Raw genomic sequence first — 144,179 nt, forward strand, 5'->3', positions numbered from 1 at the left:
CTGACTGGATGCCAAATATTAACTTCAGAAAAAAACATTTTACAGGGTGGGCAGATCACATGACGTTTGGTTCATGACAAGTGCTTTAGTACACTTGTCCTAGGAAGTCACTCGTGCTGCTGATGCTCATGCTTCTGGACAGCGAAATCAGGCAAAGCATTTTGCACCAACCACCTCTGCAGTGGGTGAGTCGGTAGAGGGTCTTCTGGCGGCCCCAGGTAAACCTCTCTCTTGTCAAGTCACCACATGTGTGTTATTGTTCAGCTGCATCGCTGTCCCCCTATATAGAGGGGGTTGTCTGACGAAATATTGCCAACAAAAATATCATCAACAAAAATATTGCCTAAAAATTATTGAGGACACAAATATAGACTTTACGTACTTTACATGCTAAGTCAAAATTAACGACAGCAAAAATATAAAGTCCACAATATCCTCAAAAATAGATAAGTATATCTACTTTTAACTACATGCACTGTATTAACTTTAAAACATATATTAACTTAACAAATAATAATACGTTAAAAAAGATACTTAGAAAAATATATAAATCAATGTATAGCTTACAAATGTAAAATAGAAATATACATCGAAATAAATATAAAAATGTGCAGGAAAATCCTTTCAATTTTGATCACGAACCTTTCAGTTCAACAAGTAATTCGTAATAGAACACAGTACTCCCTTGTAGAAAGCTGTAGCTATTGATTCCCTTGGAAAACCATATCAGTAGAAATACAGTTAACACGCTGTTCACAAAAAGGTGTACGGATACAGCATTAAAAAGAGACAAGGTAATTTGACAAGAGTTATGAAAAGGCCTTACAAACTATTTTCTTGCTTCAAGTTTAAAAAAAACAATTATAAAAGAAAAGATAACGCCGTATAGAGAATCATTGGTCTGTGAGGAATAAGAAAAGCAAGCCTCGACGGCTTTGACATTAAAACTTTGGAAGCTGGACTGCCATGTTGCAGCTCACGCGTTCTGCCTTTCAATAGCAGTCATCAAATATCTGTGCTGGAGGCTGAATGTCAAGCGAGGCCAATGACCTTCCCGCTGTCTCTCTTTGTGCGCTTTCTTTGCATCCCGGTGTACCAGCTACAAAAAATGACTTACATGGCGGAAATTTCCAATTTTTTTTTAAAGGATACACAATAAGAGGTTTTGCAAGTAACAGAGGAGAATGTCAGGCAGTCTCTTTCCTTACCGAAATAATTGCAAAAAGAAAGGTAAAGGAGAACTAATGTTCTAATAATCAATTCAGCGTCTGGGACCAATCAAAATACACGACCATTTTACCAGTCTAAAGGACCCATTGGAACATACTAATCAGCAATATTAAGTTTGACCTTTTTCTGTGTTCCTTTAGCTGACTATCAAATTCTGATTAGCCCACAAAAATATAAAGTCCACAATATCCTCAAAAATAGACAAGTATATCTAGTTTTACCTACATGCACTGTATTAACTTAAAAACATATATTAACTTAACAAATAATAATACATTAAAAAGGATACTTAGAAAAATATAAAAATCAATGTATAGCTTACAAATGTAAAATAGAAATTACATTGAAATAAATATAAAAATGTGCAGGAAAATCCTTTCAATTCTGATCACGAACCTTTCAGTTCAACAAGTAATTCATAATAGAACACAGTACTCCCTTGAAGAAAGCTGTAGCTATTGATTCCTTTGGAAAACCATATACCACATGAAGAATAAAGTTATAGACTGAGTTAGATAAAAGCTATATAAGACATAGATTGAGCACAGTAAGTCAAACTAAAAGGACCTGACTCAATTAATCAATCAATCAATCAATCAATCAATCAGGGGTTTGTAGAGCGCACTACTCACCAGTTAGGGTCTCAAGGTGCTGTTAGGGGTGTGTGGGTGCAGCCCCTTTGGGGTCATGCAAAGAGCCAGGTCTTGAGACCTTTCCCGAACTGGTGCAGTTACAGGCTTCCCCGGAGGAGAGGATCTGATAGATGCCTGTATTATTATCTGACCGAAGGCAACTGCTTTGATTAATAAAGTGCCATAGGACTCAAGCTGCACCTACCTTATGGGTCTCAACAAGGCCGAAACCAGACGGGGGCTTCTTATGTTCATATTCGCAGGCATGTGTCCCGGCACTTTGGGCTAGATTGTCCCTATTGATGAAACACAAAGGCTGATTTCCATGTGCTTGTTTCCTGTCTGGAGTGACATAATAAGCAAAAATGTTATGGATGTTGCCATTGCCCAAAGTAATTGCCAATTCAGTCAAGCATTCAACCTATGCCAAAACTGTGGTAAAAATAGTTTTTCGGATTCAGCTCTACATGAAGGCTGAGAAGAAAGTGACCTTACCACAGCAACCCTTTTGCTGATGCCATTTTTAGTAAAATAAACCTCAGGCAATTTTTGAGGAGCACTTTGACTATTTTTTCCCAAAATTGTAAAGTTAACTGACCAAAGAAAATTAATTGCAGCATGGTCACTCCAGGTCCAGGGATTAGAATACTGCAGGAAGATAGGTGTATCATTGGAAAAACAGAGGGTTAAAAATATGGCCTTTTTGTGTGTAGGGCCAGAGAGCAATTGAGAGAGTCAGACAGAGTCTCCATATCGTGGTAAAGAACAGAACATTTGCAAAAACACACCTTCACTGTTTAGGGTGTCTTGGAAATGAATAACAGAAGCTTAATGTTACCTAACTCAATGGTACTCATTTTATTGAGCTCATTAGGAAGAAAATTTGAGTGGATGAAAGGGAATTCCAACACAGATTTCTGCAACAACACACATGCACACACACACACACACACATAAGCACACACTCATGTGCCCCCACACTCATGAGCACATACACACAATGTTGCGCCTATACATACACTCATCTGTACACTAGGGACACCTTCACATCTACTCTCACATGGAGACACACATGCACAGACAAATATGTGCACAAACCCTCACAAACTCATGTCTGGTGGAATATCTCAAAGTGTTAAACGTTCCTCAATGAAAAAATGCATTTATCAGCAAGTCGGAAATTGACACCCTATTAAGACTTATTTAGGTTTCTGTCCTCCTGAAGGTCAGTTGATTGAGTGCCTTGAGTGGATAATAGTAATGTGGGAGCGGAGCAGAACCCAAATCCCAAATGTAATGCACCCCAAAATTTAAATGACCCATGTTAGGAATGGGGGTCTCTAGTTGACAGCGGTAGGTACCTTTGTCCAAGTAGGGACCCTTCTTCCTAGTCTGGGTAAAGTGGATACACATCTAAAATAACCCCTGCTCACCCCCTTGGTAGCTTGGCACAAGCAGACAGGCTTATCTCAGAGGCAGTGTGTAAAGAATTTGTGAATACATACAGTAATACAGTGAAAACACTACAAATGGACACCACACCAATTTAGAAAAATAAGTAATCTTTATCTAAACCAAAACAAGATCAAACGACAAAAATCCGCAATACATTACTACAAATATGGTTCTTAAAAGGTAGAAGCAGTTCTGATCCAAGAAAATGTTGGATGGAACACTTTTACACAAAGTACCTTCGAAGAGTTGAAAAAGGCAAGCAAAAAAGGGTTGCAAGGGAGGTGAGTTCCTTACACTCATTGAAGGTGATGCATCGGTTCCTTGCTTCGGTAGCGGCAATGGGTTGGAAAATTCTTCTTGCACCGATGCGATGCGTTGGAAACAGGCTATGCATCAATTTTTACAGTTCTTGCAGTTTCCAGCCTCAAAACAAACTCCAGAGGTCCAGAACACGGGCTGGCACCTCTTAGCAGGTCAGTTCTCCCAGCAAAGGAGTTCAGGAGCGACTGGGGGTGACGTCTTTGTGTCCATGAGATTTCAGAACAGGAGGCAAGCTCAAGTCAAGCCCTTGGAGACCTTCCTCAAGCAGGGGACACAGCAAACAGCAACATCCTTCCTTGGCAGCAAGTAGCCACAGCAGGCCAAAACCAGACAGCAAACAGCACAGAGGCAGTATTCCTCCCCAGCTTCTCAGTCTCTTCTCCTTGGCAAAGGTTCCTCTTGATTCCCAGAACTGTTCCAAAAGTCTGGGCCCCAATATTAATACTGCAAAATCCTTTGTTCTCTGGTGGCACAGAAGCACTGTGCTTCAAAGCCAGTTCTGTCCTCTCTTGTGCAGCTTCCTGGCAGGACGTGGAGACAGCATTGTAGAAGGCAGACCAGGCCCATTCAGATGAAAGGAAATCTCCTCCCCCAACTCTAAATTCAGCCCAGGTCTATTCAGCCCAGCCCTGACTCATCTACACTCTCTGGAGCCACTGCACCTCCCTAGCCCCTGTCACTCCAAAGCCAGACAGTCAATACACATCCTAGCAGAGGTACACTGGATGGCTGAGAAAGAAAATACCTTCTTTCTAAAAGTGGTATTTTCAAACACAGAAAGTAAGAATCACCCTCACCAAAAGATGCATTTTAACATTCTGAGTTCAGGCATACTACATTTTATTTTCTTACCTTGTTCCCAGGGGTAGTTATGCTTATAAGATATTATAAGCAAACTCACCATTCTATCCTATGGGAACAGATAGCCTTGCAATAGTGAAAAATGATGAAAGGGCATGTCCTACCTTTCCTATACCCTGCACCCTGCCAACAGGAGTAACTTGGGCCTACCTTAGGGGTGACTAACATGTAAGAAAAAGGAATGTTAGGGCTGGCAAGTGGGTGCACATGCCAAGTCGACATGGCAGTACTTGACTGCACACAGGCTCTGCAATGGCAGGCATGAGCTACATTTACAGGCTGATTACATGGGTGGCACAATCAGTGCTGCAAGGCCCACTAGCTGCATTTGATTTACAGGCCCTGGACACATACAGTGCACTGTACTAGAGACTGAGTAGTAAATCAAATATGCCAATCATAGAAATTCCAATACAGAACAACAATTTACATAGGGAGCACTTGCACTTTGGCATTGAACAGCATTGGCAAAGTGGGTAAAGCAGCTAGACCTACAACACGAAGTCCAACACACAGCAAAATCAAAGGAGGCAAAGGCAAAAATATTGGGGAAACCCAAGCCAATGATTCCAGATCTAAGAACCCTGATTTACGGTAGACGTATTCTTCATCAACCTTAATCTCACTACAAAAAGCACCCTCCTCAACATCAGGACCAACCTTAGTTTGTCAGAGTTGTAAATAAATACCTGAGATCATGCAATAACTTAGCTCCAGGTCGGGAAAAGCTAAAGGGTTATATTACAACAATCTAAATTTATGCAGTGCGGAGAAATGCAAATGCAAAAATATTCCATGAAGGCTCATTTCCAGAGTACATAGTCAGGAGACCAGAATTATGATAAGTCCCAATAAACAGCAACATTAGAAAAACAGTCAGTTTCTTTATCCGAAAAGTATCTAAAAATATTCTGGCTCACCTCCAGAATCAAGAGCTTCTTATGCACCAATTACTCATATTAAATTAGCAAAACCACAGTTTCAGCATGATGTGATTCCACGAACCAGCTCTTGATAAATCAAAAAAATCAATGTAATAACATTACACATTAGCACTATCCCATTTTCTAAGAAAACGTTACGCAGCCTCAGCAACACATCAGCATAGTACCTTCAACAAAATGCATGATTTATAGAAAGAATAAGTCATACACCAGTACAAGAGTGATAGGCCCATCAAAAATACAGTGGTTTAACAGAAAGACCTTGACTTGTTACAAATTAATTAATAACACACATTAGAAAGTGTATTCACAATACATATACAGTGGAAAAATACACTATGATATCAACTTGTCTTTTGTTCTGTGGAGCATGTGGGGAGAGAAGACATTGCAGGGGGATGGGATGTGAGGGTGAAGAGCAAATGTTTAATGTGCATCAAACTAATATGGTGAATTTATGAAAACTTGGCACAATTAACTACATTAATGAACACATTCTGCACCTCAAAGTTAAACGTAGCATAAAAACATTATTTATTCACTAAAATTGTTCATGCCTAAAATTCTTCTACAACATTGTTTCTCTGATTATTCTAAAATCACTAAAACACATTAATAAAGCGTCATTAAACAGAAAATCATTTAGTCAAAATTGCTATCATTCTTAGTTGCGTTGTATAATTTTCCTCAGCCATTTTCATCTGGTTGTAGATGTAATCCTTGAGCTCCCGCTTCAATTCCATTGATCTTTTCCTTTTTGTCAGCCTTTTTTCACCTTTATTCACATAATCATATAGTCAGAAAACCTCATCAAAATAAACAGAATACTTATAGAATCATTATAATTATTGTAAGGGTTAGTATTGCCTGAAAAGCATTATCACCTAAATTACCTAGGCACTCCCCAACCTTTCCAAAATTCTCCCTAATTCACTAAACCATGAACCTACAGTAACTTTAAGCCAGGTTCTTCAAAAGATGTAATCTCATGTGAAAGATTAGTCAGAATAGTTGTGATCAAAAACTTTATTATTATTGGGTACATACGTACAACATCTCCTACCTTTTATCACGTTACACATTACACCCTCTTTTGCCAAGAGAATACCCAATAATTAACAATTTTGCATAACCATGGCTCTACGAGCTATCATTTCTACATTTGCTTGCTTTTATGACCCTGCTATATCTACTGAGGGTCTATCTACAGCTATAAACAAATGTCTAATTTTAACATTTTTCATTGCTACACCTATGGAAGGAATTATAGCATCTAATAGATATATAATAAACTACTTGTCCAAAACTATGTCTCACTCATCTCAAACAAGTTTCCCTATCTAATTCATTCATATGATAAACTCTAGTAAGCACTGAAGCTAAGTAACTTGAACCAACATAAATCCTTGGCATATTTAAATAAGCAGCAAGTATTCTAGTGGGTGTGCATGCCACTCCCCTACGTGGTTCTGAGACAACTGATAAGTCTGACATAAACAGGGAGGTGTGTCTCAGACAGGAAGCAGAAGAGGATGCTGGAGTACCAAGTACAACGACGAAGGAAGAGTGACAGGTGGTGTGGAGAATCCGGGAGCAGGAGAGATGGAACCGGGAAACCAAGACATCGTCAAGAACGATGACAAGACCCAGAGCCAGGAGGAACGTGTTTTGCACCGGCAGGAGCAACCACCTTCAACGTGAGAGGCAGAGGACATCCACAGGACTCCAGGGAAAGGCAATGGGGATGAGACTGCTGTGACTCAAGGACAGAGAAATGGCCTCAGGCAAGTACAGCAGGGGGCTTTGCAGTGGGTTGCCTGGTGGGCTCAAGCATGATGTTATCTAGTGGGAATTTAAATCATGTGTGTAGCTGTACTGACGTGATATGCCTGACACCACTTACCCTAAGGCAGTTACTAAGATGCATGGAGAAGGAAAGGTGGTACAAGGAGCACTGTGAACTGCTACCCACGGTCAGAGGACCGGCATTGTTTTTTCTCTTTCCTCACTGACACTCAGATGAGAGAGCTTCCCTCTTTTCCCAATTTCCTATATTGCCCAAACAAAGTGCAGAGGTGATGTATGTGACGCTGAACCTGCGTACCCTCCCTAGTCATAAACACTGGTGTGTGGTAGAGGTTAGTATACAGCTGGTTGAAGCCTGGTTTACTAAGGTCTCTTCATTTTGGTGTTTTCCCTGACAGGTCTGTTCAGGGGTCAAAGAAACCGTGAAACTGAAAACATGGTCCAGCCCGGAGAAGGAAGACCTGAGGATCTAAACCCCTACTAAATTCATCTCAAGCACTCTTTAAACTTGCCTTTATATGTGTATGCATGAACAAACAAACCCTAAATATAAACCACTGGTCAAAGTCAGTCAATGAACTCCTGTGAAGTGGTGTTAGAAGTGATATCCTATTTCCCAGAATCTGGGGAGTCAACATTGCCCAGCCTATCACCATGGAAGACATGACAAAGCAGCTGGCAGAGGGACTGTAGTGTAGTTCATATATTCCCAATAGGCTCTGCTCATTGGAATAATATACCCTGTAGATTTGACATTGGACTGAGGTCAGTATGTCTCTATCGAGTATACTAAACTTAATTGTGTGTGCCAGCTAGGTCAGAGGTCACTAGAAACTTTCTCGAATACGACAACTTTGCCAACTTCTTCGATGATAAGATCTCCAAGATCGAGCTTGCTCTGACCATCAACCACTCCCTCCCCCCACACAGCAAACAAGGTGGGGTGCTTGATAGCGCCCCCCTCCCTCTACTAAACCCTGGTCACTCTTTCAGCCCATTCTAGAAGAAGAGATAGTCAAACATATCGCCACATCCAAACCTTAATCTCACACCCTTGACCCCCTTCCTGCTCAACTCACCAAAAAACTTTTACTCAGCCTTGCCCCACTCTGGTGCAGGATTATCAACAGCTGCCTAAAAACTGGAGTAGTCCCAGACTGTTTGAAAGTGGGACAAGTCACCCCTCTACTAAAAAAACCTGGCGTGGACAAAAATGACTTAAACAACTTCAGACCCGTCTCTAACTTTCCTCTTCTCTCGAAAATCCTAGAAAAATGTGTTCTCCTTCAACTAACTCAGCACTTGGACAATACCAGTCTCCTCGACCCACATCAATCGGGATTCAGGAAAGGGTGCAGTACAGAAACTGCAATCCTCAAAGTAATTGATGACCTACACAACTCACTGGACTCAGACCATTGCTCCCTCCTCATTCTCCTAGACCTATCGGCGGCTTTCGACACAGTTGACCACATTCTTCTCCTCAAAGCTCTGGAAGAAAGGGACGGACTTGACGACGTGGTCCTTAACTGGTTCTCCTCATTTTTACACAACCGCTCACAAAGAATAAAAATCAGAATCTCCGAATCCGACCACCACCCAGTCATAAGGGGAGTACCGCAAGGCTCAGTGCTCTCCCCCCAACTCTTTAACATTTACATGGAACCCCTCACCACCCTACTCAGAAAAGCCAACATGCCCTTTCACCTCTACGCTGACGATACACAACTCTACCTGGAAATTTCCTCTTCTAATGACATCCAGAGACTAAATGAAACACTAAAGGAGATCCAACGTTGATTGTCAAGCAACCATCTAAAGCTTAACCCAGACAAAACTGAACTACTTCTTATCTCAAACAAAGAAGAGAACCCACAAATGAACGAATGGCTAAAAGATATTGATGCGCTCAATGGGAACCTCTCCTTGGCTGACTAAGTCAAGTCATTAGGCATCACGCTAGACTCTAAACTTGATCTGACCAAACACATCAAGATCTCGGCCAAGAGTGCCTTCTTTAACCTGAAACTTCTAAACAAAATTAAACCTTTCATTCCATCCAATGATCTCAAACAAGCCACCGAAGCATTGGTTCTGTCACAACTGGACTATGGAAACGCAATCCTCTCGGGAATACCCAAAACTAACCTTGCTCCTCTGAAAACCACCCTCAACGCGGCAGCCAGAATGATCACTGGAATAAAGAGATTTGATCACATCTCTCCGGCACTAAAAGAACTCAAGTAGCTACCTATAGAAATGCGGGCGAACTCCGGAACAGCCTGACTCACCCATAAAGCCCTTTACACAGGCAAACCAGAATATCTGGCATCCAAACTCAGAAAAGCGGGTCAGAACAGGACTCTCAGAATCTCTAACACCTTACTTCTTATCCCACTCAAAGCACGAAAACAAAAAAACATGGACAGGTCCTTTGCCGGAAATGCTCCCAAAATATGGAACTCTATCCCCCCCCACATCAGAACTATTCCTTACTTCCCGAAATTCAAGAGCCAACTCAAAATCCTTTTCCTCGACCGCTCCCTATCGAACAGATAGGAACCGCTTGGAGTGTTCAAAACGCCTTTGCTCTCCTCTATGATGCGGTTGGACATCTCTACTTTGACTCGTATCCTGAACGCCTTGCTGATTGTATTATACTTGCTTTCTTTTGCACTGCTCTTTATTTGTTGTAAAGCGCTCCGATACCTCCCGGTCAGGCTAGCACTATATAAAACTTCTTAAATAAAAAAATAAATAAAGTAAGAAGGGATTTGTTCCTGACAACCGCATAAACATGTCAACTTTGTTTCCCCAAGAATCGAAACATATCTTCAGAGTCGTGGAAACAATAGTTAACTATTTTACTCAGTCAATCATCATGCTTCGTTTCTACAGAGTTGCACAGAAATAGAGAGACAGGCATTTAAATAAAAGGGGTTTATTGAACAGTCTTCTTTCTCATGCAAGCGAGGTGAACTGCTACAATCATTAGACAGAATGAAAAGTATAATGCATACAGCAAGAACAGTAATATAAAATAATACTGTAATAGCATTGTCTGTTGCTATGACATGTAAAAATACATACATAAATAACACAGGCTAAAATACTCAACTGGTGCTACTAAAATACTCCTACCCCAGTGTACCTAACTCAGGTCTAGTACCAGGGAAGAAGTAGGTGTTTTTATTTTAGCATAGGTTTAGTTCTGCCAAGAATTGCCAAAGATTTCTCTAGGTTCTAATCAGCTCTATACCTTAGAATGAGAGAGGTTGGTATCTCTTTCACAGACTTGATTTCTCAACACCCCGCAAGGCGAGTCAGAAACACTGGAGCTGGATTTCTCGGCAGGAGATGACGGCGTCTGGTCAGTGTGTCAGCTGGAGAGTTGGCTTCCTTCGGCACTTGCTGTAGCGAGCTGCGTAGTGCAAGTAGGTAGTCGAACTGCACCGAACCACACCGTGCTTTGCTATGGTAAGTGAAGGTGTTTAGGATTGCCAGCTTTGACATAAAGTCAGGCATATGAACGTCATGAATGAACCCCTAAGGAATAGTTGTTCATGCATAATAATGGGTTTCTTGGAGAAATCAATATCCAGGCTAGGGGAAGTCACTTCTGCTCGACCTCAAGCTCTTCACGGGCATTTTGGCCTCCCGCCTGGGCCCCTGCCTGCCAGGCATAATCGAACCGGACCAGGCAGGCTTCGTCCCCTCCCGGCAGTGTGCAGACAACACTAAGCGCATAATGCATGTCATAGACAAAGCTAACTTCAATGCCTCTGATGCAGCACTACTCTCGGTCGACGCCGAGAAGGCGTTCGACAGAGTTGACTGGAGATTCTTAGAACACGCGCTGACGAAATTCGGCGTGGGTCCCCGCTTCCGCTCATGGGTGGCAGGCTGCTATACGTCCCCAAGGGCAACCATCAAAGTAAATGGGGTTAGCTCCAAGCCATTCGACATCCAAAGAGGCACGCGGCAGGGCTGCCCGCTCTCGCCGCTCCTGTTCGCTCTCTATATTGAGCCGTTTGCCCAGCGTGTTCAGGACAATAACTCCATCACAGGGATCAGGTTTGGAGGTGTGGAGCAGACCATGAGCCTCTACGCGGACGACATCCTTGTGGCGGTGAATAGTCCGAGGGTCTCCTTACCGGCCTTCCTGTCCGAAATGAACGCGTTCGGAGAGGTGTCGGGCTTCAAAATGAATATCCAAAAGTCCGTTGTCCTTCCGTTAGGTAGCAACACCCGGCCAGCTAACAGAGAATCGCTGCACTTGGGGGGACTCGAGGTCAGCACCACAATACAGTACCTGGGAATAGACCTGACGCCAGCGACTGCCCAAACGGTTGACCTTAACTACACTAAACTCCTGTCACGCGTTCAAGGGGACATAGCGAGGTGGAAACAACAGCCGCTCTCGTGGTTGGGACGAGTGGCAGCCATCAAAATGTCCCTTTTGCCCAAGATCCTCTATGTATTCCAGACTATCCTGGTCACCCCCCCACTGGGGATGCTGAAGAAACTGCAGGACACCCTGAACCACTATGTTTGGGCTAATAAGAGGTCCAGGCTGCGGCGCGACTTGGTCACGAGGGTGACGGCTGAGGGGGGCTTAGGCGTCCCGGACTTGCGGCGCTACTTCCAGGCAACGCAGCTCAGATTCCTTCTGGAGTGGTCCAGGCCGACTTCGGAAAAGCACTGGTTATTCCAGGACAGGGGTATGGCGGGTCTGCCCCTTTGGAAAGTTCCCTTCCTGGCACGACCCGACAGACCGCCGTACCTCAAGAAATCCCCTATCACCAGGACTCTTTTACAAGTATGGGACGCAACCGCGGTCCCGAAGGGCCTGACGACCTTTCCCTCCACCATGACGCCTCTGCTAGATAACCCGGCGTTCCCCCCGGGACGGTCTCCGGGCTCGTTCCCCCAGTGGCGACAGTCCGAATGCCGCTCCGCAGGCCACTTATTTGATACGGAAGGCTTTTTGCCTTGGGACATAGTGACGGCGGACTACACACTTGATAAGCCGCTCCGATACCAGTACTTCCAGCTTAGGCACTGGCTAACGCACGCAGATGTGGCGCCTCTTGCCAGTCGTCCTCTTACCCCCTACGAGCGGTGGATCATGACCAAAACATCGGACTCACGGTCCATCTCTGAACTATATCTCATGCTGTCCCCGCCTCCCCCTACGGAGAGATCAGCTGGGCAGAGACGCTGGGAGAGGGAACTAGGGCGCACTCTTTCTGATAAAGAATGGCATGACATCTACTACCGGGCTCACCACACGGCCAGAAATACAGCTTTCAAAGAGGCGCCAGTGAAGATCGCCTATAACTGGCATTTGACGCCTGAACGCCTACACCAGGGAAACCCGAGCAAAGACCCCAAATGCTGGAGAGGATGTGGACACACGGGGACCATGCTACACATTCTGTGGGACTGCATCGAGGTACAGGAATATTGGGAGATTGTGCTTAAAGACATAGACACCCACTTTGACACCGACATTCCACGTTTCCCTGCTTATGCGATTCTGGGACTCCACAACGGACTAACGTTCCCCCAAATGGGATTGGCGATGGGGGCAGCGACCCAACATATCCTGTCGCTATGGGGGACCACGAGGAAGCCCACACACACGGGGTGGCTACACAGATTGTGGTATGTCATGCGGATGGAGAGGATACAGGCCTCGCTCACACAGACATCGGAAACGTTTAGAGAAGTATGGCAGCCACTTATCTCTCTGCTCTCCCAAGAATTCACGGAGCTCACATGCCCAAAGTATCTCAGGGTTCTGAAACTGGCGGAGGGATTTCGTGATGAGACGACCAGAGTGGAACACAAGGTTTAGCCTGAACCCCGAATAGTCACCTCTAGGCGCTACAAGGAACACACCGAGTGGGGAGGGGGTGGGGGGGTTGTAGGGGTTGAGGGTAGGATACAGTTGGGGTAGGTTGGGACGGGTGGGTCTCTGGGGAGGTTGGTGGAAAAGAGTTCTTGTGGGCACGGCGGGGCTTGTCTCCCTTCATGCGAGCATACATGGACACCCAGTTACTCCTCGCTAAACGGATATACGGTTGAGTACTGTACAGCTCTGGGGACGGGTGCAGCAGCTTTGCTCATTTTGTTTAATGTATGTATGGTATCGCTTGGTGGAACTCAATAAAATACATTTGATCAAAAGAGTCTGGTTTTTCAAGAAATCTTTGTGACGTAGATGAACGGATGGAAGTAGCCATACCTGTATTTGGGTAGCATGGGCTATGCCTATATAAGGACTGAATTTCTATGCATATATAAGGGAAAGGTGAATTAAACCTATATAAGGGCATGAATCAGGAAAAATGCATACGGAATCTAAATTGATACACAACAGGACCATGCCACATCCAGCTAGTAGTGGAGGGACACGCCAAAGCTGCACAGCAGGACAGAGAGAACTTGCAAACAGACCTAAAAGCCCAAGTCACTGTTCTGGCCAATAACCAGTTTATACCTGAAACAGCAAACCTGAAACTTATTGAGACTATTGCAAGCACAAGGGTTCACCCAGACATAAAGAGCTTGGCCTTCAGAACCCTTGGGGCAATATGTAGGGCCCCCCCTTACTGGTAAAGTACAGACCGCCCATCAGGCCACCAATCTAGCTGGGACAACGCCCTATGCAGAAGTCAAGAAAGCTGTCCTAGAACATCTGGTTTATGATCGAGAACATTACAGGGTTAAATTCAGGAAAGAGAAGCGAAACTCACCAAACAATCCACTAGCTTTGTTTTATAGAATACAAGACTTAGGTACAAGGAGGTTGAAGCCCAACAAGTCTACCAATGAGGAGGTGATGGATAGGATTTTCCTCAAGCAATTTTTGAAGGCTCTCCTTAATTAAACCAGGGCCTGGAAAAGACAACTTCCCGATGTTACTGTCCTGATGGCCATAGACCTGTCCTGCGTGTATCACAAGTCCCCAGACTTTAGGAATAGTCACCCACAGACTCCCGCCCCATCATCTCAGAAATGGAAAAGCACTACCATGCTGAAAGTAGTCCCCAAACCAAACCAATAGAAGCGACATACCTTACACCCGTCAGGAAAGGAATTCGGACAAGGACTCTAGTGTTTTCAATCCACAGAGTGGGGTCATATTGCAGGGAGCTGCCCTCATAAACTCCAACCTGTTGAAACAATGAAGACAGGATTTTCCAGTGGAAGGGTCCGTGGGCAGGAGGTAGTCAACACAAATTCAACAAACAAATGCAATTCAACACAGAGCGGCCTTAGTGCTATGAGACTAAGGGGTCCATTAGGATGTCGGGCGGTGGCACCACCGCGATGGTGGCGGGGCGTAAAAACAGCTTTTTCCGTCCGCGAGAAGCGGTACTCACGTCCGCCACATTAGGATAGCAAAACATAGGTCATTTCCCATCCGCCGCGGAGTGACGAGCACCGCCATCAAAGTGCACCCGCCACCGCGGCGGTGGCAACCAATCGAGACTCACCGCTGTGCCGAATGACGTCCGCCCCGCTCGACAAATTAGGATGGCCCAAACAAGCAGACGCACCGCAGCGAAGACACCGCCCAGCCTGAGCAGGCGGAAAGTCGACAGCGGAGCGCGATCGCCGCGACCCGGTCATGAACGCTATGGACCCAGCCCTCCATATGCATCCGGTGATGTACCTGCTGCAACACTATCGTCAGATGGGCCACCGCGGACGACGCTGCAGGTACGCAACTACCCAAATGCAACACACAACACACAGGCCGACACAGGGTCCAATCACCACACAGACACCCTGTTGGGGGTCACAACACATCCACAAGGGCACCCACACAAGACCCACCTGACAACAAGGCACCCCTCTGCATCCGGAACACACATCGTTCGCCAACCAGCAGCAACGTCCCGGTCCCGGTTACGTCACCGCCGCGGTCAACACATGCGCACTATGCAGAAGGCAGGGCCACTCTAAGGCATGGGCAGGGCACAAACACCATAGGGACACACCACCCCCAACCACACATCAACACACCCCAACAAGTCACAGGCCAGGTGCCCATCCCGTGCACCACCATGCACACCAACAAGAACTGTAACAACAAGCACAATACACACTCACTGCACCACACAACACACAACCAGGGAGACAGCCACTGCGGGAGTGGCTGACAAGGAACACACAACACCAGTGCCACACACACTGAAGGCTCACAATCCCTCCCATCACATACACACACAAACAAACACACACCCTGGGTGTAGCCACAAACACACACAGGGATGCCTCAACAGATGCCTGCACAAGAACAACACACAAACACTACAGGAACAAATACTGAACACCAACAGAAACAGACATACCCTGTCAGCCAAACTTAGGAAAAGCAACGGGAGCACAGACACAACTAGAGTACACAACATCATCACTCAGGAACAAAACACACACACCATAACACAAATCACACAAGAAGTGCATCTGGACAAACACACACTGCCACATCAAACCGACCACAGATGCACATGAAACCATAATCAACAAACACCACAAGGCATCAGGAGATGCATATCAGGCAATGCCAAGGCCACATACACACAGCACTGCATGCTCAACAAGCAGTGTGTGCATAACAAGCACAACAGCCACACACACACATGATTGACACAACCTCATCACATGTACCACAAAAGTATTAGAGGGTCAAAATCTCAAAGGTGATTACCAAGAACAGAGGTGGTTACCAGAACGCCAAACCAAAGGAACTATAGCAACCAAGTAAAGTTTGTGTCTAGTCTCTGGCACCCATCAGTCACCACTCGGAACCGCCCTTCATCATTTGGGGCTCCGAGGATAAACACCAAACCTGTTGTTTACTCCAACAGAGAAGGACTAGCCCTCCTGTGGGATGAGGATGGTTGATGTGAGTTAGGTATATACTCACGAATGTGACTGTGGGGTAAAAAAAGAGTGCAGTGCTAGGGATAAGTAATACCAAGAGTGATAAATGTGAGTAAAATTGGTTTAAAGAGCAAAAAAATATTTTATTAAAGTACAGCTCTTGACACCAAGGTTAAAAAATAGCCAAGACAGGGAAATAAATAAGCTGTCTAGCTGTGGAACGTGGTCAACATGTTTCAGCAATTATTGGCCATGTGGCCTTGCTTTCTTCAGGACCTCAATTTAAACGCTACTGCAAACAAAAAAAACCCCAAAAGTGAGATAATATGTTCTATACATAAAGAATACTAGAAAAATACTGGAACGAATTCATTATTAATTTAATATGTCACCTGAACCTTCTAGGTGTACTCGTTCCGTTACTCCTTACCAATTCAGTAGATCACAATTCAGTAGATCACTGACTAGTAAGAAGTCATCACCTCACCCCACCTGGCTGCGGCTCAGGACAAAGGCGAAGCACCGCTCTAACCGTCGGTACTCCAACGCGGCATCTGTGCCGTCCCCAGACGGCACAGATGCCGCGTTGGAGTACCGACGGCACAGATGCCGCGTTGGAGTACCGACGGTTAGAGCGGTGCTTCGCCTTTGTCCTGAGCCGCAGCCAGGTGGGGTGAGGTGATGACTTCTTACTAGTCAGTGATCTACTGAATTGTGATCTACTGAATTGGTAAGGAGTAACGGAACGAGTACACCTAGAAGGTTCAGGTGACATATTAAATTAATAATGAATTCGTTCCAGTATTTTTCTAGTATTCTTTATGTATAGAACATATTATCTCACTTTTGGGGTTTTTTTTGTTTGCAGTAGCGTTTAAATTGAGGTCCTGAAGAAAGCAAGGCCACATGGCCAATAATTGCTGAAACATGTTGACCACGTTCCACAGCTAGACAGCTTATTTATTTCCCTGTCTTGGCTATTTTTTAACCTTGGTGTCAAGAGCTGTACTTTAATAAAATATTTTTTTGCTCTTTAAACCAATTTTACTCACATTTATCACTCTTGGTATTACTTATCCCTAGCACTGCACTCTTTTTTTACCCCACAGTCACATTCGTGAGTATATACCTAACTCACATCAACCATCCTCATCCCACAGGAGGGCTAGTCCTTCTCTGTTGGAGTAAACAACAGGTTTGGTGTTTATCCTCGGAGCCCCAAATGATGAAGGGCGGTTCCGAGTGGTGACTGATGGGTGCCAGAGACTAGACACAAACCTTACTTGGTTGCTATAGTTGCTTTGGTTTGGCGTTCTGGTAACCACCTCTGTTCTTGGTAATCACCTTTGAGATTTTGACCCTCTAATACTTTTGTGGTACATGTAATTGGGGCGTGTATTATGAGCTGGTCAATAAACTGCCCATGGGTCCCCCTTAATTATTTTTGTTGTTGAGATACAACCTCATCACACACACCACAAATCAGCACTGCACAAATACAACAGCACACCAAGGAACTGAAGCAATACCACAGCCAACACCCACACATCCAACACAACAACTACACATGCACCACTCTGGGATACAAGAGCCCAGCCACCTCCACCAGAGCACTGGCCAGCACACACAGTTGAAGTGCACATGACCACCACATAATGACCAATAGCACAAAGACAGCACACATAAACCATTGGGCAATGTCCAGAGTGGAATAACACGTATGGCACAAGAACTGCACCACAAAGCACAAGCCCACAAATGAAGTGATGTGGAGGCACACACACATGGAAACCAAGGGGACAGCTCACATCAAAGTGAAACAGCCTGCATGTCAGTAGCAGACATGTAAGGGATGTGCCACACACACATAGAGGGACAGAACACCGACAATGGCCAGGCACAAGTAGCACACATAGGGGATGGCCTAAAACCAAACACACCATTCCATACAGGAGTAGAAAAACCACCATGTGCCTGCAATGCATGACAAACACAAACACAATGCCAGTGTGGAGCAGCAGGGCCACACAGTCTACACAAAAACACCCAAGACACATTGAGGATCAATCAAACACAACACTGATGTGCAACTCACACACTTTGCACACTTCAAACTTACAAACACAACAAGGGGGAGTCAAACACAACACCATGGAGACACCAACACACAGCACAGTGCACTACAAACAGCTCACACAAGTGCATACAATCCTCTACACAGGGCAAGACAAAACAAACAACAGGAATACAACTCCTGGGTGACACGTGCGTCCCACACAATACAGGGGCACACATACATCCACTACAAACTGACACCCTTCACATTGCACACCTCTGCTACACCCAAGACCACGCATCTCATGTAGGCCATGGTACCAGGACCAAGGGCCAACACAAGATGACCATACACATAAAAAGCTGGGCACACAGAAAGGAATCCACACACATACTTCATGACATATCCCAGCCAGCTTATAAACATTTGCACAGCATCACACCCTGTGCTGGCAGTGTCTCCCAACCTGGCATGTGAACAGTGAAGGCAACAATAGCAAATCACCAACAAGATACCTGCATGGCAGGTAAAATAGCCATCACAGATTACACTATTTGCAGGGTCAGAATGGACTGAAGACCCTGTCACCCCTGTCTAAAAATCTGATGCCTGCAAAGAGCCTTGCAATGTTGAAGTGATACATAGAGCATGGTGCACAGGCAATCAAATGCGAACAGAAACAGAACTTTAATCAGCAAGGACACTGACAAAACACACAACAGAAGTAACTGTATTTATTCACATATTACACAGATGTAGCGGCACAACAATAGTAGATAACAGCAAGGCACAAAATGATGTACAAATGCCAGATACCATGCACAGGTGAAACACAAACAGACAGGAAGGCCAGTGTCCATAGCACAGGGGAGAGCACAGCACAGCAGAGCAACAGGGCCAGTGTCCATAGCACAGGGGAGAGTACAGCACAGCAGAGCAACAGGGCCAGTGTCCATGGCAGGGTGCACAGCAAGTAGACGAGAGGCTGCACAGGGGAGAGTACAGCACAGCAGAGCAACAGGGCCAGTGTCCATGGCAGGGCGCACAGCAAGTAGACGAGAGGCTGCACAGGGGAGAGTACAGCACAGCAGAGCAACAGGGCCAGTGTCCATGGCAGGGCGCACAGCAAGTAGACGAGAGGCTGCACAGGGGAGAGGCCAACACAGCAGAGCAACAGGGCCAGTGTCCATGGCGCAGGGGAGAGTACAGCACAGCAGAGCAACAGGGCCAGTGTCCATGGCAGGGTGCACAGCAAGTAGACGAGAGGCTGCACAGGGGAGAGTACAGCACAGCAGAGCAACAGGGCCAGTGTCCATGGCAGGGCGCACAGCAAGTAGACGAGAGGCTGCACAGGGGAGAGGCCCACACAGCAGACCAACAGGGCCAGTGTTCATGACACAGGGGAGAGTACAGCACAGCAGAGCAACAGGGCCAGTGTCCATGGCACAGGGGAGAGTACAGCACAGCAGAGCAACAGGGCCAGTGTCCATAGCAGGGTGCACAGCAAGTAGACGAGAGGCTGCACAGGGGAGAGGCCAACACAGCAGAGCAACAGGGCCAGTGTCCATGTCACAGGGGAGAGTACAGCACAGCAGAGCAACAGGGCCAGTGTCCATGGCACAGGGGAGAGTACAGCGCAGCAGAGCAACAGGGCCAGTGTCCATGGCACAGGGGAGATTACAGCACAGCAGAGCAACAGGGCCAGTGTCCATGGCAGGGTGCACAGAAAGTAGATGAGAGGCTGCACAGGGGAGAGGCCAACACAGCAGAGCAACAGGGCCAGTGTCCATGGCACAGGGGAGAGTACAGCACAGCAGAGCAACAGGGCCAGTGTCCATGGCAGGGTGCACAGCAAGTAGACAAGAGGCTGCACAGGGGAGAGGCCAACACAGCAGAGCAACAGGGCCAGTGTCCATGGCACAAGGGAGAGTACAGCACAGCAGAGCAACAGGGCCAGTGTCCATGGCAGGGTGCACAGCAAGTAGACGAGAGGCTGCACAGGGGAGAGTACAGCACAGCAGAGCAACTGGGCCAGCAACACACCCATGTTCGAAACAATGTTGAGGGCTAGCACACCTGTATGAGGTACAGGCGTATGAGGGTGATGTCAACTCACTCCTGGCTGTCATGTGGACTTGTACCTGGCTGTGTGTCGGGGACAGCAGGCCCACTTGACTGTGGTGACAGAGGCCCAGGTGCTGTGGGACTAACAGTGGCTTGGCAAGCTGGAGGGCTGTGTGGACCAGGTGGCATAGTGGCACATGGAGGTGGAGTCATGCAGACCTCTGACACAGTGTGGGTGGGAGAAGTTGGAGGGGTGCTCTTCCACTTTTTGGGAATATGAAATGGCTTCCCTGTCTTGGGGTTGATGGGACGTGGTGATGACACAACAGGCACACACCCCAACTGTCCCACATCAGGTGCAGACACTGGCACAGACTCTGAAGATGTGCTGGATCCCACGGAACACTTGGTCTGGCTACGTCTCTGGACCACCTTCCCCTCTTTGACAGGTGTACCCCCTACCGTGCCCTCCTTTGCCTTCTTGCCAGGGGTGGTCTCTACCGTGCCCTCCTTTGCCTTCTTGCCAGGGGTGGTCTCTACAGTGCCCTCCTTTGCCTTCTCACCAGGGGTGGTCTCTACCGTGCCCTCCTTTGCCTTCTTGCCAGGTGTGGTTTCTACAGTGCCCTCCTCCACCTGCATCAATGGATGTGGAATTGGGGTAGATGTTTTGGGTGGATGTGTCCCTGTGCTCTTGCTAGGTGTACCCCAGACATGGAACACCTCCTCAGTGGGCACAGACATTGCATGGGTAGGTTTGTGTGATGTTTTAGTGACAGGAGAGTCTTTTGCTGGTGATGCCTCTGTGGCATGGGAGTCTGATGTCTGCCTGATTGCTCTTCCCTGACTGGCTCTTGTCTGTGCATTCTTGGGTGGCCATGCTCTTCAGTGGGGATGGTGTCTGTTGGCGGGAGTGTTTGGCTTGTGTCTGTTGTGTCCTCCTTGTGCTGTACCTTTTCGTTGACGCAGGCGAACCGTGCACACTGTCATCTGATGTGGCCACTGACTGTGGGATGGACAAAGGCACCTGAGCTGCAATGGGAGCATGTGCCTGTTGAAGAACTGATGTGACTGGGGATGACAACGCCTGGACTGTACGTTGTAGCCCACCCACGTCAGAGTGTATGCCCTCCACGTATGCAACCACCTGGCCTAATTTCTTGTCATGGTCACTGAAGGCATTGAGCAAGGCGGTCTGGCCCACACAAAGCTGGCGCAGGAGCTCAACACACTCTGCACTGAGGGCAGCAGGGGGGACAGGTGCAGGGGCAGCGGTGCCAGATGTGAATTTGACTCGTTCCCTCTTAGAGACACGGATACAGGCAGCACCAGAGGAAGTGGATGGGAGGTAGATGATGATGCAGACTCCCCATCCCCTGTGCCTGCCAACATGGATGCATCCCCGCTGGCATCAGATGATGTGGTACTCTGTGTCTCTGCCACGGATTCCTCCTGCATACTTCTATCCCCCTCAGATGCACTGGTGGGCTCTGTGTCACTGGCCTCCGGTGCTGCTGTAGTGCCACCGGAGGCCAGTGACACAGAGCCCACCAGTGCATCTGAGGGGGACAGAAGTATGCAGGAGGAATCCGTGGCAGAGACACAGAGTACCACATCATCTGATGCCAGCGGGGATGCATCCATGTTGGCACTCTCGCCACCACTGGTTTCTGGCTCTTGTTCCTCCGTGGTCTCTTGCGAATCTGCATGAGAGAGAGATACAGGGTTGTGTAAGTGTCATCATCTGGTCACACGAATTACAAGCAATGCAGTACAGGAGAGCCCCAAATGTACATGGTAACCACAACACCCTGCAATCACTGTGCAGCAACACACAACATAGACCACAACAGTGCCTGTAACGCAGAAAAATGCCATGATTGAACCATGTTGATGCCACACAGCACTACACCCTGCCCGTAGATGGAGTGCCCTCCCCCCAACTTGCCCTGCCCTAGCGACATGATGTGGGTACAACACTTATTACCAATGACAGACCTTCAGGGAACAGGAGGGGACAACACACACACCTATTAAGTCATTTCAGTCCACAATGCCAAGTAGGCCATAGCAAGCACCATGTGGTAACCTGGGGCACATTGTTGTCAGATGTGTGGGCCTCAACGCTCATGGTGCATACAAAGTTGGCATACATGAAGTCACACTCAGAAAGTTGACACTGCAGTTCACCGCATTATGGATTCCCCACACTATCCCAATGAAGAATGACCATGTGGAGCCTAACCAACCTGGCAATGCGAAAGTACAGCATAGAGTTTCAGCACAGTAAGGCCAGGGTGACCCAATGCCTGATACAACCACACATCACAGCAGCCACTCACATTACACAGCACATCACAGCAAAGCACGCACATCACATGTGTAACTGGTGCCACAGGCCCTGTACACATGCATCCACTCCCAGCAAAAGTCACCCTCCCCAGATACTCACCACACCTGCCTTGCTGCCGATGCTCCCTCAGACGTGCATCCAGGTCTGGATGAGTCACTGCCAAGATGTGTCCCATCAGTGGAGTCATTCTGCGCCGTGCCAAACGCCCTGTGCGTGGTAGCAAACCCAAGGTAATCTCTGTCACTTGCTTTGCCAGCCGGCTGATGTCGTCCCACCTCTTGTGACAGTGGGTGCATCGTCTGTTGGAAACCCCCAGGGCTCGCACCTTTTCTGCAATGGCCCTCCACAGGGCCTTACGCTGGTGTACCTTGAGCTGCAGGTATGAGAGAAAAGAAGAGTAAATGTCCAGTTACACAATGTCAGATACCAACATCTATCAGTACCGTAGCAAGACACAGACTCAGGACTACTTGTAACCTCCCTCCCTCTAAAACTGGGGGACCCCTCACAAGGGCACTCTGCATGGCCGAAACATATGTGATTGCATGCACACATTGGGGCGTATAGGCTCCATGATATTCTCACAAATGCATGATGCCTCAACACAATATGCATCAACAGAAGTGTGTAAGTCTGAAGTAATCCAGGGAACAGATGGGGCATATCTACTATTCAGTGTGAAGGAACTGGAGCAAGGAGCATGTAAGTCTGGTGATGTATAATCGTTTGGGTGGGCAAGCACTGAACCTACTCTCTGGGTCTCACTGACTCAGACCACAGGTGCACACAGAAATATTCACACATGCAAATACTGTCCTGGCACCTACATGGCTATCAACCATTGGCTCTGTATGTCTGACAATGTAACACACACCACTCACACATACAAGTCCAGGCATGGAAAAGAGTGACATTGGGACACACACACTCCCTTGCCCTGGCGGCAGCTTGCCTGTCAGTGTTTCACACAACCCCACACCCTCAGGCATATACTGCAGCTGCACAACTACATGTCTGACACCCCCCTGCCTTACAGCTACCTTCATGGTGACTTACCACTACATTGGGACCACCAAACAGCCTTGGGTACTGTCCCAGCACCTCGTCCATAAGGACATCCAGCTCCTCACTTGTAAATGGACTGGCATGGATCTTCTCTGTCCTTGCCATCCCTGTGGACATGGAACACCTGTGGTGGAAGTGAGTGGTGAGGGGTCCCAGGCAACAGGCACTTCTGGCAGCAGCAGGAGAGGGTCCCAGGCAGCAGCAGGACAGGGTCCCAGGCAGCAGCAGGAGAGGGTCCCACGTAGCAGGCATTTCTGGCAGCAGCAGGAGAGGGTCCCAGGCAGCAGCAGGAGAGGGTCCCAGGCAGCAGGCACTTCTGGCAGCAGCAGGAGAGGGTCCCAGGCAGCAGCAGGAGAAGGTCCCAGGCAGCAGCAGGAGAGGGTCCCATGCAGCAGCAGGAGAGGGTCCCAGGCAGCAGGCACTTCTGGCAGCAGCAGGAGAGGGTCCCAGGCCACAGCAGGAGAGGGTCCCAGGCAGCAGGCACTTCAGGCAGCAGCAGGAGAGGGTCCCAGGCAGCAGGCTCTGTGAGCAGTGGAAATGTGAGGCTCACTCCCACAGATTTATAGTCCCCTGGGGTCGTCTGGAAGCTGCAAAGCAGCAACAATTGGTTGTCCAGGTCTGCCTCTTTCAAAAGTATCCAATGACCGCCTCCGCGGTGGCAGAGCACACCTTCCACGATTTTCAAATCTGCATCATGCCACTGCGATCATTGCTCCCATTGGCTGTAGGCAATGATCCATGGTGGTGATGCACCGCGGGTGCCCGGGGTGCGCTACCGCGATGATGCATCATTCAAAAGTATCCAATGACCGCCTCCGCGGTGGCGGAGCATGCCCACCCCCATCTACACATGTCCTTATGCCAATGGCTACCGCACTTGTGAAGGGGGTGGTGCTGGTGTCACACCGCCGGGGCCAGGTGGTAGGTACCGCCATTTTCGTATCCTTTAATGGGGGAAACATCCTTTACAACGCAACTTTTACCACGCAGTGCCTTTATGACGCAAATTTTACAACGCAAACAATTACAACGCATTGCGCTGGGGGGCGCTCTAGGATAGGGAATAAGTTTAATTTACTATCCAACACCTTCCCTAGTGTCCACGGGGACTGGAGTTGGAATAGTAAATTAAACTATTCACTATCCAGCACCCCAAAGCGCTATGCGTTGTAAAGGTTTTCGTTGTAAAAACCGCGTTGTAAAGGCATGCGATGTAAAAGCATGCGTTGTAATGTCATACATCCCTTTAATGGCTATGACAATCGTGAACACTGTATCAGTACCCAGCAGCAACATGGTAAAGGGCACATCATTGTCCACACAATGCCATTCTTCCATTTCATCCACAGGTGGACGTACGTTCTGTCTGACGCACTTTGGTCTGTGGTCCCTGCCATGTTAGTTATGTATTTGATGGTTGATGATGCTTGACACTCTTGAGCTGGTGTTAATGATGTTGAAGAAATCAATGTGTTGTGGGCCAGTGCTGACCTTGACAAGGCTTGTCTCACCGTATGGTATCGTACCAGACTGGTGCTTTCACAACAGCTCATGCACACAACTGAAAGTTTTCCTGCTACTGTGATCATTATGTTGATGGATGTGTGCAGACTTTACATGATGCATTGAGGTGTGACAGGTACAACAGATGGGTATGATACATTCATGGTAATTTCTAACACATTGGCGGATGTTGCAGCACCTGGCGTGCACATGTGAATTGTGTGGTTCAGTATGTGTGCATTAACATTCACAGATGTGTTTGTGGCACTTGTGTATTGTCAGTGGAGAGGTGTGCCCTCTGTGTGTAGCAAAAGGCCACCCATGTAACCTGCTGTGCCATGCATCTCTCAGGCAGAGTTTGTTTTTCCATGACATCATTGATGGTATGTGCTGTGGCCATCTCTTGATGGTTGTCACTGACATTTTCTAACTTACATCTCAACTAGGAGGAGGCCAAATCTCCTACGTCACCTGACAGTGCTGGAGGACATGGAGAATGTTGCAATAGTACGGAAATTCTGCCTGGACAGACGAACACTGAAGATCCTGTGTGATCTTTTGGAAACCCACACGCGCAGCCTCGCCGTCACTATCCAACTGCATTCACGCCCACATACAAGGTGATGGCAGCACTCCACTTTTTTGCAACAGGTTCCTTCCAGGAGACTGTGGCTAGCGCTGGAGGGATGTCGCAACCCATGTTCAGCCAGGTGCTGAGGTATGTTCTTGCAGCCATGATGCTATATAGGAATCAGTACATTCATTTCCCTAGGGGAGCAGAATTTGCCGTTGTGAAGGGTGACTTCTATCCCCTTGGGCGCATCCCACATGTTGTTGGTGCCATTGATTGCAGGAAGGTGTGCAAGATTGTTGTGGCATGCTATATGCTGCACAACCTGGCAATCCACAAGGGGATCCCCCTGCTCCTGGACGATGGTGAGGAACCAAGGCCACCACCAGCTCAAGGACCTGAGTCCAGTGATGAGGACAGTAGAGAAGAAGAAGGATTAGATCTGCGCCAGGAGCTCATCGACCGCTACTTTACTTGAAGGTGGGTGACGAGGTACGACGTGTACATTGTCTGGTATGGTTGCTGTTGTTGTTCAGGGCTATGCGCGGATGTAACAGACAGGCACATGTTCAGTCACCTGTGTGTGGTAAATGTGACATTGATGTTCCATATGGGGACGTATGGTGGACCCTATTTGTTCACACCTGCAGCCCATTGTCTTGTATGCCAGTAGTGGATTGTGTATGTTTTGTGTAGTGTTATGTCTGTGATGCCACAATGACACCAGTGACTGTTGTTCTGTTGTGTCTCCCTAGGTGCTACAGAGGAATCCTGCCCTACATACTGTACATCACTTGGACACATCATGGACATCTTCAACACTGTAAATATTGCACTAAAAAATGATACTGCACAAAATCTGGTGTGTCAGGTACTTTATTTTAAAAGTGGACATGTGATTTGTGCAGGAATATTTACATGAAGGTGGGGAATGAGCAGTGAGTTGACAGTCATGGTCGATGAAATGCAAGAGTAGACACCACATGGATGTGGTGATCCAGTCCAACAGACAAGTGCCATTGCCAAGGAAATGTGGGGAAAGACAGTCCAAACAGTCAATGCATCAGGGAAGAGGGTTGCCATCAAGGCTGGCTCTGTGACTGGCATGTGGCAGGTGCTTTGCCTCCTGATACGCCCAGGCTCTTCTTTGGATGCCCCCTAGATCTTTTTGGCGGTGGGGGGGCCTGCTGAATGGCCAGCGGTGTCAGAGGACTCGCCCCTCTCTGTTGGCGCAGGGGAGGATGGTGCACTGTCATCCTGCGGCACAACATGTGGAGAAGCGTGGCTCAGTGGTTAGAGGCGGCAGACCCAGAAGCTGAGATTGACCGTGGACCAGGGTTCGATTCCCCGCCTCGGCGGGTCTCGGGCTCAAAATTCCACAGACTCGACAATTCTCTCTCTGGTGCCTACTCAACTCACGGGGTCACTCTCTGCGACTCTGGGCAATAGCTTGCTTAATCTCCACTACGGCCCCTCGCGGCGGGATGCCTGGCTTTCACCTTGTGGACACCCTGCCGGGGTTTCTCACAGGGGAATACCAGGACGGGTTCCCTAAGCAAGCGCCGGGACGCTCACGGGCAGCTGTGCGCTTTACAAGTCCAACACATTTACATTTACATTTACATTTAACAGGAGGGGGCGTAGGTAGGCCCTCTGCAACGCCACTTGCTGGCCCATGAGGTCCACCATCTTTCCAAGGCGGTTGTCGATGGACCTCATCAGCAGGATGAGCTCCCTTAATAGTTCATCAGACCCGCCACTTTGTCCCTGGACCTCTTGGTATGCCTCCAGAACTCTGGTGAAGTGATCCAGGGATGGTGTCCACTCCTCCCGAGCTCTGGTGGTGACCCTGACCCTCCCACCTGCCCTCTGCCATGGACCTGTTGCCTCACCACTGTGGGTCCACGCACACTCTCCCTGCCCTCCACAGTTGTTGCTGTGGGCTGGTCATCCCCTGGGACAGGGAGGAGGGTGCTGCAGGTGGTACTGGTGGTACTGGTGGTACTAGTGGTACTTGTGGTGGCGGAGGTGGCTGCGTTGGAGGCAGAGGCCATGACAGCAGGGGTCTGCTGCGCTGTTGTTGCAGCACACGTGGTGGTGGGAAGGATGGGGGCCTGGGACCTCTGGGTCTGTGGCATACCAGATGGGCCAGCCTGGAGCTCATCGTCCAAACTGTCCTGGGAGTCCACATCTGAGAGTCCATGTGCCGGGGGTGGAGACTGGCTCTGCTGGTCATTGGTGTGGTCCTCAGCAGTGAGTTCTTCATCACCTGTGGAGTAGATGGGGAATGGTCAGTGTTGGGCAGCGTGCAAGTATTGTATCATCTGCGTATCATTGACTGTCTGTACACTACACAATTAATAAGTCTCCAGTAGTACAATTCATGGCAACACTGTGTGTAATTTCATGGTGCAGAGGAACATCATTTACTCATACATGTCAGGTGTCAATGCATTGCATGCAATTGTTGCTGTGTTTAGGGATGCAGGTCTCCCACACACACATCATCAAGAGTTAAGATGGCTACCTACCTGTTAGGTGAGTGTAAACAGTGCAATGGCTGACACATGCTCCTGGGTGGGGGAGGTCTCTGTCCTGCTGAGCTGTGGGCCAGGGGGCATGGTGGGAGTGGTAGTGCAGGCCTCCCTCCAACAGACAGACATCACAAGCAAGATGGCTACCTACCTGTTAGGTGAGGGTGAGCAGTGCAATGGCTGACATATGCTCATGGGTTGGGGAGGCCTCTGTCCTGCTGAGCTGTGGGCCAGGGGGCATGCTGGGAGTAGTGATACAGGCCTCCCACCCCCAAACAGGCCCCCTAAGCAAGATATCTAGCTACCTGTTGGGTGAGGGTGGACAGTGTAATGGTGTTTGGGTTGTACAAGGAAGTACTTCTCTGTGTGTTGTTTGGCATTTGTTTGTACTTACCAGCCTCCGCTCCCCCGGCTACTCCTGTGAGACTCTAAGGAAGCAGAATGGCAAGCACCTTCTCCTCCCATGGTGTGAATGTTTTCGGTGGGATGGGAGGGAACTGCCAGTCACGTTCGCCAGCGTCCAGTTCTTGCTCCTCCTCTCCTTGACAACCCTCTTGAGATCATGCCACCGCTTCATGATCTCCTTCTTGGATCTTGGGGTGGTCCCTACTGCATTTACCCTTTGGACTATCCTTTCCCACATTTGTGTCCTCGTGGCTAATGGTGTCTGGTGGACCAGGCTACCAAACAGTTGTGGCTCTACTCTCACTATCTCATTGACCATGACTGTCAACTCACTCTCGGTGATGTCGTGGTGGGTGAAGTGTTTGTGGGTGCAGGTGTGTGGGTGGCGGTTGTGGTGTTGGTGTGTGAGGTGTGTTGTGTGCTGGGGGATTGTTGGTGCTGGTGTAATGGTGGTAGTGATGGTGGATGTGTGTGTGTGCTGTGCTCTTATGCCTCTCCTGTCAGATGTGGTGTATGGCCTTCTCCTGGAGTGTTGCAAAGGATTGTGGTCAGTGAAGGGGGTGGCTTTATTCTCAGCTGTGTGGGTATGTCCAAGTGGAATTTGGGTGTCAGGTGTGTTGGAGTTGTCCTGTGCTTTTTTTTTTATTTGCATTTATTTCCTTTATTTGTATGTGTGTTATGTATTTGGGGGGCATGGCTAATTTTATTTGTGCAATGTTTGGCATCACTGCTGTGTTTTGGCATCGTCCGCCATGTTTTTCATGTCCCGTCCGCTGCGGTGGCTATGCTGCAGCTCTTCCGCTATTTCTCCCATTCACTCCTGTGTGCGACCGCGGCGGTCGGTAACAGCGGTTCCGACCACGACACCCTCGGAGATATCCTAATTTCCCGTGCGGTGTGTCCGCTTACCTTGCGGCGGGTTGGTGCTTTTCCGCTGCTTTTCCGAGCATGAAGGCAAAACACCGACCACCGTCGGACGGTTTTGCTTGGGCCGCTTACCGCCACGGTCGGTCTTTGTTGCCGGTTGATCCTAATTTGGCTGCCGGTTTATCCGCGGCCCCGGCGGGCGGTTGTTTTACACGTCCATGGCGGTTGGGGTGGTTTTCCGCCAGCTATCCTAATGAGCCCCTAAGTGTGCCGTTCCTCAGTGATTTGTGAGAAACGGATCACTGAAAAAATATAGAATACAAAAATAAAGAATACTAAAAATATCGAAGTAAAAATATAGAAAGCAAAAATATTGAAGTCCTATTTACAAACAGGTAAGTACAAAAATATCGAAAAAAATATATAGTTAGTCAAAATATCGAATTTTTTTAAATGTCTTAAAAGTAATTTAAAATTAAATAAATAATAACTATAATTAACTATAATTAACTAAAACGACGTTCCAAAAATTCAAATTCAAAGGTCAGCAGTGGCGGCGGGTTTCTTTGAATTTGTCGAACGTCGCGGTGTCGGCTTACTCTGCCTACAGACCGGGTTACTACCTTGGAAATAACCTCCTTTTGGAATTGGAATATTTACCCCCTCCTCAAAATATACACAAGAAAAATATTTGTTTTTTGGGTTTCTTGAGAACACAACACTGAGATCCTAGTCAAATTCGTGCCATAAAACAAAAATATATAATATTCATAGGAAGTTTTTTCTTGAAAATATAACTACTACATGATGGATAAATCCTGGCATTGGTATATTACTCTTAGCATGGAGTTATCTTTAGATTGCTTGATATAAAGGCCTCTTTTGGATTTGACCGCGCTTGACACAACTTTGCCCTGAAGAAGTTCTGTTTCAGAACGAAACGCGTTGGCTGGCTATCATTGAATTTTTCCAAAGGAACATTAAATAAGCATTGAAATATACACCAAGACTCAGCATATCAATAAGGACATTAATTGAGTTATCTTTTCATTGTTTGGACTTATTTACTAAGCGGTGCTATTCCAAATTCAAGGAGAGTTGTTATTTACCCTATATTAAGGGTGGTGCTCTTGGACAGAGGGCATTTTGGTATTAGCACGCAAAACGTTAAAAATATTTTGGTTTGTAAAAACATAGGGTTGGTGCCTTTCTGTTGCTCCATAGGTCCACTGTCCAAAGTGTAAGTCTACAATAACAGTAGGGAAAGTGTTGGATAGCGAAGGGGTAAAAATTACTATTCCCACTCCAGAGCGTGCAACAGTAGGGAAAGCGTTGGATAACGTGAGGGTAACAATTACTATTCCCACTCCAGAGAGTGCAACAGTAGGGAAAGCGTTGGATAGTGTAGGGGTAAAAATTACTATTCCCACTCCAGAGAGTACAACAGTAGTGAAAGCGTTGGATAGCGTAGGGGTAAAAATTACTATTCCCACTCCAGTGAGTGCAACAGTAGGGAAAGCGTTGGATAATGTAGGGGTAAAAATTATTATTCCCACTCCAGAGAGTTCAACAGTAAGGAAAGCGTTGGACAGCGTAAGGGTACAAATTACTATTCCAACTCCAGACAGTGCAACAGTAGGGAAAGTGTTGGATAGCGTAGGGGTAAAAATTACTATTCCCACTCCAGTGAGTGCAACAGTAGGGAAAGTAAATACATCATATATATAATAAAAATAAATTAAATATTAATACCAATAAAAAATTAATTAAAAGTAATTACAAATGTAATATAATATAATAATTAATCAATTAAAAATACAAATAAAAATAAATTATTAAACTTCATTACCTAATATTACAAATTAATTACCAATTAACAATTACAAATTATTAACAATTAATTCAAAAGAAATACCAATAACAAAAATTAAAATATATAATTAATTACAATTAAATTACTTCCCACCCTATTCCCCTATAATCCCACAACTCGCTATGGGAAATAAATGTATTAAATTAACATAATTATCAATTAACAATTAATACAAATTAACTACCAATTAAAATGTAATTAATTATGAATTTTTTTTAACAATTAATTCAAGATATATACCAATAAATAAATTAAAATATTTAATGATTATAATTCAATTTCCTCCCACCCTATTCCCCTATAAACCCACAACCCGCCACGGAAAATAAATTTATGAAATTAACATAATAATCAATTAATCAATTAAGTAAAATTAATTGCCATTTTAAATTAATCAATTACCAATTAAAAATTAATTAACAATTAATTCAAAATAAATACCAATAAATAAATTTAAATATTTAATTAATTATAATTAAATTACTTCCCACCCCATTCCCCTATAAACCCTCAACCCGCTACAGAATCAAATTACGCAAAAATTAAATAACATAAAATTCATTACTTAAAATAAATTATAAAATAGTTTTACACTTTTCACACATATACTAACATACAAAACACTTTAAAAAATTCGATATTATTAAAAATTCAATATATTTAATACCTATATTATATACTTCGATATTTTGATTTTCTATATTTATGAAAATCGATATTAAATTACTTACCTTAAATTCGATATTTTTGTTGACTATATTCTGTCCATTCGATATTTTGTCCATACTATATTTTCACTTCGATATTACTGCAATTCTATATTTTGGAATCAATATTTTGTCTGTATACCGTGAGAAACAGGTCCAGCAGCATCAGTGGAGGAAGGGCAAAACTATCTTGATCACAGGTGTTTACAGGGATAGTAAGGCATACTCTGTAGCAGAGGTCTCCATTTCTTTGAAGGGGAAAGGAAGAGTACCTACAAGGAGGTGCAGTACCCCAGCTTATAGAGGAGGTTATCATGGGGATGGACTGCAATGAATTCTCCCTATTACAGGCTATCATGGGATGACAGTATCCTGACCAGGTATGGTCGAGGGAGGCACCCTTCCAAGCAGAGACAATAAGTAGGGTAAGAGCAAAAAACACCAGAGCAGCAGAGAGAAATGCAAGCATAACTGACAATATGTCTTGGCAGATAACACTAATCCAATCCCTGTTGTTCCTTCTTCAGTGAGCATAGGGAAGGCACAGAGAGAGGATCTCAACCTACAACAAGCATGGGCCAGTGCAGTAACCGAAGAGGACGGCCAGGTAGGACCGTAATTTTGTATAAACAAGGGCCTGTTACATTGCAAAACACAAAAAACAGGGGAGGTCGCAACCCAGTTGCTGGTACCCCTACCATTTAGGAAACAGGTCCTCCACTTAGCACACAGTCAGACAGGAGGTGGGCAGAAAATCAAGGAATATTTCCTCAGGTATTTTTATTGGCCCGGGGTGTTTTCGGATATCTGCCGACTCTGTGGGGCCTGTCACCGATGCCAACTTGTCAACCCCCCCATGTACCTAAATCTTCTTTGAGACACCTACCCATCACCCAGCTCCTTAAGACTCTTACGATTGAGTAGTTGGGCTTAATAGGTCCTTGATTGATTGATTAATTGATTGAAAGATATTTTTTTTCTTGATAGTGGGCATGGACCTGGTTATCCCCCTGGTAACCTCTGTCCAGGTACACCAATATATATTAGTCATCATTGAGTATGCAACAAGATTTCCAGAGGGGTGGGGGTTGCCTTCAGGGGCAGAATGGCGGACGTGTTCGAAAAGCACTCCGCCGTATGTCCCCATAATCCAGCATTATTATCCTGGTTTGCCGGCAACTGCTGTGTACAGACGGTGGGTGAAGAGTTGGTGATGCCAGAGAATCCACCGAGACTGTTGCAGGATCTGGGAAGTGTCTAGTCTGTGCCGCAGCAGAGTGATGGTGGGCGGCGTAGTCATGATTAGCTGAGCGGAGCACCTGGGAATGGACCTCGCTTCTCCGGCCCAGACAGCAGCGATGGTGGGGCACCCACTGAAAGGTTATACAAGGCAGTGGGAGGAGAGGTGGTGAAAGGTGGAACGGCAAGCGGCAAGGCTTGGAGCTCCGGGGGACCCTGTGAACGCTGCCAGTATGCTGGAAAAAGATGAGCGGAGCAGCGGCTGCGACCGGCTGAATGGTGAACCTAGGTGGCAGCTCCGCCTCCCGCATTGCAGGCTCCATTCATGCTGTGCCCCAACAGGGGGTAAAGAACTGATCATTCGCTGAAAGAAGCCAGCAAGAATTGGCCGGCGCGGAGGCGTTTCGGAGGCATTGATGAAGTTGATCCCCCGCATGGATCCCGGACACATGGTGTGGTGTAGCTCGGGTTAGACCTGAGGTGGACATAGTGGAAAAGTGGTCGAATAACCATACCACACGTGAGGTGACAGGAGGAAGCCCCACATAAGACTCTGTTTGGACTGGTAGCCTGCGCTTGCACAGACTGGTGTAAGTTGTATGCTGTAGATGGGTATTGCTCCAGCTGCCTGTACTAATGGGGCCATAATCAGATGTGATGACACTGATGGGGTGTGTGCTGCAGGCAGGAATGCTCAAATGACGTAGCTGGGAGCCCTTGGCAGTACACGTTAGACGCAGCAGGGTAGCAGTGGCATACTGTGCATCTGAGAGGATGCGTGGGGCCTAGTGACCCGGTGGCTGCAGAGTGCATGAAGAAGGTCTCCCTGGTGCTGTTCAGGGTGAGGAGTGGCGTGGTAGCAAAGAGAGTTTACTTGCGCAGCCAGCAGAGGTGCGGACTGGTGCTGGGTCAGGAGGTGTTGTGGGGAGATCCAGTGGAACAATCCTGAAACAAAACAGATGTGCCTGGTGATATATTGAAACATGGGTTGAACCAAGGGGGCCGAGTCAAGAGCCTCATCCCAGGCGCCGGGAGCTGGCGACGCTGACCCACCGCAACCAGTAGGGGAATGCACGGCTCCGAATGATCACGTGGATGCCATATTGCAAGCCGTTGAGCGCTCCAACGCATCCATGGAAGCCAAGCTGGACAAGGTGGCTCTGAACCTCAACCTGCTGCATGCAGGCCACCGGAATCTGAAGGAACAGGTCGCGGACGTAGAGTAGGAAGTTCCTGAACTGAAACCAGCTACGGAAAGCAAGGAAAAGCAACAGAACACCCACGAAGCTCGAATCTGATATCTTGAGGATCTGTTTGAGGATGCAGAGGGAGGCTCATGGTGGAATAATGTTCAACTGATTGGATTGCCGGAAGGTGCGGAGGGTCAAGACACGGTCTCCATTCTGGAAACATGGCTTAAATCTCTCTTACCACATGCCACCTTCTCCCCCTTCTTCACAATGGAAAGGGCACATCGTGTGCCCACTCATCTTCAGACTTCTCCACTTCAGAGACTGGGATGTGATCCTCCGTGAGACAAGGAAGCTGAATGACTTCGAATATGAGCACATTAAAGTGTAGTTTTTTCCAGACTATACTATGAAAGTTCAGCGCCAACGGACGTCTTTTATGCAGACCAAGCGAGAGCTCTGCCAGCTCAATCTCTCCTATTTGCTGATCTTTCCGGCCAGACTCTGCGTTGTCTCTGATCGAAAGACCAGGTTCTTTGATACTCCCCTGGACGCTTGGTACTGGTTAGAAACATCGGTCTGTATTCTGGCCCACGGCCCACAGGAACTGCTGTGTTACGGCCTGGAGAAACAGATGGCAGGGGTTCCCGTCGACGGTGACTTAGACAAAGATTCCTGGGGTCGGTGGCGGCGCTAGGGCCGAACCAGATCCTTAAAGAGCGACAAAAGATGGTTCGTATTGCAGAGAAGATGGCAGCGGCGTCGGAGGACAAAGCGGACACTTCCTTTCACTTATTGGGGGAGGAGGGCTCCTTGATAGTGGACTCATCTGACAAGGGCTCCATGAAAATGCCTGACATTAGACCCGGGGGTGCTGCTGCTTGTGTGGCTATGGGGGTTCCTGCTATTTCCAATGTCTGTGTGTAGATGTGTGTTGGGACCTAGCTGACTTTATATGTTAGTTGTGGAGTTATGTCCTGGGGGTCTTGCTGTCCTAGTTTTTGTTGGGGGGGATTTCCGCTAGAGCAATACACTATTAACATTAGCTTTGGGACTGAGAGAGGGGACTAAGAGAGTATAACCTGCATGGTTGTATGGTCCCCTGTTTTCCCCATCTATTCAGTGCCAGTAGGACATGCGGCTTGGTTGCTGCATGACAGGTTTGGACAACACCCCAATGTTTTGGGGGTTGCCTTCATTGTGGTTTTCCCTTTCCCTAGTTGGGTTTTCCCACACCCCTTTTGCTGAAGGAGCCCTTGAGGGGGACACTGGAATTGATGTTGTGCATGTCTGACTGATAATTATTCAGCTTTAGGTGGGGGAAGCTGCTGTTCATTATTGTACGCTTTCTTTAGCAATGTCATGGGTCACGTGATACTAACATGGAATGTCCGGGGTCTCCGTACGCCTTCCTATAGGTATGCAGTGTACGCCTACTTAAAACGCCATCATGTGCAAGTAGCACTATTGCAGGAGATTACAGCGTAGATGGAGGGGTAAATTATATGATAGGGAGTACTCGCTGTTTGCAGGGGGAGCCCTTACTTGGATACGCCCAGGGACACCCTTTGCTATGGAAGAGGTTCTTATGGATAGTGAGGGCAGGTATGTGCTGGCGAGGGGTAAATTGAATGGACGTAACATACTGTTGGGTAGTGTGTATGCACCGAATGTGGACCAGGGCCAGTTTTTTGACCGGATGTCCCTTGCTTTGGGAAGGTGGTGCGAGATTCCGTGGTGTCTGGGGGGAGACTTTAACAGTGTCCTAGATGCGGAGATTGACAGATCCTTTCCCCCGCTAAGGGGCAAGGCTGCTGCGTTCAATGCTGCAGTCCTAAAAGGTTGGGCACGGGGTGGAATCTGGTAGACATTTGGAGACATCACCATCCGGGGGAAAGGATGTATTCTTTTTTCTCAGCACCTCATAACCTATATGTTTGGCTTGATAGGTTCTTTGGGTCCCCCTGCCTCCTTCCTTATGTTTTGAAATCAGACTATTGGGGGCGTATGCACTCTGATCGTAATCCTCACTGTGTGGAGCTGGCTTGGGAGGGTGGAATCCCAGGAATCCCTACATGAAGGCTACAGCCAGCCATGCTCGAGGATCCAATGTTTTGGGAGAAGATTGGTGAGGCTATAGGGGAATATTTAGCGCTCAATGGGGGAACAGCTTCTTCTGCATTGGTGGAGTGGGCGGCCATGATAGTTACCCTGAGAGGGACGTGTTTGGGGCTAGGTCACGAATTGCGACAAGTGGCATCGGACCTGCTTGATGTGGAAAGACATTGTTGCCGCTGGAATCTAAGTCAGTGACAGATACTGGGGGGCTGGTTTATTTGGCGTAAATGCGCAATAACATTTGGAGCTACTGGACAGACAGCGCTGCCTTAATTTTGTAGAGCACTCCTCAGCAATGCACGCTAAAGCAGATCGTTTGGGGTCCCTCCTTGCCTGGCTTATTAAACAAGAGCACCCGGGTGGTCCGATTACGGCTCTCTGCTCTTCGAGTGGAGAGTTATTGCATTCACAGCGAGAAATCCATGGGGACTGTCCACGCATTTCAAGCGGCTGTGTAAAGCTCGCAACAGGACCCAGAGGGGTTGATATAGCCGTTCTTGGAGGAACTTCCATTCCCGGCCTTATTGTAAGAGGGGTTGATACAGCCGTTCTTGGAGGAACTTCCATTCCCGGCCTTATTGTAAGAGCAGTGGATGGAATTAGATGTACTGCTTACATTGGATGAGGTTCGGGGCACGATGAGGGCCTTGCTGTCTGGGAAAGTTCCTGGTTCTGACTGTTTTCCTCATGAATTTCATAAGTCATATGCTGACTCCCTGAGTCCACAGTTACTCAAGATATATGGAGGCACTCAAGACCCTTGCCCTTCCTGCCCCGATGATGGACGCTACGCTGATTGCGCACCCCAAGCCGGGGTCGGACCCCACTTCAACGGGGCTTATCAGCCCCTAGTGGGCCTGAACGGAGACTATAAGATCTTAGCGGGTATCCTGGCAGGTAGATTGGCGCAGTTGATCCCTCAACTAGTCCACCATGATCAAAATGAGTTTGTGGCGGCCCGTAACACGTCGCTCAATATATGACGACTGTTCAGTATAATGCGCTGTACTACCACGTGAAGAAATCAACACTCCTGCTCAGGGGTCTCACTGATACTTGGTCCTTTTAAACCAAGAAAGAAGAAATTAGCACAGAATCTGAAATATAAAAGATAATTTTTATTAAACTCAAATGAGTTGAGACTACGTCACACAGAAGCCTTAGCAACTGAATGAGGCTGTCTACGGAGTACAGAACACTGGGGCCTTATATATGTGAGGGTTACATAGTCAGCATAAAACCCAGGGACAGTCCTGGCTCATGTAAGCATGCAAAATGACTAAGTTGGGCATGCAAGATCGACTTGCTCAACAAAGTGGGAGGAGTGTTACCTCTCCATACAGCAGCAAAAATAGCCTGACAGTTATACTAGAAAAGCAGGTGCATTCTACTAGCTAGGCCCTTCTTGGCATGTGCGAAGTGGAGGATGCTGAATATAGTTTGTCTCTAGGCAGACTACAAGAGCAGTTAACAGAAAGGTAAGACAGAGCACATGGCAAACAAAATGGCTGCCAGAAATACAAAATGGCTTTCAGCTCATGCTAACAAATCTGTCCAATATTTAACAGATTGTCATTTTAGCATGAGCTAAAGACATTCCTATGATCCAGTAGGAACATAGAAAATATTTGTACATTTATTTTCATAAATTTATCAATTTCCTAATTTATTGCTAGGTGGGCATTTTCCATTCTAAACATTTCATTAAGCTTGTATGAGCAGGAATACAAGGGGAACAGAGCATGTAGTCATCATTAACATTCAAATAGCAGTAGAAAGTAATGATCACCATAGAATTATCATTTTTCTAGTCCTAAGCAAAAGCAAATCCTAAAATCATCTAGTAAACACCTTCAGGGCTCCTATGCATTTCAGTGACTATTATATACTCAGGTGAGATGCACTCCGAGGGGCCTGCAGTGCCTGATCGACGGTTTTGTAAAGTTTATGGGGACTTTGGACCTGTCGGTAAACTTGAGTAAGTCCTTTGTGATGCTGGCTGGTACTAAACCGTGCAAAAGGTTCTCACATAAGACAGGGAACCACACATTAGAAAAGGTGAAGTCTTTCTCTTATTTAGGGTTATTGTTTGATGGAGCACTGCAATTCAGATCCTTAGTGGAGGACCGTTGCTCAAAATTAATCTCCACAAACGGTGCCATAGCAAACTATGGACGTAGGTTGGGTTGTTGGTCCCCAGAACAGGTTCTGAACCTTTACAGATCAATAGGTTGTGCGAGAGTAATGCATGGCTCAGAAGTGTGGGGCTATGTGAATGTGGAGCAACTGCAAGTCAAGGAAAATAAATATATGCGAAGGATCTTAAGAGTCCCTCAGAGTACCTCAGCTGCAATTGTACATAGCGAACTAGGGAGTCCATTTATTGAGGACCAGATTAAGATAAGACCCATCATGGCATGGTTGAAGACCGGGTCAAATCCTGAGGCAGCCCTAGGTAGACAAATCCTGCAAGATTGCTTGCACAGGGACAAAGGGCTACATATCCCTTGGTTATACTATGTTAAGACCACGCTCGAGGCTATTGACTGGAAGGATCTGTTCAACAGATTGTTATCCGATCACCTCGTGAAGCGCAGATCAGTAGGGGACATGTCCAAACAATCTGTAAGTGCCCGTAGTCTTATAGAAAATGAGGGCATGGAGCCATATCTATATTTGGTATATAATATACATGATAGATTCCTAATGACCCGCCTCAGGTTTAACCTATTACCACATTTATTGGCGGATCCCGCAGGTTTTACACTAACAATTGCGCAGAAGGGTGCCTGCAGCTGCGACAATAGGTCTCCGCAGGACACCCTTCATTTTGTACTTTTGTGCCCTTTTTTTAAGTACCCCCGGTGTAAATATTTGGTAAAATTTTTAAAAAAAGAAAAGTTTAGGCACGCAAAAACAGCTTTACTCTACCTGCAAAGAGCTAATGACCCATGGACACTCTATTGTATTATGAACTTTTTGAGGCTTGCTGTAAGGTTGAGAAACACAAGAGGAATCCGTTAATGGAGTAGTTTCTAAGTATGTATTTTTATCTGTATGTACTGGTAATTAATGATGATTCTCAGATGTAATTTAATTCTGTTTTTTAACCGTGTAAATATATTTGGACTTTTATGATGCTTTTTAATCATCGAATAAAGAATTACTTACTAACTGACTACTTAGGTGAGACAGTGGTGATCCTAATCAATGCTCTCAGGTGAAATGGGAATACCCTTTATCAGAGTAGAGACAGAACACAACTTTTAAACGATGCCAGCAGAACAGTAAGAACAGTCATACAAATTTACTTATGGTGGACCATTTTTGGATGCTAGTGGCGGAGCCACTAGAGGCTATTCCTCTTCCATGGCAGTTCAGTCAAATGGGAACATATCCAACACCCACTTTATACAGTGACATTGGAAACACTTATGCAACTATGCCAAAGTCCGTTCTAAGCCTCTTTGGTAGGCTTCTATCGTCCATCAAATCTGCTTCCGTTGTCTTCTTCTGCCTTGGGCCTCTTGATTCAGGCCTTCCATGAAAATAATGCTTCTCAGTATCTGTTGGAGTGCCCTCCTGGTAAACACTCACAGCTCACTCGAAAGTCTCAATGTCTCAATGCAGTGCACCAGTGTCTCTCCTCTGCGGCAGGCACTACAGAGAGTCCTGGTATTTCCATGATTAGAACTCATCTGATCCCACCGAAAATTAAAGTAGCAGGAACAAAAGGGTAAAAACCCAAATTAAAATAGGCATTGAAAATTCGTCATGTTCAAAAAATAAACGTAAGGTATCTCCTATTGAGGTGGAAAACTTGTCTTACTATAGTATTGAGTCAGTTAACCAGTCCATCACTACCCTGACAAACAGACTGGAAAACATCGAAGTGGGCCTAAAGCAAATTCTTGAAAACCAGTCTGGTCATACAAAAGGGAATTATACATAATATGGGGGTCCCTGGTACAACACTGTAGTCTGGAAGTGTGAACTTGAACAATAAACCAGCAATAATAAAAGGGCTGACTGGTGAAAGGAATACGGAAAAGGGAAATGGGACTAGGACACAGCTAAAATCCCCAATAACTAGGGACAATGCGACATCAATCAGGGGAGAAGCGGCAAAAAAAATCTATAGGAAGAACAAGAAATTACTTGGGTGATAGTAAGGCATGTGACACAACTCCAAGAGTACGGGTGATACACAAAAGACTAAAGTAGTACACACATTTTAGATCTACCACCGGCCGCTACACCATATACTGTAATCTCGGCTCCTGTTCCAGTTCCTTCCCTGGGGAAAATGAAACTTGGTTTCCTTTAAGAAACAAAGCCATACACTACCTAGGAAGCAGAACAGGATTAACTAGTGCAATATCATGAGAAAAGTTTAGGTCACCTTTAGCAAGAGCCACAGATGTATAGTTCCTCCTTAGGGTCCAATCAGGAAACATTTAATCAAGGGCTGCCTGTCCCTTAAGGGAAGGGGCAGTAACATGGCTAACTGCAGGTGACACACTTTTAATCCTATATATCTCTTTTTCTTTTTTCAATGCCATTATAGCCAAATAGACATACACTGATGAAGTGTTGTCTGTCATGTTCACAGCATGAAGTATCATATCTGTGAAATTTAGTATCCAGAACAAGTCCAACCAACTGTTACGTAGCGATGGGCATCATCATGACCATCCCCTCACAACACAGAGGAGCTTGTAATAGTATTAAACAACAAAAGCATAGAAACAAAAACATGCATAACAGAAACACACACATGCCAAGCCATCAGGTATACTTGCTGTATACCAAGCACAGAAAGCATAGACAAATTACAATAGCATATGTAAATGAGCGGTGACGCACAACACCATGTCATGTACTTTAAGCACTGTGAACCTGCAGCCCAAAACCCAATATTCTGGCCTGCTTAATTTGTCAGGCTTAAAATTAATATTCAAGTTCCTTACTTTCCTCACCCCCCTTTGACAGCAGGTCTCCTTCGTGGTGATTGGCTGTCAAATACAACTTACTGTGTCGCTTCTGACACACAGGACCAGCAGGAACAATTCACAAAAGGACAAATGCACAAACATGAAAAATACACAAACATTTCTTTTCAAAGGAGTTATACAAAAAACCCATCTTGTTTCAACATACTGCTGACAGCACCCTTCTTTTTGCAATTTGCACGTTGATTAGGTCCCACAGGTACATATGGAATACTCGTTCCACCACCTCGTGGAATGGACCATCACTGATGCATTTGCTATTGACCTCTGCTTTTCCACTATTTCCCTGCACCTACTGTAGCATTCTCGGTCCGTTCTAATCTTCTCTTACCCTAATTTCCAACCTATAGTCATTCAGGGCGCATATTTCACCTTTTTTCCTCTCACAACTATGACTTTTTTGTCAAACCAACTCACGTATCTTGTCAGCCTTAAAACCACACAGAACAATTCATGAATGATCTGTGGGCAGAAGCACAAAATACACAACACAAAAGAGAGACACTTCACATAACACACAAAATATCAACTGTAAACATCTTGTCAACTTTGCAATGACGAAAACATGTAAGCATGTTAAGCCACCTAATTTTGACTGTCCAAAAGTAAAACTGTTTCACAGACACTCTGTGTGTCCCTTGCGCCACAATTTTTCCTGTGAAAAATAAATCTGAATTTGCTAATCGTTTTTACCTAGGCATGTAGCCCACAAAATTCTAAGAAAGAGCTTCATCTTATTTTCAGTCTAAAACTAATGCAACATATTATTTTCCGTTAAATGAAGGCAACTACATGGACATTATTTTTCAAGAGGAGAAGCAGTGTGCAATATACTTCTCTAACAATCCAGAAGTCAGCTATTTGTTTTTTACCTAAAAGTATGCATTTACTGAAGCCTAAGGCACTTTAAAGCTACTGTAAATGGCAAGAATGCTGTTTAAATAGTCTATTTTATCCAATTTCGACTTTGATATTTGGGGCACTTAAAAATAGATATCCTATAATTGTGTTACATATTAATCATCCACAGAGTATTTTCTACAAATTGCAGAGATTGGACTTTAGACATATCTCATGTACATCCTTAGAAAAATGAGTTTTTTACGCCTGCGCCAAGTGATATTCTATATGCAAATGTCCTCATTATGTGGTACAACACAACTTAAGTTAAATTTTAATGCTAGGAGGTCATAGTATGAGTATTAAGCTTTATAAATATAAAAAAACGATTTTAAAAGCACTTATTTTTTTGAATACTTTTTCATAATTAATAATTATTTTTTTAATAAAACCAATATTTTCTGATAATTCCACATATAAAGGCAAGCTGCAGCCCTTGCCTATCATATTTAGACGCATTCATTCACAAGCCTAAGCACAGAAGCCTAACTTGAAACATGACAAATCTTTGCGCCATTTTTTTTTTTAAATGACAATTATTATTTAGCAACAGAACCAAGAATATGCTTATAAAAAACTTTTAAGAATGAAAATCCCTACCTTAAACGTTTTCCTCATATCTAAAATAATGAACCTGATTTTTGTAACTTTTTCTAAAACAGTATTCTGAAATGCAGAGTTTCACCCGTGGTTAACTGACAAAGTCCTGGCTGAGTGAACATTCCTGTCTATTCGTGGCCTACAAAAACAACAGCTGTTTGCTTAGCTGCAGTAAAAGCCCTTCTCAGTGTTGACACGTGAGCATGGTGGCAGTCTTATTTAAAACTAAGCCACTTCGAGTTTTAAAATGTGTGTGCAGTACAGCAAAATCCAATTTATTCAGACAATGTGTTTGCCTGTTAATATCTAATACAATGTATTAAGTAAAATGCTATAAGTTTATTTTTTTACAAAACACACAATTTTGTTTTTGAGGCTTTTTTTTATTCCTAGTGAATGTGGATTTTAATTTTATCTTTTAAGCATTTAACAGTTGTGTACATGTGAATAATTGCTTACTCTATAAATTAAATACCAACATATAGCTATTTTTACATATCATATGGTTAATTTCTGGATTTTTATTTAATTTGTATTTAATATTAACTAAATGACATTTTGCATAACATACTGAAGACATCAAGAAAGACCACAGACACACATTGCGCTCATTTCAGACATATACAGAAAGGGGTCAAACACTCAGGACACACAATACAGCGCGCTTAATAGCCATTATTTCATAAATAGCGCAATCGCTATGTACTTACAAAAGTTGTAATATAAAACCACAAATGACATAGACATTTAAACACACATTTAACCCACAGATCAACACTTAGGACAGAAACAAAGGACAGCCCACAGACCGTACTTAAACCAAACCATTTGTAAATACTAGTTGTAAGTCATATTTACAAGAAACGCTTCTCAATAGTATTCAAAAAGACTGCAAAAACAGCCCAACAGACTGCTTTATTTCCAAGAAGCCAAAAAACACTCAATTCACAAGCTTTGGCTGGCAGAACACCAAACAAAAATTGCTCTGCATATCTCCATTCATAAAATTGTGCAGAAAAAGGATCCTTGTTTGTATTTTGTCATATTTTAATTCCCTGCTGATACAGAATCACCAAGGAAGAAATATGTTTTTATACCTAAACCTATTTAGATATTCCCTCAAGGGAGCCGGCTAATTTAATTCACATCTCACTATGGTACCTTCAAAAAGCAATACATTCTTCGATGTGTGCTTGAAACAGGCATGCCAAAAATAGTACAAAATATGCAGTATTATAATCAAAGTAGTTCTTAAAGTACTCTTCGTACGTTGAACCATTCAAATTTCATAGGAGTAGAGAAAAATATCCTCATTACCTGCCTATATGTGTTGCATCACATACATTTACATATTCATAGGAGTAACTCAATATTTGTCCAATACATATCAAATGCTGTAGTAAGCGTTTCTAAACTACCTTACTAAATACAAGGCGTCATACTTACAGCAAGTGCCGTAAAACGGCTCTTACCAGTGAAATGGTTGTCCAAATTCTAACTGCCAAGTTCTAAATGGCCTAACGATCTTTTTTTTTTTTTTAAATACTCACACCAAAAAGGTTCTCAGTTAGGGGTGACATCATGTGGAGGATCAAAATCAGGAAGATCAGAAATATACTGGGCTGCAGAGAAACAGGATACCCGAATCTCCGTGCACAGAGTACCTCCTTTGTAGAATCCTGTCCTGTCCTTCTCAGTAGATTTCTGTCTCCTGACAAGATCACTCCCTTAGATAGCCACTTCTGATGAGCCCACGTTGGGCGCCAACTGAAGAAATCAACACTCCTACTCAGGGGTCTCACTGATACTTGGTCCTTTTAAACCAACAAACAAAGAAGAAATTGGCACAGAAGCTGAAATATAAAAGATCATTTTTATTAAACTCAATTGAGTTGAGACTACGTCACACAGAAGCCTTAGCAACTGAATGAGGCAGTCTACGGAGTACACAACGTGGGGCCTTATATATGTGAGGGTTACATACTCAGCATAAAACTAAGGGCCAGTCCTGGCTCATGCAAGCATGCAAAATGACTAAGTTGGGCATACAAGATCTACTTGCTCAACAAAGTGGGAGGAATGTTACTTCTCCATACAGCAGCAAAAATAGCCTGACAGTTATCCTAGAGAAGCAGGTGCATTCTACTAGCTAGGCCATTCTGGGCATGTGCGAAGTGGAGGATGCTGAATATAGTTTGTCTCTAGGCAGACTACAAGAGCAGTTAACAGAAAGGTAGGACAGAGCACATGACAAACAAAATGGCTGCCAGAAATACAAAATGGCTTTCAGCTCATGCTAACAAATCTGTCCAATATTTAACACACGGACTGGCCGATGGCCAGCTGTGTTGTGTTAGATTTAGAGAAGGCATTTGATACGGTGGAGTTGGCTTTCATGTTCGCTGTGCCATATCGCTTTGGATTTGGGCCTTACATCTTAAGCCTTATTGGACTGTTGTATGGGGCTCCCACAGTGCGGATATGATTGGGGACTCCCTTCTCTGACTCCATACTAATAGAACAGGGGATGCTCCAAGGGTGCCCCCTCTACCCCTCACCTTTGCCCTCATGATTGAACCATTAGCAATGACACTTCGTACTTCAGCTCCGGGCTGGGGTATTCCTCTTGGGGATAGTATGCATGCCGTCTCGCTTTATGTGTACGACATTCTGTTGTACGTTAGGGTCATCTGGGCAATTCCTCCTGTCATCCCTGCCACTGTGAGGTTGTTTGCATCTCTTTCAGGGCGGGAGGTGCACTGTGGTAAATCTTGCTTATAACTCTGGTATGGAGGATCCGTGTTGGGAAGTGGATGGGACGGTGGTACAATGGCAGCCAATGATGTTCAGGTACTTAGTGGTCAATATTTACCATAATTATCACGATCTTATGGATGGTAACATCACGAGAGCGGTCACAGCGCTCAAGTCACAAATTGAATTTTGGAAGTTATAAACACAACTGCTGAGGTCTTTTAGTGTTTCAGAGTAATAAGGCGCACACCTGGGTAACCGCTAAGTAGTTAATATCAAAAAGGTAAACAGTGTAGGCAATGGGGCGAGTGGTAATACCTCACAAACACTCAATTAGACCAGAAAACTGGTCTGCACTGAATTAGAACAACTGTGCCCCTGCACTAAACACACTATGTAATGATTCAATGGTACACACTGAGTTGTTACATGCAATAGTATAGCTTAATACAGCAATCTAAACCATTAGATTGCTGTATTAAGCTATACTATTGCATGTAACAACTCAGTGTATACCATTGAATCATTACATAGTGTGTTTAGTGCAGGGGCACAGTTGTTCGAATTTTGGAAGTTGCTCCACTTTTCTGTCATCAGCAGAGTGGAATTGATTAAAATGGTTATGTTGACACGTATCCTTTATTACTTTGCTAACTTACCACTCTACCTACCTGTGTCCTTCTTCCGCTCCCTAGAGAGTATTATCTGAGATTTCATCTTGGAACAACTTGCGGTGCAGGGTAGCCCTGGCGAAACTGTACCTACTTCGCTCGAGAGGGGGATTGCCTCTGCCCAATTTTGAACATAATTTGTTGGCATCTCAAATCCTTTGGGTGGCAAAATAGGTGGAGGAGTTACATTTGTCAGACTCAGCTGGACACGAACCATCGTACACCCTGGAGAAGATTATTTTCCATTTCCACCCTTGTAATAGATCGAACATACCCCTCCCCTTGCTCGTCTTGATAGAGTGGAAATGTGTTCCCCGTACGAACCCACTGTGCCTTTGCTGGGGATGTCAAGTGGGCAAAGATGCGTACAAAGTACGGACCTTACTGATTGGGTAGGGGCTGGTATAACCACTCTGGGAGATCTATACGGAGACAGTACACTGTGTCCATTTCTATCTCTCTCAAAAGAGGATGGAGTTCCCCCGGGCCAGTTTTTGAATCATCCCTCCTGGATTGCCGGATTGCGGTGATGGTGGGGAGATATTACACAGGAACCTCCTACGAATTTCATAGTGCAATATATACACGTTATGGATATGAGTCGACACTTTGTGAAGTGGTTCACGGAGTCAATCAGGGAACACATGCTCATGGATCTCACGCAGTTGAGAACTAAGTGGGAGACCGACCAGGGCAGCCCTTCTCAGAAAAGGAATGGTCTATGGTCGGGGAAAGCCCGAAACAGGTCCCTAGGAATGCTCGTTTTAGGTTAATTCAATTTTATATCATTCACAGGGCTTATCTCACCCCAGACAAAATCAACCGATACTTTAATTGAACCGATACATGCTGCCCACATTGCAAGTTAACAAATGACGATCTCTTACACATGCTGTGGTCCTGCCCCCTTTATGTACCTATTGGGAGGGGGTGCTTGAGACATTAGTCACTTGCACAGACAGGGAGGTGCCACGTTCATAGGAGATATGCATCAACAACGTCTTCTCACAACATTAAAAACAGAAAGCGTACACCCGGTTTCTAGATCTCAGTTTTATTGTGGCAAATTGATTGACGTAAGTGGAAAGCGGAGGAGAGTCAGCCTGTGAGAGCATGGCTCAACTCTATGCTGAATTGGGCTACGGCTGAAGCAGTCTCCCTGTCACGGTGAGACGCGTTAGGTTTGCTCTAATTTTCCAACTCCACTGCATGGAATACTATGCTAATTGCTTTTTCAAGGGTTGATGATGACGGACGACTTATCGGATGTGCCTTCTCTGAACAACTAGAGCATTGCATTGGAATAGACCCATGGCCCGAGTATTTGTATTGATGAGTATACCAAGTTCCCTATACCTCATATTAACTAGATACATCTCCTAGTCATCAGGATGTGCATGTATTTGATAGTCACCTTTCCTGCCTCCATGCGGCTCTTGGTCCTCCTCACACCTCCCTTCCTGATGTTTTTCTTTCCCTTGTTAGATGCTGCTTCTTTTTTTTTTTTACATTTGATTCCGTAAACAAATTGCTGTCCTATGGCGGAGTGAAGCCATAAAAACATACCTATGTACTTGATGAATATTGTATAGTTTGTGCTATACTGCACCATAACGTGAATAAGGGAGGAGGTTATATGTTTGATAGGATATACCATTTGCCTCTAACAGTTTTGTTTCTGCTAGCTCCTGTAGCCTTGCTGTTGAGCTGTTGACTCATGACCTGAAATTGCTGTTTCCCTATTGGCTCTGTATGGCATTTTCTTGTGACAGTATATTGTTTCTATATTCATGTATAAAACAACAAAATCTTTAATACAGATCAAACAAAAAAAGATATCCAGAGGAGATTCCCTTATCTAGCATGATAACTTGAACTGTAGCTCAGGCCAAGGTAGAGTTTAGTTCCAGGTTAGGGTCCCTAAAGAGCTTCTTACAGACCACGGGATCCCATTCATGTCCAAACTCATGACCTAGATATGAAAATTGTTAGGGATCACCCAATTAAGGACTTCCATGTACCACCCACAGACTTACGGTCACATGGGGTGGTACAACCAAACAGTCAAAAAGGGACAGGAAGCTGCTGCTAGATCTGTATGCCATCCACAGCTACGCTCAATCCTCCACGGGGTACAGCCCATTCGAGTTGGTGTTTGGCCACCAACCTATAACCATGTTAGATATGGTGCCAGAACAATGGGAGGTAGAGGAGGATGAGAGGTTAAACATCTTAGACTATGCACATAGTCTTAAGGATAAGATACACACTGTTTGGGAGGAGGTCAGATCCAATATGGTAAAGGTTCAGGAGAAACAACTGTTGGGGTATGACCACAATAGCAAGCTAAGAGAGTTGCAAGTGGGGGATAAATCACTTATTCTACTGCCCTCTTTGGATAGCAAGCTACTAGCGTAGTGGCAGGGTTCCTACACAGTGATAGCAAAGATCACACCGGTTACCTATTGCGTCGCTGTACACCACTGATCTGCAAAAGGTAAACAATATCACATAAACCACCTCAAACAATGGGAGTGAGACAATGGTCCTGGGAGAACGTCACACCCGTTTTTTTCTAACTGATACACAGCCCCTGGATATCTTCTTTCCACCTGAACAGACACCCTTTGATATGGAGAAGATACAAATGGGAGCCCAACTGAGTCCCACACAGAGAGAACAACCCCTTAACTTGGTAGCATGAAACAGAGATGTCTTCTCCTGCTCTCCCGGAAAAATGACCATGGTACAGCATGACATACACACAGAAAAGAGACTAGTGGTCTGTCTAAGTACATATTGAATTCCTGAGGTTTGGAGACATGCTTTGGAAGAGGAGGTAACCAGTATTTTGGAGACAGGTGTCATAGAACAATTCAATATCCCCTGGTGCTGTCCCACAGAGCTCATGCCAAAACCAAACAGCACCATTAGAATCTGCATAGACTTAATAGTCTATCAAACTTTGATGCACACCCCATGCCTAGCGTAGATGAGCTAATTGAGAATCTAGGAACTGCTACCTATCTAGCTGCCCTAGACCTGACAAAAGGCTACTGGCAGATCCGGCTGACACAAAATGCCAGGTAGAAAATGGCATTTTCTACTTCCTCGGGTGTGTACCAGTTCAGTGTGCTTCCTTTATGGCCTGCAAAACACACAACTGAGAACTTCCGGATACTAATGGACTTCCATTTATGAGCACATCGGGGATGTGCAGCCACCTACCTGGATGGCATTGCCATTTATATCCCCTCCTGGGATCAGCACCTCGAACACCTGGGGGCGGTGCTTTCATCTTTTTGGTGGGCAGGTCTCACAGCAAACCCAGACAAATGTAAATTTTCCACAGTGTCTGTGAAGTATTTGGACTATCAAGTACAGAAATGTAAAATTAGACCTCAGATATATAAAGTATAAGCTTTCAAGGACTTACCTCAGCCTGTAGACCAAAAAAGGAGCCTGGTCTTTCCTAGGCATCATGGGCTACTACCGCCGTTTCATCTCAAGGTTCTCAGAGATGGCAGCACCATTAACTGACCTGTTGCAAAAAAGACAACCATACAAAACCTCCACATGGTCCCCAGCTCATCAGAGCAGTTTTGAGCTGTTGAAGTACGCCTTGTGTTACAGACGGGTGTTTACAGACAGATAGCTCAGACAGAGGTCTAGGAGTGTTTTTATCCCAGTCAGATGCCTCTGTTCAGTTACATGCATTAGTCTATATCAGCAGCAAGCTCTTACCTCATGAGGCCCATTACCCCACTATCGAGAAAGAGTGCCTTGCCATCAATAGGGCCATTGAGGTTCTGAAGTACTATCTCTTTAGGAGACCTTTTACCCTTCTGACTGCCCAGGCTCCCCTCATATAGCTGGCTCGTAACAAAGATGAAAATACAAGAGTGCTACATTGGTTCTTAGCACTGCAACCTTTGCAAAGCTAAAAAATCAATCAGTAGAACCAGAGTTATGAATTTAAACGTTTTAAAGTTAAAAATAGCACCTAAAATATCAAATCGCTACCTGCGGACATCTAGTCGTGTAAGACCGGGGCAAAGTAGAAAGTTATGGTTGACGGCAATAGAGTGTGGTTTGGATATAAGCATTGGATTGGGCCTGGTCTTCACTCATCTTCAGACTTAGAAGAATGTTTGAAGAACAATGTCTGGAAAGGTGAAGTTCAACGGGGCAAGACAGCCAGTGTTTTCCGAGGACGAGGCGTCATCGTCGGGGTACCGATGGACAAAGTCACTGTGAAGATTTCAATGTTCTGACTTAGTCTCTTTTATGGAAGTCAGAAATCTCCAGCAGGACAAAGGTGCAGGCTATAGCTGATGAGGGCTCCACAAGGCCACATACCCCTTTACTGAGAAGGGACTCAGTAGGATTTTTCTGCTGCGGAGAAAAATGGGACAGGAGCTGATGCAAAGTCATGCAGACCGGCAGTACACTTTGGGCGTACAATGGAGCAGTTAGTTCCCTTTCTCCTCTCAGTTCTCAGAGCAGATTTTGGCTGAAAGATTTAGGATTTTGGGTTATTTGGGAGGCTGAAACACCACTTTCAATGGTCCATGATGGGAAGGGCACCATTTGGGGTGGTCAGGACTCACTCTGGATATGTCCAGGTATCGGTTCAAGATGGTTAGAACCTTTTTGGCCCCAGAGGATCTGATAAAGAGGCCAGCTAACTAGCCCTTGGAGTCACTCTGGAAGTCTTGGATTCAAGCAGGAAAGCAGGTCTCTAGCAGCAGGACTGTCATCATAGGGCATAAGGCAGATTTTTATAATTTTTTGATAAACCACAGAAAACATACATAAACCCCCACAGTGAGGGTGACAGTAAATTATAACAGGGTTACAGTCAGGCCATCGGAAGGGATACAGGACCAAAGCACACAACATATCCCCAGGAGCAGGGCTAGAGAGGAGAATACAATGAAAAAGGGGGAAACAGTGACCAATGCATGTGCTTATGAGGACAACATTACATATGCGGGCAATGCTAACACATTCGGTGGCACTTACATATACACTGTATTATCCCAAGTTAGTCCGAGGCGGTGGGCTCCAATCTCAACAAATATGCTCAAAGTGGCTGTGAAATATATTTAGGGTGGGAAGATGGGGGCTGTAATGAAGCATAGATATCACTGGTGGTGTCACAATGGATCAGACTGCGCAGCAAAGCAGCAGTGGTAGGGGAACATTTGCTGCCCTAATGTAGGTCATTCTTCCATTTTGCTAATGGTAAAGCAATAGCCCTGAACCTGCGTACCCCTTTAAAGATCTCTTTTACATAGCCGTACAGAGCCAGGAGTGGGTCATGATATAGTGTGAACCCAATTATTAAGGAAAGCTGGGAGAATACGTCCCACCAGTATTCCCCTATGTAAGTGCATGCCCATATCAGGTGTGCAAATTCAACATAGTCGGCATGACACTTAGGGAAATTGGTAGAGCTTGATGGGTCGATCTGCCCCAGTGCACTAGATATTGGATATGCACTATGGAGATACTTATAGTGTATGAATTTGTGTCTCTGGTTTGCAGAGGCGATCTTAGTTTGGCTGAAGCAGTATCAATCAAAGGACATCCCAGTTCCTGATCCCAAGTCTCTCGGAGTTTCTCATCCCTCGGGCAGCAGGCCAAAGCTTGTGCAATAGAGTTTGGAAACCAGGTTGGTCCCCTGATGTCTGTTATCACTAACATCAGTGGAGTGAACTCTTCCAGGGCCAACGGGTAGGAGGAAATCTGAGCCCACATTGCAATGTGTATACGCTGCAGGACAAAGAGATCCATGTGTGTGGCATTGGTAAATCTAGCATTGTTGGCATTTGAGAGAGCATATCTGTTGAGGAACAAGTCTCCAAATGTGTATAATCATATCATGACAATGTGCACTGGACCAGCTTCTCCTGGGTGATTGGAAGCCATAGATATATGCTGATGGCAGGGCTGATGAATAGAGACCTCCCCCAAACAATCGGATGAGCTTCCTCCAGACCCATCTGGTGGTCGAGAGGGTTTGAATATCAGTTTGATCCAGTGGCAGGCCCTTTGGGAGAAGAGAGCATTGGGGCAATGGATCAGCCTAAGCTCTCTCTGGATTAGCATATGGGAGACACGCAACTATATGGTACCAGTGGTTTGAATATTGACACTGCGCTGCAAGGTAGTATAGTTGGAGGTTGGGGACACCGAATAGACTGCGCTCATATGGGAGTACTAAAGTCGACCAACCAATCCAGGGTCTGCGACCCACCCAGATGAGCCACAATAAGATTCTTTGCAGGGTAGTAAAAAATGAGTTTGTGAGTGGTATGGGGATGTTGAGAAAGAGGTACAAGAATCGAGGGAGCACCACCATCTTGATGATAGCTTTGTGGTCAGGCATGGAAAGAGGGATCCAGATCTACTGCTCAATCTGGTAGTTAATCTATTACTGGCAGGTCCATATCTCAGGAGTATAACTTGTTCTTTCTCCCAAATAAGTATACTATCCAAATACCGGACCGAGCAATCACACCATGTCAGGGGTAACCACAGGAAACAGGGGCAGTAGCATCTGTGAGCAGAAGCAGTTCAGACTTTCTCCAGTTGATAGTAAGGCCGGAAAATGCACCAAATCTGATAATTGCCCAGGTAAGTGGGGACAGATTGTCTGCGGGGTAGCCAAAAAAGAGCAAGATGTCATCCGCATGTAAGGACAATAGAAGGGGGTCAGGTTGCATTCCCCGGTTGAGGTGTTTCTCTTATAAATGTCAGACCAGTAGAGCTATTGCAATGATGTGTAGTAGCAGAGGTGGAGGGCAACCTTTCCTGGTCCCACGAGAAATAGGAATTGAAGAGGTGATGGAATCATTAGCCTAGATGCGGGCCGCAGGTTGTGCATGCAGTAGCATTACCAGCACGATGAACCCCCCCCCCCACCCTCCCCCCCACTCACACGGCAATCCCAGTTTGTGCAGTGTAGGAATGGCCACTCCAGGGAGTCAAACACTTTCTCTGCATCCAACAGGGCTACTGCAGCAGGGTCACTAGGGGAGACTCTGTTCAGCATCGAAAAGTTTAGTGAGTGGAGCGATGAGGAACAAAGGCAGAGTGCACAGGTTCGATTTTGTGTTTCAGTAACAGTGACAGCAAATAGGCAAGCACTTTGGCAAGTATTTTGTTGCTGAAATTCAATAAGTGCAACGGGTGATATGAAGTGCAATTTTGTATGTCTTTGTTAGGTTTCAGAAAAAGGATAATCACTGCTTCTCTCAGCATCAGAGGGACAATACCTGAGTCCAGGGACTCAGCCTACATCACCAACAAGTGTGGCATAAGAAGGTGCTTATACCGTTTATAAAAGATCCAGGTGAGTCTGTCAAGGCCCAGGCTTTGGACCCATCAAGGGAGTCAATCACCTGCCCTATCTCATCGCTTGAGAAGGGCTTATTAAGAAATTGCCTCCGGACAGCCATGATCTATACCATGACATTTTTTGAGAATTACTCCGCTATTGTGGTGATGTCTGGGTGTGTGGGAAATGTACAAATTTGTATAATATCTAAAGATTTCAGGAACTGGATACCAATGAACCCTGTCACCCTTGTTCTGTCTGTGGCAAGGTGCTCTGGCATGAAACTACTGCCCCTGGGTAGTAGGAGAAGGCACGCCAGTGTGCAGCCTGGGTGCTCACCCTCCTTATAGCGCCTGGCCCTAACATATTTCCCAGATAGGAGACCTCACACTCAGCTAGTACTTGATATTCCTCTAGAAGTGCGGGCGGGATGTGGAGTTGGAGGAAATGGCTATTTTGGGCATCTATTTTGGGCATTCGTGAGATCTGTATCAGCTAGCTTGGCCTCCATTCAGGCCAGACCAGTATGCAGATCTTGCAATACACCTCTGTGTTTGGAAATGCAGACCCCTGTATATAAGCTTTAAATGCCTTCCACAATTTTGCTTGTGTGGACACGAGCCTATGTTGAGCTTAAAGTACTCCACTATAGAGTTGTGCAGCTTGGAATGGAACACTTCATCATGAAGCAGTGTGCATGGAAAGTGCCAATGATGTTTGAGGCCTCCTCCAAAAGGTATCTTAAAGACCATTTGGACTGCAGAGTGGTCAAAGAGCTTGCATGGGAAGTGAGTCACATTGTCCAACCATAGGGTCACAGTTGCAGAAACAAAACAAAAATCTATACAAGTCCATGTATGGTGGAGAGTTGAGTAAAATGTGACTCTAGGAATGGTGTCTTGTAGCTGGCATGGAGAGCCACCATAATGGCATCTGCACCTGCCATCTGATCAATCACTCAGGGGCCAGATGCTCCAGTCTCTTCCCTGGCTGATATCTCTGGTTGTTTAAATGCTCAGGGCTGCTCAAAGTGCAACTTGCACTTCTATGGGTCCCCTCACACTATGGTCTGACTAGCCCAGATTGCAGCAGTGCTCAGGCATGGGGAGGAGGAGATGCCTCATGGTTGTGGGGGGCAGTACCATATGTGTGCCTCCAGGTGGCCCCAATGTGTGGAGAGAGGAGTATAGGAGGGCCCAGAGGGGTCAATAAGGACTGTGATCAGTGCTTGGGGGCCCCCAGATGCTGAGTATTCAGGGCAGCATGGGAGAGGGTAAGCAATCATCTGTTTAGGGCCTACAGGTGCTCGCGCAGTGCCACCTTATGGAGTAGGAGCTGTTTCCCTGGTGGGTGTGGAGCACAGTGTGGCCCCCTCCCACAGCGAAAGAACAGAGGATGAGGCATGCCACGTGTGCGGAGGCAGGCACGGCTCAGGCCGCAGGCAACAGGCCAGATCGATAGATGTAGCAGCAAAGGGTTGTGCAAGGCCTCACGTCAGTGAGGGGATTCAGTGTGAGCCTTACCACCAGGTCCAGTCAGCTTGCAGCAGGTAACTCCTTCAGGTGGGGCCGGTCACTGTCCTGCCCTGATGGTGCGGGCTGTTCTCAACCCCTGGTGCGGTTTCACAAAACCTGGGGGGCATCAGGAGGGTAGCGGTGTCGCAGGCCGCCCAGTGGGGTTCAGCAGAGCCATGCCTCAGGCTCACCCACGGCCTCTCTTGCTTTAGAGCGTCTGAAGAGGGTGCAAGCTTCTGCACCATGAGCCGATCAGCTATTCCACTGGCACAGCAAGCTTAAGCCTCGCAGGTATGCCAGGAGCAAGTCCAGGGCCCTCTCACTTAGTGGGAGAGTTGATGGCGATGCACGTCATGTGTGCAGAGGCAGGCGAAGCTCAGTTTACAGGTAACAAGCAGGATCCATGGATGTAGCTGCAAAGCAGCGTGAGGCCTACAGCCAGTGTGGGGATGCAGCATGCACCTTACCGCCAAGCCCAGTTATTGTGCAGTGGGTAGCTCCTCATGGAGGGACCCGGTCCCTGCAGAGCCCAGGCAGTGTAATTTGTCCTCATCCCCAGTGCAATCCAACTACACTGGGGGGCAATCAGGAGGGTGGAAGCATTGCAGGCAGCCCAGTGGGGCTAAGTAGTCCAGTGACTCAGCTCATTTGTGGCCACTGATGCTGCAGGGCCTCTGAGGTGGGTGCCCAGCCACCACACATGGGGGCCAATCAGCAGTTCCTCCGTTGCTGTGGGCCTTAAAAGCCCATCATCCCATGCTGCATTCTTCAAGGTACGTCTGCTGCTTTCCGGGTGGCCTCTGATACCACTAGCAACCCAAATCTTGATATTTAGAAGGCGAGTTGGCTGGAGCTTCATGACCAAGCGGCCATCTTGGTCGCCAACTTGACCACGCCTTCACATAAGGCAGGCTTTAGGCAGCAGGGTAGTCCTCTTGGTGCATAAGGGCAGTCCCCAAGTGCATAGCAGGCCACAAACTGCCTTAGATCCTCTGGAACAGCTAAGCTTACAATACCCAAAACCCATGGAGGTCGTTTGGGTAGAAACTCTTTCAGTCTCTTTGCGACAAAGATGTGGAACCTCCTCCCTTTGAACCCTTCAGAAAATCTGTTTCGTAGAAATTTAAAGACATGATTCTTCAGGCAATCAATGGTAATCTAACTGTTATGGCTGGCTCTCTGAACAGATTAAAACGATAGCTACTAGGAGAAAACATAGCGAGCGGACACTCCGTATTGGAGTAACTAGGAGCTTTATAAATTTCAAACATAACATAACAAAGAGTAGGGTTGGACCTAGAGAGTCCTCTGCAGGTTCAGAAGTGAAAAAGAGAGTGAATCTGAGGGCCCTAGTTGTATACCTGGTGCCCGCTTTAAAGGGGAAAAAACCTCTGGAGTTTTCCCCCGCAGAAGTGTTTGGAATTTCCTGCCTCCCTGCCTTGGTCACACTAGCAGTTACAATAGGCTAGTGTGAAGTTCTTTCTGTGTGTGCAGAGGCAGTGTCTCTCAAGTGCATGTGGGCCTGTGCACAGCTCCAACCCCTCATCCTGTTCGGATGGCCCATCCTGCCAACACCCAGTCCCTTTACTGTGTGGCTGGCTGGGAGTAAACACAAAGGCCAGCTACCAATTAGACCTAGTCATGTGACTCAGGATGCAGGCTGCAGGCGCCAAATTGTTAGGACACAAAAATGCTAACTTTGAAAAAAGTGCTTCAGCAACAAATGATGGACGCAATGCTGAATAAATCAAACATTCACCCCCAGTCAGGAGATCTGGGTTAAATGCTGAATAAATCAAACATTCACTGCCAGTCAGGAGATCTGGGTTAACTCCATTGTTCTTTTGCCCACTACACCACCCCAGTTTGGACCTAGCTATATGCAAATCAGTCTTGACCCTGCTACTCATGGGTGATCTCATCCCTAGACTGTTTCCATGAGGAGCAGGGTCAAGACTGATTTGTTGCATATGGCTGGGTCCAAATTGGGGTGGTGTAGTGGGCAAAAGAGCAATGAATTTAACCCAGATCTCTTGACTGTGGGTGAATATTTGATTCATTCATCATTCTGTCCATCAGTTGTTCCTGCAGCACTTTTTAGCCTAATTGGGATGGGTATGCCCAGACGTGGTTCCCTTGCTCTCTCTGGCACTGGATTAAAGTTAGCCTGACTGATGAGGGGTGTTACCCTGAAACCGTTCCCAGGATGTTTATTTCAGGTCCAGGGAGGACCCGGCTTGGCAGTTCTGGTTGGACTGTTCCCATGAGGAGCAGGGTCAAGATTGATTTGCATATTGGAGGGTTCAAACTGGGATAGCGTACTAGGCCAAAGGACAATAGATCAAACCCAGATCTCTTGAAAATGGGTGCATGTTTGATTTAGTCAGCATTCCGCCCATCATTTGTTGCTGCCGCACCTTTTTAAAAGTGGCATTTCCAGAATTGTGACTTAAAATCCAACCATACATGACTGTCCTACTTGCTCCCAAACCAAAGTTATCACTTATTAAATGTATTGAGGTAACTCAATTTTATCCTATGGGAAAGGTAGGCCTCACAGGAGTGAAAAATGAATTTTGAGATTTTCCTACCACAACATGTAAAAGTTTAAAGTGCATGTCCAACATTTTTAATACAATGTACCCTGCCTTGTGTGCTGTTTGGGGGTCTACCCTAGGGGTGATGTATATGTTTTGAAAAGGGAGTTTTAGGCTTTGCAAAGTGTTTAGTTTGCTAAGTTGAATTGGCAGTTCAAAACTGCACACAAGCTGCAATGGCTGACCTAAGAAATGTTTAAAAAGGGCACTGAAATAGGTGGCACAATAAGTGCTGCAGGATCACTAGTAGCATTTGATTTACAGTTCCTTGGTACATTTAGAACCACTTTTCTAGGGACTTACAAACAAATTAAATGTGCCACTTGGGTGTAAGACAATTGTACAATGTTCAAAGGAGAGAGCAAAAGCGTAATAGCACTGGTTAAAAGTGGTGAAGTGCACAGAGTCCTAAGGCTATTAAAAACAAATTCAGCCAAAGAAGAGGGGTGAAGGCAAAATGTTTGTGGGTGACCCTGCATAGAGGGCCAAGTCCATCAACTAAGCGCAAACCCAACCAGTCGTTCATGTAGGGCATGTTAGCAGATTGATAATAAATAATGAGAGGTGTTCCACCCCCCACAAAGATAATGCCAGCTCACCCAGCCTAGAAAGCAGTCCCCTACCTTGCAGCCCACCAGCAAAGGATCAGAGTACCCAAATGGCCATTCGAGCACTGCCAAAACAGTGATCTCTTGACTATTTGTAGGTAGTTGTCATTTCTTTTAAATTATTCTTCATCACTGTCTTTGCAGACACACATTTGCACACAATAAATATACAGACAACCTCACATACTCACCCAGTCAACAGTAGAGGCACTTATGCATACAAAAATAGTTTGACAATTGGTTTAGACTTCTTCTGAGGTCACCAATACAGCAGTAATAAAACAGTTGACATAAAATACACTAAAACATTTCAACAACTTATTAATACAATGTTAAAATATTTTGAAAAAGATCCTTAAAAATGTAAAAAAAACTGTAACATATTTGGTCGTTCAGGTGGGATATCATAAGAATAATAAATTCATCAGCAGTTATTATATTATACTTGATACATTGAAATATTTCCGAGGTTCTGTAAATGCTAGACAATTATACAATATGTGATACAAATCTTGCTTTCCTCCATGACAACAAGGCATCAATAAGGGTTGCTCATAATGTTCCCTCTAATCTTTTCCCTTTATGTGCGGGAATAAAGGTGCTTTGTGCACTACAGTCAAGGCTGCGTGCATTGAAAACAAGCAACAACTTAATGTGCATGTATCTGCCATGTGCAAGATACCAAAATCAGTGGCATAGCAAGGGTACCATCTGGCCTAATCTAAGCCAGAAAAAAATTGACCTCCCCTTTGGGTTGGTTTAAAAAGACAACAATTGCAGGGGGGTCGTAGGCTTCTTACACCTCTGAACCCTGGTGACACTGAATTTTATTCCCTAATCTTTCTTTGTATCATTCCTCTGTCTTTGTTATCGTCATGAATCCCTTATCTCCTCCCCACACCTTTTTTATCCCTATATTTTCCAATCCATCCCTCTCACTTGTCCTTAACTTGTTCCACCCTTTTTTAAAGCTTCTGTCTTGCCCCCTTGCACTTCTTTATATTCCCCACTTCTCTTTCTCCCTTTCTGCCTTTCTCTACTTCACCCTCATCCCGACTCCTCTCTTCAATTTACATCCTACCACTATCTCTTCTCCCAACTCCCTCGAATCTACCTGTCCTCTCGCTCTCATTCTACCATTTCTCTATCAAATCTATATTTTTGACTATGTTTCTCTCCTATTCACCTCGTTCATTACCTCTGAACCCCTATGGTTGTCACCTTTGTCTATTTATGCCCCCTTTTTTGAAAATCTCCTTTCTTTACTCTCCCATTTTTACTTAAATTCAGGACGATATTCTCAAGGAAGTGGCGGTGAGAGAAGAAGGCCTCTTTGGCTTAATGCCTCTCACCGCCACTTCAGAAATGCAAGGCTGCACCCTATTCTCAAGAATGTGGTGCAGCTGGCATTTCCCCCTGCAATGGCGCTAAGTTTCACAATTTAGCACCAACACAGACATCCTGCACCAGAGTGCAAAGGTGTCTGTGTGCAGGGGAGGGTTGTTCATGTACAGGAAGGTGCCCCTTCCTGCACATGAACATTCCTGAAATACCATTTTGCTTTTCCCATGTGTGCTGCACAAGGCAGCACACATGGGAAAAGCAAAAACGAGGAGAAATATAGCATTTCTCCTCATTTCACTTACTTAAGACCATGATTTTTCTGGTCTTAAGTTCGCCGCCCTTGATAATAGGTGGCAGCGTCGATCACAATGGGTGTTGCGGTGGAATTGCCACTGCACGCCACATTCGCGCTAAATTTATTGTGAAAGGGGCCTTATTCTCAAGGGAGTGTTAAGCCACTTAACGTGGCTTAAAGCCACGTTAAGTGGCTTAACGCTGCTTTGAGAATAAGGCGCTGACCCTATCATCACGGGAACGTCAGAAAAAGTGACGTTCCTGTGGTGATAGGGGCTTGAGAATATGCCACTCAGTCTTTCTTACATTCTTTGTCCATTTTCTACTGCTGTGACGCGCCTGCTTTTAATCTTACGACTTCATATCCGATTCTCACCTATCCTTCTACGTCCCTCCTTTATTTATGTCCTCTATTTACCTCCTCCGTTTTTGTCCACTCCTCCTCCCAATCTCTTTCTAGCTAGCTCTATTGCATTCAAAACTTCTTGTTTTTCTTGATTTTTGTTGCCTTTTTGCCTCATCTATCAACTTCCACCCTGCCTCCTTGTCCTCTTTTCTACCTCATGACAAGCTCCTACAAAAACCCTGTGAGTGAACATTTCTGATGACCTCCCCCAGTCTGAGTTACGGCTCTTATTTGGCATGGTCTGGACTCTTGCACCTCCTGATCCCAGGTTGCCAGCTTCCAACCTTCGTAGGTATATGGGGCTGAGATTGCAAGCCGGCTTACATTGGCCACAATGCATCTATGGGCACCCTCAGCATGTGCCAGGCCCCAGACGGTTTCTGTACCCGACCATGCCCTGCTTTTCATGAGATGGAATATTTGAAAGGCAGAGTGTAGGAGTGCAAATCATCCTTCAGGACCCATGTACTGAGATTACTCTCTTCACAGAGCTGTAATTCCATACAACTGTGCTAATGTTCCTTCACTCGGCCCTCCAGAGCCCAGTGCTGATTCACTCTGAGTTCTCCATAGTACTGATGTGCCTCTTCTCTGTGACCCCTGCAAGCCAATCTATAAGTCCTTTGTACCCCTGATCCTGGACTGACATGGCCCCTCACTGAGCCTCAGCCTTCCAAACTCTACCTTCAGTGCTGACATTTGCTGAGTTCAGGTGCGATGGAGGTGCTGGCTCTGTCGAAGATGTGGTGAGGGCAGGGATTCGAGGTGTCTCCAGAGTGAAGGCTCATCATGATCCTGAGGGTGTCGTTAGAGATGAGGGTGGTCCTGTTGGGCAAGGTCTGCTGTGGTCTGGAGCCATTGGGTGTGGTGGGTGTGTCTTGGGTTGCGAAGCTGTCGTAGATCTCCTTGATCTTGAGAGTGGGGAATGTCTGCTGTCTCTGTCCTGGGTTTAGCAAATGTATTTGATCATAGTGAAGACTTCTTTGCTGTTGTGTTTGTTGGTGTTGATTCGTTCCTCGATGGCTGCTTTCTTTGTTATTCTGATGAGGTGGTGGTGTGCAGTGATGGCGGATTTGAAGGCTGCATGGTCTTTTATGATCTTGCTGCTCTCCATCTTTTCTCGAGCCATCTGCAGGTGCACCTGGACTCTTGGAGGGGGGAATCCAGCTGACTTTCTTGGAGGGATGCTTGCGTGAGTGTTTCATGAGGGGAGCCAGTGTGTTGGCGCAGTCGGAGATCCAGCAGTGGAGGTGGTGGTGAGCTGGGCTTCGGTAACCTTGTTCCAGCTTATGCATGGATCGTGGTGGGAGTGGTGACATACGGTAGGTTTGGTGAAGGAGAAGTGGACGCAGTGGTCATCAGTCCGGTGTGGCACAGAGATGTGGCTGATGGATATGTTGTTGCTTGCCGAGAAGATGGGGTCGAGTGTGTGTTCTGCTGAGTGGGTTGGTGTGACCAGTTGTTTGAGTCTAATTGTGGTGAAGTTCTGTAGTAGGGATGAGGTGTTGTGGAAATTGAGGTCTCTGAGGAGGATGTTGTCTATTGAGGATAGAACGCGGTGAGCAATGAAGTCGGCTATGGCTTCGCTGAAGGGGGGGTGGGTCCGTGAGGTCTGTAGATGAGGGTGCCACAGAAAGTGGTGTTTGGGTTGGTCTGGATCTGGAAGTTGAGATGCTCCATGTATAGTGCTTGGTCATCAGAGCTGGTTGTGATACGGAGGGTGTTTTTGTGTATGATGGCGGTGCAGCCTCCCGGTCAGTTGACACGGTCATTGTGGCTGATTTTTTAGCCGTCAGGGATGGCGGTTGCGATGTCTGGGGCTGAGATGGGGTTTAACCATGTTTCTGTGAAGAAGGTAACATCGGTGGAGATGGAGTTGAGCAGGTCCCAGATCTCCACGATGTGTTTTTATAGGGATTAGGTGATGAGTAGGATGCATCTGAGGTGGTCGGGCCTGGTTCCTGAGGGACGTGCAGTTGGTGGGCCTGGTGTGCGGAGGCTGGAAAAGGTGCATTTGCGGCAGGTGAATGGGCCTTGGGTGTTCTACTGCGACGCGTGGTGGCAGTGGTGGAGCGTCCAGTGTTGCATGCGTGGAGGGTGCTGGAGTCATAACGGTGGATGCTTTGGGGACCCGGGCTGGGCACGGATGGGCTTGCCTAAAGAGTATATATATATAGAAATATAAACCCATTACCTTCTTTTCTTCAATTAACTGTGGTTTGAGATGAAATGCTTCTCTGTATGTATACATTATGCCGTTACATAGAAATGACTGAAATATGACGATTTTGGGCACTTGCCCTCAATCTTGTGTAAAACGGAACTTTGAAAGTCCAATTATGCACCTACCACTTTAAGCGCGAAGCCGCTCCCATGTATGGATGTATTTAAGACCCTTGTTTGTTTCAATCCACGTCATGTGATCAAGCCTCGTTGGAGGTGAAACGCGTTATGGCGGATGGCTGGTGGAATATTTAAATAAATCACCGAAAATATCAGCACTAAATCTGGGCTCACTCTCGTTATTCTGTTCGACTGTGGAAAAGAATGGCGTTTCGTTCATCTAACTGTACCAAGGAGCGTTTGTGGTTACGAGTGAACAGCCCCTCCCTGATTTCTTTGGGCGTGTTGCAGCAGGAAGCTAGAATTTCGTAACCCGGAATTGAATCTTTACTCCGGTAGGAGGAAGCTGCCCGAGCCCCTGCGAGAAAGCAAACGTATCTATCCAGGCTGAAGGAGTCGCGGTGTATCCGGCAAAGTGCAGGAGGAGCCGTCGGCAGCCGAGCCCAGGTAGGACAGCTGTCCGAGATTTCGCAGTGGGGAGTGTGCCGAGCGTGAAGCGCTAAGAACTTTCTGAAAACGCGCTTATCCGCTTGTATTCTTTGGTGTGAAGTACTAGTACACCACAACCAGCCAATATGTCCGCTGACGTATTGAAACGCAGGGTGGAGGTTGCAGGCCACATGTTTGTGGAAAACCCTGAGGGAACAACAATGCCTACAACTACAACTGGGGATGCTGCGGGAGGCACCGACAATCCCAATATTAAAGAGACTTTTCGTAAACTGGAACGACTGATGAAGAAAGAGCAGTCGAAGTGGTGGGAGCATACTTCCCTCACAAAGTACCTTGATGTTAAGCGCATTCCACGGGGTTTGAGGAGTACTCTAGCCCCGAGCTATGAGGACCCGGACCCGGAGATGCTTGCCGAGTGGGCAGATACGAACTTAGAATATTCCGCCCGTTTGATGGCAATCCTGGCTAAATACGCTGACAGGGACAGAGAAAAACTACAAGTGAAAATTGAAGCAATGGAAGCTGATCTGTTAACAATTGGGGTAACTGAACAAAGCAAAAAATTACGTGAAGAAATGATGATAAGGCTGGCTAAAGAAGAGGAAATAATTAAAAAACGGAAAACCTTCAAATTTGAGAGGGATAGGCTGGACTATTTACACGGCCAAATCTTCACCTTTGCACGCCGTTTTGACAATATAAAAGCACAAGTAGGCAAAAACAACCCTAAGGCAAGACAAGAGGCAACAGCATCAGCCTCGTCTACGGACTTGAGCTCAGCGGCGGAGAGCGATTCTGAAAACGAGCAGAGGAGGAGAAAAAACCTGCAAGAGGGGTTTACAAAATTATCACCGGCACAAGAGGTAAATTGCCTCTGCGAGAGCCGCCGGGATACTCTCAGGTCAAAATCGAAAGTAAACCCCCAACAAAACGCCAGAGGGCAAACTTCAAACGCTCCCAACGCCGGGAATGTAACGAGAGGAAATTCGGCGGAAGGAAAGAGGGGCAATCGTGGGAAAAGAGGAAATTGGAACAGGTTTCAAACTCAACCCTCAACATCGGCACTACAATCATAAACCTGACAGACATCACCTTAAGCGATAAAGAAAAACAAATCTTATGCTTAGGCCTGTCTTATTGTCCCCCCAGTAACATAAATTATGCAAATACCAGAATGGACACCTACCGCTTCATTAGGAAGCTCAAATTGAGCAAATACCACCGTACACACCCGTACAAACAACATAACATTTCTGTGGCAGCCAGCCCCACACTTCTCCCAATGGAAGCGGACACAAAATTCAATGAGATATGGAATTTGCAACAAGAGGGACTATCGAATACACAGTTCCAACAAACTGAAAGGGAAGACATCGAAACATCTACACCTTTCAGAAGGAAATCAACGTTCTTTCCTATTATGACCCACGATAATATTGACCTCTACCAAGACCTTATCATCAAAGACTTGAAACAACTATATACGGCTACTAACAAGAAACATGTAATTCTTAGTCGACAGAATCAATGTTACAATAGCCTGGTAAGAAAACTAAAGGCGGATAAAAACATCATTGTAAAACAGGCGGACAAGGGGGGAAATATCGTCCTGTGGCATCGGGACGACTACATCAAAGAAGCAGAATCACAGCTAAGCGATCTGGACTGTTACAGAAAAAGTAACCCCATTGTCATTAAAGCTGCCTGGTCCGATTTGAATGCCAAACTGGTAGCCTGGAAGAGCGCAGGATTAATCTCCAATGATGAATTTAAATTCCTCAAAAAAGATTGTCCAGTTATACCCACTTTATATTTGTTGCCGAAAGTTCATAGGAATCTATGTGTACCACCTGGCAGACCTATACTTTCGGCAATTAACAGCGCAACTGAGAACATTTCCAAGTACATAGACTTCTTTTTAAAGGAATGGGTTTTAACATTACCATCATATGTCAAAGACACTACCGATTTCATTTGCAAGCTGAACAACCTGGTTTGGGAAGATGACTACATTTTAATGACTTTAGATGTCACTGCCCTATATACTTCCATTAAACATCGGGATGGAATTAAGGCAGTTGAGTATTACTTGTCCAAACGGTCAGAGAATCACTCCAACCACAATCGAATGCTTTTGGACATGTTGAAACTCTGCCTAGAACAAAACTTTTTTCTTTTCAACGGGCAGGCATATCAACAGATGAGAGGGGTCGCAATGGGGGCCTGCTTCTCCCCGAGTTTTGCATGCCTCCATATGGGGCTTTGGGAGGAGCGGGTCCTGATGGGCACATTTGGTAACATTATGACATCTCATGTACCACTGTATCTCCGTTACATTGACGACCTCTTTGTGGTTTGGAAGGGCGAAAAATCAGATGCTGAGCGATTTGTGGAACAACTAAATGTTAATTCATACAACTTGTATTTTACACACCATGCTGATGAAATAACTGTGAATTTTCTTGATGTTCAAGTGTATGTGGAAAAATCATAGAATACAAACCAGGTTACATAGGAAGGACACAGCTGGTAACACAGTGCTCCACGCCTCTAGTCAGCATCCCCGTCATCTAATTAATAGCATCCCCTACGGGGAGATGCTAAGAATGAAAAGAATTTGCAGTACGGAATCTGACTTCCAAGTAGCACAACAGGAGTGCAGGAAACGCTTTCTTGAAAGGGGCTACAGCGATAGGGTTCTCGAGACGGCCATAAGAAAAACTAACTCCGTCACTAGAGAGCAAGCACTAACACCCAGGAGCAAAGTCCCCATTGATAATCCAGCTGACACCCATGTAAATTCTAGGGTCATAGTCCCATACTGCCAACAGCACTCCGCTATCAAAAAGATCTTTTCAAGAAATTGGAACCTGATAAGAGGGGACCCTGTAATTGGAAGTGATGTTTCGCTCAGACCGGAGATCACCTTCCGAAAATCCCCCTCCATGGCAAATGCCCTTACCAGCAGCCTTTTGGAGCCTGTTACCTCGGGAACATGGGAAGCTTTAAGCACAGGCTTCAAAAAATGTGCTTTCTGTAAAGCCTGCAAAATCGGGACTAACAAAACCCATTACATCAGCCCGTTCAGGGATAACCCTATTCCCATCACGAAAAGACTCACATGTAAAATGGAGTTCGTCGTCTATGTGCTACAATGCCCATGTGGCTTGAGTTATGTGGGCAGCACTCGCCCAGCAGCACATAAGCGGATTCTCCAACACATTAGGGCTATAGGGAGCAAGGATCAGGCATACCCGGTGGCACGCCACTTTGAGGCTGTGCATAACAGTGACCCGAGTGATCTACAATATTATCTGGTAGACACAGTGATGCCGCTAAAACGGGGGGGTGACAGGGAGGGCAGATTGCGTTTACTCGAGACGAGATATATTCTCGAAATGAATACAAAGAGCCCGAATGGACTTAATGATCGAGAAGATCTTTACACCTGTCTCAAGGCTCCGTAAATGTTTTTTAGAACATCTTTAATAATCCCTATGTCTGCGTGATTTAGTAAATCCGATGCACCCCTGACCTGATCCCCCCCTTTACATTTGATAGTGGCCTTCTTCGCCATTCCCAGTTGTAGCAGGCTTCATAACATACTAATTAAATATTACTGCATAGATTGGTACTGGAGTACACACGATTAATATGCACTATTATGTGAATCTTCCCCCTGGGTATCCTGCATATATCCCTTCTCTTTACTGTGAAACATCCTTTTTTTACTTTTTTTGACTTTATTTTTATTGTTCATGCAAACACGAGCACTTTATTCAGGTTTTTTTATATACTTTTGGAGTTCACAGCTGCACGCAAGGGTCGTACACATTACTTAAAAGGGTGGTGCTTTGAAAAAGTTTTTGATTGATATTTGTTCAGTTGTAACGTCATTTGTTTCTCGATGGGAATTAGCAACCTCAATCAAATATTAATGGCAATATTCTCAACAACATCACATCTCAAACATGAATATGCATGCTTTTATAGATCCTATATGTAATGGGAAATCTGTTTAATGTGTAGATATGTAAAAATTAATGTAGATATATGAATTACAGAATATAGTGATATATATATATTTTGGGATATGTTTTTCAAAGGAGTATTATTACAGAGATAGATTGTATATAATCGGTGTAAAATAGTTGTTTGTACATAGTAATATATATATATATTTGTTGATAAACCCATTACCTTCTTTTCTTCAATTAACTGTGGTTTGAGATGAAATGCTTCTCTGTATGTATACATTATGCCGTTACATAGAAATGACTGAAATATGACGATATTGGGCACTTGCCCTCAATCTTGTGTAAAACGGAACTTTGAAAGTCCAATTATGCACCTACCACTTTAAGCGCGAAGCCGCTCCCATGTATGGATGTATTTAAGACCATTGTTTGTTTCAATCCACGTCATGTGATCAAGCCTCGTTGGAGGTGAAACGCGTTATGGCGGATGGCTGGTGGAATATTTAAATAAATCACCGAAAATATCAGCACTAAATCTGGGCTCACTCTCGTTATTCTGTTCGACTGTGGAAAAGAATGGCGTTTCGTTCATATATATATATATATATATATATATATTCATTCAAAGCTCCAACTTGCCCTCCAGCACGGCAGCACCCTCCAACAACAACTCCGGGTACAAGCTCTCTGCTCACTTTGTCCTTTCAATCCTCATGTCGACACTTATTTGCCTGACGCGTTTCTGGGCATCCGCCCTCATCACAGGCTTCGACGAAGAGAGTTGTTGTTGGAGGGTGCTGCCGTGCCGGAGGGCAAGTTGGAGCTTTGAATCAGTACGCGGCCGCGACGGCTTGCACCACCCAGCAAGAGGGGGCCACGGGCCCAGAATTCCTCATGGTCTCGCATGGACCAACAACAGGGATTGAGGGCTCATGAAAACTTTGGGGGCCCATCAAGGACCTTTGACAGTCGAAATTCATGCAACCATCATGGGATTAATGTAGTTACGCACCACACTATCCAGAATGCAATGTGTTTCACTCACCTGAGCGAGCCCATCCATGGGCGTGTAATTATAAATAATGTGGGTGTGTCAAGAAAGCACAATCTCTTCGTCGAAGCCTCTGATGAGGGCGGATGCCCAGAAACGCGTCAGGCAAATAAGTGTCGACATGAGGACTGAAAGGACAAAGTGAGCAGAGAGCTTGTACCCAGAGTTGTTGTTGGCGGGTGCTGCCATGCCGGAGGGCAAGTTGGAGCTTTGAATCTATACGCGGCCGGCCCGGCCGCGACGGCTTGCACCACCCCGCAAGAGGGGGCCACGGGACCAGAATTCCTCTGGGTCTCGCATGGACCAACAACAGGGATTGAGGGCTCATGAACACTTTGGGGGCCCATCAAGGACCCTTGACAGTCGAAATTCGTGCAACCATCATGGGATTAATGTAGTTACGCACCACACAATCCAGAATGCAATGCGTTTCACTCACCTGAGCGAGCCCATCAATGGGCGTGTAAATATAAATAATGTGGGTGTGTCAAGAAAGCACAATCTCTTCGTCGAAGCCTCTGATGAGGGCGGATGCCCAGAAACGCGTCAGGCAAATAAGTGTCGACATGAGGACTGAAAGGACAAAGTGAGCAGAGAGCTTGTACCCAGAGTTGTTGTTGGCGGGTGCTGCCATGCCGGAGGGCAAGTTGGAGCTTTGAATCTATACGCGGCCGCCCCGGCCGCGACGGCTTGCACCACCCCGCAAGAGGGGGCCACGGGACCAGAATTCCTCTGGGTCTCGCATGGACCAACAACAGGGATTGAGGGCTCATGAACACTTTGGGGGCCCATCAAGACCCTTGACAGTCGAAATTCGTGCAACCATCATGGGATTAATGTAGTTACGCACCACACAATCCAGAATGCAATGCGTTTGACTCACCTGAGCGAGCCCATCCATGGGTGTGTAATTATAAATAATGTGGGTGTGTCAAGAAAGCACAATCTCTTAGTCAAAGCCTCTGATGAGGGCGGATGCCCAGAAACGCGTCAGGCAAATAAGTGTTGACATGAGGACTGAAAGCTCAAAGTGAGCAGAGAGCTTGTACCCAGAGTTGTTGTTGGAGGGTGCTGCCATGCCGGAAGCCACGTTGGAGCTTTGAATATATATATATATATATATTTATATATCCAGCTCCTTTACACCAGTAACACGAGTCACTCACACAGCGGGTGCTTCAAACGCGGCGGTGTCCCGCGATATAAATGATAGCTCCAAAGTCCTTCGAGAAATACCCAGCCGGGCCAAACGAAGAAAAATAGCACTCACGGGATTCAAACAGCTTAACAGCACGGATTATTTATTAAACAAACGCATTTCAGGAAAGCAAGTTCCCTTCGTCAGTATGCAAGTACACATGGATCCAGGCACAACTGTTCACAGTAGAATGTATCAATGGTGATTGATAGAGGGCTTATGTGCATGGAAGGCCGATTCACGGCATCAAAACTGTGTTAACACAAAGATGTGGGTTAAAATATCCGCTTTTGCCGATTTATGGCTTAATGTTCAAATGAATTTCATATGTTATATGTATTCACATTGCACATTTCAAAATGGCGCGTAATTGTACAGCCCTTTGGTCCTATTTTTATTTCTGACTACCCAGCATGCAATTATAAAATATTGCCGCGAATGAGCGTTCTGAGGTTGACACTGACGAAGGGAACTTGCTTTCCTGAAACGCGTTTGTTTAATAAATAATCCGTGCTGTTAAGCTGTTTGAATCCCGTGAGTGCTATTTTTCTTCGTTTGGCCCGGCTGGGTATTTCTCGAAGGACTTTGGAGCTATCATATATTTATATATATATATATTTATAGTGCCTTCGGCGTGCCAGTGGCACTGCCCGCAGCAGCCAACATTAAGTAGTGTTGGGCAGGGCTGGACAGCGGGAAAGCGGGAAATAACGATGGAGGAGGGCGAGCCGCAGGGCACGAGCAGCAGCAAGGAAAGGGAAAATAATTAAATATTAGAAAAGCAGAAAAAAAGATAAAAAGGAGGGTGAAAGAGAGCAGAGGGGCAAAAAGGTAGAAAGCCTAAAAACAGGGGCAGAGAGCAGCAGCAGAGCAGAGATGCTTCTTACTAACCCACCAGAGATCGTGCCTTCAAGCACAGGACCTAGAAGGGTATGGGATAACAGCTACCAGGTGGAGTTGTGGGGTGAGGGAAGCAATCCACTTACAAGGTCAGTAAGATCACAGGCACACAGCACAAACAGATCTTGGAGCTGTGCTTTTCCAGCCCTAGCTGCGGCTGTGGCTGCTGCCAGAAATACAGGGCTTGGCCTGGATCAACACCAAGTACAGTGATAATTTTACATTAAGATAAAAACTGTTATTCAATTTTATATATAAAAAACAATATATTTTATTTGAAAAAATAATATAGTCAAAGAATTCACTTATCAATTAAGTGGACACTTTTAAACCCTCTGCAAAGTGCTTAAGTACATTTTGTTAAATAAAATATTAAAACGCCAACTGACTTATTAATGGGAATGAAACAAGTACAAATATTTTAAAAGCAGCACTATCAAACATTGAGGTATATGGTATGTCTCCATAATGAGCAACACACTACTTCCATAGTGCCTGTAGTGGCACACGTCCAACAATATTTATTAGGGGCCCCTCAATGAACCTCCTTCTCCACGGATTTCCTCACTACCACCTTCCAACAGTATACTCCATCTCTCAAGGGCCCCTCTCTCACACACCATTAATTTGTTATATAGCACTACTCATACCAGTCTAGGATGTCAGAGCCCTTTACATCACACACATACATTATACAGAGACAATAAATCATATATGTGTAAATTACGTTACAGAAGACATTGAGGTTTAAGGGATATAGCAATCACATGTCATCGATACTAGTAGGCAGCATATTTAAAGAGTGTTTTGTCTGGAGAAGCACAAACTCAGGATTTAAAAAGTAACACCAGTTGTTGGGATGGGCCCCAGGGATTGGGATTAGCATTGATATTAGAACTCTGTGGGGCATAGTTACAAGCCACTATCGTCACAGGAATGTCACTTTTAACTACGTTCTTGTGGCGATAATAATAATAATAATAATGACATTTGTAAAGCGCTTGGTTACACTGGACTAGTGTGTCCCCGCGCTACGGTACAGTCGAAAAGAAACATCATTTCCAGGCCACCCCTCAAACAAGGTACAGCACCAGATTGCTAATCAGTGGGAAATAGAAAAGTTTTCAGCTTTTTACGAAAAGTCAACTCCGAGGCCTCCATCCCAAGCCCCCACGGGAGTTTGTTCCATTGCTGAGCTGTCGTGAAACTAAAGGAGCACACACCCATCCTTATCCTCCTGACTCTGGGAATAATAACCTGCCCGTCCCACTAGATCTTAATTGTCGGGAGGGGACATACGGAGTCAGAAAGTTATGTAGGTATGTGGGCCCCTTCCTTTGTAGAATCAGATGGCTCGCACAAAGAGCTTTAAACAGGATTGCTCCTTTTTCGGGAGCCAATGAAGGGTGACCAAGACCTTCCTGGAAGAGGCTCTCCTGGGTAGCATCAGAACCAGGCGGGCTGCTGTGTTCTGGATACATTGAAGCCTCTGTACACAGTTGACATTAGCCCCCAGGTAAAGCACATTTCCATAGTCCAGCCTCGATGTTACCAAAGTATGAACCATGGTCTTCCTAGCTACGGTAGGCAAGAGGTCCAGGGTCTTGCGGAGACTACGCAAGATTCCAAAACAAGTTCCTTCCTGCCACCCGCCTGGTATGATGCTCAAACGAGAGCTTGGGGTCAAGCCACACCCCTAGGTTCTTAACCTGTTCACTAGGCACAGGGATAGGACCCAGGGTCTGAGGCCACTACGCCGATGTCCACACAGAAGGTGCTTTGCCAATAACCAGCACTTCTGTCTTGCTCCCGTTCAATTTAAGGCAGTTGTTAGCCATCCATACCGCTAGTTCTTACAGGCAGGAATCGAAATTAGTGGCTGCCTTTTCGTCCGACTGTGTTAGGGACACCACCAGTTGCATGTCATCAGCGTAGGACACGACTTTGACCCCAAACTTTTCAGTGATGTCTGCCACTCAGCAACATATAGGTTAAATAGGGTTGGACTAAAGGTGGACCCCTGGGACACCCCCTGTTTAAGCCTGATGCTCTTAGATAGATAAGGTCCCTGCGCTACGCCTTATTTACAAGGCAGCATTAAGCCACTTAAGGTGGCTTAACGTCACCTTATAAATAAGACCCCCTTTCATGCTGTACTTGGCGTGAAAGGGATGGGCAATGGGTGTTGTGGCAGGCGTTCCGCCCCAACGCCCATTTATTTTGATGTTGCCCCCTATTTACAAGGGTGCCGTAAATAGGAGGCAACACCAAAATTAAGACCAGGGAAAACCTGGTCTTAACATGGCAAAATGATGAGAAATGCTCTATTTCTCCTCATGTTTGCTGTGTCTATGTGTGCTCAATTGTGCAGCACACATAGAAACAGCAAAACACCATGAATAATTGTTTATGTGCAGGAAGGTGTCCCTTTCTGGACATAAACAATTATTTAAAAAGTTACCATTTTCAACTTCTATGTGTGCTGCAGAATGCAGCACACAACGAAGAGAGAAATCGCCATTTATGATTGTTCATGTGCAGGAAGGGACACCTTGTTGTACATTAACAATAATTCCCTGAACACAGATACCCTTACATTACGGAGCAAGGGTCCCGTTGTTGGTGCTAGGCAGCTTATTTTAGCACCAGCACTAGGGAGAACGCAGGGGTGCAGAGTATCTATGTAAATACGGTGCATCCCTGTGTTTTTGGAATAGCAGAACGTGGCATTAGCATTTTGTGTTTAACGCCACAGTCCCCCATGCCCTTGTAAATTTACCCCTATTTCTACGCAAGCTAACCCTTTTTTAGCAACATTAGGATAATGAAGGCTCTGGAAACAAGCATTTACAATACAATGGTCTTGTCTTTGTTAAAGTTAGAGCTATTGGCATTGCTCATGACATTATGTTTGTTTATATTTTTGTTTTTAAAACATAAATAAATGGCATTGTCATTTACAATGCCAATAGCTTAATCTCTCGCAAATGCGAGACCTATTGCATTTGCACCCACACACAGAGCCACACACACAGAGCCACCCACACACACACACAGAGCCACCCACACAGAGCCACCCACACACACACAGAGCCACCCACACACACACAAAGCCACCCACACAGAGCCATCCACACAGAGCCACACACCCATACCGGGCCCTTTGCAAGTTCACACCTCTCAATAGTTCTTTTCACCCCATCCTTACCTGCCGTGCTCCACCCAGCTTTCAGAGCAGTGCCCGCGTGCGCTAATAAGTGACTACAAGACCAGGGCGGGCCAAGTGCGGATAGAATTATGGAAAACAAGCCTTGGCAAAGCAAAGGCGCATGTTTTATGTACTAAGGCATGGAATGTTAACACATTGGAGCGAGATACACAGGTGGGAATCAGCAGGCGCGAGAGATTTGTAAAGTAGTCTCACCTGCAGTTCAATGTAAGCGTTCAAGGAGAGGCGGAAGGATATACTCAAATAGCCATCAATATTAGGTGAGAGGTCTGTACCGCTGAAGCTGATTGGGTAAATCTCAAGCCAATGACTGAAAAAGATTGGTTGTAAGAAAGCCAATCACTGAAAGGGGTGGACCTGAAGCCACCTGTATGTACATTGTTAACAAAAGGCCACTTGACAACTGCGCTGTCAAAACCCAGATGGATAAAAGTCCTAAAAACAGAAGGAACCTGCCCAGAGTTTCCCTAGGCGTCTCTGCGTCCAGTGAACCCCAGCAGCATGGCAGATCTCAGACAGGAGGCATCTTGGAAATACATGAGGTGGGGTGACAGTATTGGTCCCTCAAGATTTTTTTACCCACAATGCACCCGGGGAAGCACCAATGTTTACAATACAGCACCTTCAGGAGTTCAAGAGTTACTCATTAATGAGGAGAACGGATGGCGTGTCTGAATCCATGGGGCAGATACAGGGGCTGTTAGAGGGTACTTTGAGGAATAGATGGGGCAGACATATAAAAGATGTCGAAGTTTACAGCAGAGAAAAGAAGGAATGGAGAAAGAATTAAAGAAGGTAGAAAATAGATGGAAGGAAAGAGCTGAGGGGAGACTACAGGGAGAGAACGTGACAGCGAGAAAGAAAAGAGATAGGAAGTAGTGAACGAGAAAGTGAAAGAAAAAGAAGGGAGAAAATAAATATTTTAAAAGGAAACAATGGAGCTGAGGCAGGTGCAAGTGGAAATGGAGAGGAATGAAGGGGAGAAGGAAGGAAAAATGGAAAGACCAGATAATGGTGGAAAAGACAACAGAATTGAATAAAGAGGAAAGGAAAAGAACAAATAATGGAAGGAAATAGAGAGAAGAAAAAGAATTTTGTAAATGGAGACGACAATAAAGAAGGGAACTTGGGAGAAGGAAGAAAAGGGCAAAGAAAAAATAAATAAACTGTAAGAAAGTGGAAGGACAAGAGATGAAATGACGGAGAAGAGAGGAAGTGAAGAGAAAACAAACAAGATGGGTTACACAGAACAAGATATAATGAGGAGGGGATGAACAGTGAAGAATAAGAGTGAGAAAGTAAAAATCGAGCGAGATAAGGATGAAGAGCAACAAGGACAGGAACCACGGGTGCGGACAGAAAAATAAGAAATCGAGGGGAAAAAAGTAAGAATGAAAAATAAACACTCGAAAGATAGATTGAAGAGGGATGGGTCATGTTTTTTAAAATGTTTACGTCGTGACCAGGGTGATGAGGAGCTGAGAGGCAGCAGGGAGGATTAGGGAAGGGAGCTGGGGCAGCTGAAGAGTAAACTAGGCAGAAGCAAGTATGTCAGAGACTAAGAAACCATTGGAAGGACGAGAAAGGATCAGGAAAGGGGCAGATAAAGGAAGTATTCGAGAGTCAGAGGGAAGCAGGATATGGGCGTAAATATGTCAGATTGATAGAGCGTGTGAGGGCAGATGGAGAGGCAAGAGAAGGGCAGTTAGAGGAACAGATATGGGGCAGTGGGGATAGAGTGTAAAGAAATGACGCTTAATGGAGCGGATGAGGGTTGGCATTGGCGAGGTCAAGGGCTGGCTGGGGCAGGTGCAAATGCAAGAGAAGGGGCAGTTAGAGGAACAAATGGGGCAGAGAGTGGAGAGACTGACAATGGGGTACATGAGGGCAGGCACTGGCGAGACAAGAGCAGACAGTAGGGTTGGGGTAGGTACGATGCAAGAGAAGGGGCACAGATGGGGCAGAAAGTGATGGAGCACAGAGTGGAGAGAACTGGCACTCATTGGGGTAGATGAGGGCAGGTACTGGCGGGGTGCAGGGCAGAGCAGTGGTTGTGGCAGGTACAGATAGAAGCGAAGGGGCAGTTAGGGGGAACTTAAGGAACAGATGGGGCAGAAAGTGATTTGGCACAGAATAGAGAAAACTGACACTCTCTGGGGTAGATGAGGGCAGGCAATGGCGGGGTCCAGGACAGAGCGGGAGTTGGGGCAGGTACGGATGTAAGAGAAGGGGCAGTTAGAGGGAACTTAAGGAAGAGACGGGGCAGAGAATGGCGGGAGCTGGCAATCGGGGTATATGAGGGCAGGCCCCGGCAGGGTCCAGGGCAGGCTGGGGGTTGGGACAGGTATGGATGAGAGAAGGGGCAGTTAGAGTGAACTTTGGGGAGCAGACGGGGCAGACAGTGGGGGGAGCTGACACTGGGGTAGATGCGGGCAGGCACTGGCGGGGTCCAGGGCAGAGAGGGGGTTGGGGCAGGTACGGATGCAAGAGAAGGGGCAGTTAGAGGGAACTTTGGGGAGCAGATGGGGCAGAGAGTGATGGAGCACAGAGTGGAGAGAGATGACACTCACTGGGGTAGATGAGGGCAGGCACTGGCGGGGTCGGAGCAGACTGTAGGGTTGGGACACCTACGGATGCAAGTGAGGGGGCAGTTAGAGGGAACTTTGGGGAGCAGATGGAACAGAGAGTGGAGGGAGCTGACACTGGGGTAGATGCGGGCAGGCACCGGCGGGGTCCAGGGCAGTGAGGGGGTGCACCGAGGGGGCAGTTAAAGGGATGCTGGGTGCAGGGGCTGCCCAGGGATGCGCTGCCTCCTCCGCCTCCCTGCTCACCTGGGGGGGCCGGAGGCTGGGGCACACCCAGGGGGGGCAGGACTGCCTCAGCCCCGCCGGGGGAGCCTAGCAGGGGCTCCAGACCTCAGCCATGGTGTGGATCCTGCAGCACAGGCTCTTCATAGGGCTCTATGGGGAGGAGGGGGGGAGCCTGGCCTTGTACGGTGGCCTCGCTGGCCCAAGCCGAGGCAGCATGGCCGCCAGAGAGGGAAGGGTATCTGGAGTACCGAAGGCCGTGAAGTCATCGCCGCAGCCCGGAGCCGGGGTGCGCCGTGCTGCAGGAGCGCTGTGGTTGGGAAGTGCTGGTGGCACAGTGATCACCGCCGCAGGCCGGGCCCTCCAACTGCATGGTAAAGCGGAGTTCTCTTGAAAGTATGGACCACCTCAGCCCCACTGGGGGGGCCTAGCTGGGGCTCCAGGCAGCTGTTGGGCTGCACCCCGGGCTCCGGGTTACTTCTCGGTGGAGCCCTCGAGGCTCCGGACGGTCTTGCCTGGGCTGGACTCCCCTTCCTCACATGGGAGCCCCTACGGGAGGCGGGTCGATGTTTCTCCTTGTCTCGCTCTTCCTCCTCACACTAGGCACCACGGGGCTCTCCCTTGCTCTTGGGGGCCCGGGTGCAAATGCCGCCCTTGTGCTCGTGGGATGAACCTCCTCCCGGTCACAGGAGGGCTCCCATCCGCTTCCTGTTTTCCCTGGCTCCTCCAATCGCAGCGCGGCGCTGGGTCCAATCCCAGCGCGGTGCTGATGATGACATCGCGGGGTGTGCTGGGCCAGCGGTGATCTCTTCGGGGCCAAAAACGAGGGGTAGGCTCCCTCGTGAGCGATAATAAACAGTGGGGTGGGCACCCGCCGTAACTACGGCCGCAGTCGCGGGGTAGGCACCCGTGCAAATTAAATATGTAAAACACGGGTAAAAGTCGCAGGGTAGGCACCCGCCAAATTAAATAATTAAAGGAGCGGGGTGGCGCCCGTATCCATAACGAGATACGCAGGGTGGGCACCTGCTAATAACAACCATGCAGAGATGCGCAGAAACGCTCTCCTGCCCCCCTCCCTCCCCGCCCAGTACAAACACGCTTCTGAGAAGTGCTGCTATCGCCTGTTGTCTGCTCACGCTGCCTGCACTCGCCAGTCGGCCCTCTGATTGGTTAATAAGGAACACGAATGGTAGTGTTTATTTGGTAGTGGTCAACCAATCAGAGAGCCGACTTTGGCGTGCAGGCAGCATGATGGAGGGCGTGTTTTGGAATGAGGACGTCACGGAGAGAAAGAACCTAAAAAACACACCCCCGAATCCAAAAAAGACGGGGCTTTAATTGACAGACAAACCTCTTCTCCAATTGCTAGCCAGCATTTAGGAGGCCAGCCAATGGAGAAGAGGGGCGGGCTCAAGCCCCACTACTGGAAAACGTAAAATCTCGCCAGCGAGACTGCGCAAGCGCAGCCTACGCTAGCCAAGACCTAAAAAGCATAGCGCTGTAACCTATACTATGCAGTTTGCAAGCAGCTCTTTGATAACAATTCATATGTCACTGTGCTATATTAGGATTATACCTCATGAATTGCAAGTAACAAAAAGATCTCTGAGACAAAAGCAGTAACGACTTGAGCGATCCACATGAATACAGTTCTGTGATTTGCATGGTACATGTTCTTTGCAGCAGGCATATTAACCCTCTACACTACTTTATGATAATTCAAAACTGCCACTAGACAAAGATTCATCTCTCTACTGCAGAAACATTAATCATGTGTTATCTTGACATTTTATTGTTGCCTGAAAACTGCTGAACACACAGCACAACCCTAAAACCAGACTTGTTCAATAGGCATCCTGAAATCACATATTTGAACAAGCTTGCGTCGCGTATGCGAAAATGAACGAAAAAGAGGCTCAGTAAAAAAATATTTGCCAAGCTTTTAAACAAAATAATCCAGTTTACTGCGCTTAAACGAAATGAAGCAGCAGCGCCTTTGCCTTTGGGGCATGTCCTGGGCCTCCTGCAGTGCAGCCTGCCACACAAGAAAGAGGAGATTTCACACGTGGCAAAAGGGACAAAAAATGGACATTTCATCTGCGTCACCCAGCCGGTGTAAAAACACTTGCTAAGTGACAACAGCAAAATGTCCTTTTTTTGTCCCTTTTGCTACTGGAAGTAGCCTGGGTGCGCTCACAGACAGTCTGGATGCAAGAAGAGGCAAGGCTGCGCGCGCATGCGTGCAGGCTAAAGGGAACATAGGTCACTTGTCTGTTCTGTCCATTTGCCTATTAATTAATTAAATAGTAATTTATCTAATGTCAGTAGATAGTGATCAGTAGAAGTACTAATATTCTAACAAAGGTCACGAGATAGTGATAAGTGTGGTTGAGCCTGAGTATACCATACATTGTCCAGGTATGATTTATATAATTTTAGATTACTACGGCGTTCAACATCTGATAAAAAATGAAATGTAAAAAAAAAGTCATCCCGGAAGAGAACTTTTTAAGAATAGTGGTAATTGTTCTGGAGACCAAAGCTGGAGGTACTCAAGTATGCACTCAAATTTATCCAGTGCATATTGAAAATGTAATAAAACGGTATCAGTCATACTTGGGGTTTTGATTATTGTTGAGCTTTTAACATAGTTTAATCATTCTCTCAGAAAACCCCTGTAAGCATTAATTATACAACCCTATCAAACTATTTTTACGGTTGCCGGAGCATAGGTACCAGCGGAAGCCCAATTTCAGGCACAGACCTGGACTGGGATAGCTGAACATACCAAGCTAAAGTTCTGCAGGATCTTTCCCTTATAAAGATTAAAAAAATAACAATTTAAATTAGGAATGTGTTCTAAGGCATAGCTCAGGTTGGGGGGGGAGGCAAGGGGGTTTTAGACTTCCAATAAGTAAATATTGTATAAGCTTTATTTCGACAGCTTATGTAAAAAAAAGTATAAAAACACAAGTTAAAATATTAAGAAAGAGATATAAAAAGAAAAATAAACTCATGTAACAGCTTATTACAATTAAGTGCATACAAACAGTTTGTCTTGTGCACGGCTGTGATAAAGGAGCGATGTAAAATTCGGCAAGTCAGTGGTAAAGAGCAGTTTTAAAACAGCGATGGAATAAAAACATACATTAAAACAATATGGATAAAAAGAAGACACATCGCAGAGTTTTCACATTTAGGGCATATCCAGCTGGACCCTGTTCCCAATTCCCAGGGGGTCTTATTATTGGTTATTCCAACCCTCCACAGGACAACATTGCAAGGATTCTATAAATATTAAAGTGCATGTGCATGACGTGTGATTAAAGACATGAAATGCCTTCCAGTGAGCTCTTGTGCGGCTATGTGTGGTCCTAATCCTGGAGGATACTATGACATTCCTATTTGGGGTTTCCGTTTTATAAGCCACGCATGTCTTAAAAACTTGACCACTCCACATGCAAAAAGTGGTCTAGTGTCGGAACTTAAAATGCGCAAGGCAATCCGATGGTTCCCTGTGCTCAGTTGCCGGCAAATCGGTGTTAGCCATTTTGACCTTGGTTTAACATATGCCAGACAAGCAAACATAACATAGACAACACTTTCTACCAGGTTCTTGCAGTATGTGCAATCCTTTGTTGTTGGGTTGAGGGAGTGCCAATTAGCTGTTACCTCGCAGACAGGTAGTGTTCCAAACCTAAAATGGATGTACAGTATCCTGTCCCGAGGGACCTGAATTATGTCTAGGTAGGATTCCAGGTGTCTGGTCTGTTTATGGAGTAAATATAATGTCTCCTCCCCAAAGACACAGGAAGATTATTTAATGCACCAGCATAGGCCAAGCCTACATCCTATTTGATTAAAATTATGTTTTTTATTGGAGTCTTGTGAAAAGGTTCTAACAAGATAATTGTATGTTTTTATCATCTTTAATTTATCATCACCTAAAACCCAGGTCAAAAGTTTGCATTACGCATTGCCCTGAAAGGCTACAACCTTTGATTTAGAGATGTACATTTCAGGAAGTGTTTTTAGAATATTCCTTTATTGCCTTTAGATTGTATTGCAGGCCAAAGGTAACCACATCATTTGCGTACATCAATAGAAGTAGTGAATCAGTGCCTAATTTTGGGGGAAGCACTTCACTTGCAAGTATTGAGATGGTGATCATATGGAAACAGGGAAACAGAAAATGTGCTGATATATAGCCCTGTTTCAAGCCATTCTCTGTTTTATGGTTGGTGTCAGGCCTTTAAAGTTAACATTAACAACTGATAATTTATTTTGTGGTGTAAATTTAACAAATGTAATATATAAAACATAGAACAAGAAAGGGAACTTTTTTCTTTTATACATGCAGCTCTGATGCCTACCATTTTATTGAACGCTCTCTAGGGACTGTGATGTGAAGAACATACAGATTAAGACTGAAGTAATGTACCATGAGATTCATTTTGTATTCTGGAAATAATGCATTAATAATAACAAGAAAACTCATTCAAACAACAAAGAAAACTCCACTAAACTCAGGCGCATATTTACAAGGACCCTGCCCCACTGGAGCCTCACTTTTTTTGATGCTCCAGTGGTGCACAATGCTGAGCCATATTTACATGGCCATGCTGAGTGGCTTTTCATGGATTTGTAAATATGGCCCCCTTTTACGCATTACTTTGCATGAAAGGGGCTTTCCATGGGTGTTCCCATGCAACATCCAATGATTCTGACGCATTCCCAGATTTACAAGGTTTTGTAAACCTGAGAATGTGTCAGATTCGAATGCCTCCCCAGTGGAGGTATTAAAGTGGGCAACAAGGAGAAATACCTTTATTTCTTCACATTTCTTGCTCTTTCTATGTGTGCTGCAGACAACGCTGCATCTTGCAGCACACATAGAAGGAAGAAAATTCCATCAATGATCTTTTTGTCTCTTCCTGCACAACAACAATCATCCCTGCAACGCAGGTACCCTTATACGATGCTGCAAGGGTGCCTGTATTGGTGCTGGGGGAACAACCTTTACAACGAAGGTTTTACAACGCGGTACTGTTACCACGCAACTTTTACAACGCAAGTCGTTATGACGACTTGCGCTGGGGGGTGCTCCAGGAGAGTAAATAGTTTAATTTACTATCCAACTCCTTCCCTACTATCCACGGGGACTGGAGTTGGAATAGTAAATTAAAAAATGCACTATCCTGCGCCCCCCAACGCAAGTCGTTGTAACGACTTGCGTTGTAAAAGTTGGGTAGTAACGGCACGCGTTGTAAAAGTACGCGTTGTAACGTCGTACATCCTTGGTGCTGGGCAGCCACGTTTGAGCCACAGGGATGCATGTATTGCTGTAAATACGAGGCTTCTCTACACTTTTCTAATGGCGCAGCTCGGCGCAGCAAGATGGTTTGCAGCGCCGCGCTGCCTCATTGTCTAGTAAATAAGCCCCTCAATGTAATCATGGAACAGGTGGGTACAAAGCAGACGTTGCACCAAAAGGTGGAGAAAAAGTAGGTGTTGTCTAGTTTCTTCAACACCCCATATATTTGAAGGAAACCTTAATAGCGAGAACATGTCACTGCGCCAGTAATTATAAAGACAGGTCTATTAGCATAAAATAGAAAATCACTGTTTTCAGCCCTGCTCCAAGCCCTGTGAAACCAGCCCTGTCTTCTGAAGTGAACCCAGTCCTGCTAATAAGGCTGTTAATGGAGGTGTTGTAGTACTATTTGCAGATCAAGAATCGCAAAGCACTGTGTCAAAATTCAGCTATTACTTCAGTCCCAGCATTAGGTGTTAGGTAATTATTTCTCTGCATGTCTTTCGCAGGAAAAGAATAAAGAGGCCCAGCAAAGGTGTCTTAAGTGATTGACACTGAAAGTATAAAGAGGCATTATAAGGCAGGGAGCATCAGAGGGAAGGGCTTTGCACAAAGTAACGTTACGCGAAGCTAATAATACAGCGTGACTCGAAGAAAGGAATCTGTGTCGGGGACCAATTAGCAACGCCAGATATTTAACAAGAAAAAGGAGAAAACTAAAGAAACTGGGAAGCAGACGTACTAGTCACATCTTATTAAGCTGAATGAATTCAAAAGAGTTAACTTGAACTGTCTGAACACCAGCCGTTTCACGCCGTCTTGTCGAACTCAGCAGGGCCCCGTTGCCACATAAAAAGCGCCACACAGGAAATGTCGCCGGTCTAATGATGTCGCACTGTCATTAGGGTGATATAATAATTACCGTCGTCGCCTTCTCATGCGTTGTGTTGTGTGGTGTTTTTGCTGTAGGCAGCATGATGTCGATGCTGCTGTACCATTGGCAGTGAATGGATAAAATAAGTAATCAGCTGTATGTTGGAGGTGCCAACAGTGTGGTGGCCCACTGAGATGCCACCGAAATCCCACAGTGCATGGCAGACAGCACTTATGCCCAAATAAGTTGGCATCCCTTTCCAATATAGTTCACAAAGATCAACGATGAATGGTGCAGCAACCACATTATAAGGCTTTTGTAAACAATCGGGCCATGTAGTCCTAGACAGAATATGGATGCGCAGTGGCTCAATGGTGAGACTGAGCAAAAGTAGCCATAGAGATGTTGTTGTGCTGTGTTATGTGAGAAGGAAACAGCAGCACAGCACCATGTCTACTAACAAATGTTGCTGCTGCTGTCATCCCCTGTGTTGGCACACTTTAAGCTGCCTTGCACAGTCGCTTGCACCAAAATTCAAGGCTATGTGTGTAAGGTCGAGCATAGGTTTTGCACTAGAAGGGTACCCTTTCAATACAAAATACCATCCTTTGACATAGGTATATAAGTTTTCTAACACATGCACATTTAGAAATGATTTGAGAAAAGGACACTTTTCTCAAACCTTATGGCTGCCTTAAGGAGGTGTAACGTGTTGGTGCAATGTCATGTCTACCTTCTTTAGGTAGAAGAGCTTTGCATCAAGATCCATAGGTGATGGCATGCGAATGTCCATGTTCTACCCATGGGGCACTCCCCAATGCAAAGTAGCACAGGAGTGGGAATATCACGATTTGCGCTTGAAAGTAAATACCAATGCAAAACGTTTTCCCACAAACCCTTCATAAATCATGTCCTAAGTATAAGTGTGTCTCAAAAACTGTGGAACCATGAGGTGGTTCCACACAGGGGCAGAAGACAAGCTGTAGTTCTCAAGGGCACAGCAATTGGTAGGATTTTTTCAATCTCATTCTCAAATATGCTTCTGTGAGACTGCCTGCATGTGCCCTATTATGACAGGCAACATTAAGATTACCAGCCGGCTATATGTTGTAGCTTTAACTAAGAACAAACATGAGAATCTGTACAGCTGAATCACTCCCTTCATTTTGTTCCATTTCAAAGCAATGTCCCTTGCTTTTTCTTTGCAAGGCCCCTTGTGCTGAGGTAACTCTTATAGAGCACATTTGGTGCAGCTGAAATGAAAATAAATGAATGAATGAATGAAATGAAAACGGCACTTGTAGAGTCCATGGTTGCTTCAGAAAATGTCCCGGCACTGACAGGAAGTCTGAACACCTAGCTGAATGAATTACTTCATTTGTTAAATAGCCAGGTACTTAGTTGCTTCCTGAGAATGGACATTTCTGAAGTGGCCCGAAGTGCTACGAAGTATTGATTCCAGGCTTGGGCACCAAGATAAGAGCAAGATCTACCACCAGTTCTAGCCTGGCAAACCCCAGGAATGGTGGCTAGATGACTAGAAGATGACCATAATGTCCTAGGAAGGGCATAGTGCAATAGCCTCCTCCTAAGGTAACTGGAGCCATTTCCACGTAGGGCTTTATGTGCCAAGACTAGTGCGTTGAATTGGATCCTCTTTTTCACAGGTAGCCAAAGCAGGGCATCTAGGTGTGGGGACATATGGGTTCTAGGAGCGAGATTGAGAATTATTCTAGCCTCCATATTCAGAACCACTTGCAAGCGGCTCAAGAGATTTTGCAGCAGGCCCAAATATAGAACATTTCCACAATTGGGTCTGGAAGTAAATAGGGCCTCAATCACTGTTTTCCTTGTATCAATTGAGAGGGGTAGAAATGTTCTCAGGGCACGTAGCAACCCGAAGCAAGTGCCCACCAGAGCTTTAATTTAGGGGTTCATGGACAGTGTATTATCAATTTTGATTCCCAAATATTTCACCAAACTCTGAAGAGTAGCTAGAGGGGGAGTATCCTGGGGCCACCATGATCTCCAGACCTCAGAAGGTAGGATACCAAAGAAAACGATCTCCGAATTGTCTGGATTACATTTAAATTGGTTTATAACCACCAGTTAAACACCTTCGAGAGGCATATTCTGATGCTATCACTCTCAAAATCTGCGCCTTTCTCACAAGTAATGAGAAGCTCTTGGAAACACTTTATTTGTATGTGAGATCCTTCATTAGCCTGTGGTCAACCCTCGGGTAGCTTGGCAAAAGGAGTTCAGCCTTAAGTAAGCGGCAATGTGAAAAGTCATTGTGCACCACTTCAAACAATAGGATAGCCTTAACACACCACTAAAGGATCCTAGACCAGTTAAGAATGGTAGAGTAATATCTAATGAATAAAACAGCACCAAAACTACAAAAATCCAATCAGTAAAACCCGAGATATGCATATTTAAAGAAATTAGCAGAAATAGCTCTAAAAAGCACAATGCAACAGCTTTGGATTTCTGGTCATGCCGGACCAGGACAACGTCACAATTTTAGGCCAACCGGGATGGAGCGTTGGCTGGCTACAAGGACCCAGTTAGGCAAGCTGAACAAAGTACATCAAATCCTGGTTTGCAGAACGTTACAAGAATCCGGGTAGAAGATGCATCGCGCAGCCAAAGCGAGGCAACAGTTCCGAGATGCGACGAGGCTGCGGTGTGATGTCCTGCATAATTGTCGAGGATATCGTCAATCAGGGCTTGTGATACGAAGTCTGGCATTGTAGAGGCTGTGTGCAGTTAGGGCGATGTGTCGGTTACAAGGAGCTGCAATTCGGAATCCGGCACGGCCGTCGAAGCTGCCAGCCAAAAGGGATGCAAGGGCCTGAGCCAGGGATGCATCACTCAGCAGTGGCTCCCATGAGGCAACGGACCGCGATGCAGGTCTTTGCAGCAGTTCCAATCCATGCAGTAGTGGTAATGCATCAGTTATGTTTGGGGTTTCGTTGCCACAGAGGCTGGCAAGGCCCCTTAGGCCCACTTCCACATCAAGGACTGTGATGGAAGCACTTGCCAGGGTAGAGTCAAAGATGGCAAAGTCCAGGTGTTGAGGTGAAGGTTTTTGGAACCTTCTGTGCCTAAGATTTTAGTCAAGACGCAAACCAACTAACCCTTGGATTCACTTTGGAGTCCTGGGTTCAACATATGCAGGTCCAGTCCTTCTTTCCCAGGCAACAGGGCAGCAGGCAGCAGCTCAGCCCAGCAGGGCAGTAGTCCTTCAGAGCAGCAGTCCAGTACTGAAGAGGTGGTGTCTGAGGTCCAATATTGATACCTAGTGCCCTTCCTCTGAAAGGTAGGAGAAGATTCTATAGGTTTCCATTTGAAGACCCCAGGCATCCTGTTGTCCCTGTCCTGGCTCCAGATTAACTTCAGGGGGGTATGCAGCCTTAGTGTGGAGGCAGGATACAGCCTATTCATTTGTAAGTAGGGCAGTGCACAGCTCCTCCATCCCATCCTGTCAGTAATGGCCCATTCAGGTACACTTAAGCTCTCCATTGAATGTGGCTATCTGGGAGGACTACACAAAGCTCAACTTTCAGCTATCAGCTACCCCCAGTCGTGTGACCAAGGGACAGGCTACAGGCACTAAATGGCTAGGGCATGAAAATGCCAACTTTCCTAAAAGTGACATTTTTCAAATTGTAATTTAAATCTGACTTTAACATGAATGATGATTTTTCATTTCAATTCCAAAGACAACAAACATGAACAGGTTACCTGCTCCCATTTGGAAATGACAGTGTATTAAATGTAATAAGGTAACTCCAATGGTATCCTATGGGAGCGGTAGTCCTTGCAGTAGTGAAAATATCTTTTTTTCACCGCCAGGACATGTAAAACTTTAAAATGACATGTCCCACTTTTTAAATACACTGCACCCTGCTCTCTGGGCTGTCAAGGCCTGCTGTAGAGATGACCTATAATTTTTTTAAAATTTTTTTTGGTGTTAAAATTTTTTATTAACATTTTCAATTGAAGTTACAAAGGTAACAATGAGGTACAATGAAATAATATTAAAGGAAAAGGAGCATAAATGAGAAGAGAAAAAGCATAAAATTGTACAAATATCGGGAAGCAGAAATACCATGTAGTCCAAAATCCTGAATGTAACGGAGATAAGAACCAGAAAAGAGGTTAATAAAGAAAAAGAGGAGAAAAAAAGGGAATCCCAGAGCAACAAAACAGATATGAAGAGAAGTGACATCTGGAAATGGTAAAGAGAATCAGGAAGAAGTAGGGACAGATTCATCGGCCACAGGGGACTCCAAGAAAGGAGACCATACCTAAAGAAAAATGGAAGCCTGATCAAGTAGGTTATAAATTATACGTTCATGGGAAGCCGTTTGCACCTTCGCCACCAACCACTCTTTCTGGGAAGGGGGAAGGGGGGATTTCCAATGACGCAGTATACAAATTTTGGCCGTCGCCAAAGCAGTGTGAAGAAGGTGAATTTGGGGCTTAGAGAGCTTTGGGAGGCTATGAAAATCATGTAAAATAATATTGGCAGGAGTGAGGGGCAGAGGAAGGGATATCGTATTAGCCAATGTCTGTCGTACAAAAAGCCAATAGGGTCTAGTTCGGGGACATTCACATATGATATGTGTAATATCGCAGCCGGACGCAGAGCACCTCCAACACGAAGTATGTGATAACAACTTAGCATTATATAGTTTAACTGGAGACCAATGCCATTCATGTACGATTTTGAAAATGCTAAATTTGAGACGAGCCTCTCGAACCCCTTTGTACAACTTTTCTAAAAGTTGATCCCATTTGGTATTAGAATACACGACTGATAAGCGGAATTGCCACTTCAATTGAAGAGCACGTGAAAGAGGCTGCGAAAACAGAGGGTGTAGAAAAGTCTTATAAAGACCAGAAGTCACGCCCTTAAGATTACCCCATAACTGCAGATAAGACAAGATAGGAGAAACGGATAATAAATCAGGTGAGGGACCTAAATGTTTCATGAGAGCTTGTTGAAGCTGAGTATACTTACAAGATTGCGTGGATGGCAAATGGAATTCATCAGCAAGTTGAGAAAAGGATTTAAAAGTATCACCAAGAAACAGTTGATTCACAGTGTGAATACCAGCTTCCTGCCATGTAGGCCAAGAGAGGGTGCGACCTCTAATACGGACAGCAGAATTAAGCCATAAAGGGGCTTTAACATGAATGCGCGACTTAAAGTGAAGTATACGATGGCTTCTTTGCCAAGATTTGTGCATGGCGGATAATATAGGGTTTTTAGGATCGGCAGGACTAGTACCCTTGCCATACAAAAGGAACAAGCCGGGTCCAAGGTCCAACAAATGACGTTCTAGGGGAACCCATTGAGGGATGTCTCTAGATTTAGGCAGGAAAAAGGTAATTTGCGAGAGATGAAGAGCTAACGAGTAATGTTCAATAGAGGGAAGACCCAAGCCTCCCTGTAGTTGATGAGATTTAAGTTTGGCCAAGGTAAGACGTGGTTTGGCCGTACCCCAAACAAAAAGTTTGATTTTGGAGTCAATAGACCGAAGAGTAGCTAGGGGATTAGTAAGAGGAAGCATCCCCAATACGTAAAGGAATCGAGGAAGGGTAACTATTTTGACCGCCTGAACCCGTCCCCACAAAGAAAGACCGAGAACCTTCCATTTATCGAAGTCGCTTTGCATTTGTTTAATTAAGGGAGTCAAATTGTCCGCAATCATATTATCCAACTCTCCATTAATGAAAACTCCTAAATATTTAAGCCGGGATGACTTCCAATGAAAAGGGAAACCAGAAATGGCTGCTTTGGTAGTACCAACGGACATAGGCAGTGCTTCACTTGTATCCCAATTGATCTTGTAACCGGAGAAGGAAGAGAAATCATTGATAATATCGAGGAGAGCAGGAAGAGAACGGGAAAGGTCAGTGAGGGTGAGAAGAATGTCGTCTGCATAGAGATATATTTTAGAATGACCAATTGGAAGAGGGACGCCCACAACATCCGCGGATTGACGTATCGCAGCAGCTAAAGGTTCGATTGCAAGAAGGAAAAGAAGGGGGGAAAGTGGACAACCTTGACGGGTACCTCGTCTGATTGGAAATGGAGAAGATAAGAAACCACCACAGTTGACTTGGGCTGACGGATCATCATAAAGCAGCCGCACTTTAGCTATGAATTGATCGCCCAATCCAAACCTTTGCAGAATGGTAAAGAGATACTCCCACTCAATTCGATCAAATGCTTTTTCAGCGTCCAGAGAGAGAAGCAGTGCGTCATCGGCAAGATGGTTAGCTGACCATAGAGCATGAGATAATGTACGTAAGTGATTCCGAGAAGACCGACCGGGAACAAAAACTACCTGCGAATTGTGGATTAAAGAAGGTAAAACCTTACGAAGACGCGATGCAAGAATGCTAGCAAGAATTTTAACATCAGAATTTAAAAGTGAAATGGGTCGATAACTGCCGCATAACAAAGGATCCTTACCCGGTTTTGGCAAGACAGCTAAAATGGCCTTATTGGAAAGAGAACCAAGAGAGTTCTCTTGCACTGCTTCTCCAAATGCTGCATGTAAAGTGTCAACTACACTCTGGCCGGTCCATTTAAAAAATTCAGGAGGGAAACCATCATCACCCGGAGCCTTATGATACGGCAAAGCGCTTATAGCCGAGGAGATTTCATCTTTCGTGATAACACCATCGAGCAGGGCCCTACCTTCATCAGATAGCCATGGGAGACGTATCGAATCTAATAATGTGGAAATTTTAGGTATATCTATATGAGTGCTTGGGGAGTAAAGGGATCTATAAAATGAGGCAAATTCGTCAACAATTTCTTGCGGCCGAGTTAGAATTTCACCATGACTAGATTGGAGACCTGGAATTGCCATGGCTGCTTCCCTCTGACGCAACTGTGCAGCTAATAACCGGACAGCTTTTTCTCCCTGTTCATAATGACGGCCTTTCATTCGTTGTAAGGCATATTCAGCCTTAGAGGTAAAGAGACTGTTAAGGGACATTCGTGCCTGTTCCAATAATTTATGGTTCTGGAAAGTTGTTTTTGAAATATAGAATTGGGTAAGGCGACGAATGTCCGTTTCCAATTCGGCTTGCTTAGCAGCATTGTTCTTGTTATGAAGAGCCGCATCCCTCATGAGTTGGCCCCGTATGGTTGCTTTAGCAGCTGCCCAAACCGTTCTCTTAGAGGAAATTGAATCGTCATTAATAACAAGGTAATGTGATGTGATTGCAAAAGAAGCTTTCCTGCCGGGGTTTTGTATTTGTTCACATTCAAGCGCCATGGTTTATGCCCTGGATTGGAGAGACCCAAATCGAGAGATAAGAAAACAGGGGAATGGTCAGATATGGCTGCATCCGATATTCGTGACTGTGTGACCAATTGGACTGCCCGTTGCGAAATGAGAAAATAATCGAGGCGTGAGAACGTGCCGTGGGTGGAGGAAAAGAATGTATATTCCTTGTCCTGTGGGTGACTGAGTCTCCAATGGTCCACAAGACCATTGTCAGCAAGGATATCCCGCAGAACGGCTCTATCGGAAGCATTGGCAGTGTCAAGGCAACCCGTTCTATCGAGAGCAGGGTCGGGGACCAAATTCCAATCCCCTCCAATAAGAAATTGAGAAGCATTTATTTCTGTGAGAAGGCGATTCAGGCGAAGAAAAAATAGTTTTTTGGGGCCTAGGGGTGCATAAACAGACCCAAGGCAGATGAAGGAGTTTCCAATTTTGAGCTTAACAAACACATACTGACCGTCCGGATCGGCCCATGATTTGGAGATTGTGAAGGGGAGTGATTTCTGAAAAAGGATGGCCACTCCACACTTGCGAACAGGGTTAGGATTAGTGGGGTCAGACTTGGAAATACTGCTATGAACAACTTTACCAACCCAGTCTCTGCTAAGTTTAGCAGATTCAACATCATCCAGATGTGTTTCTTGCAATAAAGCCACATCTACATGTTGAGAGTGCAGGTATGCAAGGACTTTCTTACGCTTTATATAATGAGTAAGGCCATGAACATTCCAGGAGACCACTGATAACGGATGAGTAGAAGACATGACAACAAGAGTTAACGAGAAAGAGATAGGTTACTCTGGGAAACAAAAATCAAAGTGTATAGGAGAAGAAAAGGAAGAAAAAAGGAAAAGAGAAGAAAAAATAAAAGAGTAAATTAGAAAAGCAGAGTAAGTAGTAAAATTAATAAGATAGGTAGAAAGAGAAGGAAGCAAGTAGTAAAAGGAGAAAAGGAAAACCTAGACTGTTAACTACGGGCCTGGGCGCACTGAGAGAAGCGCCAAGGTGAGAGGACCACCTTCGAGAAAGCAAAAAAAAAGGGACCTAGAAGACAGAGGGTAATGTGGAATACACGAATCATAATGGGTAAAATTACATCATCAAAGTCATAAGAAAGTACAAAAGAACATTGTGGAGCACAATCTAGAAACAAAAATAAAGATCATAAAAACGTATTGTAACCAGTACACGATATAACAATAGTATGATGGTAGTAAACAAACCCCCCTCCCCCTCCTCCCCGAGGAGCAAGATGCAAGAAAAGCATGATATATAGCATAGGAAAAGAGAGAAGATGAAAATTTAGAAAAACAAAATATAGAGAGGAATATATCCGAAGCAGTCAAAGAGAAGAGAGAGAAGTAGTAGAGCAGAAAAGGAGGTAAAAGAGATCACATGCGAAAATGCATGGGAGATAACATAATAGTAAGTAAAATGTACCATGTGAAGCTTAACAGCATTAACATCATCATAGAGAAGGGAATGGACAGACGAAATGCTCTCCATGTTAATAGCAATACGCAGAGAACAAATTCTAAAAATGGTCATATATACTTTGAGGACAATGCAAATCTCTCAAAATGTAAAATAACAACGAAATATGAATATGAATGAAAACGCAAAACATGGATCCAACAGTAACTCAATAACATAGTGCAGGGCATCTGCAAACAGCTAAGCAAAGATCCGAAATATCACTCGGGACAGGATAAATGTAAGAAATACAAAAGAGAAAGCACGAAAGGAACAGATCCAACCACGCCATTAAAAAGGGGAGAAAGGAAATAGGAAGAAGAAGGGGAGATACAGAAAAGAAAATGACGAAGCTGTATCTAAACTTATAAAACAGGGAGACAAATAGACAGAAAGACGAAAGAGCTAATGAGCAAGACATATAGTGACCAACTTAATAACAAAAGCAACAGTCGAGGAAGGGGAATGGAAAGGAAGAACAGCCCCTCATGAAAGAGGCAATAATCACATATCATAGAAGAAGCAGAACACAGAAAGAAATAAAGAGCCGTAAAGCTGGAAATAATGCACAAGCAGAAGATATAAGATAAGAGAACAGTGGGGTAAAAAGCAGTATGCTAAACATACAGTGAAAGTGATCTCAACAGACAGTGCTGGGAGTGGTCAGCTGACAGAGTAAGCAGCAAGAGAATTTCTAATAACAAGAATCGCCACTGACGAACTGAGCAATAATAAGATCCGAGAAGGGAAAATGAAAAGGAAGAACAACCCCTTGCGGAAGAGGCCATGACCATACAGGACAAAAGAGGCAAAACAGGAGAACAGAGAAAGAACCGCAGAACTGGAGATAATGCACAAATAAAAGAAACGCAGAAGAACAATAAAGGATAGAGCCCAATGGTAACAGAAGGTAGAAGTGTCTACATCATGCAGTGCTAGGAGGTGTCAGTGGACAAATCAAAAGCAGAGCAGTACCAACAACAGGAGTGGCCACTAGCTCATGGAAAAACAAAAGCAGTAGAGCACAAAAAGGAATTCAGTCAGCACCAGAGGGATTTTTGAGAGGCGATCTGGATTTGTCTCTCTGCTGTGTGTTAGTAAGAGATGAGACGGAATGGACAGCTGAGTCCCTCTCTTCTTGAGAGTGAGGCAAACGGGTGACATCTCTACCACGTTACCTGAAGTCAGGAGAATCGCTCAACTGAGATGATGACAAATTTGTAGAGGAAGCCTTGAATGTAGAAGGTTGAGTGTAGGAAGAGGATTGAGTGTCCATGTCATTGGACTTGATATCATCCAGAAACTGATGAAGAAGGGCAGGATCATAAAAGTCTTTAGATTCCCCATTCCAGGTAATCCGAAAGCGCACAGGTTCAAATAGACCATACTTGATATCCAGCTGGCGGAGTCTCGGCCATAGGGAAAGAAATGCCTTCCTCCGTTCATTGGTCTCTTTAGAAAAATCTGCAGCCATATGAATGGTATGACCTTGGAAGATAAAGGAACCACGTGAGCGAGCCATTGATAAAATCTGTCTGGCCTGCTCATGCCGAAGAAAACAGGCAATAAGTGGTCCGGGTCTCGCAGAAGCTCCAGAGCGCGGTGGGCCAAGTCTGTGAGCACGCTGGAACTCAAGAGGAGGGGCAAAAGAAAGCCCAGTCAAAGTGGGGAGAGCGTCACATAAAAATTTCTTCACGTCCTACTTTTCAATGTTTTCCGGAAATCCAAAAAAACATATATTGTCTCTACGGCTACGATTCTCCAAATCAATGATTTTACTGTGGAGAAAGAGTAAATCCTGATCCGAGCCCCGAACAGAGTCCATCCGCCCCTCCATCTCCAACATTTTAGAGTCAATGGCATCAATCCTAGTATGAAAAGTAGTAAGTTCTGCCCGAATGGACTTAGTCTCCGCAGCCAGTGACGTCATGGTAAGATCCAAACCTTCCAAGCGACGGTTAACTCCAGAAAGTTCTTGTAGAATGCGTTGCATAGTATCAGACAGAGTCTTGTCACTCTGAAGTGAGGAAGCTTGTAAGGAAGGAGGTGACGCAGATCCATTACCTTTGTTTGTCGAAGTAGAAGGTTGCTTTACTACCTCAGTAAAAAGTGTCTGTTTAGGGCCGCGACCTCAATTCCTACTATTGGACATTGTATTACAACGTTGAGAAGATGACCTACAATAGCGAATTGACGTAATAGCAGAACAGGAGGCAATGATGGAACCAGCAATGTAGTAAATGACAGAAGAGGCAGGGAAGCAAATGGAGGAAATAAATGACCACCACAAGCAGCATGCAATTAACGCTGGAAAATGATAAGCATTACATCATAGACAAATAAGCGCTAAGCATTGCTTCACCAAACCAGCATAATATTGTATGAATCAAACATGCGCGCCAAAACTATCTCAGAGAGAAAGCATGTATATGTATGAAAGGAAAGCAACAATAAACCGATAAGGCCATGGTGATAAGGTGATCCGCACGGAAAAGGTGCAGTGAGTACACATAAGGCAGTATATTAAAGAACAGAGTCATAAAATATTGCAAAAAATGGAGTGACAAATTCCAATTGAGGAGAAAGTGTCACCAGCTGGCAGGCAGAGGCAAGACAAGCAAAGACGTAGAGGGCCTGTGAAAAAATGAAGCGGCGGTAGCAAACTGGGACAAAATAGAAACTCCTGTTCAAAATACTGCAAATGCGTGCAAAATAGAAAAGGCACCGTGAAAATGCAAGTTCCAAAGTGCCCCACCACTTAGCTCTTAAAGAATCCTCTGAAAAGGCTGTTGAATAGGGTTCCGTTAATTAAGAATATCCTCAATGTTAGTCACAGCATCCTGAGGGTTAAAAGGGTTCAGTCTCGTCGTCTGAGGAGGCGTGGCCTAAGGCGGGAGGAAGCCCGGCCCTAGAGTTGTTGGAGGCGCGGCTTACACTGACAGGAAGCACGGCGTCAGGAACGCGCAACCCTCGATGCGCTCGCCGGGGCGGTCAGTCAGGATGGCATCTCGTCGTAAATCAGCGAATTGCAGCGCCGCTCCGCAGATAAGACCGTCACTGCATGCCGTGTGGTCTCCGCTGCCAGAGCAACACGAAGAGCGGGATCCCGGTGGGCAGATAAGGCAGGAAAGCTCGTCAGGGGTCCGTCCCTCGGCGGAGCTCTCCCCTCAGGCGGCCATCTTCCTGCGTGGCCAGACCACGCCCCCGACCTATATGTATTAAAAATGAAGCTTTAAGCCTGATTCACAATGGTAAAAATATGGGTAGTAATTTTCATAAACAAACAATTAGGCCTACATGTAAAGTTGTACCCACAAGAAATACTGCAATGCTTAGTAGTAGAAGTATTTAACCCCTGTCAAATGAGGTGGTAGTGACAAGTGCAACGGAAAATACGACCATTGTGTTACTGCTAGTAATTTTGAAGTCATATTTGAGCAATAAATCCACCCAACATAGTTCTGCATTACATAAGGGGAGATCTCTGTCCGTGCTACCAACTGAAAAGAGAAATCTGCAATCATTTATTTATTTTATTTTATTTATTTTGAAGGTCTTATATAGCGCGAACAAGATCCTTGCGGATATCAGAGCGCTTTACAATCAATCAGGCTGGGTATACAAACGAATAACTGTAGGCACATCAAGAATACAAAATACATAGTGCAAAGTGAGACATTAGTGAACAACATAAGAGCGTTGAGTTCGGTCGTGGTAAGCGTGTATACCTAGAAAGTCTGGAGGCCCCTTGTCCAAGTAGGTGTAAAAGGAAAGGGGGTGCTTGGTCCCCGAGATACCTTGGACTATGGGTAGGTGTGTTTCGCCATGAGAAACTCTTTCACTTCCTTTTTGAATAAAACGGTAGAAGCATTTAGTCTGGTTTCTGGGGGCAGTGAGTTCCAAATCCTGGGCGCCATCCCAGAGAAGGTTTGTTTATATGTTTTCTTCCTGTTGATTCTTTGGGGTTTCAGTAGCAGGTTTTCAGCGTTTCTTGAAGCTCTTGTCCCACCCAAAATCGTCAACTTCTGTGCGAGGTAACTGGGTGCTTTGTGGTGTAGGGCCTTCTGAGTCATGCATGCTATTTTTAGGTGGATTCTGGCTTCAAACGGTAGCCAGTTCAAGGTGTTGTAACATGTAATGTTCACGTTATATTTGTAAGGTTGGCGTTCCAGCTTTTCCTTGTATTCTCTTCCTATTCCCTTGCTCATTGGACATCGGGTGCCTACGTCACCGTATTTATCAGTCTCCGTTGTATTCAGTTGTCATTCTAGCCCCAGCTGTTTGCCTCAACAGTCCTGCACCCGCGGGTCTTTATAATTATAATAAATCACTTATATAAACTCAATTGGCCTTGCGTATTACCTACTTTGACACTTCAGATGGCGACGAGGACGGGATACGAAAAAAGTTCAAGACCCGCCGGTGTGTGACAGAGGATCGTCTCATTTCTTCAAAATATTCTTTTCGAGGCAAGTTATTCAGATTTCTTTGTTCGGGGCGTGTTATTCAATGCTAATTAATTTTTTTTAATTTTCATATGAGTACGAGTTAGGAAGCGGAAGAGGTTCCTTTGACTCAAGACTCGGCGACCTTCTAAGATTTACTTTAAGGCAAGTTACGATATTTCGATTTTTGCCTAAGGATTTTTCTAGCGCTAATTCATTCTTTCATCTATTTTCTTTCATGTGCTGATGTGCTGAATTTCTCATATTCGACAGCGTTTTCGAGGAAGCAAGTAGCATTCTCCTCAGCTGTGAACTGTCAACGGTCAGATCTATTTCAACGTCGGCCGTTGGAATTTTCAGTTCAGTGTATCGGCCAGGCATTCCTGTCAGCTGTAACTGACATTGGGGCTGTTTGCTGATGTCATCGCGTAGCCTACGCTTTGGAGCGTGACTCCATTTTGTTTTCTAAAAAGGTTATTTTTCTCTCAGAACATCGTTATTCATGAGAGGAATCTAGGTTACTTGTTGAAAGAAAAACGGATCTTACCTGTTTAGAATTTCTCTTTTCAATAAGCATTCTTTCATGAATATAAACTTAACATTTAGAATATTTATTATCATTTTTGTGAAATTAGTGAGTGGTTTATATAAAAAAAAAAAAAATATATATTTTTTTAGAGTAATAGTAAGTTTTGAAAATAGCGTTTCTTATTAAGAAAGAGGTTCAAGATAAACTTCCAGAAATGGCTTCAAATTCAAATATATGTGCTCCAGCTCCTTTCTTGAATGATCCAGGGAAACCAAGCATGAAATGGAAGAACTGGTTGAGGGCTTTTGAGAGTTATTTAATCGCAATTGATGGTAAGAATTATGATCCGGAGAGGAAGGTGGCAATTTTGTTTGGATTATTAGGAGCAAGTGGTCAAGAAATTTTCGATAGTTTGCCTGAGTATGAGCCACCCCCGGGACAGTTTATACCATTAGATGAATACCAAGAGGCGCTCAAACGTTTGGAAAGGCAGTTTGGAGAGGAGCCTAATATTATGATTGGACGTCATCATTTCACTATGCGTAAACAACAGGAGAATGAATCTGTTGAGGAGTATATTGGTGCTTTGCGTGTTCTAGCAACTAAATGCGAATATAATGACATGGTAGATATATATATTAGGGATCAGTTCGTGTTTCACTGTCATGAAAAGAAAATTCAAGAGAGGCTGTTGTCTTGTAAAAATCCTGCTTTACAAGAGGCAATTGATATTGCCAAAGGGATTGAGAGATCTCTTCAGACATCTAAAGTTTTATCTGCTTCCTCAAACTCAAGGGCTGATGTGTATGTTGTTAATGATTTAAAACAAAAGTACCCTGTTTATGAGAAAAGAAATAGAGATGGGAAGGGAACTGATTCAAATGTTATTATATGTTATAGATGTGGGTCAAAGAACCATAAAGCTGATTTTCAAGGATGTCCAGCACAAGGTAGAAAGTGCACTAAATGTATGAAAATTGGCCATTTCGCTTCATGTTGTAATAATTCCAGATCTCAAAGATTCCAGAAAGTGAAAGTAAGTTATGTTAATGACTTTGAGGAGGATATGTGTGCCAATATTGTTCTGTCTATTGATGACCAATCGGGAAATATTAAGGGTCCATTAGGTGTGGCACACATTGGAGATGTAGAGTTAAAGATTATGGCAGATTCAGGATCTCCGATCACTATCATTTCAGATGTGAAATACGCTAAATATTGGCCTGATACAGACCTGTTTGCTACTGATATATATGCCAAAGCATTCGGAGAGTCTGACATTAATGCATACGGGTATTTTTATGACTTGTTAAATATAAAAGGCAGGATAATTTCCACCAAAATATATGTGGCTGAAAAGGGAAAAGACATCGTAGGTTGGAAGGATTTAGCTAAGCTGGGCATTATTCTTAAACCAGGTGCGGAGGACCCTATTGTTCTGGATGAGAATTTTGTACAAGCTTCTATTTCTTTGGTAAGTCCGGTGGTAAGTGATGATTTGGATAATATTCTTAACAAATATGAGTCTTTGTTTGACAATAGAATTGGTTGTGTTAAAGGTTTCGAACATGAAATTAAGTTGAAGAAAGGTGCAATACCAGTTAAACATAAAGTAAGGGCAGTTCCTTTATCAGTAAAATCTGATTTGCAACAACTCTTAAACAAGCTGGTCGAGGAAGATGTAATTGAGCCAACAAATTCCTCAGAATGGATTTCGGCTATTGTTTTAATTAAAAAGAGAAATGGCGAAATTCGTTTATGTGCAGATTTGAGGTCGTTAAATAAAAATATTGTTGTTGATTGTTTCCCTCTGCCAAATATACAGGAGATTTTGGCAGCCACTAGTGGATCAAAATATTTTTCAATTATTGACCTCAAGTCTGCATATCATCAGGTGCAGTTATCAGAAGTGTCAAGGGAGTTGACCACATTCATCACTCCTTTGGGTGCTTTCAGATTTAAAAGACTCCCATTTGGGTTGGCTTCTTCGGCCAGTGTATTCCAGAAATTGATGGAAGCTATTTTAAGTGGAGTTGACGGAGTACAAAAATTCCAAGATGATGTTCTTATACATGCGAAAACAGTTGAAAAACATAATGAAATATTGAATACTGTTTTAAGTAAATTGTTCAATAGAGGGATGACTGTATCTAAAGACAAGTGTAAATTTTTAAAAGAGGAGGTTGAATATTTAGGCCACGTGTTAAGCTGTGAAGGTATTAGGCCCAAACTTGATTTAGTTAAAGCTATTACTGATGCTCCAAGGCCATGCGATAAGGATGCTCTTAGATCATTTCTAGGTCTTAGCGAATATTATTCGCGGTTTGTGGATAATTACTCTGGTATAGTTGAACCTCTACGTGTATTGTTGCGCAAAGGTGAGAAATTTTTGTGGGGTGAAGAACAAGATAAGTCTTTTAAAATGATTAAAAATGCAATTCTTAATGCTCCAACTTTGAAACCATTCAATCCTGAAGGTCATAATGTTGTAACCGTGGATGCTAGTTCAGTGGGTATTGGAGCAGTATTCTCACAAAGGGTTGGCAATGAAAGTCATACTATCGCTTTTATTTCTAGGAGGTTACAGGAAACCGAAAGACACTACAGCACCATAGAAAGAGAAGCATTGGCTTGTGTCTGGGCAGTTGAGAAACTAAGAATGTATTTATGGGGCAAAAGTTTTGACTTGGTTACAGACCATAAGCCTCTCACTTTTCTTATGGATGGTTGTGGCAGAGGGAATGGAAAAATTTCATCTAGATTAATCAGGATTCTGTCAAAATTACAAGAGTATAACTTCACTATCAAACATATTTCTGGAAAATGCAATGTGAGAGCTGATTGTTTATCACGCCTTCCACTTGAAGTTGATGAGTGTAAGGAAAATGATGACACTGAATGTGTTGTTTCTTTTGTAAACAGTAGCAATCTATTTACCAGTATTTGTGAGGAATCTGATTGGGTTTCGCAGCTTAATGATGACCCTGTATTAAGTAAAGTCAAATTATTTATTTCCAGTAGCTGGCCCCCTGTAAGAAATTTGAGTTCAGATCTGAGAACGTATGCACAAGTGGCAGATGATCTAAGCATCGAGGACGGGTTCATAATGAGAGGTGAATTGTTGGTACCCCCCCCTAAGGTAAGACGAATTCTTTTGCAAAAGGCTCACAGAACTCACCTTGGATCTACATTAACCAAGAAAGCCCTTAAACAATATTATTGGTGGCCAGGTTTGGACTCTGAGGTTAATTCATTTGTAGAATCTTGTGCCACATGTTTGAATTCCGACAAACGTTGGAAGTCCAGAGTTCAGGAGTTGCAATTAGTGGACATACCATCTTCTTCTTGGAATAAAATTGCCATAGATTTCTCTGGCCCTTTTTATGCTTTAGAAAGTTCATGTAAGTTTTTAATGGTAGTTTGTGATTATTACAGCAAATGGGTCTACTTCAAGTTTGTTCCCAATATAGATTCTAAGAGTGTTATTCAATTTTTAGAACATCTTTTTACTATCGAAGGTTTACCTCAAATTTTGGTGTCAGATAATGGTAAACAGTTGACATCAGAATTGATGATGACATTTTTGAAGAAAAATCGAATTTCACAAGAAAAGACTCCTTTGTACTCCCCCAGATCCAATGGGCAAGTTGAACGTGTCAACAGGTTCATTAAAGATGGTATTCAAATGGCCCTAGCAAACAATCTATCAGTTGTTGAATTCACTCAAGATAGAGTGGATATGTATAACAGAACTGTCAATAACGTTACCAATTTCTCTCCTTTCTTTCTTATGAGAGGTAGACAAGCCGTCACAACTATATCACCCAAGTTTTCTGTACATCAAAAAGGGAAAAGTGACTTTACAGTTGTGGATGATGATAGTCTAAAAGTCAAGAGTTCTATCTGCAAGCAACAACTAAAATCCAAGAAATACTATGATGACACGCATAAAGCTGTTCATAAAGACATTGTTGTAGGGGATTGGGTCTTAGTGAAAAAACCATTTGTAAAACAGAAAGGAGATTCTAAATTCTTTGATCCTAGTGAAGTTGTAGAGGTATCAGGAGGTGCAATTCGTGTTTCAGAATTGGGTTGGAGGAACAAAAGTGATGTAATCAAAATCAAAGACTTTCAAAAGAAGTTGATGTCTGATTATAAAGATCAGAATACTGTATCACTTTCTGATAGTTTTTGGTATGAGGTGACATCTAGTGATGAGAATAAGGTTAATGATAAAGAGTCTGAAATGTGTCCCGGTTCAAATCCCAATGGGGAAATGTGTCAGCGAAAAGAATCTGCTGACGTTGCATTAAGATCAAATAGAGAATTGTGTTTAAAAGGTGCCTCTTCTAACTTTCAAGATTTGAATTCCCAAAGTTCTGCTGTAAATATGTCCAATGAAAGTGAAAGTTTGCAGGATGAGCAGGAGTTATTGTTTTATCCTAACACTGTTGATTCTGCTAGTACTAGTTCAGGAAGAGTGGTGCAGATGCCTAATAAGTTTAGAGATTTTATAATGTATTAATTTCATTCACTCTTTTTGATGGAAGGGAGATGTTGTAACATGTAATGTTCACGTTATATTTGTAAGGTTGGCGTTCCAGCTTTTCCTTGTATTCTCTTCCTATTCCCTTGCTCATTGGACATCGGGTGCCTACGTCACCGTATTTATCAGTCTCCGTTGTATTCAGTTGTCATTCTAGCCCCAGCTGTTTGCCTCAACAGTCCTGCACCCGCGGGTCTTTATAATTATAATAAATCACTTATATAAACTCAATTGGCCTTGCGTATTACCTACTTTGACACTTCACAAGGCTTTTAAGTCTGGAGAAATATGGGACACACCTGACAGCAACACACACAGATCTGAAACTTACAAAAACTGTCAAGTATGACTAGTTGAATCCTATAAATATAGCCCAATACCTGTGCTATTTTCTGTGTGATGCTTTCAAGCCACACATTAGCTACAGCCACAATGGAGCTGCCATCCCACTGAAAAGGAAGAGGATTTTTATTGAAGGTGAGACTGAAATTTCGGTCAGATAGTTGAACACTATGGTTAGCCTCATGGTCTACCTCCACACAATCTCAGTAAAGCAGAGAGGGTGCCCAGGTGGCGCAGGTTCACCAACAGGATAATTGGCCAGGGAAAGGGTAAGACAAGAGGAGGCAGACAAAGCATATATTTGTAAAATTCTAGGTGGCCACGATTCTTCCTGGGAGGGGGGCAGGTTCTGTCTGCATCTCTGCCCCTTTGATATACATATACATTTCAATATACACATTGACATACCTGTGCATCTTGTCGCTCCAAGGAAAATCAGGTCAGGTAAGACCAGCACGCCTATCCTTTGAGCCTTCATCTATTTCCTAGATTCCAACTCCTATCACCATATCCACACAGCTCCTCTTCGCACATAGGCAGACATCACAAACGTGCCAGAGTTACACAGTATACCACCACCCATTTACAGAATGCATGCTGAATTGCAACCAATGTTATAGTAAAAGAGGGTCCCAGAACGGGAGGACAGATGAAACAAGTCAAAGAAAATCTGTAGATTTTTAGGTACAATGTTATTTAATCACATAGTACTCAACCACATTATTGATATACATTACATGAGAAATATCCATTGGTATTCATTAGTGCCCAGACGGAAAAAGGGGGGGGGGTGATGTGGTAGGAAGTGCTGTGGGATAGGGAACTTAGTGCAGGTCAAAAAATGCATTATTTACAACTGAAAGAATTGCATGGCTTCCCATGGTAGCCAAACATAAGTATCATACATGATCATATAGTTTCACAAAACACAACCAGACTTCCGACGTAAGCTGTATTATTCTTGCTAGGGATGGAAGCTGGTAGGGGGACAGTTGTCTACGTTTCGACCCAAATAAGTGTAGGGTGATTATTCCCTTACAGACGGGTCTTCTTCAGAACGGGAAAGGAGGGGTGGGCAGAGTTCCTAGAGGGTGGTATAAAACAGTAGGTTATTGAGGGTTCTAGAGGGATCACGTCAGATTTTGTACATAGAGGATTATTACATGTTCGCTGAGTCAGCTCAAAGCAAAACAGATGTAAGAATAAATGTGAAAAATAATTGCCAAAAATAAAAATTGTTTTACAAAACTAAGTATAGTCGGTGGGGACTGAAGACAGTGTCGTAAGATGCTTTAAGGCTGTTCAAATAAGCACAGTGGAAAAGTCACCAATTCTCAAAAATGATCGTAAATACAGAGGCCCCCCCATTAGTGGGCAGGTTACTATAACCATTAAAGCATCACTAATGTGGAACCCTGATGTTAAACACTACCAACATTCATAATAAATTAAACCACTTGCCGCTTGCTAGATGAAATAAATGGCAAAAAGAATTGTGATTTGACCACTCAACAGAACCTGGGGGTAGGTAAAAAAACAAACTAAAACTTACTGCTTTCGACCATGGACTTCCAATTGCTAGGAGAGACAATCAGGAAAGAGTTATCGAGGTGCGCGATACACTATGGAAGGAAATAAATCTTATGTTACGGGTGCGGGCAAACCGGGTCGAGGATGGTAGTCAGAGGGATAAGGGGCATAGGTACCTTAAAGTGAATTATGCATTGACACACCTCGTGATGGGCCTCGGGATCAATCAACCGGTACGTTGCCGCCGCTAGCTGAAAAATTACAAAAGACGGCGAACCCTTGTAAGTGAGGATTGGTGGGTCTAAAAAGGGCCGAATCAGGGCAACGGGGGCAAGAGGTTACCTGACAATGATGCTGAACCGATCAGGAATTGGCCGTCGCTTCCGGCACACAAGTCGTAATGTGACCGCTGGGCGTTCGGAATGACCAAAAGTTATGGGGTGTGTGACGTCATGAATGGAGACGGTAAAAAGTCTAGAGCAAAAACCGCTTTGATACACAGCGTATTCAAAGAAAGGAAATATGTCTATATATATGTATTGTTATATATATGTATTGTTTGAAAGCTCACAACGGCACTCGTGTGTTTAAAGGGAAAGGGAACACACTATTAGATTTCACAATTGGTGGGGGGATTATTATTGATCGCGTGCCTGCCAAATCTGTGGATATAGGTGTATGTTTAAGCAATGGCAAATATGCCGTTACAGAGCGTGACTGAACTAACAGTGATGGTTGCAAAAGATAGCAGTATTTCAAGTAAAAAACAGTTATGCTCAGATCGTGACCCTGACATACAGGTGTGTGTGAAAAAGGAATAAATCCTGCCTTTGTGGTTACATGGTTAGTCAGACCTTAGTCAAGTCAAGTCAAAAGATCTTTATTCGGATTGTAGAACATCCATAAAAGTACATGTCAAACACAACAAAGGTAATAACACAGTCATAAAAGATAAAATATAGACAGTTAACATCCTGCAGAGTTACAAATTCATAACAATAAATAGCTTTATCATGTGCAAAAAGGCAACCGCTAGTGCAAAATGTACAATGTGCAAAGAAGCATAATGCAAGTTACTCAGTCAATAAGTTAATAGCACAATTATAAAATGAAATATAAGCAAATAGCAGCCTGCAAATTTACAAATTCATAGCAATGAATAGCTTTATCATGTGCAAAAAGGCAACCGCTAGTGCAAAATGTACAATGTGCAAAAAAGTGCATAGTGCACATTTTCTCAGTCAATGAGCAGAGAAGCACGGGACCGGACAGCAGCTTTGAGAAAGCAACTCACTCTAAAAGTTGCTTCGTCCGTCTTTAACATCAATAAATCTTTAAAAGCTAATTTAAAATCCATCCGAGCATTTTTTCTACAGTACGGTATTAAAAAGTGCTTAGTGTGCATTCCATAAAAACCACAGAAAAAGGTAAAGTGGAGCAAGCTTTGTTTTCCACCAAGGTTACAGGGACATCTTAGATTTTCCACGTGTTTATTGAAGACTAACGGGAAGCAAAGTAGATTTATAATGCTTCCATCCCTGAACCAAAATAGCAAGCTCCTATTCCACCTGCCTAACTTTATGCGGAGATAGCCCTGAGGCAGGGCAAGCGGCTTGTCACATGGCTCCATAAGGGAAGTATACCTTATTGTAAAAGTAAGTAAAGTAAAGTCCACATTTGTATAGCGCACAATCACCCGTAAGGGTCTCTAGGCGCTGGGGGCCGTCGGGAAGATTAAGCGAGCTATTGCCCAGAGTCACATGGTGCTGGGCTAACCTGCCGCCGGAGCCGGGGATCGAACCGTGGTCCCCAGATTCCAGCGTCAGTCGCCCTGGCCGCGGCGCCACACCTCTCCCCATTATTGTAGATGGCTTTGCCAAATCACACCTTTCCCTCTCTTTACAATAAAAATCATACAAAGCCCTTTTTATTAATATTCTTGTGCGAACAATCAATTAGTTGGGGGGAGGTAAAAAGATCCCCCTGCCCCACGCTTAATAGGCTTTTTTCCACAGCCTTAAACCATGGTATAAAATTGGCCCTCTCACATTTTAAGCAGTCCGAGATGATGTCACGGGACAAAGAGGCAGCGGAATTCCTCCAGATTTTTATCCAGAAAAGGGCAGGTCTGGATCTTATGAAGTCCTCTATATAATGGAGGTTTAATTCCCTGTGACACACATAAGTTGGGGCTGTGATAACCCCCCCAAAACCTTCCGACAGAATCTATTTTCTTCGATCTGTAGTTGAGTACAATTCCAATAACCCCACACCTCAGCACCATAGGTTCCTACGGGTAAACATTGTGTTCTATAAATTTGTAACAATGATGTGATGGGTTCGCGGAGGGAGATTAAAGAGTTTATGGCTTTACTCAATTTGTTCCTTCCCTGGGCAACATGAGGCTGCCAAGATCGGGTATTGGAGAACAACAAGCCAAGGTAGGGAAAAGTGCAAGTGCTTTTTAAAATATTGTCCCCTGACAGAATCTGAGTTATTTTATAACTTTTTGGGCCGCATGTCATTATAAATGATTTCTTAAAATTGGTACATAGGCCCAAATCTGCCATATATGTGACAAAGCCAGAAATTAAAATACGCAATGCATTGGGTGTGCGGCCCATAAGGACCGCATCATCCGCGTAGAGAAGTGCGGGATGGGTTTGCCATTTACTTGTGGGACATCATTAGTAAGATTGCTCAAAGAATTACTCAATTCATTTATATACAAGATAAAAAGCAGGGGGGCCAGGACACAACCCTGTCTGACCCCCCTGCCAATTAAGATATCATTAGAAACTTCGCCGTCATTGTTAATGCGAACGCGGGCTTTCAAATTGCTATGAAGGTGGGCCAAAAAGTAAACTAAAGATTCATCTAAACCATAGTTCAACAGGACTGACCATAAACGGGAACGATTTACAAAATCAAAAGCAGAACTTAAATCCATAAACCCAAAATATAAAGGGGATTTTTTGGCAATTGTGGGTTTGGGCCATAAGCAGGTTTAGGTTTAGACATTGCTCCACCGTACCCACTTTACTTCTGAAACCTAACTGGCACGAGTGTAAAATGGTGTTTTCTTCCGCCCAGGTTCTGATTCTATTAAAAAGGACCCTGCCTAGAACATTTAGCGTATTGTCGATTAAAGATATGGGGCGGTAGCACCCAGGGTCAAGTCTCTCACCTTTTTAAAAAATTGGCACAATGGTGCTACTAGACCATGTTACCGGGACAGAGGTGTGAGATAAAATATTCAATCAATCAATCAATCAAGGCATTTATAGAGCGCACTACTCACCCGTAGGGTGAGTAAAAACATTGCATAGCAAAGGTGCCCAAAATCAGGTTCAGATTTAATTTGGTCGATGGATAAGCCATCGGGTCCGGGGGCTTTGTTCCCAGCACTTTAAGTAATAGCATCCTCCACCTCCAACAACGTGATGTTCAAGGGCCTAACAGAAAAACACAGTTTCTGAGGGGTAGCCAGAGGCATCATAGATCTTAGAAAAATGGTCAACCCACACATCCCCTGTTATGTTACAATTTATAGGGGTGATGTTAGAGCCCAATGATCTCAGGTCTTTAACCGCCCTCCAAAACTCGGCTACGTCTCTTAAAGCTGCTGTGCGAACAAGGGAGTCCCAGTGGTCTTTTAGTAACTCTTCAGATCTGATTCTTAAGGTGTGTTTATATCTAGATCTCAGAGTCCTTACCAGGGCCAAATCACGCGGTTCAGCTGAAAGAGCGGCCCTAAGTTCCCGATTGGCTTTGGAGCATGAGGTGTCAACCACCTTGGGTTACTATTATTATGGGCTAGGACAGGTTTAGAAATTTCCTTTTTTATGGCCTTACAAAGTTCACAAAATGAATTAACAATATCAGACACAGGGCTGTCAGTTCATAGGCAAACCGGGGCTAATATAGGGTGTTTTTTAATGACTCGAGCTAAAACGCCCTGGTTGTCTATCCCCTTCCAAGCCACTCTTAGCCTGTCTGTCGATGCCGTTAGGTTTTTTGCCCCAATTTCCCCTATCTTCCCATGTCTTTTAATGGATTTAAGACAAATTAAGATTGGGTAATGGTCACTATATATAGTTTTAACAACCTCTGATTTTAATAAAAGATCCCCGAGAAGAGGAGAAATTAATACATAGTCAATGGTGGTTGAACTCCCACACCCAATATAGGTAGGAACAGGTACATTATCCGCGCCAGTGACTATGTTCTCCATTACATTAACTAGATCACGTGTAGCTAGCAGATTTAATAATTCATCTCCTCTTTTGCAGGGTGGAGTTCTGGGGTGGATATGCGCATTAAAATCACCTCCTATGCAAATGCCATCAAACCTACCATATTTTTGTCCATCCACAACTTCGTCAATGAATTCGAACAATCTTAGGAAGTTGGTGTTGGGATGAGTTGTGAAATCGTTATTGTAGAAGTTAATAAAACATACCTTTATCCTACCAGTATATCTCAACGCCATGAAATTTTTGTTGTTTGTCTGCAGTAGTTCGGTTTTGGCTGCAGCAGTAATTTTAGCCCAAACAGATAAGCCCCCGCTGGGGCGACCCATAGGCGGGGAAGGTACAATTAAGTTATGGCAACTGTATCCTTCATGAAGCAGAGAACTCGTACACCAAGTTTCCAGCATCATTAGGACATCAAAATTGGATACCCAATCAGTCCAGGCCTTAATTTTCATTTTTGCGTTGAGACCTGCAATATTCCAACTCAAAATAGAAAGTTCGTCAGACAATATGGGGGAGATGTGACCCTGTGAACCTATTGAGAAGTCAAATGTCGCCCGGGGCCTACTGGGTGAATTGAGCAATGTTACAATAGGACAAATTGACGAATTCCCTGCAGTAACATGCATATTGGTGTGATCACTGACTACAGTGTCGGTTGAAATAACTGATGGTCAGTCCAGGCTACCTGTTTCAGCTAATGCAGTAAATCTATTATAAAGTAAAAAAGGCAGTGGGGCTTGGCGGAATGATCTTGGTGGGGGCCTATAGAAGTAGCTCAAGGGTAGTGGAGTAACAACAGTAGATGGGCCCGGGTAAATATTGTTATTGTTGAGTATAAATTTAGCAGTGCCAGGGTGCCTAAAATTGACAACAATACAGTCCCCATCGAAATTTTTACATAGGGGGCAAACCAGCTCACTCGGCGGGCCGACAAAATTTCATTTGAGATGTCATGGCCTACCCCCTTATGTTTTGCCAGCCAGTCAATGCACTTATTGTGCAACTGAACCCAGGACTCGCCTTGTCCATCCCTAAGTGGTGGCGCGCCTGCCAATACTAAAACATATGGGCAGGCGTCAGGAGGTAGATGGAGGGCAGGTTCCTGATGTTTTATGGGTCTGCTAACAGCCGGTTGTCCCTCGCCACCATTGCTGCTACTAGAGGCCACCGGTTTCACAGTAGTAATGGTAGTGGTAGGGCCCTCCTTCCGTGTATTACTAACTATAGTGGTAGTATGAGAAAGGCCAGCTGCTATGGGAGGAGTGGGCTTAGCTTTTGGGGCAGGTTGAATTTGCTCTACAGTGTCACAACTAGATGTAATGTTGGGTGTTGGTGTGCTACTGGTAGTTTTAGGCCCACCCTTAGATGTTGAGCTGCAGCTGATAATAGGCCCACCACACAAGATAGCCTTACTAGCAGACTCTAGATCTTTCAAAAGACGATCACCCCTCATTTGATCAAGGCTAATCACCCCTTTCCTTTTTACATCTTCCTTTTTTACAAGATTTTCTAATTTATCAAGTCTTTTAAAAACAGTATTAAATTGTTTGATCAATTGACTTTCCAATTGTTTAAAAATAGTATCAACAATTGTCTCAATAAAGTTCCCATCGGGCTTAGATTGAATGATACTTTCAGTTAAACACTCAGTCTGTGTACCCACTGAGTTATGGTCTTCAGTAGAGGTGGTTGGGGGAGCGGCCACCTCTACAAGTTGCAAGCTTTCTATATTAGCTGTATCACCCCCAGATTGTTGATGCTTCCCTCTGGTCCACATACTCTGGGGGGTTGGTTGATTCTTGCTACGGGCAGGTTGCTTCCTCTTATTTGCTGTAAGTTTCAGAGGACCCCTTTTTCCGTCGACAGTCTTGTTGCTTGGGGAAGGAGAGGCGATAACAGTCTGTGCAACGGGGTCAGGCTGGGAGTCAATGATTATGACTGGGCTGCTGCCCCCAGGCAACACTTCCAGCGGGGTAGCCTCGGTAGTAGGCTTCAAGATAGTAATTGCTGGTGAAAGCGGTAGAGTGTTAATAGGGCTTACTTGTGATGACTGCAGTTGACTGGTACTACAGCCCAATGACATCCTCCTTTCGGTATTAGCAATTTCATTGGTGACCATATTAGGGGCGTTCTCCAATAAGCTATCAAAGGAGCGGTGCGAGGCAGAAGGGTCTACAGAAGCAAGCATTGTAGAATTGATGTTACGTTTCCCCATAGTAATTTTTCCCAGGCTCACCTCTTATGACACGTTTTAGAGAGGTGGCCCGCCCGACCTCTGATGTCCTCTGAGGGCCTAAGAGGGCCCTCCCTTTGCCCGGGCTTCGCCCGGCGTCGCCCGCGCACGTCCGCGACTCGGAGGGAGCTCTCGCTGTTTAAGCGCCTCCTGGTGCGGAAGAACAGGAAGTGGGCGGTGCTGTGAGCTGGGCTCGCTGGGAGCTGTAGTTCCCCCCCACAGCGGCCGAGCAGTGTGGAAAACAACGGCGGCGGGGGAAACAGACAGCGTCAGGGCCCCAGGAGCGAGCGCCGCGGCAAGTGTGGCAATGCAGGTAATCTCCAATGTCCCCCGCTCCTCAGTGGGAGCTCTCACTGTTTAAGCGCCTCCGGGCGCGGAAGAACCGGAAGTGGGCGATGCTGTGAGCTGGGCTCGCTGGGAGCTGTAGTTCCCCCCCACGGCGGCCGTGCAGTGTGGAAAACAACGGCGGCGGGGGAAACAGACAGCGTCAGGGCCCCAGGAGCGAGCGCCGCGGCAAGTGTGGCAATGCAGGTAATCTCCAATGTCAGACCTAAGTAAATTGACATATATTGACAGTGACGGACATGGGTGTTGGCTCAAAGTGCGAACCTCCCACACAGGGCGGTTTAGGCGCTGATATGTTAAACCCCATGAAAGAGGCATAGAACAGGTTTGTCCATAGATTTCAAGTACATTATGAAAGGTATGAATGATATGATGAAAATTATTAAACTTATATTGAAAAAAACGTGCGAACCTACCACACAGGGTGGTAAAAACGCTGAAGGGTTGGACATACATGTACAAGGGTATCAACTCTTAGGGAATGCGCTTATCTGCCACGCAGGGTGGTAAGAGCACTCCAGGGTTATTCCAAAGCACAATTTAGTATGATTCTGAAGAAAAGGAGAGATTGCATCAAAGGCTGAAAAAACACAGACAAATACAAACTTTTGTACCATTCCAGACATGAAGGTAACGACATGTGGGTGTCTGACTGTGCCAAAGCGAGAAAAGATAAAGGTTGAAGGCTGATTTATAGTGTTGCAAGTTGTGCGAAGCTGCTATCTGACTCATTAAGCCCACTGTGTATGGAGTCAAAAAAGGTTAGGGATACTTGTTCAAGGACAATCCATTTGAAACATTCGGGAGAGTGTCCGGCTTGCACAAAATGTTCCACAAGCGGTGCACCAATCAATTCACATCTAATGCGACTGCAGTGTTGTAAAATCCTCATTCTTATCTTCTGTTGTGTCTGTCCGACGTAGATCAGATCACATGGGCAGATGATGCAGTATATGACATCAGACGTATATGACATCAGACGTATTGCAGTTTGTATGTGACTTGAGTGGGATTTTATGATGCTTGATTTGAAATTCTTTTGTCTGAATGCTGCTGGCACAGGCCTTACAGTTGCCACACTTGTGATGGCCTAGGACAGGAGGAATGTTCCAAAGTGATAGTATTGTAGTTACTTCTGATGGATCCAAAAAAGATCGAACCACGTGGTCACGGATATTCTTAGCCTTTTTTAAAGAGTGCATTGGCGGGATTGCACTACCCAGGTCATCAGATATCAAGTTCCAATGTTTGTTTATCGTTTTTTTTATGTCATTACTCTTGGTAGAAAAAGTAGTCACACAGATTAGCCGCTGTTCCTCAGGGTTCACACGTTCCTTTGGTTGTAAGAGGCATTCACGAGGGCTGAACCATGCCCGTTTCCTTGCTCTTTTAACTAATCTTTTAGGGTACCCCCGTTCAGTGAGACGGTCCATTCGATTTTCAGACTCGTTCATATAGTCTTATTTATGGGAGCAGTTGCGCCGGATGCGCAAAATCTGCCCATATGGCAAATGACCCATCAATCCCCGGGGGGATGGCTAGAATATTGTAGTAATGAGATACGTTCAGCCGGTTTCCTATAAAGAGTTGTGTGTAAAACATCATCCTATGCCACAATGGATAGAGCAAGGAAATTAATCAATTTTTAATTAGATTCAACAGTGAATTTAATGTCCCGGGATCTCATGTTGAGCCATGTATGGAATGCTGTTAGTTGGCAGTTCGGGCTGGACTGTTCCCATGAGGCACAGGGTCAGACTGATTTGCATATGGCCATGTCTGAACTGGGGTGGCAGAGTGGGCTAAAGAACGGTAATGTGTTAAATATGCCCCAATTAGTTAACTTCAACCATAATACATTTCACGGTAAAGAATCAAAGGTGGCTTTTAAATCAATGAAACATATATACAACTTTTGTTTCCTATATTTAGCCATGTCGCCCAATAATGTCAATAAAATCAAATTTGTGTTAGTCGATTCTCCCTTTCTAAAACCAGTTTGTAAATTTGGGATAAAATCCTTTCTCAGGGCCCATGCTTCCAGTTCTTCCAAAAGACAACTAGCGAATATTTTAGCCTCCACATCCGTTAAGGCATTTAAACGATAATTTGCGGGATTGTCTTAGGGACCACTTTTGTATATTGGTTGGATGATACTTCCCTGCCATGATTTAGGAATAGAACCCGTTTTAAATACATCATTAAATAAAAGTGTTAATACCTCTGGCCAATGTTTTAGATTTGCTTTCAAAACTATGTTTGGGATTCAATTCGGGCCAGGGGCTCCATTTGATCTAATATTATTTATTACTTTTTTAACTTTCTCTACCGACCGTGGGTCTTTATCAAATAGACTTAATGGATCATGGACACTTAAGTCTGAACCACCATCTTTTATTTTTTCTTGCAAGACATGATGGGCAGAATCAATTTCATTAGAATCAAACTGTGGGCCCAGAGGAACAGATTTAAGGTTATGGAAAAATTTACCCAGCTTAATTCTTCAATATTGGCACTATTGCCTCTATGATTACCAAGTTCAAGATTATTGATGATACCCCAGAATAACCTTGAATCTTTAGGTTTACATGAAAAATGTAATTTAGACCAAATTCCTTCATAATGCGCTTGTTTAACCTTCCATATTTCGTTCTTGTATCCCCTTTTCAATTGTTTAATGTGTTGGGATACAGCAAAATTAGATGTTCCTTTCGCTTTTCTATACAATGCTCTTATTGCTCTATTAAGACTTCTTTTAACCCCTCCCATGCTCATGACGAGCTGAGCTCATCATGAGCCACGGCGCTCCGGTGCTCATGACGAGCTCAGCTCGTCATGGCCCGTGGAACGCTCAGGTGCGGGGAGAATTCCCCTGCTGTGCTGAAAATTCCACGGGAGCCAATGCACTTGTGACGAGCTCAGCTCGTCATGAGCACAGGAGCGCCGTGCCTCATGATGAGCTGAGCTCGTCATGAGCATGCGGGCGCTGTGTGCGCCCCCTTCCCCCCCAGCACAGCGGGGGAATAACCCCCGCAGCGAAGGGGTTAAGGTATGGTAACTGATTTGATAACCACCCTGGTTTATTTGAAGTCAAAGTTACACCATTTGATGTTTTAGAATTAGGAAAATTAGCCAAAAGAGCGGAACACAAACAAGACCAGAGAGCAACCATAGATTTTCCTTCAGCAATTTTATCTTGAACATTTAAAATTAAACGGGAAAGGACTTCCAATATATCCTTTTCGGTTCTCTCATTCCACATTAACCTTTTAAGGTTAAATGGAATAGGAACAGTTTTAATTATTCTTCTTTCCTGTAAGTAATCAAAAGAAAAAGCGAAGGAAATAACTTGTGGATTATGATCACTCTCTATCCTTGGTAATACATGATAACTTTTAAGCGAATTTAAAAGTTTCTCAGAAATGATTGAGTAATCAATAATAGAGGGATTACACGTTTTGTTGAATGTCGGTGTGTAATCCTCGTTTTGCATTATTTTAAGATTACATTTTATAAAGTGTGAATTAATCCACTGGGCTAAAATTTTCGAATGTATATTCATCTTTTTGCGAGTAAAAAGGTGCATGTTAAAATCACCGGAAATGATTATCAACGAATCTAAATGGTCATAATATAACACGTTTCCCATAAGCTTGATAGTTGAGTGGATTTAACATTATGTTTTGAACTTATATAAACATTTTAAAAGATAATACATTGCTTGAAAATTAATTTAATACACTGTAGCCATTTTACCTGAAAATCAATCTCAAAATGTTTAACATCCAAGTTCACAGAAACATAAATAGAGAGGCCGCCACTGGAACAACCAGTAGAGGCCTTACGAATAGCCACATTTGAATATTCAAAATAGCCAATAAGGGGTTCACAGAACATATGCCAAGTTTCCTGGAGCATTAATTTGTCGAAGGTTTTAGGAAAACATAGTACATCTAGATATTGAAGAAGTGATTTAAGGCTGTTTGTGTTCCAAGAACAAATTTTAAAAGGTTTTATTGCTTTATCAGGAGAATTCAGGCATCAATCGTTCTTCACAAGATTTCCATTTGCCAATGTGGACGGAAGCCAACTCCAATCTTCAACCGGATTAGTTTCTTTCTTTGACTCTTCACATATTCTAAGCCCTGGTTTACAGCTCCTGATCTTAATATCAAACGACAAATTCAACTTTGTTGATGGACGAGAGGCACATTTCAAAACTCTAACATGTGATCCCGGACCTGTTTTTTGCCCACTGATCTTTGAGTTCAGGCACAAGATAACCTACTCGGAATCCACAAAGTCGGGTATTGAGACCCATACGTTTTCCAAACTTTAATACCCCATTTCTCAAATTGATTATTGTTAGTGATTATTTTGCTGACAATTTCATCACTGTGCCAAGTTGTAACAGTTATTTCATTATATAGGTTATTACAATCTTTCTTAAACTCAACTGATTCCAAATCATCTGATGTTACATCCTTCAAATCAATAACAAACAGGGGGAATGAGGGTCTGAGGGACAGTTTAACGACCCAACAATACTATAATCCCTAGGAACAGCTATTATAACAACAGATTCGTCAGGACCATTACCGCTACTGCTTATAAAGAAATCAGTGAAAAAGGAAAAAGATATATATCACCTGAGTATAGTGATATCGTCCTTCTCCTGACAATTTGGCAGGTGAGAAAAGTCCCACCTCACCTGGCTACAGCGCAGGTAAAACAGGGCACCGCTCTGTCCGTCGGTACCCCGGGCGTCCCTCTGGGCTGTCGTGGGAGCCAGGTGAGGTGGGACTTTACTCTCCTGCCAAATTGTCAGGAGAAGGACGATATCACTATACTCAGGTGATATATATCTTTTTCCTTTTTCACTGATTTCTTTATAAGCAGTAGCGGTAATGGTCCTGACGAAGCAGCTAGATACCATGTGGATCTAATGAGCCTGCAGAAACATGTCGACCCTCCATCTCCATTAGTGGTTATTTGTTTAGACCACTACGCACTTATTTTAACTTTAGGATTGAAGAGAACCCCAATAAATAATTTTTTCCCCTCTTTACCTAATTTTATAGTAGGCCTCACAACTTCACTTTGCACTTCACTTTTTTCAGCACTGCTTCTCAGTCACCTCACCATTTATTTAACACTCCCCTCACACAGGATACCACATGTAGGATTAGGCTTTCACCATCTGCCAATCCACTGTGGGTCTCACAATCTACCAGTGAGGGAGAAGGATCCCAGATGATGAAGGGCGGATCCGAGTGGTGACTGATGGGAATCTTCTCATTAGTGATGGGAGACCCCATGTGTGATTTGCTAGCACAATATTAGTTCATTTCCTTTTGTTCTCTATTCAACACGTAGGGATGTAACTTAGTTTACTTTTGCACTTGACCCCTTGCTATCTGTTGTTATAATAACATCCTTCAAATCTGCAATTGCATTGAATAATTTCAGAATATTTCCACGGTTCAAAATATCATAAGGGCCTCTTGTAGAATACTGAGGACAAAAGATTACTTTCTTCAGTTCATACGAGTAATCTGTAGCCTCTATTTCCTCCTTATTAATAGAACCAATTAGATCCCTCTTCCCAATGATAGGAGCCGAAACTGGGACTACCGATTGTCTTGATACATGGACTTCTGATGTCTTTTGGTCATGGATAAGTGGTTGCTCAATATAAATCTCGTTATGACTTTGATGGCTGACATTGTTTACAATTTTCCGAGTGAAGATATTTTATTCTCCACATTGATCGACGAATTCTTTAGGTGACTGTTCTTGCCTAATGACCCCTGGGTTTGATGGAGGAGACGTTTTAGACCATATACTGTCATTGGGCATATCAGTGGTGGGAATGTCGATGGTTTGTCTATTTTGGTTAACCTTCAGGTTGACCGCAGGTGCTTCCGCCGATCTACAAATCTGAAATAGGACTTTCGTATTGGGCTCTTTAGGCTCATTGAGCTCTTTGGTTACAACCTCCTTAAGGGTTTTTTTTCCCTGTGATATTTTATTGTGGGTTTTCCTTAACCTTTTTCTTGCCCGTTTGGATAGGATCTCAGAGTTTGTAGTAGCACGTGATGCTTGTTTTACTTGAGAACAAATGGATTTCACTCATCCACTACCAAATGATCCTTAGATTCAGTGCTTTTGAGCCTATCTTGAGATAGCTCAGACATTTTCAGATTGATGGCATCATTTACGAGTTGGTCATTCGTATCGACAATTTTACTATTTCCTCTATTCACTTTTTTTTGTGAATTCACTGACTTTTCTATGGTAGTCGATCCCGATTGAACTGGATAATTTGAATAATTTGTTGCCACAAGTAATTTAATTTTGTCTTCATTGGTAATTATTTTACCTTGGGCTGTTCTACCCGACATCAGTTTTACTTCCTGTACCATAGAGCTAATAATTGACGGTAGATCTGAAATGTTGTCAATCAGTTGTGCACAAGTACAAGTTATTAATTGGTTCTCTTTATTCGATTGGACTTTAGTTATTAAATTAGTCAATTGGAGAAGTTTTGCATCGATCCCTACTACGTGGGTAGCCAATGTATTTAAAATATCTACATGGATATTTAATTTATCTGAATGAAAACTAAGAGCATTTGTGATTGAATCCATAGTGTGGAGTAAACACTCCCATATTCCATGGTCGGGGCTAGAAGGATTGTTTTCTATGTCACCAGATCTAGCTTGGTAATTCCCATCAAATTTTGTTAATAAAGATAAGTCCACTGAATTGAACTGATTATTTGGAACTATTTGTGTGGGTTTACTTTGCTCATTTGAAATGGGAACTTTCTCAGCACTGGCAGTACCTGCTACTAGTAATGATTTATTTTTGGTAAAGCTGTTCTCCAGGATTATACTTGACTGATCCGGATTAAAAGGCCTTACATGACCAACTTTATCAGTTAGGCCAATTGGACTAGATGATAATTGAGCTATCACTGGCATCAATATTTGACCCCCCCATCTTACTTTCTGTCTCATCAGCGACATAGCCTAGCATGAAGACCTCATCGCTTACGTTCTGGTCCAGGCCTGAGGAGATGTTGATCACTAAGCCGATCTCACTTTGACTACAAACCAGCAATTTAAAATGCTTTTCCCATCTAGTTGCTAAAGATTCATCGGCCACAGATACCACAACGGACTGTATAACGGAGTCTTGCAAATGAATTTGGGCTTTTGTATGTAACTGACCAGACAATGTTAACATTGTTTTGGGGGTTGGCGGCACTTCAAACTTTTCTAAGCCTGAATTTTTTATCTTAACTTGAAGTTTACCTCAATCTTTTAACTCCTCTATTTTTGAGGACAACTTAGATTGTAATATTGCACACGGACAGAGTCTCTTTACACTTGTTGATGATGAGGGTGATGATGGTGATAAGTGGCCATGGTCAGTCTCATTATCTTTGTTTATTTGTTGTTTTTGGTACTGTTTTTGGTGATGCTTAAAAAAACTCTTAATAGATAGCTGATTAACGTGACCTTGATTTTTATAGTCTTGACCAGAATTTATAGGGGTAACTGCAGTTTTAGCTGGATCATTCGTGGGGGCTTCTTTTAACGTACACTCCTTTGTAGTGACACAAACATCAATGGTTTCCTCACTCTTATGAGGTTGCTTCGATTGAGGTTTAAGCGGCGCCCCTCGCTGACGGCCTGATCTCATTGTCTACAGGCTAGATCAAGGGTTTGAAGATTTGAAGAGCAAATATGCTTATATTTGAACCCCCTACTCAGCTTCCTGGTGTCGATGAACGATGATGATGATAAACAATGTTTACAGCTCTACTCGCAAAGGCACGCCATGCAGTTCCTAGCCCAGATTTTAGTTCCAATTCTGGCTGTGGTGGTGGCTCACACAGTTTCAGCTGCTCCTCAGGTTTTCAATAAAGATTTTTTCGATCAGCAAACCTGAAAAGTCTAGTAGACTGACAGTCTTTGCAGTTTACCAGCTGTTTTCAACAAACCAGGGGAATCAGCAACTATGCTTGGCTCACCTCTATCTCATCAGTTTGTCAGATATCCGTAGTAGCGGTGGAGGCAATAAAGGCAGCTTGGCGGTTTGGCAGCGGGGGCTGTGCTATAATCATCAAGCATGCCTCACACTCCTCATGGCTCTCGTACTCTCCCGCCGCGGCCTCGCCCTAACCTCGCCTCTTCTCGCCACGCTTCTCCCGTCTCGCTTCACCTCTCTCGCGTTCAATGCGCTCGCCACATTCGCCGCCCATTTTCTGCGGCGGCTCTCAGCAAAGGCAATGTGGCTAGTGCTGTGGGCAATAACATAGCTGCACTGTCAGGGGACATAATTAACAGGCGCTGTCTTGGGCTGGGGTTTTTGCGCTTGCTTGATAATGCTCTTTTCCTCACGTTGACCTCCGCTGGAGTGAACGTGTTCTGTTGTATACCTGCAAATGGTATAACAGGGCCAGCTGAACACTGTGTGTCAAATGAAGTGCTCAATTATTGCAGCGCTGCCTACATAAATGTTGTGGCCATATAGCTGTACTGTCAGGGGACATTAAAACACATTGGTATTAGGCTTTCTATATTTATATATACCCTATAGTTATGCTGTCAAAGACCATTACGGATATATAGGGTAAATATTGGCATTGAGATTGCTAAAGCTCCTATTGTGTATTTATAACAGTTAGATACCTGTTTCTTCAATAGTGAATTTATCTGGACCTGGTTTAATGGTGCATAGTGGCCATATAGCTGTACTGTCATGGGACATTAAAACACATTGGTATTGTCAAAGGCCATTATGGATATATAGGGTAAATAATGGCATTGAGATTGCTAAAGCTCCTAATGTGTATTTATAATATTTAGATACCTGTGTCTTCAATAGTAAATGTATCTGGACTTGGTTTAAAAGTGCGTTCTTTCAGGATGCACTATAATACATACTCTGACACAGTGTTTTTTTAGGTTTGTGTCTAAGGTCTCGGGAGGGTTTCTCTGTCAAGTATTAAGTATTTCATTTGCAAGGACCAGAAGAAGAGATGTATTTATTTTTGCTGTATACTGTTCCATGGCACATTGTCATTTAGACCCTGCGTTTGAGTGGATAGTCCGTACACCCAACATTGTTCTTTTTCGAACAGTAGATTTCCTGTATTTGCGTCTTGTTGTTCAATGACTACCCAGGTCATGTTATTGGTCGTGTGTCCTGTCCTTAGGTAATGGTTGGTCATCTTTGTGGCATTCTGTTTACAACAGACGTTTGCCCCGATGTTCGAATATTCTGATTTTGATTTTTCGGCTGGTCATGCCCACGTATTGCAGTTTGCATGGGCACGTGGTTAAGTAAACCACGTTGGCAGAATTGCAATTTGTGTGTCTCTTGATGTTCCATACTTTTCCTTGCTCGAGATGTAGGGTTTTTGTAGTTTGAGTTAAATGGCAGACACTACAATTGCCACATGGAAAGTGGCCAGTGACATTTGGTAGACCCCATGCATTGAGCACCGTGTTCTGGGTTGTTGTTGGTTTGTTTGGGCAAGTAGAGACTAGACTGTCTCTTACGTTTTGTGATCTTTTGTAGGAGAACAATGGTTTCTCCCATTGTAGTTTGCCTGAAGAAACAACTTTCCAATTGCTCTGGATCATTTTGGTGACTTTATTTGAGATTGAACTGTATGTTGTCACACAGGTTAAAGGGATGTTGTGTACTGTGTGTTCTTTAGTTTCTAGTAAGCTTTCCTGGTTCTGATTTCTTTCTCTCTTTTGTGCTTTTTTGATGATTTTGTTGGGGTAACGCCTGTTCTTCAGTTTCGCTGTCAGTAGATCTGCCTGGGATTTGAACTCTTTGATTTCGCTGCAATTGAGACGCAATCTGAGATATTGACCGTAGGTACATTTTCCCTCAGTGATCTCGGGTGAAAACCTTCGAAGTGCATAAGGAAGTTCTTTGCAGTAGGTTTGAAATGGGTCTTTGTGGTGAGGCCACCATTCCGTGCCTCTATATCCAGTTCTAAGAAGGTGATGCTCTCTCAGCTTTTAGTATGCGTAAATCTTAAGTTGGGATCTAAGGTGTTAATCCAATTCAGAAACTCAGATAGTCTGTTTTCGCTGTTTGTCCATATTAGGAAGACATCATCTATGTATCTTTTGTAAAATGTGATATCCTTACTAAATATAGACTGGGGGTTCAGATTGTGCAGTCCTTCAAAATTAGACATGTACAGTCCGGCCACTCTCGGCGCGAACGTGCTGCCCATCAAAGTTCCATATTGTTGTAAAAAGAGTGTGCCTTCATATTCAAAAAAGTTGTCCTTTAGTGCTAGTTCAGCGCATTTTAGGACAAATGACTTTGGTGTTCTGTAATTCCATTCAGTGTTGTCAAGTGATGTACGGATAACCTCTAGTGTGTCATCTTGAGGTAAACTGGTGTATAAGATTACGATATCCATACTCACTAGGATGGAGGGAAGTGGGGTTGAAATGAAGGTTGTTAATGTGGCTTAATAGGTCGTTCGTGTTTTTAAGATGGGCAGGAGTTGACTGTACCACCGGTTGCAAAAAGAAATCGCAAAAGCGAGAGAGTGATTCTAGGAGTGAGCCTATTCTGGACTAAATTGGTCTGCCAGTTGGAGGTGTTTTGTTTTTAAGAATCTTTGGGATTGTGCATAAATAAGGTATCTTAGTGCCAACTGAAGTCAGGAAGGATGCTTCTTGTTTGCTGATGTTTCCATTTGATTTTGCCTCATGTACCAGTAATTGTATTACATAACATCCTTTAGCTTCACGACGGCAAAACCGAAAAGACCTCCGGCAAAGAGTCCCCTTGCGGGGCGCGTTGGGCATTGCAGTGCCGGCCCAACGAGGAGCTGCCCTTTGATAAAGCATGCAAAAACAAACAACAGTCAAAAAACCGTCCTGTGCTCACTACGCCACTGGAGTCAAGCTATCCTGGCTGAAGACGACTGATAGCCAGAAACCGGTCCTAGGATGCTTGATTCCGGTCCAGGGAAGACATGGCTTGGCAGTTCGGGCTGAACTGTTCCCATGAGGCACAGGGTCAAGACTGATTTGCATATGGCCATGTCTGAACTGAGGTGGCTTGGTGAGCAAAAAAACAATAGATTAAACCCAGATCTGTGACTGGGGGTGAATGTTTTGCCATTGTGGAACATTCCGTCCATCATCTTGTGTGTTTTGCTGTTCACCCTATGTGGGAAGGGTATGCCCAGACGTGGGTCCCGTGCTCACTACACCCCTGGAGTCAAGATATCCTGGCTGAAGACGACTGATAGCCAGAAACCGGTCCTAGGATGCTTGATTCCGGTCCAGGGAAGACATGGCTTGGCAATTCGGGCTGGACTGTTCCCATGAGGCACAGGGTCAAGACTGATTTGCATATGGCCATGTCTGAACTGGGGTGACTTGGTGAGCAAAAAAACGATGGATTAAACCCAGATCTGTGACTGGGGGTGAATGTTTTGCCATTGTGCAACATTCCGTCCATCATCTTGTGTGTTTTGCTGTTCACCCTATGTGGGAAGGGTATGCCCAGACGTGGGTCCCGTGCTCACTACGCCACTGGAGTCAAGCTATCCTGGCTGAAGATGGCTGATAGCCAGAAACCGGTCCTAGGATACTTGATTCCGGTCCAGGGAAGACTTGGCTTGGCAGTTCGGGCTGGCCTGTTGCAATGAGGCACAGGGTCAAGACTGATTTGCACATGGCCATGTCTGAACTGGTGCGGCTTGGTGAGCAAATAAACGATGGATTAAACCCAGATCTGTGCCTGGTGGTGAATGTTTTGCCTTTGTGCAACATTCCGTCCATCATCTTGTGTGTTTTGCTGTTCACCCTGTGTGGAAAGGGTATGCCCAGACGCGGGTCCCGTGCTCACTACGCCACTGGAGTCAAGCTATCCTGGCTGAAGACGGCTGATAGCCAGAAACCGGTCCTAGGATGCTTGATTCCGGTCCAGGGAAGACATGGCTTGGCAGTTCGGGCTGGACTGTTCCCATGAGGCACAGGGCCAAGACTGATTTGCATATGGCCATGTCTGAACTGGGGTGGCTTGGTGAGCAAAAAAACGATGGATTAAACCCCGATCTGTGACTGGGGGTGAATGTTTTGCCATTGTGCAACATTCCGTCCATCATCTTGTGTGTTTTGCTTTGATAAAGCATGACACCCCTCGGGGTGTGTGAGGGCCATTGCTCCTAATTGGAGCTATCCCCGGATGAGCATTATCTCTCTTGCTCCCTCTAGCACCTACCTACATCCGCCATTACTGATGTGTGTCCCTTTGTCCTTCCTCCCCACCCCCTTTTTCCTCTTTTCCCACCTCTGGCCCCGAGGAACCGCATACCTTCTGTTCAAAAAGGTCTAACGAATCCATGTCAGAGGTCTGTTCAACATTGGCTGCCATGTGCTGTGAGTGGGGGCATCTTTCCTGATCACATATACACATATTCCTAAAAAGAAATGCACTTCAGTGCCAGGGTCGGTGGGTAGATACTTTACTTTTCCATTTTTTTTCTTTCTAATCTATATACCTTTTAATTTTTCTTAAGTCTTCAGGTTACAGTAACTCAAAGCCAATAGTATATTTTCTTTGCACCAATAAAAACCATATTTTTCTTTGCCATGCATTAAAACTATAAAGTGTTTAAACAACTGTTCAAATTACACATGCCTGTTAGAAGGGGCCCAGGCCCTCCTACTCAAAGGGTATGTGTTTTTTGAAATCTAAAACTATTAAGGCAAGCACGTAGTTCCATGCTTTTGGGACATGTTTTCTTTCTTTTTGTTAGCACATCCAAGCAATAATTAAAAAAGAAACATCTCATCACCATTGTTAATGACAAACGTATTGACTTTGGCAGTGCTTGTTTTTTTCCATTAAAGCCTGCCACGAAGTTTAATAAAAATTGCATTTATTTCAGTTGCTTCATTCTACAGATTCATTCTAAAACGCAGACTGTTGCACTGCTGAATTCTTTCATTTTACCAAACAGAAATTGTAATGTCCCAGTGGGAGCTGCAGAAAGCAAACAGTGTTCATCAGGCCACCGTTTATCTTCTGTTTTTGACTCTGATTTTGTCGCCTCTGATACCAGGCGTTGTAAGGGTAGTGTTAGCGGTCGGAAGGCGCCCTCTAGAGGTTGTAGATGCCATCACCTCCCTGCAAGGAATACGGGTGCCTATTTATACCTTAAATAAATACTCTTAAATATTTCTTAAATAAAATAGCTCTCCTCCATTATGCTGAATGAATGTTTTGCAATGCAAGCAGTGTAATTTAAATACTTCATAAGAGAACAAAATCAACTACTGCCTATAAAGAGGCAGATCCACAAGGGGGGAGTCAAAGCCCCTCTTCTTTTATAAAGGTTTTGTGTGATTACATGAGCGCAGAAGACGACTAAATCAGTCTCCCGCCATACCTAAACGTGGATTAACTCAATTTTAACAAGCCCTGCAAGCCTGCAGTAGTTAGAGCGCGACAACATCATTCACATTAATTTCAGCAGCAATTCTCTTTTTTGTACTTCATTTATGGGCACAGCATGTCTCTTCTGAAGACCATTAATCAATATTTATATATTGGTGGCTGCTAGAATACAAGTTAAAGAATATCAGATTATCCACGTTAATGAGAGACTCTGAAGTAGAATCACGAGCTTCAATGTGAGATCAGCACCCCCCCCCCACCACCCCCCTCATTAAAGTCTGGCCTACATAGGGAAAGACAAGAATAGGTAATTGAGGTTCAGCGTTTTAAATAAACTTCAGGGTAAACTCCCTGTACATTAGGTACACTTTTATAATGTAACCAATTCCTTTGATGTAAACAGGCAACTCATTGGGGAGAGGAAGTGGAAGGTCCTCTTAATATTCATGTTTTAGGCAAAGTGAATAATTGTGAGCTAAGGCATACTTGATTTTTCAAAGCCAATTAAAGTTACAGAAAAGTTACTTCAACCTGGCACAGATTTTTGCCTATTTTAAGTATTTAGGGGCCGATTTACAAGCCCCTTGCGCCACTTTTGCGTCCCTTTTCCCATGTTAAAAGTGACGCAAAAGAGGCGCATGGGGCTTGTAAATATGCCCCTTATTGTTTTTATAAAGCAGTGCTTGTTGCTTCCCTGTCACATCCTAGACGAGCATCTTGACATGAATTAAAGGGGGGAGTCAGAGCTCAACCACTGGTCAGTTTACAAACCCTGATAGAAGCTCAATCAAAAGCACGTTTGAACAATTCAGGTCCAGATTAATGATGGGACAATTAATTTCCCGAATTCTATCAGGCATATTGGCAACGTGTGCACGGATAGCGCCTATTAAAGGGTCTGCCACACTCAGATGCTAAACACAGCATAAACGGATTGCGTTTATCTCCGGTTTTGTCGCTATCAGTAAAACTGTACAAATGCACCTGTGTGTGTTCACTAATGTGCGTGGAGGCTGCTAAATTGCAACAGTAATGTTATTTACATTTTAAAGTATTAGCTAACTTTACTTTCGGGCATCCACTTGACGGCGACGTTGCGCAGTGAGGGGCACATGCATCAAGGGTTTTTGCATTCACAAACGGTGCGAATCGGAAAATTCGGCCGTTTGCGAATGCAAATCCATTTTTTGGGATGCATGAAGCTTTTTGCTTTTTTCGCAATTTAAGAAATCAAAATTTATTTGTGATTTCTGAAATTGCGATTGCATTTAAGAAATCGCAATTTTGCGATTTCTTAAATGCAATGCATGATTTTTTTTAAATTGCGAAATCGCAAATAGGTAGTGGTAAATTAGCATGAAGTTAACCTTCATGGTAATTTGAGAAAACTTTCAAAAGTGCATTTTTGAAAGTTTCATTTTACACACACACATGCCCTTGTGTGAGAAATGTACTTAAAAGTACATTTCAGGGGTGCAGGGGGGGTCATTTGGACCCCCCCTGCACCCTTGAAATTGCATTCTCATTTTGGGATTCCTTAATTGCGAATCGCAAAATGAGAATGCCTTCACATTCATTCCTATGGGCCTTCAGGCCCATAGGAATCAATGGAAAGGGATTCCTTAATTGCGATTCGCAAATTGTGAATCGCAATTAAGGAAAATTAACTAATCGCAAAAAAAATTGCGATTTCTTGATGCATAGCCGTTTGCGAATTCTTAATTGCGATTCCTTAATTTTCGCAATTAAGAATTCGCAAACGGGAACATTGATGCATGTGGCCGTGAATGCCCAGGCATGCTATGTGACAATTTGGCAATAGGTCGCACTTGTGTCACCGGGACAATTCACGTGGCTCCACCTGGCGGCCACACCACCGACAGAGAGCTGCTGGCAGGTAGGAGTGACGCTCGTACCAAAGAACGTAGATGAAATGTTGCTGTGAGGTACAGCACAGCTAAGGGCATGTACTTTTTGGGAGGGGGGATTCTTAGGGAATGTACCGGGCACATGCATTAAAGGAAATTACATTTGCAAACGGTGCGAATCGCAAAATTCGGCCGTTTGCGAATGCAATTTCCATTTTCCGGATGCATTATGCATTTTGTTGTTCTTGCAATTTAAGAAAGCGCAAAATTGCGATTTCTTAAATTGCAATTGCATTTAAGGAATCTCAAATTGAGATTCCTTAAATGCAATGCATCAAACTTTTAAAATTTGTGAATTCGCAAATAAGGGGTGCAAATAACCATGAAGTTGACCTTCATGGTAATTTGCGAAAATTTTAAAAAATGCACAAAAGTGCATTTTTCAGAGTGCCATTTTACACACACACATGCCCTTGGGGCATGTGTGTGTGAAAAATGTACTTAATGGCAAATTTCAGGGGTGCAACAGGGTGTCCTTTGGACCCCCCCTGCACCCTTGAAATTGCATTCTCATTTTGCGATTCCTTAATTGCGATTCGCAAAATGAGAATGTCTTCCTATTCATTCCTATGGGCCTCTAGGCCCATAGGAATGAATGGGAAGGGATTCTTTAATTGTGATTCTTAAATTGAGAATCGCAATTAAGGAATTTTAAGAAATCACAATTTATTTAGCGATTTCTTGATGCATTGCAGTTTGCGATTCCTTAATTGTGATTCCTTATTTTTCGCAATTAAGGAATCGCAAACTCCAATGTTGATGCATGTGCCAGTAAGCTCCTAATTGGGAATGCTGAATTGCTAGTTTCGATACCCAGTACTGGATCCCTGCACTACTGCTGCTATGGAGAAGTAGCCAGCAAAGGAGGAGTGAGTGAGTGAGTGAGTGTGTGAGTGAGTGAGAGAGTGAGTGAGTGAGTGAGTGAGTGAATGAGTGAGTGAGTGAGTGAGAGAGTGAGTGAGTGAGGGAGAGAGGGAATGAGTGAGTGAGTGAGAGAGTGAGTGAGTGAGAGAGTGAGTGAGTGAGTGAGTGAGCGAGTGAGCGAGTGAGTGAGTGAGTGAGTGAGTGTGATTGAGTGGGTGAGTGAGATTGAGAGTGAGTGTGCGTTAGTGTGCCTGTGAATGCCAATGAGAGTGAATGTGATTGAGAATGAGTGAGAGTAAGAGAGTGTGAAAGGTAGTCTAAGTTAGTGAAAGTGAGTAATAGTCATGCGGAAAGGCATGAGAGTGAGTTAGAATGACTGAGTGAGTGAGGGAAGTTTGAGCGGGAGTAGGAGTAAGTCAGGGGCACAGCTATCAATGTTGTAGCATGTGCATTTGAATCAGGAGTACCCATACTACTATAGTAAAAAGCAGAGCACCATTTACAACATCAGAAGTCAGTGAGAGTCATAAATGTCAAAGTGTGAGTGTGTGTATGTGTGTTTGTGAGTGTGAATTAGCGTGAGTGTGTGAATATGTTTGAGTGAAAATGATAGAGAGTGGGGGAGAGTGATTGAGAGAGGGAGAATGGCTGAAAGTGAGTGCTTGAGTAAAAAGAGTGTTCTTGTTAGCGGGTGTTATGTTTGCGAGTCTGTCACTTGCATGGCTTACCAGAGACATTTTTTGGCCTATTGGAGCACCCAAGGTAACATGTTGTTTCTGGCATATTGAAGATAACACTGGAAGTTATTCATGGGATATGGGGACACCTTTGGCAAAATGCTGGTGCTGACATTTTGGTGGTATGTTTGACCTCAAAGATGGCAAATGAGGCACATTGGGAGTTGGGTTGGTTTGGGGGAAGCAACCCATGAGAAAATGCGGGCTCCGAGATAGTGCTAATATTTTATTTAAATATGGGTCACTGGTCAGTATTAATGGCAAAAGTCTTGTACTGGCAATTTGTAAGGCATTTCTGGCATGAGGGGGCACCCATGACAAAATGCTGACATTGGCACACTGGAAGTAATTGTTAATACATAGGTGGCACACAGATCAAATTAAAAAAATATGGAATGAACTTGTGGTAAACATTCTTCTGTCACCAGGAGCATGGACAGGCCCGCGCACAGTCGGGGTTCATGGAAACAGAAACGTTTTCTTTGTGGGGAAGGGTACAAATATTAAAGATGGTAACAGCCCGCGGTTCAACTCTGTCTTTTATATGCTTCCAATGCCTATACCAAGAACAACACTGTGTATGCTCAATAAGAGCATTAAAACATTTATATGAGCAGGCAGAAAGCCTAGGCCGAGACTGCATACTGACACTAGAGTGGGGGGCCTATGTCTTTGGCTATACATATTTATTATCTGGCATATCACCTGTCACAATTGGTGTAATTGATTTCGACGGATTACACTGATTGCCCGTTGTGGGACTCCATAGAGAAGGCAATATTAAGAGCTCCAACCTGGTTGAGTATGCAATGTACAGATTAACCCTGTGGGGCTGCCACTTTCCCCTGTGTAGTGAAGGTGATGTGGCAGATCTGGGGCGAAACACATAGGTTATTGGGAATGAATGGCCAAATGCATTGGAAAGACCAACTGTAGTGTAATTCTAGTGTTCCGATGGGATTGCAGATGATTGACTGGCTTTTGGAAAGTGGATTATTTGTAGTGGCAACTATGCACCAACCACTAGCAATAATGCCATTAACACAACATAGGGCTCAAAATAGGTCTTAAAAAATTGCTCCCATGCTCAAATCTTGGTAGCCTGGCTACGAGTATGCGGGGTTAACTTCAAAGACAGGTATGTAAAGCATTTGAAAACACCAATTCAGTAGATAATTAAGACACAACTCACAATAAACATCCAGCACCAATTTATAAATATAGGAAATATTTCTATCTTTAAAATGACACCGAAACGAAAATAAAATCCAATGTAGGGTACCGGAGATATGAATTTTCAAAGATTTAGCACTATATAGCACATAGAAACCTATATTGCTTATTGGGACATCTGGACCTGGACAAAGCCATAGTTTTAGGCTGACCGTGATGGAGCCCTGCACGGCTACCCCTCACGGTAGGTCTCGGTCAATGTTTTTACCTTCTTACTTAGAAACTTTTCTGGAGCCTGTCTTCCAGGGGTCCCTCAAGCTCTCAGCCAATCTGGATTCGGTGGGGGTTCACCGGCTTGCCTTGCGATGAGCTCCCGGGCAAATTTATGGAAGTCAGACCTCTGGAGCTTTCCAGCCGGATGAACCAGAGATCCAGGCCAGCTTGCGGTTGAAGGTGGGTGGCTTGACTCTCGCGATTGGTCCAGGTCACCTTTTCTGCATCGGACTAAGAAACTTTTGCGGAGCTTTTTCTCCCGGGGTCCCTCGATGATCTTCACCAGGCCAGATTCAGTAAGGGTTTGCCAGGTTGGGTTTCGACAAGCTCCTGGTCCAACTCTGGAAGTTGAACCGATGTAGCTTTTCAAGAGGACGAAACAGAAGGGCAGGCAGGGTCACAGTTGAGGGTCGCCGGCTTGGCTGGCTTAGTCGAGTCAGTCCACTTATGATAGCTTTATTCCAAAGTTGCTTCAAACTTCTAAGAGCTTCTGGAATTTCTTCCTGAAGTTCCTTTGAGGGTCCCAAAAGTGCCCAACTCTTACTCCAGGGGTCTAGAAGCTCCAAGATGGTCCTTGAAAGTTTGGGCCTTCATTTCCCACAATCTACTTGGACACATCTTTACAAATCCAGTTGTAGTTCAGGCTGTGTATTCTTGGTGGCAATGGACCAGGTGAGCTCTGTAAACCTGTAGCTTGCAGTGAGTTCCAGATTGTGCAGCAGATACATTCACCCAGAGTGCATTGCCTGGTTGGTGCAAATCAAACTGCCAGCATATACCCTTCTTCTTCTTCTGTAGTTTTAAGCTGCAGATTTGAGAGGCACTGCCCATCTCCGATACTTATTCAGTGTTCTCTTGAGTCACATAGGAGGGCAGTCCTGTCCAACGAGGAGCAGGACAACACCCCAGATCATTTCCATTTCCTCCAAAGTGTGGCACAGTGGTCGACCATAAAGCACTATTTCTCCAAAATTCAACATAGCTGAAGTCTCAGCAGAGATGCAAGTGCAGTCTGAACCAACCATAGTAGGGCTCATCTCCATATTCTCCCTCCCTCTGAAATCTGCACATTCCTTCCTTAAGCCTGCCATCTGGCTGGGTTCAAAGAATAGGGATGTAAATTAAACTGGTTTCTCCTGCCTGCCTCCTCCTTCTATTGAAGATTATTGTTTACAACCCCTCCCCCTGGCTCCGGCATTCCTATGTAACAGACCTCTCTCCTCCAAGAAAGGCTCCTTCACCCCAGGGCTACTTATCACCTCATCAGAGAAACCTGGCTAATCCACTCTACTCTGACCAATCAGGATAGGTTTGCCTCCTTTCTTGCTGAGAGGACCTTCCAGGTAACAGCTCCCCCTTTTGCCTCTATGATCCACACTACCAAACATAGGGTAACACAGGGCTCAGCTCTGAGCCCAACACTTTTCAACTTATATATCCAACCGTTTGCAGTGGTGGCTAAGAGCAGAGGGCTCACTGCAGTATCATATGCAGATGATACACAGTTGGCAGTTGCACTCTCTGATGACTCCGCACGGGATGCTTGCAAGTTTCAGAGCGACCTCGAGGCTGTCGCTGAGTGGATGACTTCCAACTCTCTCCAGCTCAATGCCAGCAAGCCTGAGGTCTTGCTGGTAGGGATAGATCTTGAGCTATGGACCGAACACTGGTGGCCTGCCACCTGGGGTTATGCACCCGCTCCCAAACAGGCGGTAAAAATTCTAGGTGGACTCTGCCCTCAGCTTTCAGACTCAAACTAAGAAAGTGTCAGGACCTGTTTCGGCATACTGTCAGTGCTTAAGCCGCTACTGGGTTTTTTCGACCCGTCCATCCGGCAGGTTATTGTTCAGGCCTCCATCTTGTCAAAATTGTACTACGATAATTCCCTCAATCTGGGGACAAACAAGACTGAAATTCTGAGGTTGCAAAGGGTCCAAATGCTGCTGCCAGACCCTTCTTTGCCTGCCTAGAACTTGCTCCACTACGAGCACTATCCGCCGGCTACACTGGCTGCCTATGGCCAAACACGTAGAATTTAAGTCTCTATGCATTGCTTTTATAATTTAAACTTTGTCTTCGCCAGGCATTCTGGCCAACCTGCTTGCACCCTATATTCCTTACCAGCAACTTCGTTCGATGGGGCAGCATCTGGCGGTTGTTCCTCGGGTGAGGAGGGCGCGTGCCGGCAGGCGTTCCTTTTGCACTTTGGCAGCCAAACTTTGGAACGCGCTACCTATACATATTTGCAGGTGAATAACTATCTGCCATTTTGTAAGGCAATCAAATCTTACCTCTTTCCTCTGCTATAGGCTGTTCCTCCTGCCAGTAGCCTTGCAGTTTCTGCTTCAGCGCTGGGTCGCCCCTTTGCTGGGGTAGCTGTGCGCTTTATAAAATGGTATAACATATCATAACAGATAGAGCATTGAAGGCTACATTTTGGTTTACAGACATCAAAGTCTTATAACTTCTTGTCAGTACATTTTATGATACATTCTACAATAGTATATAGTTGGATTTATCAATACCACTCTAGTAAATCCTTGATATTTGTATGATTCTCCTGATGGGAATTATTCGTTGATAACTTCTTGCCACATTAACCTATGTGGCTGGGGTTCTGCAATGGAGAAAATTAACTGGGCAATTTCCCTAACACCAGGGTGTATATAACCTCTTTCATAAGGTCCCTGCACATAACTACAGGAAGCCTCATCCCTGGATCACTATGGGGAGACTTTAGGGTTTCTGAATATGCAATAATATTGCAGATCCCCACTCCACAGTGATCCTAGCACAAACATCGATTTTGGGAAGCACTGTGCTACAATGTGGGAAGTGAAATGTGCAATTTCACTAAACCCAAGGCATATAAAACCTATTTTGTAAGGGTCCTTCTTAAAAACACCTGATCCCCCACCGCTCGGACACCCAGGGAAGACTCTGGGGGTACCTAGTATGCCACAATAGTGTAGTTAATTACTTTTTAAGTTCCCTAAACACTAGTGTCGAGTTTGGTTACAATTTGCATGTTAAAAGAGTCCTGCAACACAGGGCTGTTTTTAAAGTTATCTACTGGAGCATTATAAGGGAGGTTATCCCAATCTTGGGGGTACCCTAACCCATAGTGTATGTATGTTTTTTCACTGTATTCTTTTTTTCTTTTTTCTTTTATTTGTTTTGTATTCCTCATATACCAATGTGGGCATTCTAGGTAGAGAATCCCCCCCCCCCCTCCTCTATTCATGGTGTTCCGGCATCGTTGTTTGAGACCCTAGGAAAGGGAGAAGGGGAAGCTCCTCTAGTAGCTACTGTTTACTTATTCCACTCCATTCCTCTTTATCTGGATGGCCCTTTATAGGACTGGAGACAAAGAACCAACAGTGCCCAGGTGAAATCATTGGAATACCCTCATCGGTTCCGCCATGCCACCAGGGCCGGCCAGATCTTATCATGACTGGTGCTATCACAGGCCATATATCCGAATCACTTGTGTAGATGATGTATTTCAGGCACACTGAAAAAGTGGGGGCATTCTCATCTTTCCAGGCCCTGCATATTTCTCGCCTTGCTAGAATTATCACATAGAATATAAATTTGGTCGCCATATCATTAAGATGATAATCTATGATTAACCCAAACAGAATGGTCCTCGGGTTGATCGATACTTGTATATCTAATACCTCAGCCAGGAAATCTTGTATTTTAGACCAGTAGTCTGTGAGCATTGGGCATTCTATGAACATATGAGTGTCATCCGCGGCTGGAAATTTACATCTTGGACAATGATGTTCTAGGCTCGTGTTTTTAACTAGTTTTTTTAGGTGATATGTACGCTCTATACATGGTGAAAAGGTGATTTCTCTTAAGGGGGGCTGACTTAACTACTGCATTAGTTAGGGTGAAGGAGTCTACCCACAGGTCCTTTAAGTTGTTACAATCTAGACCTGCAGCCCCGCACCATAACCTTTGGAGTTCGGGTTCTGTCACTCCCTATGCCTCAATCATGGCCCAGTACCAGAAGGATAGTTTCTTTTTCCATCCCCCCTTCCTACTTACTAGGTCGAACTTTGGATTAAGTGTGTTAAAATCCCATGGTACCGTAGCCCACCAACCTGACAGCTGATAGTATTTGAACCTAGTGAGAGTTCCACCTGTCAATCTAGAAAGGGATTCCCAGTCCAGGAGGTGTGAATTATTTTGCAAGTCCCGCCAGTATGTTATACCTGCTAACTTAAGGGGGCGTGATAGCTGATCTCTAAAACATTCTGGTGTCCCTGGAAAATCCCATATCGGGGCCTGTGGCGCATAATAGGGGATTCCCAGCTTTTTCCTAAGAAATACCCAATTCCTCAAGGACGCGCCCAAGATCTTTAGCCTCACCTTCTTGTAAAACCTTGGGTCACCAAATTTAAACAAAAAGTATTCTTGCCCTTGTGGAGTGCCATGTAGTAGTGCCTGAAACAATAGGCCTAGGGCTGATGCATCAGTCTTATCTGCCAGAAGTCTAACATTTTTGAAGTGGAAGGAGTGGCAATAGATAAGTATGTCTGGCAGAGCTAACCCTCCTGTTTTTAAATGCCTCCTCAATTTTTTCCAGGAGATTCTTGATGTTTTTGTATTCCATATAAAAGAGCCGATTTTCCCCTGTACTTTAGCTATGTCGTTAGGACTGAAGATTAGTGGAATTGAATTAAAAAGGAAGGTGATTTTGGGTAGAATAATCATCTTTACTAAGTTCACTCTCCCAAAGATATTCAGCGAGAGACCTGACCAGCATTGTAAAAGGCCACAAACCTCCTTATAAACTCTACTTTGATGTATTTTAGAAATCTCTGTAATGTCCTGAACCAGCTGTATTCAGAGGTATCTCATCCGTGACTTAACGCCTGGGACTACCACCTCCGGATTCCATTGCATGATCTCCAGTTTTTCTTTATTTATTTTATAACTCGAGATTTCCACAAAAACCTCTGCTTGGTCAAACAGCTGGAGGATTGCCTCTTTTGGGTTAGAAGTAAACATTAACAGATCATTTATTTTATTTATTTATTTAAGCTTTTACCGTGCACAGCTACCCACAGTGGGTTTCCCGGCGCCAGGGACAGACTGTAGAAGAAAGGACTAGGCAGCACCTGACTTGAGGCCGCGATCAACAATTAACTGCGCTTAAACAGAAGGGTCTTCAAAGCCTTACGGAAATGGAGTAGGTTGGTCTCTGACTTTAGTGCTAGTGGGAGGGAGTTCCAGTACTTCGGGCCTAAAACAGAAAAGGAGCGACCTCCCATTCTTGCCAACTTAAATCTTGGCACTGTGAAATTACCAGTGTCCGAGGACCTTAGTGGGCGCGAGGGTATGTAAGGTGTTACCAACCCTTGGATATAAGTTGGAGCGCTACCCTGCCTGGCCTTGAACATATAACAGAGTGCCTTGAATTTAACACGTTCGGGAACGCTCAGCCAATGGAGGTCATGCAACGCGCCAGCAGCTGAAGTGCGTCTAGGGACGTTCTTCAACAAGCGCGCAGCCGCATTTTGTACGACCTGAAGCACATGTATGATGGCTTTATCTGCGCCCAGGTAAAGAATATTGCCATAGTCCAGGCGTGATGTTACAAGTGCCTGGACTACGGTTCTGCGAGAGGAGAGGGGAAGCATCCACAGAATCTTATGAAGCCACCGCAGCGTTGAGAAGCAGATGGCTGCAACCTTAGTGGCCTGTTGCTTCATGGTTAGCCTGTCGTCAATGATGACGCCCAGGTTACGAACTGCAGTGGATGGCATGGGCGCATTGCCAAGTTCAGTGGGCCAATGATGGGGGCCCCAAAGATGTTTGTTCCGACCCAGAATGACCACCTCTGTCTTCTCCCCATTCAGCTTGAGACAATTTCTCCGCATCCAGTCGGCCACAAGAATGAGGCCAGACTTGAGTGCGGAGGTGTTATTCTCGTCTCTCCCTGATAGGGAGAAGACAATCTGGGTGTCATCTGCATAGGAGAACAGGGTTAGCCCAGCCTGTTCAACTATGGACGCCAAGGGTTTAACATAAATATTAAATAATAAAGGGCTAAGGATTGAGCCTTGGGGAACGCCTCGGGTAGATGGACAAATGGTGGAAGCTGCTTTCGGGGAGAACACTTGAAAAGTTCGGTCACTAAGGAACGACACTACCCAGGCCAAAGCCTGGCCTGTCACACCTAGGGATTTCAGAGAGTCAATAAGGATGGAATGCGACACGGTGTCGAAGGCTGCGCATCTGCATATACGGCAAATTTTAAAGCGAAATCTGTGATATTAAAAGGCTTAATGAGAGGATCCGATCTTAACTGGATCACAAAAGGTTCAATATATAAATTGATTATCAGCGAGGAGAGGGGGCACCCCTGCCTAGTACCACGCGATATGCGGACCCAATCCGTGAGGAGTCCGTTTACAAGGATTTTTGCCTTGGGACTGGAGTAGAGTGATCTGACTGACGATATAAAATTTATGGGAACACCAAATCTAGATAGTGCCAACCATAAGTAAGGCCAGTTGACTTGATCGAAGGCCTTAGCGGCATCCATGGCTACAATGGTTAGTGAGCGTTTTTTATCAGTGGCGACATCTATAGCAGCAATAGCTTGAAAAGTCAATTAGTTCAATTGCCTTCCCGGAATAAAGCCTCTCTGATCCTTGTGTATTATAGATTTAATGACTTTAGCCAATCTCGCTGCCAGAACCCCAGCGAAGATTTTATAATCCGTATTTAGCATCGAAATTGGCCTATAGGACTCGATGGTTAAAGGGTCCTTATTAGGCTTCAGAATCAGAGTGACTGTGGCTTCTGACCAAGTTTGTGGGGTGATCTCACCTGCCAAGTGTATTTTTTTAAACAAGGTCGTAAGCACAGGGATGACTTTATCCAAGCATATCTGATAGATTTCTACCAGAAACCCATCAGGGCCGGCCGCCTTTCCCTTAGCCATTCTTTTTATCTGATTGGATACCTCTCCCTCTTTGATGTCTGAGCTCAAGAAAGCGCTATCTGCCTCCGTTAGCTGTGGAACTTCAAGCTGATTTAGCCAATTTTCTGCCCTTTGCGTTGAAAAGTCATTCTCCTCTGTATATAGGTTTTGCATAAACAGTTTTGCTTCCTCAGAGATCTGATCATTATCATAAGATATGGCTCATGTACTATGCACCATTAATCCTCGAATTTGGTTTCTAACTCTATCAGACCTGGCCTTCTAGGCAAGAAGGCGTCCGCATTTTTCCCCATAGGAGAAATTTTGCAATTTACTTGGATCCCACCTATCTTTAATTATTTTATCCAAGTTAGCCTGATATTCGGCCCTTAAGCAATCTAACTCACCCTGTATGGCCGACAGATTAATCTGCTGATCTAACGAGGCCTTCTGCAGCTGCTGTTCTTTTTGTTTTATTTTGAAGATAGAGTCTTCTTCCACTTTTCTTTTAGACTTATTTCTTTCTATCGTTTTAGAGGTTAGGAGACCTCTCACATAAGCCTTAAAGGCCTCCCATACAGTTTGATCGGATGCGGTGCCTCTGTTTGTCATGAAATACTCGGCTGCGTACTTATCCAGATCGTCTTTCACCTCCTCTTTTAGAAGCATTGATTTATTGAGGGTCCACCTTTTTATTTCCTCTCTTTGCTTAAACTTGATTGTTCGTTCTACCATAGAATGATCCGATAGCAGGGCTGGAATGTATGATAAAGTGTCAACCGCAGAAAATAATACTTGATCTAAAAAAAAGAAATCAATTCAAGAATGGTACCTGTGGCTATAGAAAGAATAATCTCTTCCGTTACCATTTTTGACCCTCCAAACATCCAATAGATTGGAATCTTTCATGATGTTTTTAAGCTCAGTTTGTGATTAGTGGGGGGGGAGTAAATTTGGCCCTGGAAGTGCGATCTAGAGCTCCGTCAAAGACCAAATTAAAATCGCCTCCCAGAATAATAGGTATATTCAAGTCCGAGAGGTTAGATTTCAACCTAATCAAGGCCCCTGGAGAGTCTAGGTTAGGCCCATAATACACTGCGCAGGCCATACGTGAATTGTCTATAAATAGAGATGCAGTCAGCCATCTGCCTGAGCAATCAGTCTCATACCTCTCTACTCTAATCCTGCAGTTGGCACGAATTATCATCGCCACTCCTCTAGTATTTCCACTTTGTTTAGAAAAGTGAAGGTCCTGAATCAATCTTTTTTTCCTGAATGCTGCCTTGCATTCTTGTGACTCTAGGTGGGTTTCTTCTAAAAGACAGATGTGAGCCCTGATTTATTAAAAAATGCACAAATTCTGGAGAGATTCCTTCCTTCTCTCAGCCCATTGATATTCCAGCTTACTATTTTTATTTTATTAAGTGTACTTGTCATAGGAATGGATCTTTTTCCTGCTATAGACTTGCTTCTTCGTTTTCTCAACCATCATGGTTATATGAGGAATAATTTTGCTCTTTATTTGCCCCGCCCCCCGTGCGCCCACCCCCCACCCTTAAGGAACCCCCCCTTATGAACTTCGGCAATCTTATCGCCCAGTGAAAACCCTTATCCCTAACTTGGATTCTGCCTCAGTGTGACTAAAGATCTATATAGTGCCTGTGCCCCTCTAACTATAGACGTGAGAAAGAAAAGAGAAAAAAACACTAATGTAGTCTGATATACATACATTTTTTATATATTCGTAAAGGGAATTTTATTTTACTTTTTTATTATTATAATTTTTTTAATTTCTCCTGTAATCACCAATATTTCTACCTGTCCTACTAGCCTATGCATACCCTACCACTATCTGTGTTGCTTAATCCTATGCTCTCCTTCTTTCAGAGAAAGGGCAGAAAAAGGGGTGCGTGCAGAGTGTCAAGTATAGAGCAAATGATTTCTAACGATGAGTCTCTTTCATATTGATTAAGAAAGTGTCGAGCTCCTGGGGGAGGTGAAGTTGTATGTTTTATTTCTCCATACCACCCTCAGTGCCGCGGGAAATTTCATCATCACCTGGGCTCCCTGACTTCTTAGGTCTGCCATTCGGGACCCCAACTCCCACTGCCTTTGTGACGTAACTTTGCCTACATCTGAACGAATAAGGTATCTATTAGAGTCAATGAGGAGAGAAGAATCTACGAGGGCCCTGCTTAGAATTAACTCCTTTACTGTATATGTATGAAAGTTGACCAGTATCTTCCTCGGGGCTTTCCTATCTGGGTGTTGCCTGAAAGGGTCTCTATGTGCCCGCTGGATCTCACTTTCGAGATCGATGTCTGGTCTACCCTGTAGCACCCCCTCTCTCAGCAATTTACACACCAGGGATTTCACATCACCATTTTCTACACCTTCGGGTACTTTCAGAAATTTTAAATTATTCCTCCTAGCGTGGATCTCTAAACGTTCCATATCAAGTTGCAGTGACCTATTCTGTGCCTTTAACTCAGTTATATCTCTTGAGTGGGCTTGGGATACCCGGGAGAGGGTAGCGACTTCTCCTTCCAACACCTCCGTCCTTGTGCAAATGTCATCTAATTTGCTCTTCAGACTGGTACATTTCTCATTAATCTCTTTCTGGTTCCCTTCAGAGATTTCAAATTTGGGGAGTAATTTAGCCAGAAGATCTTTTCGTAGAGATTGAAGAAGAGTCTTGAGTTGCGACGGACACCCTTCTCTTTCCTTTGATTGCACCCCCAGAGAGTCCACTGCTGAATTATCGCTTAGAGATCCAATCAGGAGCTGGGGGTTATGCTGCGAGCTAAGCTCTAATAATGACTGAGATACAGGACCCCCCTCTTCCTCTAGGATAGGAGTAGAGTCACCTACACCTATATCTGTCTCCGGCTCAGAGAGCAGCGGGACGTATCTGTTTTCAAGTGCGACATGTGCGACTGATACCTTGCCGGGGATGGTATGGAGCGCCTGCTTATCCACCTGCTTAGCCACCCTATCCACCCTATCTTTATCAGCAATAGGGGTGATGTTAGTAGGGGGGGTCTTAAGGGCAGTCACTCTTTCCATTATTTTAAAGTAGGACTTCAGCGAAGGGGCTGGTTTTGCTATATTGGAACAATTTTTAGATTTTTTTGCCTCCCCTGTCTTGTTTCTCTCTCTCCTTTCCCTCTTTTTCTGTCGCAAGGTTAGGGGGACCAAACTTCCTATACAACCAGCAGAGGGGAAAAACTGCTCCTTCCCCAGCTGGGAACAGAGGAGATATCTACGTCTTACCGCTGGAGGGGCAGGCTGCACTACCTCACACTGTATACAGGCCACACTGCCACCTTTTTTTTGCCTACTAACCTCTCCCACTGCCTTTCCCCCATCTGCTCACTTTGACTAGTAGGATTCTCTTCAAGAGTAGTAGTGGGGGACTGTTCCAGCACAATGTCAATCCCTTCGCTCCCTATATACTCTGTAGACTCCTCTCTGTCAACCCACACGGTTGCCTTGCTCCACCAGACAGGCAGGAGTCCCTCAGAGCGCTTACTAACTTCAGGAGCGCTGATACCGACACCGATGTTAATAGCACCAATGCTGCCCAGACATGCGTTTCTCCCCCCCTGGCCTCCCTTAACTGACCGTGAATCTGCGGTTACCGGATAGTAAAAAACCGCTGCACAGGTCGCAGGTCCGGGGTACACCTTCGCAGCTGCTGCCCGAATTCTGCACCACAGTCTTCCGCGACGGCCGCGAAAAGCGCTGGCTCCCTCCTCATCAGCCACCGCCTTCGCCTTCTCCTTCCGCACCACAGACATCAGCAACACTGTCTCCGTTTCTGTCTTCATCCGGGCTCCCTCAGGGTCCTGCTGCTCGGGGAGCACCGGGTTGGATACGAGGGAGAAAATGTGCAAACGGGTAAATATTAGTGATTTTTTTTAGCATAAAAGCATAGTTCTCCCTTTCTCACCGTTTTTTTTGCTACATAGAGGCCATCTATGGCACATATATCCGCCGGCTCCTCCAAGTCAGGGACAGAGCTCTTGCAGCCGGCGTCAGCCCGCCGCCATGTTCCTCCTACACCCGAATTCTTCCCTGTATTCTAAGTGTGTTTTCATAATTACACTGGCCATGCACCTGGTTAAGCATTGCCCAGGGACAATCAGAGTCAGTTACCACCAGTACCAGTCAGAAATAAATGAGGGTGCCCACGGCACAAGGATGACTTTGCAACACTGGCCAATATGGGATAGGGAGTGAATTTGAATGGTGAGATTCCTCTATAGTGATGATGGAACACTTTTTTCCTTTGAATCATTATGTGCAGACCGTGACCATACTTCCAACATTGGCAATACAATCAATTACAGCATTGTCTACAAAACGGACCTATTTTAATACATGAATCGCCTATTCAAAAGTACTTTCGGACTTGCGAGATCTCTCGGGGCATGATCCATAACATATATTAGATCCTCATTGATGCCCTCTATTCCTCCATTGGACGTTGGCAGACGGATGTTTTCTGGCAGATGACATTAGTGATACAGTAAACAGACAATGACTGCTCAAAAGTTATGGACTATCACAACTGTACCCTTAGAGAAGCCAGACAGAAATTCACATACTTCAAGGCTCTTCATAAGTGATATTGGCCTCCATACAAACTGAAAAAAGCTGTGTTAGCACTGAACGACCTTTGTTGGTGTTGCACAAGCCCACAATGCAACCTCTTACACATTCTATGGTCCTTCCACTCCTACATACATTCTAGAGTGATGTTTGACACACTCTATATGGCACTAGGTTTTGCCATTTTGTAGATTCGGGCTAGTTGACAATTCTACACAATATGTCAGATGTGGAGAATGCCAAGTCTACTTGGAGACAATGGCTAGCTGCAGCCTTTATGGTGGCCAAAACAAATGTTCTTAGACACTGGTGAATGCCCATAGCACCCTTGTATCAGGAAGGGGCCATTGAACTCCTAAGATCAGCCACTTAAGAAAGCCATATTTACAAACTTCAAGACTATCTTCTCATTTTTAAAAAGATTTGAGGCCCCTTTCTTCATCTTGCTGACCCAAAAGACAGAGCCTCGTTCATGTGATTTAGGGACTTCTAGTTTTTTAGAGGATAACGTGCTCTTCCCTAGAATTACTGATATTGATATGTTGAGATACTCAGATATTTTTATAAACATGCATATGATGAATTCAGATTCAGGTGACATTCACTTTATCTTTAGACTGTCTTTTTCTTGTAGAATATAATTCTAAATTATCTTCTTGTATAAACATGACCGAGTGTATGATGTAAATGTCAGCTAATTTACTGTTTATTGGTTAGTTCACTTAGACAGTTGTTGCAATGTAGAGTTGTGTACTACGGAACATAATACTATGTACCCTGTGAAGCTATATTGCTTATTCTGTTTTTGTTTTCTTTTGCATTGGAAAATAATAAAGAAAAGATTTGGAAATAAGGAAACATAAGATTCATGCTTTCATGAACTCTGCAGAATAAAAAGAAATAGCAGTGTGTACAAAGGCTAGGGGCATTTTGTGGTGGCGCAGAGGTGACAGGGCATTGTCCGAATGCCCCTGCTGCTGCACCACCAATGATAAGTGCTATTTAAGAGTCAATGGTCCAGATTTAGAGCTTGGCAGACGGGTCAAAAATGTAATGAATATCCTGTTCAACTTATTATAGTGCACTATATCCTATAGCACAAGTGATGGAGTTACCTGTCTGTCTAGCATAAGCCTTATGGCATGTCAACAAGTTTATGTGAAAATAATGTTTTAACCCCTCCCATGCTAATGACGAGCTCAGTTCATCATAACGGTCAGAACGCTCGCACGCGGGGCTGATTCCCCCACTGTGCTGAACGTTCTGAAGAAATGGGTGTGGCCGTGACGAGCTGAGCTCGTCATGAGCACCGGGGCGCTGTGCGCGCCCCCCCCCCCCCCCCCAGCACATAGGGGGAATTAGCCCGGCAGGCAAGGGGTTAAAATGCAATATTTGGCTCTATTTTTTCAAACTTTTCTCAGGTAAGCGAACACCTCAAACTCTCATAGATGTAGTTGGACTTCATTAATTTGCTATTTTACAGGAATTATTGGCATCAAAAGACACACCGATGATGGACAGAATGCAGAGCAAATCAAACATTCCTCCCTAGTCAATAGATCTGGGTAAAATCCTTTGTTCTTTTGCTCACCATGCCACCCCAGTTCGGACCTAGCCATATGCAAATCAGTCTTGACCCTGCTACCTATGGGAATGGTCCAGGCTAAACTGCCAAGCCAGGTCCTCCCTGGACCGGAAACAAGCATCTTGGGACCGGTTTCCGGACATCACTCTTCATCAGCCACCACTTTCAAAGATCACCAGCAACCCCTGATATTCCCAAAGTGCCTGTGAACACACTTGAGATCATTCAGACCCCAGCTAAAGGTGATGAGTTGGGACCACATTGTGTCAGCGATTGATCCATGTTGACTGCTTGTCTCTCTTTCAGCAATGCTTCTGACAGTTCTTCCTGTCAGACTAATCAGCTAGTTAGCAGGACATCTTTTTTAACCTTGATCACAAGAGAAATCTGCTTACTAAATTATTTTGTCTCCTAGTTGATCATTACAAGACCTGGAAGGCTGTTAAACCTGCTCATTAATGAACTTTTCAGTCCTTCGCATGACAACAACAATGAGCCTCTGGGCAGATATTGCCCTCTAACAATGGATATACCCCTCAATGCTGTACAATTAAACAAATATACATCATGTAATCTTTTGCTGACACATGTTTTAAGCAAATATAACTAGAGAACATTCACAGTCTGCTCCATATTTTAAATTGTGAGGTAACAAGCATATAGAATGCTTCTCTCTACTTCCTTTTTCACATTCTAAAGTGATTCAATGGTGTGCGAGTGACTGACAGAGTAAATTACCTTAAAAAAGAAAAGTAAAGAACACTGGCTGGTGCTTAGAAAATAATCAGGCAAAAAAAGTTAATCTGGATCGGTGGGTGTAACAAAATTAAATGAATTTGCATGATCTGTAAAATACATTGATTGTAATAGTCCTGCATGGGTGCCTGCACACTGAATATTCCCTATTCTCTAAAAGTTAAAGCCCTGCTGGCTCGTAGCCTTCATGTAACTAAAGAGAGTGCTAGTAAATTACCATAATCTGCCGAATAATGAATAGTTTCTTGTGGTTTCTTGGCATTCAGACGATTTAAGCTTCACTCCAAAAAGTTCCAATTGAAATTCAGGATTGTACTCGATTTTGTTGCAAATTAAAAACTATTTGCATAAAAAGCATAATTATGCAATAAAATCGCTTTCAGGGACTTGTGAAAATGATGCTTCACCCGGCTTTGAGCAATGCGTTCTTTGTGTCAGCTGTCTTTCAGCAGAGACATGCTGAAAGGTGTTGGCACAGTGCGACGGAAGGGCAGAGCGCCAAGTGGCAGTGAAGTGTAACACGAAATGAGAACATCCTCTCTTGACCACGAGTTCATCTTCTCTAACTTCTACAAAGTTACAGCATAAATGGAGTGACATGTCTCTACACTGCGGAAGTAAAGCTGCAAGGCTGTCTGCCGGCAAGACACCGGCACCACAGAGCTGTCAGCAACCTGAAGGTCTCCGGTAAAAATTCAGCAAGGCCACAACAGCCTTTTATCTTACCAAGGCTGATAAAATGATATTGGAAAATTGTAAACAAATATTACTCAGAGCTCACCCCACTATTGAATTTGGTTGTGTGGTACATCAGTTGTAGTCATTATTATTTTAGGATTATTATTAATAGTGTTAGTATTATTGTTAATTCATTCATTTTATTATTTATGTTTTTGGTACTACTACTAACATAAGCATTATTATTATCAATTGTATTATTGTTATTTTTATTTGTTACTGCCACTACTACTATCACTTTTACCCCTACAGGGAAGCGTTAAAGGGAATAGTAGCCGAGTGCAAGAAAGCATTAAAATCGGGAACATTTCTGACGCAAAAGTACAAAGAAGTGACAGTGGGGAAAATGTGCAAGAAACAAAGTCGCTTCTCACCACCAAAGAAGAAGACAGCGACTTCACACCCAGAGAGGAGGGGCGATGACCCAAATGTTAGCATACAGATAGTGCTTAACGCAAGTCCAGGTCCAATTGGGAAGCAGATGCTCCTGACACCAGAAAGTTTTACAGGTTGTGATGCTATTGCATTCCTAAAACCACTGCCTCCCTTTGATACCACAAAGAAGCAGACATTGGCTATAGATAAACTGCCTGGATTGAATACTTGAATGACTTAATTGATGTGCTGGAAGAAGCCTATGACGAAAAGATAATTAAATAGCCAAACAATTTGGCGGGTGAAGGAGTAAAAGAAGGGATAAAGAAAATTCCACAGCGATGAAGTGACACACCATCAAAGAAAGAGGCGTTAAACACTAAGTTCAATGCAATGCCAAATGTCGACTATGAAAGGCACATTTTCAGTCAAAAAAAGGCAGCAAGCTTGTGAATTGATGGATGAGTTTGTGGAAAGACTTAATTTGCTCATCAAGCATTGCAAGAGATGACAGACAAGCCACTAGCATGGAAGCCGGAATGGCCCAAAATGAATCTGCACTGAGTATGAAACGTAAGCTGAAACACAGGGTAGAAGGCCACAAAGTAATGTTTCCAAAGAAAAAGAAGTCGTGTTTTCGTTGTGGATGTTCCTTTTCACATGAAGGTAAATATCTCGCCATTGGGCAGATATGCAAAGTCTGTGGGAAAAAGAACAATTTTATAATGGTTTGCAAGGCGAAGAAGAGCTCAAGTACGTCATGTGGAGAAAACAAAATGGATGGCAAAAACTTCTAGAGATGTTCCAACCACAGCCACAAGGCCA

The sequence above is a fragment of the Lissotriton helveticus genome, chromosome 12 (genome assembly GCF_964261635.1).
Source record: "Lissotriton helveticus chromosome 12, aLisHel1.1, whole genome shotgun sequence".
NCBI classification, from domain to species: Eukaryota; Metazoa; Chordata; class Amphibia; order Caudata; family Salamandridae; genus Lissotriton; species Lissotriton helveticus.